The sequence below is a fragment of the Staurois parvus genome, unplaced genomic scaffold (assembly GCF_062004578.1).
Source record: "Staurois parvus isolate SC_StPar_1 unplaced genomic scaffold, SC_StPar_1.0 ptg003368l, whole genome shotgun sequence".
Classification (NCBI taxonomy): domain Eukaryota; kingdom Metazoa; phylum Chordata; class Amphibia; order Anura; family Ranidae; genus Staurois; species Staurois parvus.
This window is the reverse complement of record NW_028321164.1, coordinates 1-138,010: the sequence shown is the minus strand read 5'-3', so window position 1 is coordinate 138,010 and position 138,010 is coordinate 1. Positions and strand designations below refer to the sequence as shown.

General features: G+C 52.4%; 2 protein-coding genes and 1 pseudogene across 4 annotated transcripts; 2 read left to right on the top strand and 1 right to left on the bottom strand.

Moving 5' to 3' along the window:
• Nucleotides 1-22,680: 22,680 nt before the first annotated feature.
• LOC149428275 (ecto-ADP-ribosyltransferase 5-like) lies at nt 22,681-49,637 on the bottom strand. The gene is made up of 6 exons (XM_089667554.1): nt 49,536-49,637; nt 43,466-43,549; nt 36,445-37,192; nt 34,728-34,769; nt 30,156-30,224; nt 22,681-23,407 (listed from the first exon to the last, which is right to left on the bottom strand). The coding sequence occupies exons 2-6, from the start codon at nt 43,547-43,549 to the stop codon at nt 23,346-23,348; spliced, it is 1,005 nt and encodes a 334-aa protein (XP_089523680.1). The 5' UTR covers nt 49,536-49,637; the 3' UTR covers nt 22,681-23,345.
• A 3,306-nt stretch (nt 49,638-52,943) lies between these two features.
• Nucleotides 52,944-98,068, top strand: LOC149428274 (radial spoke head 1 homolog). 3 transcript variants are annotated; one of them, XM_089667555.1, is made up of 10 exons: nt 52,944-53,106; nt 60,340-60,453; nt 66,163-66,268; nt 76,270-76,360; nt 76,660-76,795; nt 77,388-77,459; nt 78,041-78,139; nt 82,538-82,658; nt 95,333-95,515; nt 95,605-95,749. In XM_089667555.1, the coding sequence occupies exons 1-10, from the start codon at nt 53,053-53,055 to the stop codon at nt 95,646-95,648; spliced, it is 1,020 nt and encodes a 339-aa protein (XP_089523681.1). In that variant the 5' UTR covers nt 52,944-53,052; the 3' UTR covers nt 95,649-95,749. The 3 variants fall into 3 exon arrangements, with proteins under 3 accessions (XP_089523681.1, XP_089523682.1, XP_089523683.1); XM_089667556.1 differs by lacking the exon at nt 95,605-95,749 and adding an exon at nt 97,514-98,068 and having other exon boundaries at nt 52,945-53,106; XM_089667557.1 differs by lacking the exon at nt 78,041-78,139 and having other exon boundaries at nt 52,947-53,106.
• Nucleotides 98,069-134,101: 36,033 nt separating this feature from the next.
• LOC149428273 (uncharacterized) lies at nt 134,102-137,043 on the top strand (annotated as a pseudogene).
• Nucleotides 137,044-138,010: the final 967 nt, after the last annotated feature.

Genomic DNA, 138,010 nt, shown 5'->3' with positions numbered 1-138,010 from the left:
AGGTTGGGGTGAATATGAACATCTTGTGGCGGGTGGAGACGGTGGAGTTGGGGTGAATATGAACATCTTGTGGCAGGTGGAGACGGTGAGGTGGGGTGAATATGAACATCTGTGGCAGGTGGAGACGGTGGAGTTGGGGTGAATATGAACATCTGTGGCAGGTGGAGACGGTGGAGTTGGGGTGAATATGAACATCTGTGGCAGGTGGAGACGGTGAGGTTGGGGTGAATATGAACATCTGTGGCAGGTGGAGACGGTGGAAGTTGGGGTGAATATGAGACCACATGTGGCAGGAGGAGACGGTGAGGTTGGGGTGAATATGAACATCTTGTGGCAGGTGGAGACGGTGGAGTTGGGGGAATATGAACATCTGTGGCAGGTGGAGACGGTGAGGTTGGGGTGAATATGAACATCTTGTGGCAGGTGGAGACGGTGAGGTTGGGGTGAATATGAACATCTTGTGGCAGGTGGAGACGGTGAGGTTGGGGTGAATATGAACATCTTGTGGCAGGTGGAGACGGTGAGGTTGGGGTGAATATGAACATCTTGTGGCGGGTGGAGACGGTGGAGTTGGGGTGAATATGAACATCTGTGGCGGGTGAAGACGGTGAAGTTGGGGTTAATATGAGTCCACTTCCTCCATCATATAAATACCCGTCTTGTCCCCCACGGACTGTCCCGGCTGCACCAGACGTGGTTCTGTGGTTTGTACAGATGACTGTGTTGCGTATAATAAGCTGAGCAGTAAAATCTTGAGGTTTTGTCTTTGCTGACTTCACACATCTGTGTCCGGCCACGCGGTGACAACACACAAATGACTCCAGACACACCAATACCGAGCTGCATGTGAAACAAATATAGACTACCCATGTCTGCCTGGGGCTCTATGATGTTCCCGCATCACAAAGAGGACCTGTCTACCCACACGTGGTCAGGAGAAGACTAGAACGGCCCTGAGATCTCTCAACGTATTTGTCTTCAGAAACTAAACGACCACCAAATCCGGAGGGTTCAATAGGAAGACTGTGACTTTCAGCTCCGAAGTCAGCACTGCGGCCCGCCCCTCCACCAGTCCTCAGTGCAATGTCGGTGCCTCACACGGCCAATGAAGAGGAGTGGAGCCAGCTGGCCGGGGGGCCGAATATGTAAATTGGGAGTTGAGTTGTTTCTGGGGAGGAGGAGTCAGCAGGACTCCGAGTTACATCGCCCATTAAAGCCTATCCACCTTCTCCATCATCCGGCAAGTCACTCTCCCCCAGCAGTCTCTTGTCCAGAGTCACTCTCCCCCCCCCCCCCAGTCTCTTGTCCGGAGTCACTCTCCCCCAGCAGTCTCTTGTCCAGAGTCACTCTCCCCCCCCCCAGTCTCTTGTCCGGAGTCACTCTCCCCCCAGCAGTCTCTTGTCCGGAGTCACTCTCCCCCAGCAGTCTCTTGTCCGGAGTCACTCTCCCCCCCCCCAGTCTCTTGTCCGGAGTCACTCTCCCCCCAGCAGTCTCTTGTCCGGAGTCACTCTCCCCCAGCAGTCTCTTGTCCGGAGTCACTCTCCCCCAGCAGTCTCTTGTCCGGAGTCACTGTCCCCCCAGCAGTCTCTTGTCCGGAGTCACTCTCCCCCAGCAGTCTCTTGTCCGGAGTCACTGTCCCCCCAGCAGTCTCTTGTCGGAGTCACTCTCCCCCCCCAGTCTCTTGTCCGGAGTCACTCTCCCCCCAGCAGTCTCTTGTCCGGAGTCACTCTCCCCAGCAGTCTCTTGTCCGGAGTCACTGTCCCCCCAGCAGTCTCTTGTCCGGAGTCACTCTCCCCCCAGCAGTCTCTTGTCCGGAGTCACTCTCCCCCCAGCAGTATCTTGTCCGGAGTCACTCTCCCCAGCTGTCTCTTGTCCGGAGTCACTCTCCCCCCAGCAGTCTCTTGTCCGGAGCACTCTCCCCCCAGCAGTCTCTTGTCCGGAGTCACTCTCCCCCAGCAGTATCTTGTCCGGAGTCACTCTCCCCCAGCTGTCTCTTGTCCGGAGTCACTCTCCCCCAGCAGTCTCTTGTCCGGAGCACTCTCCCCCCAGCAGTCTCTTGTCCGGAGTCAATCTCCCCTTAGCAGTCTCTTGTCCGGAGTCAATCTCCCCCCAGCAGTCTCTTGTCCGGAGTCACTCTCCCTCCAGCAGTCTCTTGTCCGGAGTCACTCTCCCCCAGCAGTCTCTTGTCCGGAGTCACTCTCCCCCAGCAGTCTCTTGTCCGGAGTCACTGTCCCCCCAGCAGTCTCTTGTCCGGAGTCACTCTCCCCAGCAGTCTCTTGTCCGGAGTCACTGTCCCCAGCAGTCTCTTGTCCGGAGTCACTCTCCCCCCCAGTCTCTTGTCCGGAGTCACTCTCCCCCCAGCAGTCTCTTGTCCGGAGTCACTCTCCCCCAGCAGTCTCTTGTCCGGAGTCACTGTCCCCCCAGCAGTCTCTTGTCCGGAGTCACTCTCCCCCCAGCAGTCTCTTGTCCGGAGTCACTCTCCCCCCAGCAGCCTCTTGTCCGGAGTCACTCTCCCCCCAGCAGTCTCTTGTCCGGAGTCACTCTCCCCCAGCAGTCTCTTGTCCGGAGTCACTCTCCCCCAGCAGTCTGTTGTCCGGAGCACTCTCCCCCAGCAGTCTCTTGTCCGGAGTCACTCTCCCCCCAGCAGTATCTTGTCCGGAGTCACTCTCCCCCAGCTGTCTCTTGTCCGGAGTCACTCTCCCCCCAGCAGTCTCTTGTCCGGAGCACTCTCCCCCCAGCAGTCTCTTGTCCGGAGTCAATCTCCCCCCAGCAGTCTCTTGTCCGGAGTCACTCTCCCTCCAGCAGTCTCTTGTCCGGAGTCACTCTCCCCCAGCAGTCTCTTGTCCGGAGTCACTCTCCCTCCAGCAGTCTCTTGTCCGGAGTCACTCTCCCCCAGCAGTCTGTTGTCTGGAGTCACTTTTCCCCAGCAGTCTCTTGTCCGGAGTCACTCTCCCCAGCAGTCTGTTTTCTGGAGTCACTTTTCCCCAGCAGTCTCTTGTCCGGAGTCACTCTCCCTCCAGCAGTCTCTTATCCGGAGTCACTCTCCCCCCAGCAGTCTCTTGTCCGGAGTCACTCTCCCCCCAGCAGTCTCTTGTCCGGAGTCACTGTCCCCCAGCAGTCTGTTGTCCGGAGTCACTCTCCCCCAGCAGTCTGTTGTCCAGAGTCACTGTCCCCCAGCAGTCTCTTGTCCGGAGTCACTGTCCCCCCAGCAGTCTCTTGTCCGGAGTCACTCTTCCCCCAGCAGTCTCTTGTCCGGAGTCACTCTCCCCCCAGCAGTCTTTTGTCCGGAGTCACTTTTCCCCAGCAGTCTCTTATCCGGAGTCACTCTCCCCCAGCAGTCTCTTGTCCGGAGTCACTCTCCCCCCAGCAGTCTCTTGTCCGGAGTCACTCTCCCCCCAGCAGTCTCTTGTCCGGAGTCACTCTCCCCCAGCAGTCTCTTGTCCGGAGTCACTCTCCCCCCAGCAGTCTCTTGTCCGGAGTCACTCTCCCCCAGCAGTCTCTTGTCCGGAGTCACTCTCCCCCAGCAGTCTCTTGTCCGGAGTCACTCTCTCCCCAGCAGTCTCTTGTCCGGAGTCACTGTCCCTCCAGTCTCTTGTCCGGAGTCACTGTCCTCCCAGCAGTCTCTTGTCCGGAGTCACTCTCCCCCCAGCAGTCTCTTGTCCAGAGTCACTCTCCCTCCAGCAGTCTTTTGTCCGGAGTCACTCTCCCCCCAGCAGTCTCTTGTCCGGAGTCACTCTCCCCCCAGCAGTCTCTTGTCCGGAGTCACTCTCCCCCCAGCAGTCTCTTGTCCGGAGTCACTCTCCCCCCAGCAGTCTCTGTCCGGAGTCACTGTCCCCCCAGCAGTCTCTTGTCCGGAGTCACTCTCCCCCCAGCAGTCTCTTGTCCGGAGTCATTCTCCCCCCAGCAGTCTCTTGTCCGGAGTCACTCTCCCCCCAGCAGTCTCTTGTCCGGAGTCACTCTCCCCCCAGCAGTCTCTTATCCGGAGTCACTCTCCCCCCAGCAGTCTCTTATCCGGAGTCACTCTCCCCGCAGCAGTCTCTTGTCCGGAGTCACTCTCCCCCAGCAGTCTCTTGTCCGGAGTCACTCCCCCCAGCAGTCTCTTGTCCGGAGTCACTCTCCCCCAGCAGTCTCTTGTCCGGAGTCACTCTCCCCCCAGCAGTCTCTTGTCCGGAGTCATTGTCCCCCCAGCAGTCTCTTGTCCGGAGTCACTCTCCCCCCAGCAGTCTCTTGTCCGGAGTCACTCTCCCCCCAGCAGTCTCTCCTCCGGAGTCACTCTCCCCTCCAGCAGTCTCTTGTCCGGAGTCACTCTCCCCCCAGCAGTCTCTTGTCCGGAGTCACTCTCCCCCAGCAGTCTCTTGTCCGGAGTCACTCTCCCCCCAGCAGTCTCTTATCCGGAGTCACTCTCCCCCCAGCAGTCTCTTATCCGGAGTCACTCTCCCCCCAGCAGTCTCTTGTCCGGAGTCACTCTCCCCCAGCAGTCTCTTGTCCGGAGTCACTCCCCCCCCAGCAGTCTCTTGTCCGGAGTCACTCTCCCCCAGCAGTCTCTTGTCCGGAGTCACTCTCCCCCCAGCAGTCTCTTGTCCGGAGTCACTGTCCCCCCAGCAGTCTCTTGTCCGGAGTCACTCTCCCCCCAGCAGTCTCTTGTCCGGAGTCACTCTCCCCCAGCAGTCTCTTGTCCGGAGTCACTCTCCCCCCAGCAGTCTCTTGTCCGGAGTCACTGTCCCCCAGCAGTCTCTTGTCCGGAGTCACTGTCCCCCCAGCAGTCTCTTGTCCGGAGTCACTCTCCCCCCAACAGTCTCTTGTCCGGAGTCACTCTCCCCCAGCAGTCTCTTGTCCGGAGTCACTCCTCTTGTCCGGAGTCACTCTCCCCCCAGCAGTCTCTTGTCCGGAGTCACTCTCCCCCAGCAGTCTCATGTCTGGAGTCACTGTCCCCCAGCAGTCTCTTGTCCGGAGTCACTCTCCCCCAGCAGTCTCTTGTCCGGAGTCACTCTCCCCCCAGCAGTCTCTTGTCCGGAGTCACTCTCCCCCCAGCAGTCTCTTGTCCGGAGTCATTCTCCCCCCAGCAGTCTCTTGTCCGGAGTCACTCTCCCCCCAGCAGTCTCTTGTCCGGAGTCATTCTCCCCCCAGCAGTCTCTTGTCTGGAGTCACTCTCCCCAGCAGTCTCTTGTCCGGAGTCATTCTCCCCCCAGCAGTCTCTTGTCTGGAGTCACTCTCCCCCAGCAGTCTCTTCTCCGGAGTCACTCTCCCCCAGCAGTCTGTTGTCCGGAGTCACTCTCCCCCCAGCAGTGTCTTGTCTGGAGTCACTCTCCCCCCAGCAGTCTCTTGTCCGGAGTCACTCTCCCCCCAGCAGTCTCTTCTCCGGAGTCACTCTCCCCCAGCAGTCTGTTGTCCGGAGTCACTCTCCCCCAGCAGTCTGTTGTCCGGAGTCACTCTCCCCCAGCAGTCTCTTGTCCTGAGTCACTGTCCCCCAGCAGTCTCTTGTCCGGAGTTACTCTCCCCCCAACATTCTCTTGTCCGGAGTCACTCTCCCCCAGCAGTCACTTGTCCGGAGTCACTGTCCCCCAGCAGTCTCTTGTCCGGAGTCACTCTCCCCCCAACAGTCTCTTGTCCTGAGTCACTCTCCCCCCAGCAGTCTCTTGTCCTGAGTCACTCTCCCCCAGCAGTCTCTTGTCCGGAGTCACAAGCCATTTATGGTCTCTTGCAATAGTCCTTGACAGTCCCTTGAACCAAATCAGTGGCCCTCAGCAGTCTCTTGTACAGAGTTAGTGGCCCTTAGCTGTCTCTTGTACCGAGTTAGTGGCCCTCAGCAGTCTCTTGTACAGAGTTAGTGGCCCTCAGCTGTCTCTTGTACCGAGTTAGTGGCCCTCAGCGGTCTCTTGTACCGAGTTAGTGGGCCCTCAGCTGTCTCTTGTACAGAGTTAGTGGCCCTCAGCAGTTTATTGTACCGAGTTAGTGGCCCTCAGCAGTCTCTTGTACAGATTTAGTGGCCCTCAGCAGTCTATTGTACCGAGTTAGTGGCCCTCAGCAGTCTATTGTACAGAGTTAGTGGCCCTCAGCAGTCTATTGTACCGAGTTAGTGGCCCTCAGCAGTCTATTGTACCGAGTTAGTGGCCTTCAGCAGTCTCTTGTTCCGAGTTAGTGGCCCTCAGCGGTCTCTTGTACAGAGTTAGTGGCTCTTAGCAGTCTCTTGTACAGAGTTAGTGGCTCTTAGCAGTCTCTTGTACAGAGTTAGTGGCCCTCAACTGTCTCTTGTACCAAATTAGTGGCCCTCAGCTTTCTCTTGTACCAAATAGGTGGCCCTCACCTTTCTCTTGTACTGAGTTAGTGGTCCTCAGTGCTTCTATGAATTGCTCCCCAGCTGAGTGAGTGACCGCCTGTGTTCAGTAAGCAGTACTACCCTTGTACTTTGTACATTACATACCCCTGACCCCTGCCCTCTATACATTACATACCACTGACCCCTGCACTCTATACATTACATACCACTGACCCCTGCACTCTATACATTACATACCACTGACCCCTGCCCTCTATACATTACATACCACTGACCCCTGCCCTCTATACATTACATACCACTGACCCCTGCCCTCTATACATTACATACCCCTGACCCCTGCACTCTATACATTACATACCACTGACCCCTGCACTCTATACATTACATACCACTGACCCCTGCACTCTATACATTACATACCACTGACCCCTGCCCTCTATACATTACATACCACTGACCCCTGCCCTCTATACATTACATACCACTGACCCCTGCCCTCTATACATTACATACCCCTGACCCCTGCATTCTGCACATTGCACACCCCTGACCCCGGCCCTCTGTACTGTTTTGGACTAGGTCACCTACAGACCATTTACTGTGATCTGCCAATGAGACAAATAATACAGAGTTACGTGGAAGTAACACTGACACTTCGCAGTATACAGACCCTGACACTGACACTTCGCAGTATACAGACACTGACACTGACACTTCGCAGTATACAGACCCTGACACTGACACTTCGCAGTATACAGACACTGACACTTCGCAGTATACAGACACTGACACTGACACTTCGCAGTATACAGACACTGACACTGACACTTCGCAGTATACAGACACTGACACTTCGCAGTATACAGACACTGACACTGACACTTCGCAGTATACAGACACTGACACTGACACTTCGCAGTATACAGACACTGACACTGACACTTCGCAGTATACAGACACTGACACTGACACTTCGCAGTATACAGACACTGACACTGACACTTCGCAGTATACAGACACTGACACTGACACTTCGCAGTATACAGACACTGACACTGACACTTCGCAGTATACAGACACTGACACTGACACTTCGCAGTATACAGACACTGACACTGACACTTCGCAGTATACAGACACTGACACTGACACTTCGCAGTATACAGACACTGACACTGACACTTCGCAGTATACAGACACTGACACTGACACTTCGCAGTATACAGACACTGACACTTTGCAGTATACAGACACTGACACTTCGCAGTATACAGACACTGACACTGACACTTCGCAGTATACAGACACTGACACTGACACTTCGCAGTATACAGACCCTGACACTGACACTTCGCAGTATACAGACACTGACACTGACACTTCGCAGTATACAGACCCTGACACTGACACTTCGCAGTATACAGACACTGACACTGACACTTCGCAGTATACAGACACTGACACTGACACTTCGCAGTATACAGACCCTGACACTGACACTTCGCAGTATACAGACACTGACACTTCGCAGTATACAGACCCTGACACTGACACTTCGCAGTATACAGACACTGACACTGACACTTCGCAGTATACAGACCCTGACACTGACACTTCGCAGTATACAGACACTGACACTGACACTTCGCAGTATACAGACCCTGACACTGACACTTCGCAGTATACAGACACTGACACTTCGCAGTATACAGACACTGACACTGACACTTCGCAGTATACAGACTCTGACACTGACACTTCGCAGTATACAGACACTGACACTGACACTTCGCAGTATACAGACACTGACACTTCGCAGTATACAGACACTGACACTGACACTTCGCAGTATACAGACACTGACACTTCGCAGTATACAGACACTGACACTGACACTTCGCAGTATACAGACACTGACACTGACACTTTGCAGTATACAGACACTGACACTGACACTTCGCAGTATACAGACACTGACACTGACACTTTGCAGTATACAGACACTGACACTGACACTTCGCAGTATACAGACACTGACACTGACACTTTGCAGTATACAGACACTGACACTGACACTTCGCAGTATACAGACACTGACACTGACACTTCGCAGTATACAGACACTGACACTTTGCAGTATACAGACACTGACACTGACACTTCGCAGTATACAGACACTGACACTGACACTTTGCAGTATACAGACACTGACACTGACACTTCGCAGTATACAGACACTGACACTGACACTTCGCAGTATACAGACACTGACACTGACACTTCGCAGTATACAGACCCTGACACTGACACTTCGCAGTATACAGACCCTGACACTGACACTTCGCAGTATACAGACACTGACACTGACACTTCGCAGTATACAGACACTGACACTGACACTTCGCAGTATACAGACACTGACACTGACACTTCGCAGTATACAGACACTGACACTGACACTTCGCAGTATACAGACCCTGACACTGACACTTCGCAGTATACAGACACTGACACTTCGCAGTATACAGACCCTGACACTGACACTTCGCAGTATACAGACACTGACACTTCGCAGTATACAGACCCTGACACTGACACTTCGCAGTATACAGACCCTGACACTGACACTTCGCAGTATACAGACACTGACACTGACACTTCGCAGTATACAGACCCTGACACTGACACTTCGCAGTATACAGACACTGACACTGACACTTCGCAGTATACAGACACTGACACTTCGCAGTATACAGACCCTGACACTGACACTTCGCAGTATACAGACACTGACACTTCGCAGTATACAGACCCTGACACTGACACTTCGCAGTATACAGACACTGACACTTCGCAGTATACAGACCCTGACACTGACACTTCGCAGTATACAGACACTGACACTTCGCAGTATACAGACCCTGACACTGACACTTCGCAGTATACAGACCCTGACACTGACACTTCGCAGTATACAGACACTGACACTGACACTTCGCAGTATACAGACCCTGACACTGACACTTCGCAGTATACAGACACTGACACTGACACTTCGCAGTATACAGACCCTGACACTGACACTTCGCAGTATACAGACACTGACACTTCGCAGTATACAGACACTGACACTGACACTTCGCAGTATACAGACCCTGACACTGACACTTCGCAGTATACAGACACTGACACTTCGCAGTATACAGACACTGACACTGACACTTCGCAGTATACAGACACTGACACTGACACTTCGCAGTATACAGACACTGACACTTCGCAGTATACAGACACTGACACTGACACTTCGCAGTATACAGACACTGACACTTCGCAGTATACAGACACTGACACTGACACTTCGCAGTATACAGACACTGACACTGACACTTTGCAGTATACAGACACTGACACTGACACTTCGCAGTATACAGACACTGACACTGACACTTCGCAGTATACAGACACTGACACTTTGCAGTATACAGACACTGACACTGACACTTCGCAGTATACAGACACTGACACTGACACTTCGCAGTATACAGACTCTGACACTGACACTTCGCAGTATACAGACACTGACACTGACACTTCGCAGTATACAGACACTGACACTTTGCAGTATACAGACACTGACACTGACACTTCGCAGTATACAGACACTGACACTGACACTTCGCAGTATACAGACACTGACACTGACACTTCGCAGTATACAGACCCTGACACTGACACTTCGCAGTATACAGACACTGACACTGACACTTCGCAGTATACAGACCCTGACACTGACACTTCGCAGTATACAGACCCTGACACTGACACTTCGCAGTATACAGACACTGACACTGACACTTCGCAGTATACAGACACTGACACTGACACTTCGCAGTATACAGACACTGACACTGACACTTCGCAGTATACAGACACTGACACTGACACTTCGCAGTATACAGACCCTGACACTGACACTTCGCAGTATACAGACACTGACACTTCGCAGTATACAGACCCTGACACTGACACTTCGCAGTATACAGACCCTGACACTGACACTTCGCAGTATACAGACACTGACACTGACACTTCGCAGTATACAGACCCTGACACTGACACTTCGCAGTATACAGACACTGACACTGACACTTCGCAGTATACAGACCCTGACACTGACACTTCGCAGTATACAGACACTGACACTTCGCAGTATACAGACCCTGACACTGACACTTCGCAGTATACAGACACTGACACTTCGCAGTATACAGACCCTGACACTGACACTTCGCAGTATACAGACCCTGACACTGACACTTCGCAGTATACAGACACTGACACTGACACTTCGCAGTATACAGACCCTGACACTGACACTTCGCAGTATACAGACCCTGACACTGACACTTCGCAGTATACAGACCCTGACACTGACACTTCGCAGTATACAGACACTGACACTTCGCAGTATACAGACCCTGACACTGACACTTCGCAGTATACAGACACTGACACTTCGCAGTATACAGACCCTGACACTGACACTTCGCAGTATACAGACACTGACACTTCGCAGTATACAGACACTGACACTTCGCAGTATACAGACACTGACACTTCGCAGTATACAGACCCTGACACTGACACTTCGCAGTATACAGACACTGACACTTTGCAGTATACAGACACTGACACTGACACTTCGCAGTATACAGACCCTGACACTGACACTTCGCAGTATACAGACACTGACACTGACACTTCGCAGTATACAGACACTGACACTGACACTTCGCAGTATACAGACACTGACACTGACACTTCGCAGTATACAGACACTGACACTGACACTTCGCAGTATACAGACACTGACACTGACACTTCGCAGTATACAGACACTGACACTGACACTTCGCAGTATACAGACACTGACACTGACACTTCGCAGTATACAGACCCTGACACTGACACTTCGCAGTATACAGACACTGACACTGACACTTCGCAGTATACAGACCCTGACACTGACACTTCGCAGTATACAGACACTGACACTGACACTTCGCAGTATACAGACCCTGACACTGACACTTCGCAGTATACAGACCCTGACACTGACACTTCGCAGTATACAGACACTGACACTGACACTTCGCAGTATACAGACACTGACACTGACACTTCGCAGTATACAGACCCTGACACTGACACTTCGCAGTATACAGACCCTGACACTGACACTTCGCAGTTTGCCAACTTCCTAAAATTCTGTTTTATTGAGGAACTAACAGTATCATTTATAGGTCTCATGATGCAGGCAAAGCATATCCATTGATTGGGTGACAAGTCCACGGGGTTTCTGCGTGTCCTTCCATCCGTGGTGATATCTTCCAATCATTGTCCCCAAAGAGACTCATTCCCTTTTATGGGGGTTGCTTACATTAAAAGATACTTTTCTCCTAATGAGTCCCCTCGGGTGAGACTCCGGATGAAGGCGCCATCTTAATTATCATCATTGTTCTGTCATCCTATATCTGATTGTTTACTTAAGAGAGGAAGGAGAGCAAGAAGCAGGAAGTAGCAAGACTATAAAATCGTCATTTTACTGATCATCCAATAAAATGTGGACTGTCTATCACAATCCACTACACTACATTACATACCCCCTGACCCCTGCGCTCTATACATTACATACCACTGACCCCTGCATTCTGCACATTGCACACCCCTGACCCCTGTGCTCTATTCATTACATACCACTGACCCCTGCCCTCTATACATTACATACCACTGACCCCTGCCCTCTATACATTACATACCACTGACCCCTGCACTCTATACATTACATACCACTGACCCCTGCCCTCTATACATTACATACCCCCTGACCCCTGCGCTCTATTCATTACATACCACTGACCCCTGCCCTCTATACATTACATACCACTGACCCCTGCACTCTATACATTACATACCACTGACCCCTACACTCTATACATTACATACCCCCTGACCCCTGCACTTTATACATTACATACCACTGACCCCTGCGCTCTATACATTACATACCACTGACCCCTACACTCTATACATTACATACCCCCTGACCCCTGCACTTTATACATTACATACCACTGACCCCTGCGCTCTATACATTACATACCACTGACCCCTGTGCTCTATTCATTACATACCACTGACCCCTGCCCTCTATACATTACATACCACTGACCCCTGCCCTCTATACATTACATACCACTGACCCCTGCACTCTATACATTACATACCACTGACCCCTGCCCTCTATACATTACATACCCCCTGACCCCTGCGCTCTATTCATTACATACCACTGACCCCTACACTCTATACATTACATACCCCCTGACCCCTGCACTTTATACATTACATACCACTGACCCCTACACTCTATACATTACATACCCCCTGACCCCTGCACTTTATACATTACATACCACTGACCCCTTCACTCTATACATTACATACCACTGACCCCTGCACTCTATACATTACATACCACTGAGCCTTGCACTCTATACATTACATACCACTGACCCCTGCGCTCTATTCATTACATACCACTGACCCCTGCACTCTATACATTACATACCACTGACCCCTGCACTCTATACATTACATACCACTGAGCCTTGCACTCTGTACATTACATACCACTGACCCCTGCACTCTATACATTACATACCACTGAGCCTTGCACTCTATACATTACATACCACTGACATACCACTGACCCCTACACTCTATACATTACGTACCACTGACCCCTGCACTCTATACATTACATACCACTGACCCCTGCACTCTATACATTACATACCACTGAGCCTTGCACTCTATACATTACATACCACTAACCCCTGCACTCTATACATTACATACCACTGACCCCTGCACTCTATACATTACATACCCCCTGACGCCTGCGCTCTATACATTACATACCACTGACCCCTGTCCTCTATACATTACATACCACTGACCCCTGCATTCTATACATTACATACCACTGACCCCTGCACTCTATACATTACATACCCCCTGACCCCTGCGCTCTATACATTACATACCACTGACATACCACTGACCCCTGCACTCTATTCATTACATACCACTGAGCCTTGCACTCTATACATTACATACCACTGACCCCTACACTCTATACATTACATACCCCCTGACCCCTGCACTTTATACATTACATACCACTGACCCCTGCACTCTATACATTACATACCACTGACCCCTGCACTCTATACATTACATACCACTGACCCCTGCACTCTATACATTACATACCACTGACCCCTGCACTCTATACATTACATACCACTGAGCCTTGCACTCTATACATTACATACCACTGACCCCTGCACTCTATACATTACATACCACTGAGCCTTGCACTCTATACATTACATACCACTGACCCCTGCGCTCTATTCATTACATACCACTGACCCCTGCACTCTATACATTACATACCACTGACCCCTGCACTCTATACATTACATACCACTGAGCTTTGCACTCTGTACATTACATACCACTGACCCCTGCACTCTATACATTACATACCACTGACATACCACTGACCCCTACACTCTATACATTACATACCACTGACCCCTGCACTCTATACATTACATACCACTGACCCCTGCACTCTATACATTACATACCACTGAGCCTTGCACTCTATACATTATTTATACTACTGACCTCTGCACTCTCTACATTACATACCACTGACCCCTGCACTCTATACATTACATACCACTGACCGCTGCACTCTATACATTACATACCACTGACCCCTGCACTCTATACATTACATACCACTGACCCCTGCACTCTATACATTACATACCACTGACCCTTGCACTCTATACATTACATACCACTGACCCCTGCACTCTATACATTACATACCACTGACCCCTGCACTCTATACATTACATACCACTGAGCCTTGCACTCTATACATTACATACCACTGACATACCACTGACCCCTGCACTCTATACATTACATACCACTGACATACCACTGACCCCTGCACTCTATTCATTACATACCACTGAGCCTTGCACTCTATACATTACATACCACTGACCCCTACACTCTATACATTACATACCCCCTGACCCCTGCACTTTATACATTACATACCACTGACCCCTGCACTCTATACATTACATACCACTGACCCCTGCACTCTATACATTACATACCACTGAGCCTTGCACTCTATACATTACATACCACTGACCCCTGCACTCTATACATTACATACCACTGACCCCTGCGCTCTATTCATTACATACCACTGACCCCTGCACTCTATACATTACATACCACTGACCCCTGCACTCTATACATTACATACCACTGAGCCTTGCACTCTATACATTACATACCACTGACCCCTGCACTCTATACATTACATACCACTGAGCCTTGCACTCTATACATTACATACCACTGACCCCTGCACTCTATACATTACATACCACTGACATACCACTGACCCCTGCACTCTATACATTACATACCACTGACCCCTGCACTCTATATATTACATACCACTGACCCTTGCACTCTATACATTACATACCACTGACCCCTGCACTCTATACATTACATACCACTGACCCCTGCACTCTATACATTACATACCACTGACCCCTGCACTCTATACATTACATACCACTGACCCCTGCACTCTGTACATTATTTATACTACTGACCTCTGCACTCTGTGCATTTTGTACCACAGACCCCTGCACTCTGTACATGACATGCTGCTGACCCCTTCACTCTGTACATGACATGCTCCTGTCCTCTGCACTCTGTACATGACATACTCCTGTCCTCTGCACTCTGCACATGACATGCTGCTGACCCCCGTACTCTGTACATGACATGCTCCTGACCCCCGCACTCTGTACATGACATGCTCCTGACCCCCGCACTCTGTACATGACATGCTCCTGTCCTCTGCACATGACATGCTCCTGACCCCCGCACTCTGCACATGACATGCTCCTGTCCTCTGCACTCTGTACATGACATGCTCCTGACCCCAGCACTCTGTACATGACATGCTCCTGACCCCCACACTCTGTACATGACATGCTCCTGTCCCCTTCACTCTGTACATGACATGCTCCTGACCCCCGCACTCTGTACATGACATGCTCCTGACCCCCGCACTCTGCACATGACATGCTCCTGACCCCCGCACTCTGCACATGACATGCTCCTGACCCCCGCACTCTGTACATGACATGCTCCTGACCCCCGCACTCTGCACATGACATGCTCCTGACCCCCGCACTCTGCACATGACATGCTCCTGACCCCCGTACTCTGTACATGACATGCTCCCGACCCCCGCACTCTGTACATGACATGCTCCTGACCCCCGCACTCTGCACATGACATGCTCCTGACCCCCGTACTCTGTACATGACATGCTCCTGACCCCCGCACTCTGTACATGACATGCTGCTGACCCCCGCACTCTGTACATGACATGCTCCTGTCCCCTTCTCTCTGTACATGACATGCTCCTGTCCCCTTCACTCTGTACATGACATGCTCCTGACCCCCGCACTCTTTACATGACATGCTCCTGTCCCCTTCACTCTGTACATGACATGCTCCTGACCCCCGCACTCTGCACATGACATGCTCCTGACCCCCGCACTCTGTACATGACATGCTCCTGTCCCCCGCACTCTGTACATGACATGCTCCTGACCCCCGCACTCTGCACATGACATGCTCCTGACCCCCGTACTCTGTACATGACATGCTCCTGACCCCCGCACTCTGTACATGACATGCTCCTGACCCCCGCACTCTGTACATGACATGCTCCTGACCCCTGCACTCTGCACATGACATGCTCCTGACCCCCGTACTCTGTACATGACATGCTCCTGACCCCTGCACTCTGTACATGACATGCTCCTGACCCCTGCACTCTGCACATGACATGCTCCTGACCCCCGTACTCTGTACATGACATGCTCCTGACCCCCGCACTCTGTACATGACATGCTGCTGACCCCCGCACTCTGTACATGACATGCTCCTGACCCCCGCACTCTGCACATGACATGCTCCTGACCCCCGTACTCTGTACATGACATGCTCCTGACCCCCCTTCTCTCTGTACATGACATGCTCCTGACCCCTGCACTCTGTACATGACATGCTCCTGACCCCCCTTCTCTCTGTACATGACATGCTCCTGACCCCCGCACTCTGTACATGACATGCTCCTGACCCCCGCACTCTGTACATGACATGCTGCTGACCCCCGCACTCTGTACATGACATGCTCCTGTCCCCTTCACTCTGTACATGACATGCTCCTGACCCCTGCACTCTGTACATGACATGCTCCTGACCCCTGCACTCTGCACATGACATGCTCCTGACCCCCGTACTCTGTACATGACATGCTCCTGACCCCTGCACTCTGTACATGACATGCTGCTGACCCCCGCACTCTGTACATGACATGCTCCTGACCCCCCTTCTCTCTGTACATGACATGCTCCTGTCCCCTTCTCTCTGTACATGACATGCTCCTGTCCCCTTCACTCTGTACATGACATGCTCCTGACCCCCGCACTCTTTACATGACATGCTCCTGTCCCCTTCACTCTGTACATGACATGCTCCTGACCCCCGCACTCTGCACATGACATGCTCCTGACCCCCGTACTCTGTACATGACATGCTCCTGACCCCCGCACTCTGTACATGACATGCTCCTGTCCCCCGCACTCTGTACATGACATGCTCCTGTCCCCCGCACTCTGTACATGACATGCTCCTGACCCCCGCACTCTGCACATGACATGCTCCTGTCCCCTTCACTCTGTACATGACATGCTCCTGACCCCTGCACTCTGCACATGACATGCTCCTGACCCCCGTACTCTGTACATGACATGCTCCTGACCCCTGCACTCTGTACATGACATGCTGCTGACCCCCGCACTCTGTACATGACATGCTCCTGACCCCCCTTCTCTCTGTACATGACATGCTCCTGTCCCCTTCTCTCTGTACATGACATGCTCCTGTCCCCTTCACTCTGTACATGACATGCTCCTGACCCCCGCACTCTTTACATGACATGCTCCTGTCCCCTTCACTCTGTACATGACATGCTCCTGTCCCCTGCACACTGTACATGACATGCTGCTGACCCCCGCACTCTGTACATGACATGCTCCTGACCCCCGCACTCTGTACATGACATGCTCCTGTCCCCTGCACACTGTACATGACATGCTCCTGACCCCTGTTCCCATTCAGACACAGGCATGCTGGCAGCCACCAGAATGGGGACAGGAAATGGGTGGCACTGAATTCTCAACCAGGAGGAAGTTCAGAGCGCAGGTTGGTTTACCCCTCCGTCCCCCCCTTCCCTGTGCACCCCCTACAGGGCAGATCAGGCCCTACATTCCGGCTCTGGACCGGTTTGTTCAGCAGCAACTTCCCCGCAACGTCACACAACAAAGGAACACGGAGATTCCGTCTTCAGGATTTCATTTTATTGTGTAAGCAATTCAGAAACAAACAAAATATCAAAACATCGACCGTTCTCCTCCTGCGATCCGCCATCCATTATATACTGATTCAGAAACAAACAAAATATCAAAACATCAACCGTTCTCCTCCTGCGATCCGCCATCCATTATATACTGATTCAGAAACAAACAAAATATCAAAACATCAACCGTTCTCCTCCTGCGATCCGCCATCCATTATATACTGATTCAGAAACAAACAAAATATCAAAACATCGACCGTTCTCCTCCTGCGATCCGCCATCCATTATATACTGATTCAGAAACAAACAAAATATCAAAACATCGACCGTTCTCCTCCTGCGATCCGCCATCCATTATATACTGATTCAGAAACAAACAAAATATCAAAACATCAACCGTTCTCCTCCTGCGATCCGACATCCATTATATACAGATTCAGAAACAAAGAATTGAAACATGGACCGTTCTCCTCCTGCAATCCGCCATCCATTATATACTGATTCAGAAACAAACAAAATATCAAAACATCAACCGTTCTCCTCCTGCATTCCGCCATCCATTATATACTGATTCAGAAACAAACAAAATATCAAAACATCAACCGTTCTCCTCCTGCGATCCGCCATCCATTATATACTGATTCAGACACAAACAAAATATCAAAACATCAACCGTTCTCCTCCTGCGATCCGCCATCCATTATATACTGATTCAGAAACAAACAAAATATCAAAACATCAACCGTTCTCCTCCTGCGATCCGACATCCATTATATACTGATTCAGACACAAACAAAATATCAAAACATCAACCGTTCTCTTCCTGCGATCCGCCATCCATTATATACTGATTCAGAAACAAACAAAATATCAAAACATCAACCGTTCTCCTCCTGCGATCCGCCATCCATTATATACTGATTCAGACACAAACAAAATATCAAAACATCAACCGTTCTCTTCCTGCGATCCGCCATCCATTATATACTGATTCAGAAACAAACAAAATATCAAAACATCGACCGTTCTCCTCCTGCAATCCGCCATCCATTATATACTGATTCAGACACAAACAAAATATCAAAACATCAACCGTTCTCCTCCTGCGATCCGACATCCATTATATACAGATTCAGAAACAAAGAATTGAAACATGGACCGTTCTCCTCCTGCGATCCGACATTCATTATATACTGATTCAGAAACAAACAAAATATCAAAACATGGACCGTTCTCCTCCTGCAATCCGCCATCCATTATATACTGAAGATCGTTCTCGGAGGTACAATTCTTTTCAAAAGGAGGATTCTGCTACAAAGTATCACATTCACACATGATTCTCGGCCGGTTTACACCAGAAGATGGCGCGTGCGTTCCCAGAGTTCCGTGCGATCCCAGAGTTCCGTGCGATCCCAGAGTTCCGTGCGTTCCCAGAGTTCCGTGCGTTCCCAGAGTTCCGTGCGTTCCCAGAGCGTTTCTCACACACCAGCACAATGCTCTGCCCCTGAGATCTGCATGTGGCTGCAAATGTATTGTAAATGGCACCAAGCACAGGTCACAAATGCGCTGCGTATGCAGGAACCAAATCTTGACCCTACTCCTGACCCCTGCACCCTGTGTATTATGCACCCAGACCTCTTCACTCAGTTGGATACTCATTTGTGACCCTCACACTCTTGTGTTACACACACCTGACCCCTGCACCCTGTACGTTACACACTCCTGACCCCTGCACTCTGTGTTACACACACCTGACCCCTGCACTCTCTACGTTACACACTCCTGACCCCTGCACTCTGTACGTTACACACTCCTGACCCCTGCATTATATGTGTTATGTACTCCTGAACTTTGTGATTTGTGCATTGCATACCACTGACCCCTGCACTCTGTGCATTACACACTCCTGACCCCTGCACTCTGTGTTACACACTCCTGACCCCTGCACTCTGTGCGTTACACACTCCTGACCCCTGCACTCTGTGCGTTACACACTCCTGACCCCTGCACTCTGTGCGTTACACACTCCTGACCCCTGCAGTCTGTGTGTTACACACTCCTGACCCCTGCACTCTGTGCGTTACACACTCCTGACCCCTGCACTCTGTGCATTACACACTCCTGACCCCTGCACTCTGTGTTACACACGCCTGACCCCTGCACTCTGTGCGTTACACATTCCTGACCCCTGCACTCTGTGCATTACACACTCCTGACCCCTGCACTCTGTACATTATACACTCCTGACCCCTGTACTCTGTGTGTTACACACTCCTGACCCCTGCACTCTGTGTGTTACACACTCCTGACCCCTGCACTCTGTGTATTACATCCTTAACTCCTGCATTCCATTCATTACTTCATCCTGACCCCTGCATTATATGTGTTATGTACTCCTGAACTTTGTGATTTGTGCATTGCATACCACTGACCTCTGCACTCTGTGCATTACACACTCCTGACCCCTGCACTCTGTGTTACACACTCCTGACCCCTGCACTCTGTGCGTTACACACTCCTGACCCCTGCACTCTGTGCATTACACACTCCTGACCCCTGCACTCTGTGTTACACACGCCTGACCCCTGCACTCTGTGCGTTACACATTCCTGACCCCTGCACTCTGTGCATTACACACTCCTGACCCCTGCACTCTGTACATTATACACTCCTGACCCCTGTACTCTGTGTGTTACACACTCCTGACCCCTGCACTCTGTGTGTTACACACTCCTGACCCCTGCACTCTGTGTATTACATCCTTAACTCCTGCATTCCATTCATTACTTCATCCTGACCCCTGCATTATATGTGTTATGTACTCCTGAACTTTGTGATTTGTGCATTGCATACCACTGACCTCTGCACTCTGTGCATTACACACTCCTGACCCCTGCACTCTGTGTTACACACTCCTGACCCCTGCACTCTGTGTGTTACACACTCCTGACCCCTGCACTCTGTGTGTTACACACTCCTGACCCCTGCACTCTGTGTTACACACGCCTGACCCATGAAGTCTGTGTCTTACACACTCCTGACCCCTGCACTCTGTGCATTACACACTCCTGACCCCTGCACTCTGCGTTTTACACACTCCTGACCCCTGCACTCTGTGTTACACACGCCTGACCCCTGCACCCTGTGTTACACACTCTTGACCCCTGCACCCTGTGTTACACACTCCTGACCTCTGCACTCTGCGTGTTACACACTCCTGACCCCTGCACTCTGTGTTACACATGCCTGACCCCTGCAGCCTGTGTTACACACTCCTGACCCCTGCACTGTGTTACACACTCCTGACCCCTGCACTCTGCGTGTTACACACTCCTGACCCCTGCACTCTGCGTGTTACACACACCTGACCCCTGCACTCTGCGTGTTACACACTCCTGACCCCTGCACTCTGTGTGTTACACACTCCTGACCCCTGCACTCTGTGTTACACACTCCTGACCCCTGCACCCTGTGTTACACACTCTTGACCCCTGCACCCTGTGTTACACACTCCTGACCTCTGCACTCTGCGTGTTACACACTCCTGACCCCTGCACTCTGTGTTACACATGCCTGACCCCTGCAGCCTGTGTTACACACTCCTGACCCCTGCACTGTGTTACACACTCCTGACCCCTGCACTCTGCGTGTTACACACTCCTGACCCCTGCACTGTGTTACACACTCCTGACCCCTGCACTCTGCGTGTTACACACTCCTGACCCCTGCACTCTGCGTGTTACACACTCCTGACCCCTGCACTGTGTTACACACTCCTGACCCCTGCACTCTGTGTTACACACTCCTGACCCCTGCACTCTGCGTGTTACACACGCCTGACCCCTGCACTCTGCGTGTTACACACGCCTGACCCCTGCACTCTGCGTGTTACACACGCCTGACCCCTGCACTCTGCGTGTTACACACTCCTGACCCCTGCACTCTGCGTGTTACACACGCCTGACCCCTGCACTCTGCGTGTTACACACGCCTGACCCCTGCACTCTGCGTGTTACACACTCCTGACCCCTGCACTCTGTGTGTTACACACTCCTGACCCCTGCACTCTGTAGAGCAGAAACACAATGCGTTTCCAGGCAGCAGATCCCAGAGCCGTGCAGTTTGGAACGCTTTGCTGGCAACACTTTTCTGCGTTTTGCAGCCTTTTCAGATGAACGGAACATCAAATCGCAGGAACTGTCACGTTGCGGTGTGACCCGACCCGAGTACAGGACTGTCAGTGTGCGGTCACCCCGAGCGACTGGGAGAATGAGACCGCATCGCATGAACAGGAATGTCAGGAAACGGGAGAGAAAACGCACCGCAACGCATCAATCATTTACCAAAACGCACTAAAAATGATCCGGAACGCATCAAAATCACTTACAAAATGCACCAAAAGGACCAAAAACGCATCGGAACGTCCCAATTTAAATTGAAGAAACATAGAGGGGGGGGGGGGAATGAACCAAAACGCACCAGAACACGCCAAAAATGCACAAAAAAATGAACTGGAACACATGTTCCTATTTAAATGAAAGAAAATGAGAGAGGGGAAAAAATGGACCGGAACACACCAAAAACGCATACAAATTTTACAAAAACGCACAAAAAAATGCACTGGAACGCACATGTCCCTGTTTGAATTAAAGAAAACGAGAGAGTGGTAAAAAATTAACCGGAACGCATCAAAAACGCACCGGAACACACCAAAAACACTTACAAAATGCATCAAAAGGACCAAAAATGCACTGGAATGCACAAAAAAACGCACCAAAACGTTCCTATTCAAATTGAAGAGAGGGGGAAAAGAACCGAAACGCATCAAAAACGCACTGGAACACGCCAAAAACATGCTAAAAATGCACTGGAACGCACGTCCCTATTTAAACTAAAGGAGGGGCCTATCATCGTGCAGGAAGGACATTCATGCGTTTTGCATTTTTTGTGAGGGGGGGGGGAGTGACGATGTTGCTAGGAGGAGAGGCCTGTCGTCGTGCAGGAAGGACATTCATGCGTTTTGCATTTTTTGTGGGGGGGGGGGGGAGTGACGATGTTGCTAGGAGGAGGGGCCTGTTATCATGCAGGAAGGACATACATGCGTTTTTCATGCGTTTGATGCAATTCCATTAAAGTCTATGAAGGCAAAAAAACCGCGCCGAGCTGCGTGCAAAAAAAAAACAAACCCCGCCCCCGCCCTTCCCAATCAGCGCAGTGCAGGAAGCCGCATGGCCATGGAGGGGACCCCGCAGGAGGTAAGGGTGACATGGGGGTGCAGTGCAATAAAGAGGCGTGGCCCGGAACCCCTCAATCACATGGTCTTGTTAGCAGGAAGACGCAGGCCCCCAGCAGGCGGGACTATGAAGATTCTGGGTGTGTCTTCATGTGGTGAGGCTGCACTTTACAGTCTTCTCGTCACCCCTCGGTCCCCACCACAGGAAGTCCTTAGAGGAAGAAAGCGACCACGGCTGCCATCAGCGAGGTGAGGAAGGCGGGCCCCGGGGGAGCTGCAGAAATAAATGCGATTGGTCAGATTCACAGACACAACACTGGGGGGAGGGGGGGGACTATGGCCCTCCAATCAGAGAGAAGTGTTGGATGGGGAGGAGGGACGGGACCCCCTGCCTGGTTTTTATAGCTGTCCTACTCTACGTGTCCTGGTGACCACCAACACCGAGAGTGAACGAAAGTCTCCAATTTTGGGTTGTCACCAGAACAGGACAATGGGGGCACAGGTTCACTATCTTCTCACTTCCTGTTTTGGGGACACCTAACATGGGTACAGCCCTCCCTTTCGGCTTTAGTGCTACCTAAAGGAAGTGGATTAAAGGTGCTGGAACTGCAGAGTCTACCCCTCCCTCCTTTTAAAGATCCTGGGACCCCATAGAAGACCTGGGCACTCAATAGAAGATCCAGGGACACCATAGAAGACCTGGGCACTCAATAGAAGATCCAGGGACACCATAGAAGACCTGGGCACTCAATAGAAGATCCAGGGACTCCATAGAAGACCTGGGCACTCAATAGAAGATCCAGGGACTCCATAGAAGACCTGGGCACTCTATAGAAGATCCAGGGACTCCATAGAAGACCTGGGGCACTCCATAGAAGATCCAGGGACTCCATAGAAGACCTGGGCACTCTACAGAAGATCCAGGGACACCATAGAAGACCTGGGCACTCTACAGAAGATCCAGGGACTCCATAGAAGACCTGGGCACTCTACAGAAGATCCAGGGACCCCATAGAAGACCTGGGCACTCTATAGAAGATCCAGGGACCCCATAGAAGACCTGGGCACTCTACAGAAGATCCAGGGACCCCATAGAAGACCTGGGCACTCAATAGAAGATCCAGGGACTCCATAGAAGACCTGGGCACTCAATAGAAGATCCAGGGACACCATAGAAGACCTGGGCACTCTATAGAAGATCCAGGGACCCCATAGAAGACCCGGGGCACTCAATAGAAGATCCAGGGACTCCATAGAAGACCTGGGCACTCTATAGAAGATCCAGGGACCCCATAGAAGACCTGGGCACTCAATAGAAGATCCAGGGACCCCATAGAAGACCTGGGCACTCTACAGAAGATCCAGGGACCCCATAGAAGACCTGGGCACTCAATAGAAGATCCAGGGACTCCATGGAAGACCTGAGCACTCCATAGAAGATCCAGGGACTCCATAGAAGACCTGGGCACTCTACAGAAGATCCAGGGACTCCATAGAAGACCTGGGCACTCTACAGAAGATCCAGGGACTCCATAGAAGACCTGGGCACTCAATAGAAGATCCAGGGACTCAACAGAAGACCTGGGCACTCAATAGAAGATCCAGGGACTCAACAGAAGACCTGGGGCACTCCATAGAAGATCCAGGGACTCAACAGAAGACCCGAGGCACTCCATAGAAGATCCAGGGACTCAACAGAAGACCCGAGGCACTCCATAGAAGATCCAGGGACTCATCAGAAGACCCGAGGCACTCCATAGAAGATCCAGGGACTCAACAGAAGACCTGGGCACTCAATAGAAGATCCAGGGACACAACAGAAGACTCAGGGCACTCCATAGAAGACTCATTTGTGTGTGGGCGCTTGGTGGAGTTCGCCATTAGTAGCCAGTAGATTATAGAGATCCCGCCCCCACCCTTCCTTGGCCTATGGCTGGGTAATACCATTTTTTCATATAATGACTGAGGGTTGGTGAGCATCTCAACATCTACTGATCTTCGAGTCCACATACTTAGTCGCCTCAAGCCCCGAAGAAGGAGCTTAGCCACAGAAGCGCGTTGGTTTCCGAAAACACTTTGCCCTTACAATTTGGACTCTAATTTTATGGTGTGGCCCTCCAATTCTAGACTCATGATAGCATACATCGTGGGGTTACGTTGAGGTTTGGGGGTAGAGGCTACACTAAGATTTAGGGGTTCAGATCTACACGGGAAATGATTTGCCCTGCTAAGATCTCCACCACTGAGGAGCAGTAGTTAGTCACTAAACAGATGGAACAAAGGGCTCCCTATGGAGGCAGCTACACAAGTGATGAGTTGCAGCATCTTGGAACCACCAAGATTGGAACATTGTGCGATTACGAGGGATTTGGTGGTATTGCATGCTACTTGTGTCGCTTACTCCATAGGGAGCCATTTGTTCCATCAGTTTACTGAGTAATTGCTGATCCTAGTGATTGATTTCTAGATACGACCTAGGTTCGGCTTGGGGGTAAAGTTGGTGTTCTGGGTTACAATTAGGAGGGGAGGCTGAGGTTCTGGGTTAGGTTTAGAGGGGAGGCTGAGGGTCTGGGTTAGGATTAGAGTTGAGGTTGAGGTTCTGGGTTAGGTTTAGAGGGGAAGTGGAGGGTCTGGGTTAAGTTTAGAGGGGAGGTTGAGGTTCTGGGTTAGGATTAGAGGTGAGGTTGAGGTTCTGGGTTAGGTTTAGAGAGGAGGATGAGGTTCTGGGTTAGGATTAGAGGTGAGGTTGAGGTTCTGGGTTAGGTTTAGAGGGGAGGTTGAGGTTCTGGGTTAGGTTTAGAGGGGAGGTTGAGGTTCTGGGTTAAGATTAGAGGTGAAGTTGAGGTTCTGGGTTAGGATTAGAGGTGAAGTTGAGGGTCTGGGTTAGGTTTAGAGGGGAGGTTGAGGTTCTGGGTTAGGATTAGAGGTGAGGTTGAGGGTCTGGGTTAGGTTTAGAGGTGAGATTGAGGTTCTGGATTAGGATTAGAGGTGAAGTTGAGGGTCTGGGTTAGGTTTAGAGGGGAGGTTGAGGTTCTGGGTTAGGATTAGAGGTGAGGTTGAGGGTCTGGGTTAGGTTTAGAGGTGAGATTGAGGTTCTGGATTAGGATTAGAGGTGAAGTTGAGGGTCTGGGTTAGGTTTAGAGGGGAGGTTGAGGTTCTGGGTTACGATTAAAGGTAAGGTTGAGGTTCTGGGTTAGGCTTAGAGGGGAGGTTGAGGTTCTGGGTTAGGCTTAGAGGGGAGGCTGAGGGTCTGGGTTAGGAATAGAGGGGAGGTTGAGGTTCTGGGTTAGGATTAGAGGTGAGGTTGAGGTTCTGGGTTAGGTTTAGGGGTAAAGTTCAGGTTCTGGGTTAAGTTTAGAGGGGAGGTTGAGGTTCTGGGTTAAGCTTAGAGGGGAGGCTGAGGGTCTGGGTTAGGAATAGAGGGGAGGTTGAGGTTCTGGGTTAGGATTAGAGGTGAGGTTGAGGTTCTGGGTTAGGTTTAGGGGTAAAGTTCAGGTTCTGGGTTAAGTTTAGAGGGAAGGTTGAGGGTCTGGGTTAGGTTTAGAGGGGAGGTTGAGGTTCTGGGTTAGGTTTAGAGGGGAGATTGAGGTTTTGGGTTTGGTCTAGAGGGGAGGTTGAGGTTCTGGGTTAGGTTTAGAGGGGAGATTAAGGTTCTGGGTTAGGTTTAGAGGGAAGGTTGAGGTTCTGTGTTAGGTTTAGGGGTAAAGTTGGGCTAGGTTTAGAGGGGAGGTTGAGGTTCTGGATTAGGTTTAGAGGGGAGGTTGAGGTTCTGGGTTAGGTTTAGAGGGGAGGTTGAGGTTCTGGGTTAGGTTTAGAGGGGAGGCTGAGGGTCTGGGTTATGTTTAGAGGTGAGGTAGAGGTCTGGGTTATGTTTAGAGGTGAGGTTGAGGTTCTGGGTTAGGTTTAGATGGGAGGTTGAGGTTCTGGGTTAGGTTTAGAAGGGAGGCTGAGGGTCTGGGTTATGTTTAGAGGTGAGGTAGAGGGTCTGGGTTATGTTTAGAGGTGAGGTTGAGAGTCTGGGTTAGGTTTAGAGGGGAGATTGAGGTTCTGGGTTAGGTTTAGAGGGGAGATTGAGGTTCTGGATTAGGTTTAGAGGGGAGGTTGAGGTTCTGGATTAGGTTTAGAGGGGAGGTTGAGGTTCTGGGTTAGGTTTAGAGGGGAGGTTGAGGTTCTGGGTTAGGTTTAGAGGGGAGTTTGAGGTTCTGAGTTAGGTTTAGGGATGAGGTTGAGGATCCTGAGTATATTTAGGGGAAAGGTTGAGGTTCTGGTTTAGGTGTAAGGTTCAGGTTTTAGGTTAGGTTTAGCCTAAAGTTGAAGTCCTTGGCTAGATTTAGGGGTAAATTTGAGATTGGTTTGGGGGTAAAGTTTATGTTCTGGGTTAGGTTTGGGGGGGGGGGGTCCTGAGTATATTTAGGGGTAAAGTTGAGATCCTGTGTTAGTTTTGGGGGTAAGATGATGTTCTGGGTTAGGTTTAGGAATGAGGCTGAGGTTCTGGCTTAAGTTTATGGTTGAGGTTGAGGTTCTGGCTTAGGTTTAGGGATGAGGTTGAGGATTCTGAGTAGATTAAGGGATGAGAGTTGATGTTCTGGGTTAGGTTCACGGATGAGGTTGAGGTTCCTGTTTAAGTTTAGGGGTGAGGTTGAGGTTCTGGCTTAGGTTTAGGGGTGAGGTTGAGCTTCTGGCTTAGGTTTAGGGGTGAGGTTGAGGTTCTGGGTTAGGTTTAGGGTTGAGGTTGAGGATTCTGAGTAGATTTATGGATGAGAGTTGATGTTCTGGCTTAGGTTCACGGATGAGGTTGAGGTTCTGGCTTAGGTTCACAGATGAGGTTGAGGTTCTGGCTTAGGTTTAGGGGTGAGGTTGAGCTTCTGGTTTAGGTTTAGGGATGAGGTTGAGGTTCTGGGTTAGGTTTAGGGTTGAGGATTCTGAGTAGATTTATGGATGAGAGTTGATGTTCTGGCTTAGGTTCACGGATGAGGTTGAGGTTCTGGCTTAGGTTTAGGGGTGAGGTTGAGGTTCTGAGTTAGGTTCACGGATGAGGTTGAGGTTCTGGCTTAGGTTTGGGGATGAGGTTGAGGATTCTGAGTAGATTTAGGGATGAGAGTTGATGTTCTGGGTTAGGTTTAGGGATGAGGTTGAGCTTCTGGCTTAGGTTTAGGGATGAGAGTTGATGTTCTGGGTTAGGTTCACGGATGAGGTTGAGGTTCTGGCTTAAGTTTAGGGATGAGAGTTGATGTTCTGGGTTAGTTTCACGGTTGAGGTTGAGGTTCCGGTTTAGGGATGAGGTTGAGGTTCTGGCTTAGGTTTAGGGGTGAGGTTGAGGTTCTGGGTTAGGTTTAGGGATGAGGTTGAGGATTCTGAGTAGATTTAGGGATGAGAGTTGATATTCTGGGTTAGGTTCACGGATGAGGTTGAGGTTCCGGTTTAGGTTCAGGGGTGAGGTTGAGGTTCTGGCTTAGGTTTAGGGATAAGGTTGAGCTTCTGGCTTAGGTTTAGAGGTGAGGTGGAGGTTCTGAGTTAGGTTTAGGGATGAGGTTGAGGATTCTGAGTAGATTTATGGATGAGAGTTGATGTTCTGGGTTAGGTTCACGGATGAGGTTGAGGTTCTGGCTTAGGTTTAGGGGTGAGGTTGAGCTTCTGGTTTAGGTTTAGGGAAGAGGTTGAGGTTCTGGCTTAGGTTTAGGGTTGAGGATTCTGAGTAGATTTATGGATGAGAGTTGATGTTCTGGCTTAGGTTCACGGATGAGGTTGAGGTTCTGGCTTAGGTTCACGGATGAGGTTGAGGTTCTGGCTTAGGTACACGGATGAGGTTGAGGTTCTGGCTTAGGTTTAGGGGTGAGGTTGAGGTTCTGAGTTAGGTTCACGGATGAGGTTGAGGTTCTGGCTTAGGTTTGGGGATGAGGTTGAGGATTCTGAGTAGATTTAGGGGTGAGAGTTGATGTTCTGGGTTAGGTTTAGGGATGAGGTTGAGCTTCTGGCTTAGGTTTAGGGGTGAGGTTGAGGTTCTGGGGTAGGTTCACGGATGAGGTTGAGGTTCTGGCTTAAGTTTAGGGATGAGAGTTGATGTTCTGGGTTAGTTTCACGGTTGAGGTTCCGGTTTAGGGATGAGGTTGAGGTTCTGGCTTAGGTTTAGGGATAAGGTTGAGGTTCTGGCTTAGGTTTAGAGGTAAGGTGGAGGTTCTGGGTTAGGTTTAGGGATGAGGTTGAGGATTCTGAGTAGATTTATGGATGAGAGTTGATGTTCTGGGTTAGGTTTAGGGATGAGGTTGAGCTTCTGGCTTAGGTTTAGAGGTGAGGTGGAGGTTTGGGGATGAGGTTGAGGATTCTGAGTAGATTTAGGGATGAGAGTTGATGTTCTGGGTTAGTTTCACGGTTGAGGTTGAGGTTCCGGTTTAGGTTTAGGGATGAGGTTGAGGTTCTGGCTTAGGTTTAGAGGTGAGGTGGAGGTTCTGGGTTAGGTTTAGGGATGAGGTTGAGGATTCTGAGTAGATTTATGGATGAGAGTTGATGTTCTGGGTTAGGTTCACGGATGAGGTTGAGGTTCCGATTTAGGTTTAGGGGTGAGGTTGAGGTTCTGGCTTAGGTTTATAGGTGAGGTGGAGGTTCAGGGTTAGGTTTAGGGATGAGGTTGAGGATTCTGAGTAGATTTATGGATGAGAGTTGATGTTCTGGGTTAGGTTCACGGATGAGGTTGAGGATACTGAGTAGATTTAGGGGTGAGGTGAAGGTTCTGGGTTAGGTTTGGGGGGGTGAGGTTCTGAATAGATTTAGGGGTAAAGTTGAGATCCTGTGTTAGTTTTGGAGGTAAGATTGTGATCCGGTTTAGGTTTAGGAGTGAGGTAGATGTTCTGGGTTAGGTTTAGGGGAAAAGTTGAGGTTCAAAAATTGAATTTAGGGGTACAGCTGATGTTCTAGGTTAGGTTCAGTGGTGAGGTTGATGCTGTGGGTTGGGTTGAGGTTCTCAGTTGAGTTTTTGGGTTTCGGTTTCAGATTCGGATTGAGTCTCTATAGCCACACCCCCTTACCTGCACTGAAAATCACCTCCGACATGTTTCGCAGCCACGCCCCTCTGTTAGACCATGTGGTGTTACCCCCTGGAAGTCAGACATAGAGAACAATACGATATCGTCACTTCATTCATCAGAAAGAGAGAAAACCAGAGAACACCCACACAGGCCTAAACACAACCTACAAATTCAGATGCAGAGACTGAAATATCTCTAACCTAAACCCACCTAACCCCAACCGTAACCTAACCCTAAACCCACCTAACCCCAACCGTAACCTAACCCTAACCCCACCTAACCCCCAACCGTAACCTAACCCTAAACCCACCTAACCCCCAACCGTAACCTAACCCTAAACCCACCTAACCCCCAACCGTAACCTAACCCTAAACCCACCTAACCCCCAACCGTAACCTAACCCTAAACCCACCTAACCCCCAACCGTAACCTAACCCTAAACCCACCTAACCCCAACCGTAACCTAACCCTAAACCCACCTAACCCCAACCGTAACCTAACCCCCAACCGTAACCTAACCCCACCTAACCCCCAACCGTAACCTAACCCTAAACCCACCTAACCCCACCTAACCCCCAACCGTAACCTAACCCTAAACCCACCTAACCCCACCTAACCCCCAACCGTAACCTAACCCTAAACCCACCTAACCCCACCTAACCCCCAACCGTAACCTAACCCTAAACCCACCTAACCCCAACCGTAACCCAACCCTAAACCCACCTAACCCCCAACCGTAACCTAACCCTAAACCCACCTAACCCCATCTAACCCCCAACCGTAACCTAACCCTAAACCCACCTAACCCCACCTAACCCCCAACCGTAACCTAACCCAAAACCCACCTAACCCCAACCGTAACCTAACCCTAAACCCACCTAACCCCACCTAACCCCCAACCGTAACCTAACCCTAAACCCACCTAACCCCAACCGTAACCCAACCCTAAACCCACCTAACCCCCAACCGTAACCTAACCCTAAACCCACCTAACCCCATCTAACCCCCAACCGTAACCTAACCCTAAACCCACCTAACCCCACCTAACCCCCAACCGTAACCTAACCCAAACCCACCTAACCCCAACCGTAACCTAACCCTAAACCCACCTAACCCCCAACCGTAACCTAACCCTAAACCCACCTAACCCCCAACCGTAACCTAACCCTAAACCCACCTAACCCCCAACCGTAACCTAACCCTAAACCCACCTAACCCCAACCGTAACCTAACCCTAAACCCACCTAACCCCCAACCGTAACCTAACCCTAAACCCACCTAACCCCCAACCGTAACCTAACCCTAAACCCACCTAACCCCCAACCGTAACCTAACCCTAAACCCACCTAACCCCAACCGTAACCTAACCCTAAACCCACCTAACCCCAACCGTAACCTAACCCCCAACCGTAACCTAACCCCACCTAACCCCCAACCGTAACCTAACCCTAAACCCACCTAACCCCACCTAACCCCCAACCGTAACCTAACCCTAAACCCACCTAACCCCACCTAACCCCCAACCGTAACCTAACCCTAAACCCACCTAACCCCACCTAACCCCCAACCGTAACCTAACCCTAAACCCACCTAACCCCAACCGTAACCCAACCCTAAACCCACCTAACCCCCAACCGTAACCTAACCCTAAACCCACCTAACCCCCAACCGTAACCTAACCCTAAACCCACCTAACCCCACCTAACCCCCAACCGTAACCTAACCCAAAACCCACCTAACCCCAACCGTAACCTAACCCTAAACCCACCTAACCCCACCTAACCCCCAACCGTAACCTAACCCTAAACCCACCTAACCCCAACCGTAACCCAACCCTAAACCCACCTAACCCCCAACCGTAACCTAACCCTAAACCCACCTAACCCCATCTAACCCCCAACCGTAACCTAACCCTAAACCCACCTAACCCCACCTAACCCCCAACCGTAACCTAACCCAAAACCCACCTAACCCCAACCGTAACCTAACCCTAAACCCACCTAACCCCCAACCGTAACCTAACCCTAAACCCACCTAACCCCCAACCGTAACCTAACCCTAAACCCACCTAACCCCCAACCGTAACCTAACCCTAAACCCACCTAACCCCAACCGTAACCTAACCCTAAACCCACCTAACCCCCAACCGTAACCTAACCCTAAACCCACCTAACCCCCAACCGTAACCTAACCCTAAACCCACCTAACCCCAACCGTAACCTAACCCTAAACCCACCTAACATTCAACCGTAACCTAACCCTAAACCAACCTAAACCCACCTAACCCCCAACCGTAACCTAACCCTAAACCCACCTAACCCCAACCGTAACCTAACCCTAAACCCACCTAACCCCCAACCGTAACTTAACCCTAAACCCACCTAACCCCAACCGTAACCTAACCCCAAACCCACCTAACCCCAACCGTAACCTAACCCTAAACCCACCTAACCCCCAACCTCACTTTTAACACTCAACCAAGCTCCAATTTAACCTAACCCTAATCCTAACCCCAAATAAACATTGTCACATCCCCAACCCATCCCCAACCCTAATGGATCCTTAACCAACCTATCCTCCACCCTAATGGAACCTTAACCAACCTATCCTCCACCCTAATGGATCCTTAAACAACCTGTCCTCCACCCTAATGGATCCTTAACCAACCTATCCTCCACCCTAATGGAACCTTAACCCACCTATCCTCCACCCTAATGGAACCTTAACCAACCCATCCTCCACCCTAATAGAACCTTAACCAACCCATCCTCCACCCTAATGGATCCTTAACCAACCTATCCTCCACCCTAATGGAACCTTAACCCACCTATCCTCCACCCTAATGGATCCTTAACCAACCCGTCCTCCACCCTAATGGATCCTTAACCAACCTGTCCTCCACCCTAATGGAACCTTAACCAACTTATCCTGCACCCTAATGGAACCTTAACCCACCTGTCCTCCACCCTAATGGAACCTTAACCAACCTATCCTCCACCCTAATGGATCCTTAACCAACCTATCCTCCACCCTAATGGATCCTTAACCCACCTGTCCTCCACCCTAATGGATCCTTAACCAACCTGTCCTCCACCCTAATGGATCCTTAACCAACCTATCCTCCACCCTAATGGATCCTTAACCAACCTATCCTCCACCCTAATGGAACCTTAACCCACCTGTCCTCCACCCTAATGGATCCTTAACCCACCTATCCTCCACCCTAATGGAACCTTAACCAACCTATCCTCCACCCTAATGGAACCTTAACCCACCTGTCCTCCACCCTAATGGATCCTTAACCAACCTATCCTCCACCCTAATGGATCCTTAACCAACCTATCCTCCACCCTAATGGATCCTTAACCCACCTGTCCTCCACCCTAATGGATCCTTAACCAACCTATCCTCCACCCTAATGGATCCTTAACCAACCTATCCTCCACCCTAATGGATCCTTAACCCACCTATCCTCCACCCTAATGGATCCTTAACCCACCTATCCTCCACCCTAATGGATCCTTAACCCACCTGTCCTCCACCCTAATGGATCCTTAACCAACCTATCCTCCACCCTAATGGATCCTTAACCAACCTATCCTCCACCCTTATGGATCCTTAACCAACCTGTCCTCCACCCTAATGGATCCTTAACCAACCTATCCTCCGCCCTAATGGATCCTTAACCCACCTATCCTCCACCCTAATGGATCCTTAACCAACCTATCCTCCACCCTAATGGATCCTTAACCAACCTATCTACCACCCTAATGGATCCTTAACCAACCTGTTCTCCACCCTAATGGATCCTTAACCAACCTATCCTCCACCCTAATGGATCCTTAACCAACCTATCCTCCACCCTAATGGAACCTTAACCCACCTGTCCTCCACCCTAATGGATCCTTAACCAACCTGTCCTCCACCCTAATGGATCCTTAACCAACCCATCCTCCACCCTAATGGATCCTTAACCAACCTATCCTCCGCCCTAATGGATCCTTAACCCACCTATCCTCCACCCTAATGGATCCTTAACCAACCTATCCTCCACCCTAATGGATCCTTAACCAACCTATCTACCACCCTAATGGATCCTTAACCAACCTGTCCTCCACCCTAATGGAACCTTAACCAACCCATCCTCCACCCTAATGGAACCTTAACCAACCTATCCTCCACCCTAATGGATCCTTAACCAACCTATCCTCCACCCTAATGGATCCTTAACCAACCTGTCCTCCACCCTAATGGATCCTTAACCAACCTGTCCTCCACCCTAATGGATCCTTAACCAACCTATCTTCCACCCTAATGGATCCTTAACCAACCCATCCTCCACCCTAATGGATCCTTAACCAACCCATCCTCCACCCTAATGGATCCTTAACCAACCTGTCCTCCACCCTAATGGATCCTTAACCAACTCATCCTCCACCCTAATGGAACCTTAACCAACCTATCCTCCACCCTAATGGAACCTTAACCAACCTATCCTCCACCCTAATGGTACCTTAACCAACCTACCCCGACACCCCAAACACCCTACAGTGAGGATGACGGGACACCTACCTGAGGTGACACAACCGTCCACCGATGTTCTGGAGCGTTCACCTAATGATAGAAAGAGAAATGGAAATATTTGAAAGGGGTTGGAAACCTGCTGAAGGGTATTCTGATGGTGCCGAGTTTCCTGGTCTGTGTTCAATATGAGGGGTTCCCACCATCCCTGTGCCCATTATGAGGGGTTCCCACCATCCCTGTGCCCATTATGAGGGGTTCCCACCATCCCTGTGCCCATTATGAGGGGTTCCCACCATCCCTGTGCTGAGTTCCTGGGTCTGTACACCCACTGTGCCCATTATGAGGGGTTCCCACCATCCCTGTGCCCATTATGAGGGGTTCCCACCATCCTGAGGGGTTCCCACCATCCCTGTGCTGAGTTCCTGGGTCTGTACACCCACTGTGCCCATTATGAGGGGTTCCCACCATCCCTGTGCCCATTATGAGGGGTTCCCACCATCCCTGTGCCCATTATGAGGGGTTCCCACCATCCATGTGCTGAGTTCCTGGGTCTGTACACCCACTGTGCCCATTATGAGGGGTTCCCACCATCCCTGTGCTGAATTCCCGGGTCTGTACACCCGCTGTGCCCATTATGAGGGCTTCTCACCATCCCTGTGCTGAGTTCCCAGGTCTGTACACCCGCTGTGCCCATTATGAGGGGTTCCCACCATCCCTGTGCCGAGTTCCCGGGTCTGTACGCCCGCTGTGCCCATTAGGAGAGGTTCCCACCATCCCTGTGCCCATTATGAGAGGTTCTCACCCTCCCTGTGCTGAGTTCCAGGGTCTGTACACCCGCTGTGCCCATTATGAGGGGTTCCCACCATCCCTGTGCTGAGTTCCCGGGTCTGTACGCCCACTGTGCCCATTATGAGGGGTTCCCACCATCCCTGTGCTGAGTTCTCGGGTCTGTACACCCGCTGTGCCCATTATGAGGGGTTCCCACCATCCCTGTGCCGAGTTCCCGGGTCTGTACACCCGCTGTGCCCATTAGGAGAGGTTCCCACCATCCCTGTGCCCATTATGAGAGGTTCTCACCCTCCCTGTGCTGAGTTCCAGGGTCTGTACACCCGCTGTGCCCATTATGAGGGGTTCCCACCATCCCTGTGCTGAGTTCCCGGGTCTGTACGCCCACTGTGCCCATTATGAGAGGTTCTCACCATCCCTGTGCTGAGTTCCCGGGTCTGTACACCCACTGTGCCCATTATGAGGGGTTCCCACCATCCCTGTGCTGAATATCCGGGTCTGTACACCCACTGTGCCCATTAGGAGAGGTTCTCACCATCCCTGTGCTGAGTTCCTTCTACTGACACCACTGTCGGGGCACTAATAATTCCCCTAAAGCCAGTGATTGGACATTGCATGCCCCCACTGATGCCAGGACATTGTCTACTCCCGATGGCCACAGTCTGGCCCCCCTAAAGTCTGAAGAACAATGAACTGGCCCTTGGTTTAGAAGGTTTGGAGACCCCTGCTCCTCAGCCTTTCTACCAAGACCATTGCTACTTGCTGAAGGAGTGGGCAGTCCTAGGCAGGCACCCTACGTAACGTCCACATGTGACATGGAGCCTCCATGATCACTGCAACCCAATGAATACAAGGGGTGGGCCGGGGGCAGTGAGGCTGGGGAGCAAAGGGTTGCCCTATGGTTCCTGGTTGGTTTGGGTGCAATATCGGCATCCTTTCAGACTGTAAGTTGTACGCAGTGGAGGCCAGAGAGACCTACCTTGAATAAATGCACAGTTGAAGTTGCTGCACCATCTTCCTGTGCTGGTCAGATGGAACTCATTGACATCTCTCTGAACTTCCCTGACGGTGAAGACCTCATAGCCTGGGAACACCACCTCCTCCTCGTGTGGATACTCCGAGAACTTGTCTACGGGGACTCCAGAGCAGCCCAGCACAGTGAAGAACGAGGCGTTGCCATTCTCATAGGCTACAGACCAATTGGAAGATGTATGGAGAAAGTGACCAAACTTGACCTTGGTGGTTCCACTGGGCAACCAGTACAGGACATCTTCGTACCCTTGATATGTAGTCTGAAGGTCCCCCTTGCAGTCTTGGTATAAGAGCTGCAGAGCCACCGTCAGATAGAAGTGCAGGAATTTGAAGTGGAAATGGTCCACGTAAGCTCTGTACGACTTTCCTGCGGACCTCACGGCCTTGTTAAAGTGGTCTCGAATAAAACCTGTGTAGGCCACTAAAGCAACTCCATGGAGGTCACCGAAACCCTGAGGGAGATTAGTGCCAACCGAATCCTTAATCTTCATACTCCATATCCTCTCCGCTTCCTTCCAGGCTCTCTGGAAATTCTTGTTGGTGGACATTTCAGCTTTTAAAATGCCTTGTGCTTCAATCTGGTGCTCCATGGCTTGTCGGCAGCCCAAGTACTGGTCATCGAACGCCTCTTCCGCAAGGCCCAATTCTTCATGGTCAAACTCTGCAGGAGGCCACTCTTCCAGGTCTTCTTCCCCCTGACAACCAGATAACAATTTTAGCAATGATATCTTTCGGAGTACTCTCAACCGAACGCAGCGTTGACTCTCGTCAATGGTTAGGACCAAAAGTTAAGTCGAGGTTTTGGCATTACCATGTAGGGTTCGTTTTTAGGGTTTTGGAATCAAGGGTTAGGCTGAGGTTGGGGGGTTTTAGGTAAGAGTTGGGGTAAGTTCATAAGAGAGAGGTCACTGGAGAAGGGAAGATCTAAGGAACCAGGCGAAGAGGGAGACCGGCTACTAGGTGGTTGGACACCTAGGCTACAGCCGTGAGGATGACTTTGGAGGATCTCACCATTCTAGCACAAAGACATCTTCTTTTTTCGGAGCTCCTAGCCATCAAGTCACCAGGACTCAGATTCCAGTTGATGGCACTTAATAAAGTTTGGTATTAGGGGGTTCGGTTGATTTTGGTTTGTGTTCGGCTTTAAAATAAGGTGTAGGGTTACAGTGGGCGACGTTGGCTATGGTTGAGTTGGGTTGCAGGTTGGAGATTGGGTGTGACAGGGTATAGGATTAGGTATAGCCATGGTCTCCAACTTCAGTCCTCATATACCCCCAAATAGGCCATGATTTGGGAATTTCCCTGAGATAAATCGTCTCTCGTAAATACCAAACCATTCGCATTGATTTAAAGAACCTGTTCAAGTTGGAGGAACCCCTGAAAACGTGACCTGGCTCCTGGAGGACTGAGGTTGGGAACCAACGAGGTAAAGGTGTAGAAGGTGACTCCAGTGCCATAAACTGCAAGGTTAAACCACAAAAGTCGCAAAGCAGGACTTTGGGGTCACAGCCGTGTGAACTGAGCCTTACGGTAACTTGCGTTGGGTTTGGTTGGTTTTGGGGTGGGTTTAGTTTGGTTGGTTTTGGGTTGGGTTTGGTTAGTTTTGGTTTGGATGGTTTGGTTTTGGGTTGGGTTTGGTTTGCTTGGTTTGGATTTGGATGGTTTGGTTTTGGGTTTGGTTTGCTTGGTTTTGGGTTGGGTTTGGTTGGTTTTGGGTTGGATTGGGTTTGGTTTGCCTGGTTTTGGGTTGGGGTTGGTTTTGGGTTGGGTTAGTTTTGGTTTGAGTTTGTCTTGTTTTGGGTAGGGTTTGGGATTGGTTTGTTTGGTTTTGGGTTTGGTTGATTTTGGGTTGGATTGGGTTTGGTTAGTTTTGAGTTTGTTTGGTTTTGGGTAGGGTTTGGTTTGGTTGGTTTGGGGTTGGATTGGGTTAGTTTTCGGTTGGGTTTGGTTTGTTTTTGGTTTGGTTAGTTTTGCGTTGGGTTTGGTTGATTTTGGGCTGGGTTTGGTTAGTTTTGGGTTTGGTTGGTTTGGGGTTAGGGTTGGGTATGGTTAGTTTTGGGTTGGGTTTGGTTTGTTTGCTTTTGGGTTGGGTTTGGTTGGTTTTAGGTTGAATTGTGTTTGGTTTGATTGGTTTTTGGTTGGGTTTGGTCGGTTTGGGGTTTAGTTGGGTTTGGTTTAGTTGGCTCTGGTTTGGTTTTGGGTTGTGTTTGGTTGGTTTTGGGTTGTGTTTGGTTCGGTCGGTTATGTGTTGGGTTGGATTGGGTTTGGTTGGTTTTGGGTTGGGTTTGGTTGATTTTAGGCTGGGTTTGGTTAGTGTTATGGACCACCTGGTGTACTCTAGCAGTCCCCAGGACAGGATTCCCCAGAGCGCGGAGTCTAAGTCCCAGTCTGCTTGTTCACCAGAGCCCCTGATGGTGGGGATGGGCTTGGAGCGGACAGTGACCAGGTCGCGGCCCCTGAGTACACCCACCTGAGGTAGAGGAATCACCAGAGGTAATGACAGGTAGAGAGCCTGACTTGAAGAGGCAGACAGGTCTGGAGAGTAGCAGCTAATCCGTGCGGGTCGGATGGATGGCTGAGCAATAGCGTTGTCAAACGAGCCAGGTCGGTAACAGAGGGGTCAGCGTGGTACAAGGCAGCAGGCAGAAGAATAGTCAGGTCACTCGCCGGGGTCAGTACCAGTAGTTCAGATCAGGTAGGGATATCCAAAAGAGAGGTCAAACTTAGCCAGGGGTCAGAGCAGGAGAAGTCAGCAGAGGTCAGGTCCAGGCAGGTCAGCAACGACTCTCAAACAACGGGAACACAGGAACCAGATCAGACCATACGGCAACTTGTGACTGTGCAGGGCTGGTTTAAGTAGCCCGCCCTGCACCTGACAGGCGCAGCCTAGGTCCTAGTGCCTGCCCAGCACCATCATAGGTGACGGGTGCGCCTGGGTCCTAGTGCCCTGATGCCTGCATGTCTTGACAGACACCTACGCATGTGCAGACCCATGCGTCGCGATGGTCCCTGACAGTTAGTTTTGGGTTGGGTCTGGTTGGTTTTAGGTTGAATTGTGTTTGGTTTTTGGTTGGGTTTGGTCGGTTTGGGGTTTAGTTGGGTTTGGTTTTGGGTTGTGTTTGGTTGAGTTTGGGTTGTGTTTGGTTGAGTTTGGGTTGTGTTTTGTTCGGTCACTTATGTGTTGGGTTTGGGTTGGATTGGGTTTGGTTGGTTTTGGTTAGTTTTGGGTTGGGTTTGGTTTGTTTGCTTTTGGTTTGGGTTTGGTTGGTTTTGGGTTGCATTGGGCTTGGTTTGGTTGTGTTTAACCTCTTGCCGACCGCGCATAGCGGAATGACGGCTTCACCGCGGCCGGCCAGTTCTGGGTGGACGTCATATGACGTCCTTCCAGAACGCGCTCTCCTGCGCGCCCCAGGGGGCGCGCACCCGGCGATCTCCGTGATCACTGTGTCCTACGGACACAGCTGATCACGTGATGTGGTGAAAGGCTGATCCCACCGGCCTTTTACCACGTGATTAGCGGTGTCCAATGACACGCTGATCACAGGGAAATGTAAGTGCCGGTTCTCGGCTGCACTCTCCTCACACTGTCAGATCGTGAGGAAAGTACTGCCGAGAACCGGCAGTTGTCAGAGCGAGGATCGGCACCGATCATCAGGGCACTGATGATCAGTGCCCTGATGATCGGTGCCCAGCAGTGACACCCGCAAGTTCCGCCCAGCAGTGCGCCCACTAGCCCCGCCCACCCGTTCCCAGCAGTGCCCCCACCTGTGCCCAGCAGTGCCACCCACCTGTGCCCAGCAGTGCACCCACCTGTGCCCACCCACCTGTGCCCACCAGTGCCACCCACCTGTGCCCACCAGTGCCACCCACCTGTGCCCACCCACCAGTGCTGCCCACCAGTGCCACCCACCAGTGCAGCCCAGCAGTGCTGCCAGTCAGTGCCACCAGTCAGTGCCCAGGGGTTGTGCCAGTCAGTGCCGCCAGTCAGTGCCCAGCAGTGATGCCAGTCAGTGCTGTCTATCAGTACCCATCATCAGTGTCACCTATCAGTGCCGCCTATCAGTGCCGCCTATCAGTGCCGCCTATCCGTGCCACCTCATTAGTGCCGCCTATCAGTGCCCTTTAGTGCTGCCTATCAGTGCCCATCAGTGCCGCCTATCAGTGCCCATCAGTGCCGCCTCATCAACGCAAATCAGTGAAGGAGAAAAAATACCTGTTTGAAAAATTTTATAAAAGAAACAAATAAACTTTCTTTTTTTTTTTCAAATTTTTTGCACATTTTTAAATTTAAAGCGCAAAAAGTAAAGCGCCCAGCGGGGAGGAAATACCACCAAAAGAAAGCTCTATTTGTGAGAAAAAAATGATCAAAATTTCATATGGGTACAATGTTGCATGACCGCGCAATTGTCAATCAAAGTGCGGCAGCGCTGAAAGCTGAAAATTGGCCTGGTAAGGAAGGGGGTAGAAGTGCCCTGTAGGCAGGAAGGGGGTAGAAGTGTCCTGTAGGCAGGAAGGGGGTAGAAGTGCCCTGTAGGCAGGAAGGGGGTAGAAGTGTCCTGTAGGCAGGAAGGGGGTAGAAGTGTCCGGTAGGCAGGAAGGGGGTAGAAGTGTCCTGTAGGCAGGAAGGGGGTAGAAGTGTCCTGTAGGCAGGAAGGGGGTAGAAGTGCCCGGTAGGCAGGAAGGGGGTAGAAGTGTCCTGTAGGCAGGAAGGGGGTAGAAGTGTCCTGTAGGCAGGAAGGGGGTAGAGGTGTCCTGTAGGTAGGAAGGGGGTAGAAGTGTCCTGTAGGCAGGAAGGGGGTAGAAGTGTCCTGTAGGCAGGAAGGGGGTAGAAGTGTCCGGTAGGCAGGAAGGGGGTAGAAGTGCCCTGTAGGTAGGAAGGGGGTAGAAGTGTCCTGTAGGTAGGAAGGGGGTAGAAGTGTCCTGTAGGCAGGAAGGGGGTAGAAGTGTCCTGTAGGCAGGAAGGGGGTAGAAGTGTCCGGTAGGCAGGAAGGGGGTAGAAGTGTCCTGTAGGCAGGAAGGGGGTAGAAGTGCCCTGTAGGCAGGAAGGGGGTAGAAGTGTCCTGTAGGCAGGAAGGGGGTAGAAGTGTCCTGTAGACGGGAAGGGGGTAGAAGTGTCCTGTAGACGGGAAGGGGGTATAAGTGTCCTGTAGGCAGGAAGGGGGTAGAAGTGCCCTGTAGGGAGGAAGGGGGTAGAAGTGTCCTGTAGGCAGGAAGGGGGTATAAGTGCCCTGTAGGCAGGAAGGGGGTAGAAGTGTCCTGTAGGCAGGAAGGGGGTAGAAGTGCCCTGTAGGCAGGAAGGGGGTAGAAGTGCCCTGTAGGCAGGAAGGGGGTAGAAGTGTCCTGTAGGCAGGAAGGGGGTAGAAGTGTCCTGTAGGCAGGAAGGAGGTAGAAGTGTCCGGTAGGCAGGAAGGGGGTAGAAGTGTCCTGTAGGCAGGAAGGGGGTAGAAGTGCCCTGTAGGCAGGAAGGGGGTAGAAGTGTCCTGTAGGCAGGAAGGGGGTAGAAGTGTCCTGTAGGCAGGAAGGGGGTAGAAGTGTCCTGTAGGCAGGAAGGGGGTAGAAGTGTCCGGTAGGCAGGAAGGGGGTAGAAGTGCCCTGTAGGCAGGAAGGGGGTAGAAGTGCCCTGTAGGCAGGAAGGGGGTAGAAGTGTCCTGTAGGCAGGAAGGGGGTAGAAGTGCCCTGTAGGCAGGAAGGGGGTAGAAGTGCCCTGTAGGCAGGAAGGGGGTAGAAGTGTCCTGTAGGCAGGAAGGGGGTAGAAGTGCCCTGTAGGCAGGAAGGGGGTAGAAGTGTCCTGTAGGCAGGAAGGGGGTAGAAGTGCCCTGTAGGCAGGAAGGGGGTAGAAGTGCCCTGTAGGCAGGAAGGGGGTAGAAGTGGTATGGTTAGCTTTGGGTTGGGTTTGGTTGGTTTTGGGTTGGGTTAGTTTTGGTTTGGTTGATTTTGGGTAGGGCTTTGTTTGGTTGGTTTTTGGTTAGTTTTGGTTTGGGTTTGGTTTGGTTGATTTTGGGTTGGGTTTGATGGTTTTGGGTTGAATTGGGTTGGTTGGGTTTGATTGGTTTTTGGTTGGGTTTGGTCGGTTTGGGGAAGGGTTGGGTATGGTTAGCCTTGGGTTAGTTTTGGTTTGGGTTTGGTTGATTTTGGGTTGGGTTTAGGTTTGGTTTGTTTGCTTTTGGGTTGGGTTTGGTTGGTTTTGGGTTGGATTGGGTTTGGGTTTGATTGGTTTTTGGTTTGATTGGTTTTTGGTTGGGTTTGGTTGGTTTTGATTTGGTTTTGGGTTGTGTTTGGTTGGTTTTGGTTTGGGTTTGGTTGGTTTTGGTTTGGGTTGGGTTTGGGGTTGGATTGGGTGAGTTTTGGGTTGGGCTTGGTTGGTTTGGGGTAGGGCTGGGTATGGTTAGCTTTGGGTTGCATTTGGTTGGTGTTGGTTTGGTTTTGGGTTAGTTTTGGCTTGGGTTTGGTTGATTTTGGGTAGGGCATGGTTTGGTTGGTTTTGGGTTAGTTTTGGTTTAGGTTTGGTTTGGTTGATTTTGGCTTGGGTTTGATTGGTGTTTGGTCGGTTTGGAGTTTAGTTGCGTTTGGATGGTATTGCGTTAGTTGAGTTGGGTTTGGTTGGATTGAAAGTTCAGGTTTGGATATGTTGCATTATATTTAGAAATAAAACAAATTAAGGTTGAGAAGATGAATGATTTGGGTTTATTTTCTGGGATTTCAGTTGAACTGTGGTGTAGAATGAAGGTTGAGGTTCAGTTGAGGGTTCAGGGGTCATGTAGGACGAGTGTTGGGAATTATGGGTAAAGGTTTGCACTGATACGTAGGATCCAGAATAGGGTGTACAATGAGGGAACAGATGAAGGTTGGGGGTCAGTGGGTTGATCTGAGATCCGGCCAAAGCCAACTACACACCACTTTTGTAGGAGTGCCGAGAGACGAGGAGAGGACAATCCCCCCAAGTACTAGAGTCATCCCATGACACCTACCTCCACCTTCACCGTCAGGACGAACAGACAGAAGATGGTAAGAATTCTCCGGAGACGACTCATCTTGATGGGTACAATTACCATCTACCGGGAGAAACGCATGAAATGGTCATTTCAAGGCGGTCAACACTGAGACAAGCAATAGTGACAGGTCCTCTTTATGGAGGGATCGGGGGGCTCCATCATCTGATCACATACTTTCCCATTTATAGATTGACATTACAATATGTTACAATGTACATTATATCCCATTCTATTCTATTCTATCACATTACAATATGTTACAACGTACATTATATCACATTCTATTCTATTCTATTCTATTCTATGAAATTACAATATGTTACAATGTACATTATATCACATTACATTCTATTCTATTCTATTCTATAACATTACAATATATCACAAACATACATTATATCACATTACATTCTATTCTATGACATTACAACATACATTATATCACATTACATTCTATTCTATAACATTACAATATGTTACAATGTACATTATATCACATTCTATTCTATTCTATTCTATGACATTACAATATATTACAACGTACATTATATCCCATTCTATTCTATTCTATAACATTACAATATATCACAACATACATTATATCCCATTCTATTCTATTCTATAACATTAATGTTACAATGTACATTATATCACATTCTATTCTATTCTATTCTATTCTATTCTATGACATTACAATATGTTACAATGTACATTATATCACATTCTATTCTATTCTATCACATTACAATATGTTACAACGTACATTATATCACATTCTATTCTATTCTATTCTATGACATTACAATATGTTACAACGTACATTATATCACATTCTATTCTATTCTATTCTATGACATTACAATATGTTACAACGTACATTATATCACATTCTATTCTATAACATTACAACATATCACAACATACATTATATCACATTCTATTCTATTCTATCACATTACAATATGTTACAACGTACATTATATCACATTCCATTCTATTCTATAAGATTACAATGTTACAATGTGCATTATATCACATTCTATTCTATTCTAATATATCACAACACACATTATATCCTATTCTATTCTATAAGATTACAATGTTACAATGTACATTATATCACATTACATTCTATTCTATGAAATTACAATATATCACAACATACATTCTATCACATTACATTCTATTCTATTCTATGAAATTACAATATGTTACAACGTACATTATATCACATTCTATTCTATAACATTACAACATACATTATATCATATTACATTCTATTCTATTCTATGACATTACAATATGTTACAATGTACATTATATCACATTACATTCTATTCTATTCTATTCTATGACATTACAATATTTTACAACGTACATTATCTCACATTCTATTCTATTCTATAACATTACAATATATCACAACATACATTAAATCACATTCTATTCTATTCTATAACATTAATGTTACAATGTACATTATATCACATTCTATTCTATTCTATTCTATTCTATGACATTACAACATATCACAACATACATTATATCACATTCTATTCTATTCTATCACATTACAATATGTTACAACGTACATTATATCACATTCCATTCTATTCTATAAGATTACAATGTTACAATGTACATTATATCACATTACATTCTATTCTATGAAATTACAATATATCACAACATACATTCTATCACATTACATTCTATTCTATTCTATGAAATTACAATATGTTACAATGTACATTATATCACATTCTATTCTATTCTATTCCAATATATCACAACACACATTATATCCTATTCTATTCTATAAGATTACAATGTTACAATGTACATTATATCACATTCTATTCTATTCTATGACATTACAATATATCACAGCGCACATTATATCCTATTCTATTCTATTCTATTCTATAAGATTACAATGTTACAATGTACATTCTATCACATTACATTGTATTCTATCACATTCCAATGTCATGGAGCCCTCCCCCCCGAGATCAGGGAACCCATTCCCCCTAGAGGTAGTGCCGGCCCAGGTTATGTTCTGTTATGGGGGAGGGCAGAAGGGGCGGCAGTCCTGGGGGGTAATAGTACACTATGGGTTGGGGGTCGCCCAGGTCCAGGGATAGTGACTGCTGGGTGTAGGACCCCCCAAATATCGCACATCATGAACCCGGGGGGGAAGGGGGGCAGTTTGAAACCCTTGCCCTGCATGCGGGGTGACGTCATCCCGGAACCGCTCATATCTGATCATTATACATTCGGTATATTTTCAGCTGCAGGAAGTTTCCCCCCTTCAGGTAAAGGCCGACTATTGCTATTCAGCACCGCGCTACTACAGCTGACAATCCAGAGTGAACGACTCATTCACACAGCGCCCCAACACATCGATCCCAGAGATCGAACACGCAGAGCCTCCATGTTCAATGAAATCCAGAAATATCAACCAGAAACACTCTCCTGTGCCAAATATACCCTCTGACCAATAAATGGGAGAACAGACCGATCCTTCGTACAGATCGACCTTCTCTGCCCCCCGACATCACAATCGTCCCGGAATCCAACACACAGTACAAATATTCAACATAGTACAGGAGATGACCAGAGACTGCAGACACAGCACAGGAGATGACCAGAGACTGCGGACACAGTACAGGAGATGACCAGAGACTGCGGACACAGTACAGGAGATGACCAGAGACTGCGGACACAGTACAGGAGATGACCGGAGACTGCGGACATAGTACAGGAGATGACCAGAGACTGCAGACACAGTACAGGAGATGACCAGAGACTGCAGACACAGTACAGGAGATGACCAGAGACTGCGGACACGGTACAGGGGATGACCAGAGACTGCGGACATAGTACAGGAGATGACCAGAGACTGCAGACACAGTACAGGGGATGACCAGAGACTGCAGACACAGTACAGGAGATGACCAGAGACTGCGGACACGGTACAGGAGATGACCGGAGACTGCAGACACAGTACAGGAGATGAGCAGAGACTGCGGACACAGTACAGGAGATGACCAGAGACTGCGGACACAGCACAGGAGATGACCAGAGACTGCGGACACAGTACAGGAGATGACCAGAGACTGCGGACACAGTACAGGAGATGACCAGAGACTGCGGACACAGTACAGGAGATGACCAGAGACTGCGGACACAGCACAGGAGATGACCAGAGACTGCGGACACAGTACAGGAGATGACCGGAGACTGCGGACACAGCACAGGAGATGACCAGAGACTGCAGACACAGTACAGGAGATGACCAGAGACTGCAGACATAGTACAGGAGATGACCAGAGACTGCAGACATAGTACAGGAGATGACCAGAGACTGCAGACACAGTACAGGAGATGACCAGAGACTGCGGACACAGTACAGGAGATGACCAGAGACTGCGGACATAGTACAGGAGATGACCAGAGACTGCAGACATAGTACAGGAGATGGCCAGAGACTGCGGACACAGTACAGGAGATGGCCAGAGACTGCGGACACGGTACAGGAGATGACCAGAGACTGCGGACACGGTACAGGAGATGACCGGAGACTGCGGACATAGTACAGGGGATGACCAGAGACTGCAGACACAGTACAGGAGATGACCAGAGACTGCAGACACAGTACAGGAGATGACCAGAGACTGCAGACACAGTACAGGAGATGACCAGAGACTGCGGACATAGTACAGGGGATGACCAGAGACTGCGGACACAGTACAGGGGATGACCAGAGACTGCGGACATAGTACAGGAGATGACCAGAGACTGCGGACACGGTACAGGAGATGACCGGAGACTGCGGACATAGTACAGGGGATGACCAGAGACTGCGGACACAGTACAGGAGATGACCAGAGACTGCGGACACAGTACAGGAGATGACCAGAGACTGCGGACACAGCACAGGAGATGACCAGAGACTGCAGACACAGCACAGGAGATGACCAGAGACTGCAGACACAGTACAGGAGATGACCAGAGACTGCAGACACAGTACAGGAGATGACCGGAGACTGCGGACACAGTACAGGAGATGACCAGAGACTGCAGACATAGTACAGGAGATGACCAGAGACTGCAGACACGGTACAGGGGATGACCAGAGACTGCGGACACAGTACAGGAGATGACCAGAGACTGCGGACATAGTACAGGAGATGACCAGAGACTGCGGACATAGTACAGGAGATGACCAGAGACTGCAGACACAGTACAGGAGATGACCAGAGACTGCGGACACAGCACAGGAGATGACCAGAGACTGCAGACACAGTACAGGAGATGACCAGAGACTGCGGACACAGTACAGGAGATGACCAGAGACTGCGGACACAGTACAGGAGATGACCAGAGACTGCGGACACAGTACAGGAGATGACCAGAGACTGCAGACATAGTACAGGAGATGACCGGAGACTGCGGACATAGTACAGGAGATGACCAGAGACTGCGGACATAGTACAGGGGATGACCAGAGACTGCGGACACAGTACAGGGGATGACCAGAGACTGCGGACACAGTACAGGAGATGACCAGAGACTGCGGACATAGTACAGGGGATGACCAGAGACTGCGGACACAGTACAGGAGATGACCAGAGACTGCGGACATAGTACAGGGGATGACCAGAGACTGCGGACACAGTACAGGAGATGACCAGAGACTGCGGACACAGCACAGGAGATGACCAGAGACTGCAGACATAGTACAGGAGATGACCAGAGACTGCGGACACAGTACAGGGGATGACCAGAGACTGCAGACATAGTACAGGAGATGACCAGAGACTGCGGACACAGTACAGGAGATGGCCAGAGACTGCGGACACAGTACAGGAGATGACCAGAGACTGCGGACACAGTACAGGAGATGACCAGAGACTGCGGACACAGTACAGGAGATGACCAGAGACTGCGGACAGTACAGGAGATGACCAGAGACTGCAGACACGGTACAGGAGATGACCAGAGACTGCAGACACAGTACAGGGGATGACCAGAGACTGCGGACACAGTACAGGAGATGGCCAGAGACTGCAGACATAGTACAGGAGATGACCAGAGACTGCGGACACAGTACAGGAGATGACCAGAGACTGCGGACATAGTACAGGAGATGACCAGAGACTGCAGACACGGTACAGGAGATGACCAGAGACTGCGGACACGGTACAGGAGATGACCAGAGACTGCGGACACAGTACAGGAGATGACCAGAGACTGCGGACACGGTACAGGAGATGACCAGAGACTGCAGACACGGTACAGGAGATGACCAGAGACTGCGGACACGGTACAGGAGATGACCAGAGACTGCGGACACGGTACAGGAGATGACCAGAGACTGCGGACACAGTACAGGAGATGGCCAGAGACTGCAGACATAGTACAGGAGATGACCAGAGACTGCAGACATAGTACAGGAGATGACCAGAGACTGCGGACACAGTACAGGAGATGACCAGAGACTGCAGACATAGTACAGGAGATGACCAGAGACTGCGGACACAGTACAGGAGATGACCAGAGACTGCGGACACAGTACAGGAGATGACCAGAGACTGCGGACATAGTACAGGAGATGACCAGAGACTGCAGACACAGTACAGGAGACGGTCAGAGACCTACAGATGACTGATGCCCCATGTGAGATGTCTCTCCTCCCATCCATACAACTTCTAGGATCCCGCCCAAAGATTCCCCTTCACCAGCCAATATGGTAAGATAAAAATGCCCCCAGGGGCCCCACAACAAGAGCCAAAGGGCCCTATGCAGTCTCGGGGCCACTTGCTGGGCAGCAGGGTCTGAGAACAGAAGAGATAGATCTGAAAGTTCTCCATAGTACACCACCTACAAATAACGGGACACTCCGACCAATCAGAAAGGCGGGTCCCCCCTTGATGGCCTGCGGCCCATTGGCTGGGCCTCCTGTAGATCCATTGATTATTGGTATATCAGGGATATTGATGGATTAGTCCTCGTTATCTGACATTGTGTGGGAATGTCCTACCGTGTCTTCTCTCTCCCCGGATCGGTGATTCTCTCGGGTGGATCAGGCGTAGAACAGGACGACTCTGCAGCTGCCAAGTGACTAAATCTGACACGTCCCCGGGGACCAACGATCATTTGCATGTTTAACTGTCACTTTTTATACTCTGCAGGAAATATTACGTAACTCCAGATCACAGACACAATCCCCACCCAACTCTTCTCCCTTCCAGATTCTTCCACCGGTCAGGCTTCTCCCCATGCTATTGGTACTCACCAACCCACGTGAAGGCTGACCATAGAAAAGTGGGGTGACCATCCTATGTTCTGGTATAGGAGGACATTTGAAGGGGGAGCTCAGCACACAGTTCAGACCCCAACAACCGTCTATATCAGCCATTGTCAACTAGGGTGCTGTGGAACCCTAGTGTTCCTCCAGAGGTTGCTAGGGGTTCCTTGAGCTGTGGCTGATTGACCTCCTTATGGAGTCTGCATATTTCCAGGACCAACCCCACTTACCAATGCCAGAGGCCCGACACGATCCCCACATAGATGTCCCACCTAACTCTTCTCCCTGCCAGATTCTTCCACCGGTCAGGCTTCTCCCCATGCTATTGGTACTCACCAACCCACGTGAAGGCTGACCATAGAAAAGTGGGGTGACCATCCTATGTTCTGGTATAGGAGGACATTTGAAGGGGGAGCTCAGCACACAGTTCAGACCCCAACAACCGTCTATATCAGCCATTGTCAACTAGGGTGCTGTGGAACCCTAGTGTTCCTCCAGAGGTTGCTAGGGGTTCCTTGAGCTGTGGCTGATTGACCTCCTTATGGAGTCTGCATATTTCCAGGACCAACCCCACTTACCAATGCCAGAGGCCCGACACGATCCCCACATAGATGTCCCACCTAACTCTTCTCCCTGCCAGATTCTTCCACCGGCCAGGCTTCTCCCCATGGTATTGGTACTCACCAAACCACGTGAAGGCTGACCATAGAAAAGTGGGGTGACCATCCTATGTTCTGGTATAGGAGGACATTTGAAGGGGGAGCTCAGCACACAGTTCGGACCCCAACAACCGTCTACATCAGCCATTGTCAACTAGGGTGCTGTGGAACCCTAGTGTTCCTCCAGAGGTTGCTAGGGGTTCCTTGAGCTGTGGCTGATTGACCTCCTTATGGAGTCTGCATATTTCCAGGACCAACCCCACTTACCAATGCCAGAGGCCCGACACGATCCCCACATAGATGTCCCACCTAACTCTTCTCCCTGCCAGATTCTTCCACCGGTCAGGCTTCTCCCCATGCTATTGGTACTCACCAACCCACGTGAAGGCTGACCATAGAAAAGTGGGGTGACCAGGCTTGGCATCCTATGTTCTGGTATAGGAGGACATTTGAAGGGGGAGCTCAGCACACAGTTCGGACCCCAACAACCGTCTACATCAACCATTGTCAACCACGGTCCTTTGGTACCCTAGGATTCCTCCAGAGGTTGCTCATGGTTCCTTGAGCCATGGCTGACTGACCTTCCATGTTAAGGTGTCTGCATACTTCCACCACCACTTACCATAGTCAGCAGCCTGACAACAATTTTCTTTTTAGACGCAATCTCCAAATAGATGTCCCACCTAAGTCTTCTCCCTGCCAGGTTCTTCCACCGGTCAGCCTTCTCCCCATGGTATTGGTACTCACCAACCCATGTGATGGCTGACCATGGAAAAGAGCGGTGACCAGGCCTGGCATCCTGTGCTCTGGTATAGGTGGATGTTTAAAGGGGGAACTCAGCATGCCGGTCAGATGACCAACAATCTTCTACATCAGCCATTGTCAACTAGGGTGCTGTGGAACCCTAATGTTCCTCCAGAGGTTGCTAGGGGTTTCTTGAGCTGTGGCTGATTGACCTTGTTATGGTGCCTTCATACTTCCAGGACCAACCCCACTTACCAATGCCAGAGGCCCGACATGATCCCCACATAGATGTCCCACCTAACTCTTCTCCCTGCCAGGTTCTTCCACCGGTCAGGCTTCTCCCCATAGTATTGGTACTCACCAACCCATGTGATGGCTGACCATAGAAAAGAGTGTTGACCAGCCTTGTCCTCCTGTATGGGTGGATGTTTAAAGGAAGCCACTCAGCATGCCGGTCAGATGACCAACAACCTTCTACATCAGCCATTGTCAACTAGGCTGCTGTGGAACCCTAATGTTCCTCCAGAGGTTGCTAGGGGTTTCTTGAGCTGTGGCTGATTGACCTTCTTATGGTGCCTTCATACTTCCAGGACCAACCCCACTTACCAATGCCAGAGGCCCGACACGATCCCCACATAGATGTCCCACCTAACTCTTCTCCCTGCCAGGTTCTTCCACCGGTCAGGCTTCTCCCCATGCTATTGGTACTCACCATCCCACGTGATGAGATAAAGGCCGGAGTTAGGGGCCTCTCAACGTGATGTACCCAGGCGCCATGATGTGAGCTGATCCCAGGAGGTCTACCCCTGGGGTTGGGTTCCTCTGGGCGCCTTGAATGGGGTCACCGTCCTGCACATGGGGCACCTTTACTTGGGCCGTGTCCATCAACGCCCCGGGACAAGGCTAGGGTTGCTTTTGGGGACTACTCAACCACACAAACCCACCAATAGACACTTACTGGGACTTTGCTTTTTTTACCAAAGACACGAAACAGAATTCATTTTGGCTAAAATTTATGAAAAAAATATTCGATTTTATTGGGTGCGTTTTATAATGAAAAAGTCAAAAATATCGCTTTTCGTTTTTTATAGTAAAAAAGAAACAAAAACCCCTCAAATACCACCAAAAGAACGATCTATTTTATGTGAGAAAAAAGTGAATTGAATGTCGTTTGGTTGCAGCGTCGCATGAGTGCGCAATTACCTGTTAAAGCGGCGCAGTGCCGAATAGAGAAAAACAATGCCTCGGTCATGAGGTCACGGTGGTCAAAGGGGAGTTCCACCATATTTTTAAGGCCCCCCCTCGTGCTAAACGAATTTTGTTCGGTTTCCTGTCCCGGCCACCTACGCGATGACGTCATTAGGCGATTCCCATTGACTCCTGGGTTATTAGCACCACCCATCCCAGGAGTCTCCGGGCATCACCTAGTTGTTGATTGGCAGGCTGCCGTAAAAGCGGGGCGGAAGCTGCTATGGCAACCTGCAATCAAACACAGCTCATCCTGACTGCGCAGGCGTAAAATAGGAAGGTGCATGCTGGGTAGCCGGCTGCACCGATATCCCAGGAAACAACGCGTGGGCTTCAGATGCCCACAGTAGCAATGGCCGCCGCGTGCATACCTAGACTTGCAAAACACCCCAACCAATCAGCGCCCGGAGTTTGTAAAAACACCTCCCGAAAGACATGCGCTGACCAATACGGTACGTCACGTGTCACCGTTGGCTTCATATACCGGAAGTCGGCTTCTCCATGGCGACGCGTGCTGTGGGCGGGTCCGGTGTCCATGGAGACAGTAGTACACAGAGCAGCGTTCCGTACAGACAGTCCGTACAGAGAGAGGTGAGAGGATGTCCGACCTGGGATCAGAGGAGTTCGAGGAGGAGCAGGAGGCCGACCTGGGGGTGAGCTGTGTATATACCGTGTGTACGTCATCATCACATCCTAATGGGGGCTCTGTGTGTCCCCCATAGGAAGATCCCATCATCACCCAGAGGGGAAATCTCCACCGTGGGGACACCCAGGGATCCCTTCACTTCCTGTTCTCACTGTGGGACAGGAAGTGACAGGAAATCTCTACCACGGGGACACCCAGGGATCCCTTCACTTCCTGTTCTCACCATGGGACAGGAAGTGACAGGAAATCTCCCCCACGGGGACACTCAGGGATCCCTTCACTTCCTGTTCTCTCCATGGGACAGGAAGTGACACGGAAATCTCCCCCACAGGGACACCCAGGGATCCATTCACTTCCTGTTCTTACCATGGGACAGGAAGTGACAGGAAATCTTTCCCACGGGGACACTCAGGGATCCCTTCATTTCCTGTTCTCACCGTGGGACAGGAAGTGACAGGAAATCTCTCCCACAGTGACACCCAGGGATCCATTCACTACCTGTTCTCATCATGGGACAGGAAGTAACGGGAAATCTCCCCCACGGGGACACCCAGGGAACCCTTCACTTCTGTTCTTGCAGTGGGACAGGAAGTGACACGAAATCTCCACCGTGGGGACACCCAGGGATCCCTTCACTTCCTGTTCTCACCGTGGGACAGGAAGTGACAGGAAATCTCCCCCACGGGGACACTCAGGGAATCCCTTCACTTCCTGTTCTCACCATGGGACAGGAAGTAACGGGAAATCTCCACCACGGGGACACCCAGGGATCCATTCACTACCTGTTCTCACCGTGGGACAGGAAGTGACAGGAAATCTCTACCACGGGGACACCCAGGGATCCCTTTACTTTCTGTTCTCATCATGGGACAGGAAGTAACAGGAAATCTCCACCACGGGGACACCCAGGGATCCCTTCACTTCCTGTTCTCACCGTGGGACAGGAAGTGACTGGAAATCTCTCCCACAGGGACACCCAGGGATCCCTTTACTTTCTGTTCTCATCATGGTTCAGGAAGCGATAAGAAATCTCCCCCACGGGGACACTCAGGGATCCCTTCACTTCCTGTTCTCTTCGTGGGACAGGAAGTGATAAGAAATCTCCCCCACGGAGACACTCAGGGATCCCTTCACTTCCTGTTCTCTTCGTGGGACAGGAAGTGACAGAAAATCTCCCCCACATGGACACCCGGGGATCCCTTCACTTCCTGTTCTCACCGTGGGACAGGAAGTGAAGGGAATTCTCTCCCACGGGGACACCCAGGGATCCCTTCACTTCCTGTTCTCACCGTGGGACAGGAAGTGACAGGAAATCTTTCCCTCGGGGACACCCTGGGATCCATTCACTTCTTTTTCTCTCTGTGGGACAGAAAGTGACGGTAAATCTCCCCCAGGAGGAAACCCAGGGATTCCTTAACTTCCTGTTCTCACCGTGGGACAGGAAATGACGGGAAATCTCCCCCACATGGACACTCAGGGATCCCTTCACTTCCTCTTCTCACCATGGGACAGGAAGTAACGGGAAATATCCACCACGGGGACACCCAGGGATCCCTTCACTTCCTGTTCTCATTATGGAACAGGAAGTGACGGGAAATCTCCCCCACGAGGACACCCAGGGATTCCTTAACTTCCTGTTCTCACCGTGGGACAGGAAGTGACGGGAAATCTCCCCCACGGGGACACTCAGGGATCCCTTCACTTCCTGTTCTCATTATGGAACAGGAAGTGACGGGAAATCTCCCCCACGAGGACACCCAGGGATTCCTTAACTTCCTGTTCTCACCGTGGGACAGGAAGTGACGGGAAATCTCCCCCACGGGGACACTCAGGGATCCCTTCACTTCCTGTTCTTGCAGTGGGACAGGAAGTGACAGGAAATCTCTACCGGGGGGACACTTAGGGATCCCTTCACTTCCTGTTCTCACCAAGGGACAGGAAGTGATAAGAAATCTCCGCACGGGGACACCCAGGGATCCCTTCACTTCCTGTACTCGCAGTGGGACAGGAAGTGACAGGAAATCTCTACCGTGGGGACACTCAGGGATCCCTTCACTTCTTGTTCTCTCTATAGGACAGGATGTGATGGGAAATCTCCACCACGGGGACACCCAGAGATCTTTTGACTTCCTGTTCTCACCATAGGACACGAAGTGACAGGAAATCTCTCCCACGGGGACACTCAGGGATCCATTCACTTCCTGTTCTCACCGTGGGACAGGAAGTGATAGGAAATCTCCCCCATGGGGACACCCAGGGATCCCTTCACTTCCTGTTCCCACAGTGGGACAGGAAGTGACAGGAAATCTCCACCGTGGGGACACTCAGGGATCCCTTCACTTCCTGTTCTCTCTGTGGGACAGGAAGTGACGGGAAATCTCCCCCACGGGCACCCAGGGAGAGCTTTACTTCCTGTTCCCGCAGTGGGACAGGAGGTGACTGGAAATCTCTACCGTGGGGACACTCAGGGATTTATTTAACTTCCTGTTCTCGCCGTGGGACAGGAAATGACCAGAAATCTCCCCCACGGGGACACCCAGGGATCACTTCACTTCCTGTTCTCGCTGTGGGACAGGAAGTGAAGGGAAATCTCTCAGGTGTCGGGGTCTCACCCCTATGTCTCTCAGGTGTTGGGGTCTCCCCCCTATGTCTCTCTCAGGTGTCGGGGTCTCCCCCCTATGTCTCTCAGGTGTCGGGGTCTCCCCCCTATGTCTCTCTCAGGTGTCGGGGTCTCCCCCCTATGTCTCTCTCAGGTGTCGGGGTCTCACCCCTATGTCTCTCAGGTGTTGGGGTCTCCCCCCTATGTCTCTCTCAGGTGTCGGGGTCTCCCCCCTATGTCTCTCTCAGGTGTCGGGGTCTCCCCCCTATGTCTCTCAGGTGTCGGGGTCTCCCCCCTATGTCTCTCTCAGGTGTTGGGGTCTCACCCCTATGTCTCTCTCAGGTGTTGGGGTCTCACCCCTATGTCTCTCAGGTGTTGGGGTCTCACCCCTATGTCTCTCTCAGATGTTGGGGTCTCACTCCTATGTCTCTCTCAGGTGTTGGGGTCTCACTCCTATGTCTCTCTCAGGTGTTGGGGTCTCCCCCCTATGTCTCTCAGGTGTTGGGGTCTCACCCCTATGTCTCTCTCAGATGTTGGGGTCTCACTCCTATGTCTCTCTCAGGTGTTGGGGTCTCACTCCTATGTCTCTCTCAGGTGTTGGGGTCTCACCCCTATGTCTCTCTTAGCTGTTGGGGTCTCCCCCCTATGTGTCTCTCAGGTGTTGGGGTCTCCCCCCTATGTCTCTCTCAGGTGTCGGGGTCTCCCCCCTATGTCTCTCTCAGGTGTTGGGGGTCTCCCCCCTATGTCTCTCTCAGGTGTCGGGGTCTCCCCCCTATGTCTCTCTCAGGTGTTGGGGTCTCCCCCCTATGTCTCTCTCAGGTGTCGGAGTCTCACCCCTATGTCTCTCTCAGGTGTCGGGGTCTCCCCCCTATGTCTCTCTCAGGTGTTGGGGTCTCACCCCTATGTCTCTCAGGTGTCGGGGTCTCACCCCTATGTCTCTCTCAGGTGTCGGGGTCTCACCCCTATGTCTCTCTCAGGTGTTGGGGTCTCACTCCTATGTCTCTCTCAGGTGTTGGGGTCTCACCCCTATGTCTCTCTCAGGTGTCGGGGTCTCCCCCCTATGTCTCTCTCAGGTGTTGGGGGTCTCCCCCCTATGTCTCTCTCAGGTGTCGGGGTCTCCCCCCTATGTCTCTCTCAGGTGTCGGGGTCTCCCCCCTATGTCTCTCTCAGGTGTCGGAGTCTCACCCCTATGTCTCTCTCAGGTGTCGGGGTCTCACCCCTATGTCTCTCTCAGGTGTCGGGGTCTCCCCCCTATGTCTCTCTCAGGTGTTGGGGTCTCACCCCTATGTCTCTCAGGTGTCGGGGTCTCACCCCTATGTCTCTCAGGTGTTGGGGTCTCCCCCCTATGTCTCTCTCAGGTGTCGGGGTCTCCCCCCTATGTCTCTCTCAGGTGTCGGGGTCTCCCCCCTATGTCTCTCTCAGGTGTCGGAGTCTCACCCCTATGTCTCTCTCAGGTGTCGGGGTCTCACCCCTATGTCTCTCTCAGGTGTCGGGGTGTCACCCCTATGTCTCTCTCAGGTGTTGGGGTCTCCCCCCTATGTCTCTCTCTCAGGTGTCGGGGTCTCCCCCCTATGTCTCTCTCTCAGGTGTCGGGGTCTCCCCCCTATGTCTCTCTCAGGTGTCGGGGTGTCACCCCTATGTCTCTCTCAGGTGTTGGGGTCTCACCCCTATGTCTCTCTTAGGTGTTGGGGTCTCCCCCCTATGTCTCTCTCAGGTGTTGGGGTCTCACCCCTATGTCTCTCAGGTGTTGGGGTCTCACCCCTATGTCTCTCTCAGGTGTCGGGGTCTCCCCCCTATGTCTCTCAGGTGTCGGGGTCTCACCCCTATGTCTCTCTCAGGTGTCGGGGTCTCACCCCTATGTCTCTCTCAGGTGTCGGGGTCTCCCCCCTATGTCTCTCTCAGGTGTCGGGGTCTCCCCCCTATGTCTCTCTCTCAGGTGTCGGGGTCTCCCCCCTATGTCTCTCTCTCAGGTGTCGGGGTCTCCCCCCTATGTCTCTCTCAGGTGTTGGGGTCTCACCCCTATGTCTCTCAGGTGTTGGGGTCTCCCCCCTATGTCTCTCTTAGGTGTCGGGGTGTCACCCCTATGTCTCTCTCAGGTGTTGGGGTCTCCCCCCTATGTCTCTCTCAGGTGTCGGGGTCTCCCCCCTATGTCTGTCTCAGGTGTTGGGGTCTCACCCCTATGTCTCTCAGGTGTTGGGGTCTCACCCCTATGTCTCTCTTAGGTGTTGGGGTCTCCCCCCTATGTCTCTCAGGTGTCGGGGTCTCCCCCCTATGTCTCTCAGGTGTCGGGGTCTCACCCCTATGTCTCTCTCTCAGGTGTCGGGGTCTCACCCCTATGTCTCTCTCAGGTGTCGGGGTCTCACCCCTATGTCTCTCTCAGGTGTCGGGGTCTCACCCCTATGTCTCTCTCAGGTGTCGGGGTCTCCCCCCTATGTCTCTCTCAGGTGTTGGGGTCTCACTCCTATGTCTCTCTCAGGTGTCGGGGTCTCCCCCCTATGTCTCTCTCAGGTGTTGGGGGTCTCCCCCCTATGTCTCTCTCAGGTGTCGGGGTCTCCCCCCTATGTCTCTCTCAGGTGTCGGGGTCTCCCCCCTATGTCTCTCTCAGGTGTCGGAGTCTCACCCCTATGTCTCTCTCAGGTGTCGGGGTCTCACCCCTATGTCTCTCTCAGGTGTCGGGGTGTCACCCCTATGTCTCTCTCAGGTGTTGGGGTCTCCCCCCTATGTCTCTCTCTCAGGTGTCGGGGTCTCCCCCCTATGTCTCTCTCTCAGGTGTCGGGGTCTCCCCCCTATGTCTCTCTCTCAGGTGTCGGGGTCTCCCCCCTATGTCTCTCTCAGGTGTCGGGGTGTCACCCCTATGTCTCTCTCAGGTGTTGGGGTCTCACCCCTATGTCTCTCTTAGGTGTTGGGGTCTCCCCCCTATGTCTCTCTCAGGTGTTGGGGTCTCACCCCTATGTCTCTCAGGTGTTGGGGTCTCACCCCTATGTCTCTCTTAGGTGTTGGGGTCTCCCCCCTATGTCTCTCTCAGGTGTCGGGGTCTCACCCCTATGTCTCTCAGGTGTCGGGGTCTCCCCCCTATGTCTCTCTCAGGTGTTGGGGTCTCACCCCTATGTCTCTCTCAGGTGTCGGGGTCTCACCCCTATGTCTCTCTCAGGTGTCGGGGTCTCCCCCCTATGTCTCTCAGGTGTCGGGGTCTCACCCCTATGTCTCTCTCAGGTGTCGGGGTCTCACCCCTATGTCTCTCTCAGGTGTCGGGGTCTCCCCCCTATGTCTCTCTCAGGTGTCGGGGTCTCCCCCCTATGTCTCTCTCTCAGGTGTCGGGGTCTCCCCCCTATGTCTCTCTCTCAGGTGTCGGGGTCTCCCCCCTATGTCTCTCTCAGGTGTTGGGGTCTCACCCCTATGTCTCTCAGGTGTTGGGGTCTCACTCCTATGTCTCTCTTAGGTGTCGGGGTGTCACCCCTATGTCTCTCTCAGGTGTTGGGGTCTCCCCCCTATGTCTCTCTCAGGTGTCGGGGTCTCCCCCCTATGTCTGTCTCAGGTGTTGGGGTCTCACCCCTATGTCTCTCAGGTGTTGGGGTCTCACCCCTATGTCTCTCTTAGGTGTTGGGGTCTCCCCCCTATGTCTCTCAGGTGTCGGGGTCTCCCCCCTATGTCTCTCAGGTGTCGGGGTCTCACCCCTATGTCTCTCTCTCAGGTGTCGGGGTCTCACCCCTATGTCTCTCTCAGGTGTCGGGGTCTCACCCCTATGTCTCTCTCAGGTGTCGGGGTCTCACCCCTATGTCTCTCTCAGGTGTCGGGGTCTCCCCCCTATGTCTCTCTCAGGTGTTGGGGTCTCACTCCTATGTCTCTCTCAGGTGTCGGGGTCTCCCCCCTATGTCTCTCTCTCAGGTGTCGGGGTCTCCCCCCTATGTCTCTCTCAGGTGTCGGGGTCTCCCCCCTATGTCTCTCTCAGGTGTTGGGGTCTCCCCCCTATGTCTCTCAGGTGTCGGGGTCTCCCCCCTATGTCTCTCTCAGGTGTTGGGGTCTCCCCCCTATGTCTCTCTCAGGTGTTGGGGTCTCCCCCCTATGTCTCTCTCAGGTGTCGGGGTCTCACTCCTATGTCTCTCTCAGGTGTCGGGGTCTCCCCCCTATGTCTCTCTCAGGTGTCGGGGTCTCCCCCCTATGTCTCTCTCAGGTGTTGGGGTCTCCCCCCTATGTCTCTCAGGTGTCGGGGTCTCCCCCCTATGTCTCTCTCAGGTGTCGGGGTCTCCCCCCTATGTCTCTCTCAGGTGTCGGGGTCTCCCCCCTATGTCTCTCTCAGGTGTCGGGGTCTCCCCCCTATGTCTCTCAGGTGTTGGGGTCTCACTCCTATGTCTCTCAGGTGTCGGGGTCTCCCCCTTATGTCTCTCAGGTGTCGGGGTCTCCCCCTTATGTCTCTCAGGTGTCGGGGTCTCACCCCTATGTCTCTCTCTCAGGTGTCGGGGTCTCCCCCCTATGTCTCTCAGGTGTTGGGGTCTCCCCCCTATGTCTCTCTCAGGTGTCGGGGTCTCACTCCTATGTCTCTCAGGTGTTGGGGTCTCCCCCCTATGTCTCTCAGGTGTCGGGGTCTCCCCCCTATGTCTCTCTCAGGTGTTGGGGTCTCACTCCTATGTCTCTGTCTTCCAGGAATATGAAGGGGAGCGGAATGAGGTGAAGGAGCGGCATGGTCAGGGTAAAGCTCGGTTGCCGAACGGTGACACCTATGAAGGGATGTATGAGAATGGGAGGAGACACGGCCAGGTGAGGTCACTTCCTGCATTCTTCGTCCGTCCACTCACATGCAGCAATCCCTCCATACAATGTGTGATCCTGAACCTCTGCTGGGAGGTGATCTCTATGGACATTGCACTCCTCCCACATTCCTCCCACACCCCTCCTACATTCCTCCCACACCCCTCCCACATTCCTCCCACACCCCTCCTACATTCCTCCCACACCCCTCCCACATTCCTCCCACACTCCTCCCACATTCCTCCCACACCCCTCCTACATTCCTCCCACACCCCTCCCACATTCCTCCCACACCCCTCCCACATTCCTCTCACACTCCTCCCACATTCCTCCCACACCCCTCCCACATTCCTCCCACACTCCTCCTACATTCCTCCCACACCCCTCCCACATTCCTCTCACACTCCTCCCACATTCCTCTCACACTCCTCCCACACCCCTCCCACATTCCTCTCACACCCCTCCCACATTCCTTCCACACCCCTCCCACACCCCTCCCACATTCCTCTCACACCCCTCCTACATTCCTCCCACACCCCTCCCACATTCCTCCCACACCCCTCCTACATTCCTCCCACACCCCTCCCACATTCCTCCCACACCCCTCCCACATTCCTCTCACACCCCTCCCACATTCCTCCCACACCCCTCCTACATTCCTCCCACACCCCTCCCACATTCCTCCCACACCCCTCCCACATTCCTCTCACACTCCTCCCACATTCCTCCCACACCCCTCCCACACCCCTCCCACATTCCTCTCACACCCCTCCTACATTCCTCCCACACCCCTCCCACATTCCTCTCACACTCCTCCCACATTCCTCTCACACCCCTCCCACACCCCTCCCACATTCCTCCCACACCCCTCCTACATTCCTCCCACACCCCTCCTACATTCCTCCCACACCCCTCCCACATTCCTCCCACATTCCTCCCACACTCCTCCCACATTCCTCCCACACTCCTCCCACATTCCTCCCACACTCCTCCTACATTCCTCCCACACCCCTCCCACATTCCTCCCACACCCCTCCCACATTCCTCCCACACCCCTCCCACATTCCTCCCACACTCCTCCCACATTCCTCCCACACTCCTCCTACATTCCTCCCACACCCCTCCCACACCCCTCCTTCATTGCTCCCACACTCCACCCACACCCCTCTTACACTCCTCCCACACTCCTACAACACCCCTCCCACACTCCTCCCACATTCTTCCCACACTCCTCCTACATTGCTCCCACACCCCTCTTACACTCCTCCCACATTCCTCATACACTCCTCCCACATTCCTCCCTCACTCCTCCCACATTCCTCCCCACCTACACCTTCATACCTCTGCAGTGGTTATAAAGTCCGGTTTTTGTGTAGCCACTTCTCAGTTCCTTGGGTGTCCCCAAAACTCTTCCATAAACAGTGAGACTTCCCTTTTCTGAAACTACAATAATTTCCACTCCGCCCCCCGAGTCTGAGAGCAGCTGGAGGGGCGGTCTCTGCTCCCCAATATATTCTGATGTATACTCAGGAGGAGACCGATAACTAAACAAGATACATCGATTCTATACAATGTATGGTACATACACAATACAAAGGAAGGGGAGATTGGGGACCCCACGGGGTAGAGGAGATTGAGGACTGCTCATTGGTGGGATTGGCGGTGGGGGAGGTAGGAGACCCCATGGTGATAGGATAGATTGGGGACCCCACGGGGTAGAGGAGATTGAGGGCTGCTCATTGGTGGGATTGGCGGTGGGGGAGGTAGGAGACCCCATGGTGATAGGATAGATTGGGGACCCCACGGGGTAGAGGAGATTGAGGTCTGCTCATTGGTGGGATTGGAGGTGGGGGAGGTAGGAGACCCCATGGTGATAGGATAGATTGGGGACCCCACGGGGGTAGAGGAGATTGAGGTCTGCTCATTGGTGGGATTGACGGTGGGGGAGGTAGGAGACCCCATGGTGATAGGATAGATTGGGGACCCCACGGGGTAGAGGAGATTGAGGTCTGCTCAGTGGTGGGATTGACGGTGGGGGAGGTAGGAGACCCCATGGTGATAGGATAGATTGGGGACCCCACGGGGGTAGAGGAGATTGAGGGCTGCTCATTGGTGGGATTGGAGGTGGAGGAGGTAGGAGACCCCCATGGCGATGGGATAGATTGGGGACCCCACAGGGGTAGAGGAGATTGAGGGCTGCTCATTGGTGGGATTGGAGGTGGGGGAGGTAGGAGACCCCATGGGGATAGGATAGATTTGGGACCCCACGGAGGTAGAGGAGATTGAGGGCTGCTCATTGGTGGGATTGGAGGTGGGGGAGGTAGGAGACCCCATGGGGATAGGATAGATTGGGGACCCCACGGGGGTAGAGGAGATTGAGGTCTGCTCATTGGTGGGATTGGAGGTGGGGGAGGTAGGAGACCCCCATGGTGATAGGATAGATTGGGGACCCCACGGGGGTAGAGGAGATTGAGGGCTGCTCATTGGTGGGATTGGAGGTGGGGGAGGTAGGAGACCCCATGGGGATAGGATAGATTTGGGACCCCACGGAGGTAGAGGAGATTGAGGGCTGCTCATTGGTGGGATTGGAGGTGGGGGAGGTAGGAGACCCCATGGGGATAGGATAGATTGGGGACCCCACGGGGGTAGAGGAGATTGAGGTCTGCTCATTGGTGGGATTGGAGGTGGGGGAGGTAGGAGACCCCCATGGCGATGGGATAGATTGGGGACCCCACAGGGGTAGAGGAGATTGAGGGCTGCTCATTGGTGGGATTGGAGGTGGGGGAGGTAGGAGACCCCATGGGGATAGGATAGATTTGGGACCCCACGGAGGTAGAGGAGATTGAGGGCTGCTCATTGGTGGGATTGGAGGTGGGGGAGGTAGGAGACCCCCATGGCGATGGGATAGATTGGGGACCCCACAGGGGTAGAGGAGATTGAGGGCTGCTCATTGGTGGGATTGGAGGTGGGGGAGGTAGGAGACCCCATGGTGATAGGATAGATTGGGGACCCCACGGGGGTAGAGGAGATTGAGGGCTGCTCATTGGTGAGATTGGAGGTGGGGGAGGTAGGAGACCCCATGGGGATAGGATAGATTGGGGACCCCACGGGGGTAGAGGAGATTGAGGTCTGCTCATTGGTGGGATTGGAGGTGGGGGAGGTAGGAGACCCCCATGGCGATGGGATAGATTGGGGACCCCACGGGGGTAGAGGAGATTGAGGGCTGCTCATTGGTGGGATTGGAGGTGGGGGAGGTAGGAGACCCCCATGGTGATAGGATAGATTGGGGACCCCACGGGGGTAGAGGAGATTGAGGGCTGCTCATTGGTGGGATTGGAGGTGGGGGAGGTAGGAGACCCCCATGGTGATAGGATAGATTGGGGACCCCACGGGGGTAGAGGAGATTGAGGGCTGCTCATTGGTGGGATTGGAGGTGGGGGAGGTAGGAGACCCCATGGGGATAGGATAGATTGGGGACCCCACGGGGGTAGAGGAGATTGAGGTCTGCTCATTGGTGGGATTGGAGGTGGGGGAGGTAGGAGACCCCATGGTGATAGGATAGATTGGGGACCCCACGGGGGTAGGATCAGAGGCAGAAGAGATTGGGGACCCCATGGCGGTGGGATGGGAAGCAGGAGAGATTGGTGGGATCAGAGGTAGGAGAGATTAGGGACTCCCATAGTGGTTGGATGAGAAGTAGGAAAGATTGGGGACCCACCAATGGTGGGATCAGTGGTAGAGGAGATTTGGGACTCCATGATGGTTGGTTCAGAGGCAGAAGAGATTGGGGACCCATCAGTGGTGGGATAAGAGGTAGAGGAAAGATTGGGGACCCACCAATGGTGGGATCAGTGGTAGAGAAGATTTGGGACCCCACAATGGTTGGATCAGAGGCAAAAAAAGATTGGGGACCTCTTAGTGACGGAGTTGGAGGTGGGGGAGATAGGAGAACCCATAGTGGTGAGATCAGAGGTTGGAGAGGTAGGAGACCTGATGGTGGTGGGATCAGAGGCAGAAGAGATTGGGGACCCCACAATGGTTGGATCAGAGCCAGAAGAGATTGGGGACCACTTAGTGGTGGAGTTGGAGGTGGGAAGAAAGGAGACCCCACAGTGGTGAGATCAGAAGTTGGAGTGGTAGGAGACCCCATGATGGTGGGATCAGAGGCAGAAGAGATTGGAGATCCCTCAGTGGTGTGATGAGAGGTGGGAGGATAAGACCCCACAGTGGTGGGATCAGAGCTAGGAGAGATTGAGATCTCACAGCAGTTGGAGGTAGAGGAAAATGGGGAGACCACAGTGGTGGGATGTGAGGTAGAAGAGATTGGGGACCCCACAATGGTTGGATCAGAGCCAGAAGAGATTGGGGACCACTTAGTGGTGGAGTTGGAGGTGGGAAGAAAGGAGACCCCACAGTGGTGGAATTGGAGGCAGGGAAGGTAGAAGACCTCACAATGGTGGCATCAAATGTAGTAGAGATTGTGCACCTTAGAGATGGGAACGGAGGTTGTGGAGATAGGAGATCCCAATGGTGGTGGGATCAGAGGTAGTAGAGGTTGGGGACCTTGGAGATGGGAATGGAGGTTGTGGAGGTAGGAGATCCCAATGGTGCTGGGATCAGAGGTAGTAGAGATTGTGCACCTTGGAGATGGGAATGGAGGTTGTGGAGGTAGGAGATCCCAATGGTGGTGGGATCAGAGGTAGTAGAGATTGTGCACCTTGGAGATGGGAATGGAGGTTGTGGAGGTAGGAGATCCCAATGGTGGTGGAATCAGAGGTAGTAGAGATTGTGCACCTTGGAGATGGGAATGGAGATTGTGGAGGTAGGAGATCCCAATGGTGGTGGAATCAGAGGTAGTAGAGATTGGGGACCTTGGAGATGGGAATGGAGGTTATGGAGGTAGGAGATCCCAATGGTGGTGGGATCAGAGGTAGTAGAGATTGTGCACCTTGGAGATGGGAATGGAGGTTGTGGAGGTAGGAGATCCCAATGGTGGTGGGATCAGAGGTAGTAGAGATTGTGCACCTTGGAGATGGGAACGGAGGTTGTGGAGGTAGGAGATCCCAATGGTGGTGGGATCAGAGGTAGTAGAGATTGGGGACCTTGCAGTGGTGAGATCAAAGGTGGGGAGGTAAGAGAACCCACAGTGGTGGCATTAGAGCTAGGAGAAAGGTAGGAGAGATTGGGTACCCTCTTGGTGGTGGGATTACAGGCAGATTGGTGACCCTTGGAGACTCAACAGTTGTGGAATCATAGATAGGAGAGATTGGGGACCCCGTAGTCATAGGCTCAGAGGTGGGAGAGATGGGAAGTCCCATGGTTGGGGGATGGTAGGTATGTGCAATTTTACACCCTACAGTGAGCGCATGGGAGGTATGGAAAATTGGAGATCTCACAATCAGGGGATGGGAAATAGAAGATCCCTCCAGTGGTTGAAGATAGGAGATTGAGGACCCCACATTGAAGGGATGGGAGATTGGGGCATCACCCTCAACCACTGGTATCCAGCCACTCATGGGGCCTCAGTATCACATCTTGCCCACATTTCTTTATTTCTTTGTTCTGGAAGGTGGTAGAGGGAAAATGAGGTCTTGGACCCTCTACACAATGCTGCCATGCCTGGCCCAACATAGATGACAGAGCCCGGAGAGGTATCGGGCCCTGGATGAGGCAGGAAATGTGTATATGTAGAACATTCATCATGGTTTCCATTGACAGGGAACTTACCGATTCAAGAATGGCTCTCGGTACATAGGAGAGTATTACCAGAACCGGAAACACGGTGTGGGGACCTTCATGTATCCTGATGGATCCAAGTACGAAGGTAACTAGAGAAGAACTTCTTCACCCCTTCACTGTCTTGTGCTCCAATGAAAGCTTTGAGCTGAAGACCAACTCCGGCCATTTGTTATAATAATCTGGTCCTCCAGCCAGGTAATATAATAAACAGGTATTTCAGGCTGTACTTTTCCATCAGGTCAGCATCTGTTCCAACCTCTGGGAAGGCTCCCTTATCTCTGTTACGAGGTGAGAGATTCCACAGGTTCTCAGGCAGAGGCTCTGCCTCTCTTGGGGGGCTTTGTAGCTCTGGGCCCCCTGCTGCTCTGTGTCTCTCAGAGAGGGAGGGGGGAGAGTGAGAAATGAGACACAACATATACTCCGTACCCAGATGGAGGTGCCTACAAAATGGTTGGACTGCGTACTTCACTGTGTGTTGTGACAGAAGGTACTTGTCCTCTCTCCCATTTATGGGCGGGTACTTCTCCTCTCTCCCAGTTATGGGCGGGTACTTCTCCTCTCTCCCAGTTATGGGCGGGTACTTCTCCTCTCTCCCAGTTATGGGCGGGTACTTCTCCTCTCTCCCAGTTATGGGCGGGTACTTCTCCTCTCTCCCAGTTATGGGCGGGTACTTCTCCTCTCTCCCAGTTATGGGCGGGTACTTCTCCTCTCTCCCAGTTATGGGCGGGTACTTGTCCTCTCTCCCAGTTATGGGCGGGTACTTGTCCTCTCTCCCAGTTATGGGCGAGCCCTTCTCCTCTCTCCCAGTTATGGGCGGGTACTTGTCCTCTCTCCCAGTTATGGGCGAGCCCTTCTCCTCTCTCCCGGTTATGGGCGAGCCCTTCTCCTCTCTCTAGGTTATGGGCGAGCCCTTCTCCTCTCTCCCGGTTATGGGCGGGTACTTTTCCTCTCTCCCGGTTATGGGCGAGCCCTTCTCCTCTCTCCCGGTTATGGGCGAGCCCTTCTCCTCTCTCCCGGTTATGGGCGAGCCCTTCTCCTCTCTCCCGGTTATGGGCGAGCCCTTCTCCTCTCTCCCGGTTATGGGCGAGCCCTTCTCCTCTCTCCCGGTTATGGGCGGGTACTTGTCCTCTCTTCCAGTTATGGGCGAGCCCTTCTCCTCTCTCCCGGTTATGGGCGAGACCTTCTCCTCTCTCCCGGTTATGGGCGAGCCCTTCTCCTCTCTCCCGGTTATGGGCGAGCCCTTCTCCTCTCTCCCGGTTATGGGCGAGCCCTTCTCCTCTCTCCCGGTTATGGGCGAGCCCTTCTCCTCTCTCCCGGTTATGGGCGGGTACTTGTCCTCTCTTCCAGTTATGGGCGAGCCCTTCTCCTCTCTCCCGGTTATGGGCGAGACCTTCTCCTCTCTCCCGGTTATGGGCGAGCCCTTCTCCTCTCTCCCGGTTATGGGCGAGCCCTTCTCCTCTCTCCCGGTTATGTGCGAGCCCTTCTCCTCTCTCCCGGTTATGGGCGAGCCCTTCTCCTCTCTCCCAGTTATGGGCGAGCCCTTCTTTGGGATATGAGTGGGCCCTTCTTCTCTTTTGGGTTATGGATAGACCCTTTTCCGGAATATAGGTGGGTCCGTCTTCTCTTTTGACGTATGGATGTCCCTTTCTCCTCTCTCTGGGTTATGAGTGGGCCCTTCTACCCTCGCTGGGTTACAGGTAGGTCTTTCTCCTCTCGCTGGGTTATGAGTGGGCCCTTCTACCCTCGCTGGGTTACAGGTAGGTCTTTCTCCTCTCGCTGGGTTATGAGTGGGCCCTTCTACCCTCACTGGGTTACAGGTAGGTCTTTCTCCTCTCGCTGGGTTACAGGTAGGTCTTTCTCCTCTCGCTGGGTTACAGGTAGGTCTCACTCCTCTCTCTGGGTTATGAGTGGGCCCTTCTACCCTCACTGGGTTACAGGTAGGTCTTTCTCCTCTCGCTGGGTTACAGGTAGGTCTTTCTCCTCTCGCTGGGTTACAGGTAGGTCTTTCTCCTCTCGCTGGGTTACAGGTAGGTCTTTCTCCTCTCTCTGGGTTATGAGTGGGCCCTTCTACCCTCACTGGGTTACAGGTAGGTCTCTCTCCTCTCGCTGGGTTACAGGTAGGTCTCTCTCCTCTCGCTGGGTTACAGGTAGGTCTTTCTCCTCTCGCTGGGTTACAGGTAGGTCTTTCTCCCCTCACTGGGTTACAGGTAGGTCTTTCTCCTCTCGCTGGGTTACAGGTAGGTCTCTCTCCTCTCGCTGGGTTACAGGTAGGTCTCTCTCCTCTCGCTGGGTTACAGGTAGGTCTTTCTCCTCTCGCTGGGTTACAGGTAGGTCTTTCTCCTCTCGCTGGGTTACAGGTAGGTCTTTCTCCTCTCGCTGGGTTACAGGTAGGTCTTTCTCCTCTCGCTGGGTTACAGGTAGGTCTTTCTCCTCTCGCTGGGTTACAGGTAGGTCTCTCTCCTCTCGCTGGGTTACAGGTAGGTCTTTCTACCCTCTTTGGGTTATGGGCAGGTCTTTCTCCTCTCTCTGGGTTACAGGTAGGTCTCTCTCCTCTCGCTGGGTTACAGGTAGGTCTTTCTCCTCTCTCTGGGTTATGAGTGGGCCCTTCTACCCTCACTGGGTTACAGGTAGGTCTCTCTCCTCTCGCTGGGTTACAGGTAGGTCTTTCTCCTCTCTCTGGGTTACAGGTAGGTCTCTCTCCTCTCTCTGGGTTACAGGTAGGTCTTTCTCCTCTCGCTGGGTTACAGGTAGGTCTTTCTCCTCTCGCTGGGTTACAGGTAGGTCTCTCTCCTCTCGCTGGGTTACAGGTAGGTCTCTCTCCTCTCTCTGGGTTACAGGTAGGTCTTTCTCCCCTCACTGGGTTACAGGTAGGTCTTTCTCCTCTCGCTGGGTTACAGGTAGGTCTCTCTCCTCTCGCTGGGTTACAGGTAGGTCTCTCTCCTCTCGCTGGGTTACAGGTAGGTCTTTCTCCTCTCGCTGGGTTACAGGTAGGTCTTTCTCCTCTCGCTGGGTTACAGGTAGGTCTTTCTCCTCTCGCTGGGTTACAGGTAGGTCTTTCTCCTCTCGCTGGGTTACAGGTAGGTCTTTCTCCTCTCGCTGGGTTACAGGTAGGTCTCTCTCCTCTCGCTGGGTTACAGGTAGGTCTTTCTACCCTCTTTGGGTTATGGGCAGGTCTTTCTCCTCTCTCTGGGTTACAGGTAGGTCTCTCTCCTCTCGCTGGGTTACAGGTAGGTCTTTCTCCTCTCTCTGGGTTATGAGTGGGCCCTTCTACCCTCACTGGGTTACAGGTAGGTCTCTCTCCTCTCGCTGGGTTACAGGTAGGTCTCTCTCCTCTCTCTGGGTTACAGGTAGGTCTCTCTCCTCTCTCTGGGTTACAGGTAGGTCTTTCTCCTCTCGCTGGGTTACAGGTAGGTCTTTCTCCTCTCGCTGGGTTACAGGTAGGTCTCTCTCCTCTTGCTGGGTTACAGGTAGGTCTCTCTCCTCTCTCTGGGTTACAGGTAGGTCTTTCTCCTCTCGCTGGGTTACAGGTAGGTCTCCCTCCTCTCTCTGGGTTACAGGTAGGTCTTTCTCCTCTCGCTGGGTTACAGGTAGGTCTCTCTCCTCTCTCTGGGTTACAGGTAGGTCTCTCTCCTCTCGCTGGGTTACAGGTAGGTCTTTCTCCTCTCGCTGGGTTACAGGTAGGTCTTTCTCCTCTCGCTGGGTTACAGGTAGGTCTCTCTCCTCTCTCTGGGTTACAGGTAGGTCTTTCTCCTCTCGCTGGGTTACAGGTAGGTCTTTCTCCTCTCGCTGGGTTACAGGTAGGTCTTTCTCCTCTCGCTGGGTTACAGGTAGGTCTCTCTCCTCTCTCTGGGTTACAGGTAGGTCTTTCTCCTCTCGCTGGGTTACAGGTAGGTCTTTCTCCTCTCGCTGGGTTACAGGTAGGTCTTTCTCCTCTCGCTGGGTTACAGGTAGGTCTTTCTCCTCTCGCTGGGTTACAGGTAGGTCTTTCTCCTCTCGCTGGGTTACAGGTAGGTCTTTCTCCTCTCGCTGGGTTACAGGTAGGTCTCTCTCCTCTCTCTGGGTTACAGGTAGGTCTTTCTACCCTCTTTGGGTTACAGGTAGGTCTTTCTCCTCTCGCTGGGTTACAGGTAGGTCTCTCTCCTCTCGCTGGGTTACAGGTAGGTCTTTCTACCCTCTTTGGGTTACGGGCAGGTCTTTCTCCTCTCTCTGGGTTACAGGTAGGTCTCTCTCCTCTCGCTGGGTTACAGGTAGGTCTTTCTCCTCTCTCTGGGTTATGAGTGGGCCCTTCTACCCTCACTGGGTTACAGGTAGGTCTCTCTCCTCTCGCTGGGTTACAGGTAGGTCTTTCTCCTCTCTCTGGGTTACAGGTAGGTCTCTCTCCTCTCTCTGGGTTACAGGTAGGTCTTTCTCCTCTCGCTGGGTTACAGGTAGGTCTTTCTCCTCTCGCTGGGTTACAGGTAGGTCTTTCTCCTCTCGCTGGGTTACAGGTAGGTCTCTCTCCTCTCTCTGGGTTACAGGTAGGTCTTTCTCCCCTCACTGGGTTACAGGTAGGTCTTTCTCCTCTCGCTGGGTTACAGGTAGGTCTCTCTCCTCTCGCTGGGTTACAGGTAGGTCTCTCTCCTCTCGCTGGGTTACAGGTAGGTCTTTCTCCTCTCGCTGGGTTACAGGTAGGTCTTTCTCCTCTCGCTGGGTTACAGGTAGGTCTTTCTCCTCTCGCTGGGTTACAGGTAGGTCTTTCTCCTCTCGCTGGGTTACAGGTAGGTCTTTCTCCTCTCGCTGGGTTACAGGTAGGTCTTTCTCCTCTCGCTGGGTTACAGGTAGGTCTCTCTCCTCTCGCTGGGTTACAGGTAGGTCTTTCTACCCTCTTTGGGTTACGGGCAGGTCTTTCTCCTCTCTCTGGGTTACAGGTAGGTCTCTCTCCTCTCGCTGGGTTACAGGTAGGTCTTTCTCCTCTCTCTGGGTTATGAGTGGGCCCTTCTACCCTCACTGGGTTACAGGTAGGTCTCTCTCCTCTCGCTGGGTTACAGGTAGGTCTTTCTCCTCTCTCTGGGTTACAGGTAGGTCTCTCTCCTCTCTCTGGGTTACAGGTAGGTCTTTCTCCTCTCGCTGGGTTACAGGTAGGTCTTTCTCCTCTCGCTGGGTTACAGGTAGGTCTCTCTCCTCTCGCTGGGTTACAGGTAGGTCTCTCTCCTCTCTCTGGGTTACAGGTAGGTCTTTCTCCTCTCGCTGGGTTACAGGTAGGTCTCCCTCCTCTCTCTGGGTTACAGGTAGGTCTTTCTCCTCTCGCTGGGTTACAGGTAGGTCTCTCTCCTCTCTCTGGGTTACAGGTAGGTCTCTCTCCTCTCGCTGGGTTACAGGTAGGTCTTTCTCCTCTCGCTGGGTTACAGGTAGGTCTCTCTCCTCTCGCTGGGTTACAGGTAGGTCTTTCTACCCTCTTTGGGTTACAGGTAGGTCTCTCTCCTCTCGCTGGGTTACAGGTAGGTCTTTCTCCTCTCGCTGGGTTACAGGTAGGTCTTTCTCCTCTCGCTGGGTTACAGGTAGGTCTTTCTCCTCTCGCTGGGTTACAGGTAGGTCTCTCTCCTCTCTCTGGGTTACAGGTAGGTCTTTCTCCTCTCGCTGGGTTACAGGTAGGTCTTTCTCCTCTCGCTGGGTTACAGGTAGGTCTTTCTCCTCTCTCTGGGTTACAGGTAGGTCTCTCTCCTCTCTCTGGGTTACAGGTTGGTCTCTCTCCTCTCTCTGGGTTACAGGTAGGTCTTTCTACCCTCTTTGGGTTACGGGCAGGTCTTTCTCCTCTCTCTGGGTTACAGGTAGGTCTCTCTCCTCTCGCTGGGTTACAGGTAGGTCTTTCTCCTCTCTCTGGGTTATGAGTGGGCCCTTCTACCCTCACTGGGTTACAGGTAGGTCTCTCTCCTCTCGCTGGGTTACAGGTAGGTCTTTCTCCTCTCTCTGGGTTACAGGTAGGTCTCTCTCCTCTCTCTGGGTTACAGGTAGGTCTTTCTCCTCTCGCTGGGTTACAGGTAGGTCTTTCTCCTCTCGCTGGGTTACAGGTAGGTCTCTCTCCTCTCGCTGGGTTACAGGTAGGTCTCTCTCCTCTCTCTGGGTTACAGGTAGGTCTTTCTCCTCTCGCTGGGTTACAGGTAGGTCTCCCTCCTCTCTCTGGGTTACAGGTAGGTCTTTCTCCTCTCGCTGGGTTACAGGTAGGTCTCTCTCCTCTCTCTGGGTTACAGGTAGGTCTCTCTCCTCTCGCTGGGTTACAGGTAGGTCTTTCTCCTCTCGCTGGGTTACAGGTAGGTCTCTCTCCTCTCGCTGGGTTACAGGTAGGTCTTTCTACCCTCTTTGGGTTACAGGTAGGTCTCTCTCCTCTCGCTGGGTTACAGGTAGGTCTTTCTCCTCTCGCTGGGTTACAGGTAGGTCTTTCTCCTCTCGCTGGGTTACAGGTAGGTCTTTCTCCTCTCGCTGGGTTACAGGTAGGTCTCTCTCCTCTCTCTGGGTTACAGGTAGGTCTTTCTCCTCTCGCTGGGTTACAGGTAGGTCTTTCTCCTCTCGCTGGGTTACAGGTAGGTCTTTCTCCTCTCGCTGGGTTACAGGTAGGTCTTTCTCCTCTCTCTGGGTTACAGGTAGGTCTCTCTCCTCTCTCTGGGTTACAGGTTGGTCTCTCTCCTCTCTCTGGGTTACAGGTAGGTCTTTCTACCCTCTTTGGGTTATGGGCAGGTCACTACTGCTGGTCCTGCATTGTCCATGGTGATGTAAGAGTGTGACCAGGGGAGTGGTGAAAAGAAGAGATTTCAAGGGACCAGTCACATGGAGAGGAGGAGCCTGCGGGTGCGAAGGATAAGGAAAGTTTAACTACTTTTTTTTTTCCCCTAGACAAAACAAAAATGTGACCCTTACATTCCGGGAGGGGATCCCCACTTTGAAGGATCATTTATTTTTGTCCTGGAGTTCAGCTTTAGGGAGTCATGGCTGGACTGACATAAAGTCAGAAAATTCTTACTCCTTTACCTATTGGTGGCTTTGTGCAGCCCATTCATAAAATGTGTGAAGCCTCCGCTTCCCTACAAAGTTGTCTCTGCCTAGAGCAGCTTCACTGCCTGTGATGGAGAAACAGTCATGTGACTTGGACAGGTCCCGTGACCAGGCACTTGCTTTCATTTCGGTTGCTCTCCACCGGCTTTTGGATACCTGGAGCCAATGGAGCACAATGCACATTCCCTGAGCTTCATCAATGTACAGAGCCCCAGAGACCCCATAGAGAGGCCCAGAGACCCCATAGAGAGGCCCAGAGACCCCGTAGAGAGGCCCAGAGACCCCGTAGAGAGGCCCAGAGACCCCATAGAGAGGCCCAGAGACCCCGTGGAGAGCCCCAGAGGCCCCATAGAGAGCCCCAGAGGCCCCATAGAGAGCCCCAGAGGCCCCATAGAGAGCCCCAGAGGCCCCATAGAGAGCCCCAGAGGCCCCATAGAGAGCCCCAGAGGCCCCATAGAGAGGCCCAGAGACCCCATAGAGGGCCCCAGAGGCCCCATAGACAGCCCCAGAGGCCCCATAGACAGCCCCAGAGACCGCATAGAGAGGCCCAGAGACCGCATAGAGAGGCCCAGAGACCGCATAGAGAGGCCCAGAGACCCCATAGAGAGGCCCAGAGGCCCCATAGAGAGGCCCAGAGACCCCATAGAGGGCCCCAGAGGCCCCATAGACAGCCCCAGAGGCCCCATAGAGAGCCCCAGAGGCCCCATAGAGAGCCCCAGAGGCCCCATAGAGAGCCCCAGAGGCCCCATAGAGAGCCCCAGAGGCCCCATAGAGAGCCCCAGAGGCCCCATAGAGAGCCCCAGAGGCCCCATAGAGAGCCCCAGAGGCCCCATAGAGAGGCCCAGAGACCGCATAGAGAGGCCCAGAGACCCCATAGAGAGGCCCAGAGGCCCCATAGAGAGGCCCAGAGACCCCATAGAGAGGCCCAGAGACCCCATAGAGGGCCCCAGAGGCCCCATAGACAGCCCCAGAGGCCCCATAGAGAGCCCCAGAGGCCCCATAGAGAGCCCCAGAGGCCCCATAGAGAGCCCCAGAGGCCCCATAGAGAGCCCCAGAGACCCCATAGAGAGGCCCAGAGACCCCATAGAGGGCCCCAGAGGCCCCATAGACAGCCCCAGAGGCCCCATAGACAGCCCCAGAGACCGCATAGAGAGGCCCAGAGACCGCATAGAGAGGCCCAGAGACCGCATAGAGAGGCCCAGAGACCGCATAGAGAGGCCCAGAGACCCCATAGAGAGGCCCAGAGGCCCCATAGAGAGGCCCAGAGACCCCATAGAGAGGCCCAGAGACCCCATAGAGAGGCCCAGAGACCCCATAGAGGGCCCCAGAGGCCCCATAGACAGCCCCAGAGGCCCCATAGAGAGCCCCAGAGGCCCCATAGAGAGCCCCAGAGGCCCCATAGAGAGCCCCAGAGACCGCATAGAGAGGCCCAGAGGCCCCATAGAGAGCCCCAGAGACCCCATAGAGAGGCCCAAAGACCCCATAGAGAGGCCCAGAGACCCCATAGACAGCCCCAGAGGCCCCATAGAGAGCCCCAGAGGCCCCATAGAGAGCCCCAGAGACCCCATAGAGAGGCCCAGAGACCGCATAGAGAGGCCCAGAGACCGCATAGAGAGGCCCAGAGACCCCGTAGAGAGCCCCAGAGGCCCCATAGAGAGCCCCAGAGGCCCCATAGAGAGCCCCAGAGAGAGCCCCAGAGGCCCCATAGAGAGGCCCAGAGACCCCATAGAGAGGCCCAGAGACCACATAGAGAGGCCCAGAGGCCCCGTAGAGAGCCCCAGAGACTTCATAGAGAGCCCCAGAGACCCCATAGAGAACCCCATAGAGAGTCCCAGAGACCCCATAGAGAGCCCCAGAGGCCCCATAGAGAGCCCCAGAGGCCCCATAGAGAGCCCCAGAGGCCCCATAGAGAGCCCCAGAGGCCCCATAGAGAGCCCCGGAGACCTCATAGAGAACCCCGGAGACCCCATAGAGAGCCCCAGTGACCCATAAAGAGCCCCAGCAATCCATACAGAGCCCCAGCAACCCCATAGAGAGCCCCAGAGATCTCATAGAGAACCCATAGAGAGCCCCAGAGGCCCCATAGAGAGCCCCAGAGACCCCATAGAGAACCCCATAGAGAGTCCCATAGACCCCATAGAGGGCCCCAGAGACCCCATAGAGAACCCCACAGAGAGCCCCAGAGACCCCACAGAGAACCCCTGGGACCCCATAGAGAACCCCTGGGACCCCATAGAGAGCCCCAGATGCCCCATAGAGAGCCCCAGAGACCCCATAGAGAGCCCCAGAGACCCCATAGAGAACCCCTGGGACCCCATAGTTTATCTAAAGCCAAAAAATCCAAACCCCCTCCTCCCATCCCTGCCCTCCGGGAAGATTCACCCTCTATCTGTCCTGGTGGCCATGACCAGTAAGACAGGAAGTGGTGTGAGGTTCAGATTGGAATGGGGACCCCTGTATCTGTGAAAGTTGGCTAAGGGGGGAATTTCCTCACGACGTGTGGAGAGCAGATGGGGGAAGACGGGTGTCCTGACATCCCATGTATCTGTCATGGCATAAAGCCTACTGGCCGGCCCTCATTTATCACAGAAGACCTGTGTCCTGCTTGTTCCCCGCCCACCCCTGGTGTGTGCATAGGATGAGGGAGGGTCAAAGGCGTGACCTGATGGCTCATAGAGGACAATGTCCGGTCAGAGTGGATCCCGATGATGTGATCACTATGTCACTATTCAGGGTGGAGGCGTCATCGACCAAAGAGGCCTGCAGATATCAGAGCAGCCTGAAGGTGGCAGTGTGCCTCACTTTCACACTGTAATTCTCAGATACAATTGCAGGATTTAAAAAAAAAAAATTATAAAAATATAAAAAAATTGTAAAAGCACTTTTTTTTTAGCTTTTTATAAATAAATAAGACCGCAGAGGGTTGGTCCAGAATGTGACATACATATAGGGGGCAGTTGAAGAATGGACACAGTGGTCCGTGGTCTACCCCCCGCCCTCAACCTTGGATCTCCCCAAAATGAGTGCTTCCAATGACACCCTACTGTCCTCTCCCTCCAGGTGATTGGGTGGATGACCAGCGGCAGGGACAAGGCGTCTACACCTACCCCAATGGAGACACGTACAGCGGAGACTGGTTCTCCCATCAGAGGTAATGTCCTTCAACGCTCTGACTCCTCCCCTGTGGGTGGGACCGTCCTCGTCTCCTGGGCACGCTGTGAGCTGCACTGCACTCAGTAAATGTAAACCCCTGACCTGGTGTCAGCCCAGAGCTCAGACTGAGAGGGAGAAGCTCATCGATCCAATCCAGTCATGTGTTGAGGCATGCTGATAGGAGGAGAGAGCAGAGTGACAGAGAAGGAGGGCTTATCAGTCTGCTGCTTCTCCTTTCATTGTCCAATCACAGGTCTGTTGTCCTCTAATCTGTGTGTACTGTCCCCTCCCCCGCAGGCACGGACAAGGCGTGTACACCTACGCTGACACGGGATCCAAGTATGTGGGCACCTGGGTGAACGGTAAGCAGGACGGAGCCGGAGAGCTCATTCATCTGAACCACCGCTACCAGGGGAAGTTCTCCAACACAATGGTGAGTAGCTCCGCCTCCTCATTGGATGGCGACATCTGTGGGGTCATTCTAGTTGGGGGTGTAATGGTTTACTACTTAAAGTCCAACTCCGGGCTTAGGTCTTCCCTCCCTTCCATTTGCCTAATGGACCGGTCCGGTGACATCACAGACCACGCCCTCTGCGCATCCTAAATGCCGTAACACAGGGGTGTCCAAATGGCGGCCCTCCAGCTGTTGCCGAACTACAAGTCCCATCATGCCTCTGTCTTTGGGAGCCATACTTGTGGCTGTCAATCTCGCAATGCCTCATGGGACTTGTAGTTCGGCAACAACTGGAGGGCCGCCAGTTGGACACCCGTGCTCTAACATAACATGGTCCCGCTGGGGGAGGAGTCCAGGGCTGGGGGGAGGAGTCACAACACCTCGGGCTCAGCCCTTCAGAATTCTCCTAAGGGTCCAGGATGGGGGTGGAGCTTCAGCTCATGAAGTGAACGGGTCGCCCCATGAATGACGACCACAATCACTGACCAGTACAGTCTGCAATTGGGGGGGCAGAGAAGGCAAAATATACCCCTCCCCCACCAACCAATCACGGTGCTGCGTCTCTCCTCAGATGCTCGGTCCTGGGAAATACATCTTTGACATCGGCTGCGAGCAGCACGGCTCCTACGTCCAGGTTGAACAGGTAATCCTCATGTGACTTGTGTTGCTGTTCCATATTTCCCCTCTTGTGGCTCTCACACTTCCTAAATGCAGGAAAAAAACAACAAATCAGCACAAGGGACATAACATATAGTCAGTGGGGTGTGTCCCTTGTGCTGATGTCTCCTCTGTTAGCTGATGCCCCCTCCCCCGCCGCCATAATCTACCGGTGAACTATGCCCACCCTTTCCTCTCAACAAAGCCGTGCTACACCTTCTGTGAATGGAGGAGGGGGCGGGTGATTGATGGCTCCGCCCCCTCCATTCATAGATCCTGTCTCAGTCATAGACACTAGTACAGGGCGGGCATAGTTTGGCTCAATTGGTGAAAGCCCTGTTACTGCTCCCCTCGGTTCTAACTCCTGCAGCTCCGGAAGATCATGGCAGCGGGAGGAGGATTTCACCTGACATCAGCACAAGGGACAGATCCTACTGCCTCTGAGTTGCGTCCTTTGCGCTGACTTTTTTCTTTTAATGATCCAACTGTCTGTGAAATAGCAGTTGCGGGTGGACTCCCCCTTTAAATGAGGTGTAATAATAACACTAACATGGCTGGTTTGTTTAGCTGCCTCGTCCCGGGAAAGTGCAGAGTATTCGGTCCAGTGCCCGCTCCATCCCCGGGTGTAGGAACCCCATTGAAGTATCCATGATGGCCGAGGACACGGTGACACCGCTTGGGGGTGGAGTGGTGTGCTGTGTATGACCGGAATTGTGCATGACACCCGGCAATGGATGGTGTGCAGAGTGGGGGTGGGAAGTGGTCGGTGCTGTGCATGGGGGTGTGATGGTCGGTGCCGTGCATGGGGGTGTGATGGTCGGTGCCGTGCATGGGGGTGTGATGGTCGGTGCCGTGCATGGGGGTGTGATGGTCGGTGCCGTGCATGGGGGTGTGATGGTCGGTGCCGTGCATGGGGGTGTGGTGGTCGGTGTTGTGCATGGGGGTGTGATGGTCGGTGCTGTGCAGGGGGGGTGTGATGGTCGGTGCTGTGCAGGGGGGGTGTGATGGTCGGTGCTGTGCATGGGGGTGTGGTGGTCGGTGTTGTGCAGGGGGGTGTGATGGTCGGTGCTGTGCAGGGGGGTGTGGTGGTCGGTGCTGTGCAGGGGGGTGTGATGGTCGGTGCTGTGCATGGGGGTGTGATGGTCGGTGCTGTGCATGGGGGTGTGATGGTCGGTGCTGTGCATGGGGGTGGGAAGTGGTCGGTGCTGTGCATGGGGGTGGGAAGTGGTCGGTGCTGTGCATGGGGGTGTGATGGTCGGTGCCGTGCATGGGGGTGTGATGGTCGGTGCCGTGCATGGGGGTGTGATGGTCGGTGCCGTGCATGGGGGTGTGGTGGTCGGTGCCGTGCAGGGGGGTGTGATGGTCGGTGCCGTGCAGGGGGGGTGTGATGGTCGGTGCTGTGCATGGGGGTGTGGTGGTCGGTGCCGTGCAGGGGGGTGTGATGGTCGGTGCCGTGCAGGGGGGGTGTGATGGTCGGTGCTGTGCATGGGGGTGTGGTGGTCGGTGCTGTGCATGGGGGTGTGGTGGTCGGTGCAGTGCAGGGGGGTGTGATGGTCGGTGCCGTGCATGGGGGTGTGGTGGTCGGTGCCGTGCATGGGGGTGTGATGGTCGGTGCCGTGCAGGGGGGTGGGAAGTGGTCGGTGCTGTGCATGGGGGTGTGATGGTCGGTGCTGTGCAGGGGGGTGGTCGGTGCCGTGCAGGGGGGTGTGATGGTCGGTGCTGTGCATGGGGGTGGGAAGTGGTCGGTGCCGTGCACGGGGGTGTGATGGTCGGTGCCGTGCAGGGGGGTGTGATGGTCGGTGCCATGCAGGGGGGTGGGAAGTGGTCGGTGCCGTGCAGGGGGGTGTGATGGTCGGTGCCATGCAGGGGGGTGGGAAGTGGTCGGTGCCGTGCATGGGGGTGTGATGGTCGGTGCCGTGCAGGGGGGTGTGATGGTCGGTGCCGTGCAGGGGGGTGTGATGGTCGGTGCCGTGCATGGGGGTGTGGTGGTCGGTGCCGTGCATGGGGGTGTGATGGTCGGTGCCGTGCAGGGGGGTGGGAAGTGGTCGGTGCTGTGCATGGGGGTGTGATGGTCGGTGCTGTGCAGGGGGGTGGTCGGTGCCGTGCACGGGGGTGTGATGGTCGGTGCCGTGCAGGGGGGTGGGAAGTGGTCGGTGCCGTGCATGGGGGTGTGATGGTCGGTGCCGTGCAGGGGGGTGTGATGGTCGGTGCCGTGCAGGGGGGTGGGAAGTGGTCGGTGCCGTGCAGGGGGGTGTGATGGTCGGTGCCGTGCAGGGGGGTGTGATGGTCGGTGCCGTGCAGGGGGGTGTGATGGTCGGTGCCGTGCATGGGGGTGTGGTGGTCGGTGCCGTGCATGGGGGTGTGATGGTCGGTGCCGTGCAGGGGGGTGGGAAGTGGTCGGTGCCGTGCACGGGGGTGTGATGGTCGGTGCCGTGCACGGGGGTGTGATGGTCGGTGCCGTGCAGGGGGGTGTGATGGTCGGTGCCGTGCAGGGGGGTGTGATGGTCGGTGCCATGCAGGGGGGTGGGAAGTGGTCGGTGCCGTGCAGGGGGGTGTGATGGTCGGTGCCGTGCAGGGGGGTGTGATGGTCGGTGCCGTGCAGGGGGGTGTGATGGTCGGTGCCATGCAGGGGGGTGGGAAGTGGTCGGTGCCGTGCAGGGGGGTGTGATGGTCGGTGCCGTGCAGGGGGGTGTGATGGTCGGTGCCGTGCAGGGGGGTGTGATGGTCGGTGCCGTGCAGGGGGGTGGGAAGTGGTCGGTGCCGTGCAGGGGGGTGTGATGGTCGGTGCCGTGCAGGGGGGTGTGATGGTCGGTGCCGTGCAGGGGGGTGGGAAGTGGTCGGTGCCGTGCAGGGGGGTGTGATGGTCGGTGCCGTGCAGGGGGGTGTGATGGTCGGTGCCGTGCAGGGGGGTGTGATGGTCGGTGCCGTGCCATGTTTGCAGTGGCGGATTGTATGGTGGGGGGGGGGAGGGTCTCCGATCCGTAGATGTGGATGCATTTGCCAACCTCCAGCCAACATTTGCCAACCTTCATCAGGAGCTCACCAGTCCCCCTTCATCTGGAGCTCACCAGTCCCCCCTTCATCAGGAGCTCACCAGTCCCCCTTCATCTGGAGCTCACCAGTCCCCCTTCATCTGGAGCTCACCAGTCCCCCCTTCATCAGGAGCTCACCGGTCCCCCCCTTCATCTGGAGCTCACCAGTCCCCCCTTCATCAGGAGCTCACCAGTCCCCCTTCATCAGGAGCTCACCGGTCCCCCCCTTCATCTGGAGCTCACCAGTCCCCCCTTCATCAGGAGCTCACCAGTCCCCCTTCATCAGGAGCTCACCAGTCCCCCCTTCATCTGGAGCTCACCAGTCCCCCTTCATCTGGAGCTCACCAGTCCCCCTTCATCTGGAGCTCACCAGTCCCCCTTCATCAGGAGCTCACCAGTCCCCCTTCATCTGGAGCTCACCAGTCCCCCTTTCATCAGGAGCTCACCAGTCCCCCTTCATCTGGAGCTCACCAGTCCCCCTTTCATCAGGAGCTCACCAGTCCCCCCTTCATCTGGAGCTCACCAGTCCCCCTTTCATCTGGAGCTCACCAGTCCCCCCTTCATCTGGAGCTCACCAGTCCCCCCTTCATCTGGAGCTCACCAGTCCCCCCTTCATCTGGAGCTCACCAGTCCCCCTTTCATCAGGAGCTCACCAGTCCCCCCTTCATCTGGAGCTCACCAGTCCCCCCTTCATCTGGAGCTCACCAGTCCCCCTTTCATCTGGAGCTCACCAGTCCCCCCTTCATCTGGAGCTCACCAGTCCCCCTTTCATCTGGAGCTCACCAGTCCCCCTTTCATCTGGAGCTCACCAGTCCCCCCTTCATCTGGAGCTCACCAGTCCCCCCTTCATCAGGAGCTCACCAGTCCCCCCTTCATCAGGAGCTCACCAGTCCCCCCTTCATCAATCTCTAACCAGTCCCCCTTCATCAGGGTCTCACCAGTCCCCCCTTCATCTGGAGCTCACCAGTCCCCCCTTCATCTGGAGCTCACCAGTCCCCCCTTCATCTGGAGCTCACCAGTCCCCCCTTCATCTGGAGCTCACCAGTCCCCCCTTCATCAGGGGCTCACCAGTCCCCCCTTCATCTGGAGCTCACCAGTCCCCCCTTCATCTGGAGCTCACCAGTCCCCCCCTTCATCTGGAGCTCACCAGTCCCCCTTCATCTGGAGCTCACCAGTCCCCCTTCATCTGGAGCTCACCAGTCCCCCCTTCAACTGGAGCTCACCAGTCCCCACTTCATCTGGAGCTCACCAGTCCCCCCCTTCATCTGGAGCTCACCAGTCCCCCTTCATCTGGAGCTCACCAGTCCCCCTTCATCTGGAGCTCACTAGTTCCCCTTCATCTGGGTCTCATCATGGAAAACATTTCAGGGGATGCTTCTTATTGTGGTTCCAGCTCTGTGCAGACTTCCAGGATGGGTAGGGAGACAATCGCACAAAAGCTGGTCTTGGTTCACCAGCCATACAAGCTGACAGAAGTCCCAGGGAGAGGGGAAGGTGTTCTGTAGTCCTGTCCTAGACTGACAATGCTGCTCCTCCATAGAGTACAGTGAGCGAATGTTGTCCCCCTAGTGATGACAGGAGGCATGTTGCTGGGAGGATGAAAAAAAGCCCCAAAAAACGAATTCAGCCACAATATGTAAGGACTGGTGGAATAATGTCATTTGAGCTAGCGAATAAAGGGGAGGAGCCATCCTGGTGGGACCCCCTAATCTCATGGGCCCAGGGACAGTTGTTCTCTGCACCCCCCTTTAGGTACAAGCAGGGGCAGACTGACCATTTGGAAACTCGGGCACTGCCCGAAGGCCCGGGGTCAGTAGGGGGCCCCATGAGATGCCCCTGGTACCTTTTTCATAGGCTTTTTTGAGTTTGGACAAGGACACGGGGCCCCATGATCCCCTATTGCCCGGGGGCCCCATGAGCTGTCAGTCCGCCCCTGGGTACAAGCTATCAACCTCAACAGTATTTCTGGTATAATAGGATGGGGGGGTTGTCGGTGAACTCAGTGACACAAATCTCATTTCTCCTGCACCAGGAAAAAGAGGAGGAGGAAGAGGAGGAGCCTCTGGCAGTGCCAACAACACGATGGAACGCGGAGAAGATCACCAGCCTGACCACCTGGTCACCCACAGAAGTGGTACCGCCCCCAGCTCCAGGTATGAGGTCACTCCATCCCTCAACTGTTATCTGACACAGCCGAGGCCCCTACTTCCATACTCCTGGAGGCGGAGCTTGTTCTGGGGTGGGCACATTAAAATACGAAGGTGTGCTCTTCCCTAGAGCTAGCATTGCTTTCATTGGCTGAGTAGTGGCAGCCTCCTGTGCTGTGAGACAGCTTTGGCCATGAGAGATGACAGGTAGGGTGATGGGTTCCCATGGTCCTCATGATCCGGAATATCACTGTGATGGATTTTATGGAGGGATTGGAGAGGATACGGTGTCCCGGCTGAAAGTGGAGATTTTCTATCTACCATTCTATTGCCTTTCATTAAAGGCACTGAGAAGTAGACGAGAATGTTCTATAAATTACACATACATAGGAATCGGAATAGAAGAAAGAAGAAGGGCTGTAGGGAGCATGGACCTCCTGGAACCGGCTTCGAAGAATAGTGAGGAGGACACTTCTGAACATCTCCTCCCTCCTTGGCTGATCAGCTGCCTTCTGGGGAGGTTTCTCCAGATACCTTCACCAAGTGAATGCTATAGTCCTTCCCTTCAACAAGTGGATGCTGTTAGTGTTTGGCTAAGTTTCAGGAGCTCCTTTGGACCATTCGTGATTCTCAGTTTCCTTCTGTGTCGCCTTGGGGTGTCTGGAGGAAATTTTGGTTGCATCTTTAATTCTTTCCTAATACTTTCCATCTCATCATCATTCTCTCCTGATTTAGTGGATCGAACCCTTAGATTCCCCAAGAGGCTCAGAGGTCTTTTTCACCCTTTTAGGCTGTAGGGTTGTATTTTGCTTTCCATCTCATTGTAGGCTGTAGGGTTGTATTTTGCTTTCCATCTCATCATCATTCTCTCCTGATTTAGTGGATCGAATCCTTAGATTCCCCAAGAGGCTCAGAGGTCTCTTTCACCCTTGTAGGCTATAGGGTTGTATTTTGCTTTCCATCTCATCATCATTCTCTCCTGATTTAGTAGATCGAACCCTTAGATTCCCCGAGAGGCTCAGAGGTCTCTTTCACCCTTGTAGGCTATAGGGTTGTATTTTGCTTTCCATCTCATTGTAGGCTATAGGGTTGTATTTTGCTTTCTATCTCATCATCATTCTCTCTTGATTTAGTGGATCAAACCCTTAGATTCCCCAAGAGGCTCAGAGGTCTCTTTCGCCCTTGTAGGCTATAGGGTTGTATTTTGCTTTCCATCTCATCATCATTCTCTCCTGATTTAGTGGATCGAACCCTTAGATTCCCCAAGAGGCTCAGAGGTCTCTTTCGCCCTTGTAGGCTATAGGGTTGTATTTTGCTTTCCATCTCATCATCATTCTCTCCTGATTTAGTGGATCGAACCCTTCGATTCCCCAAGAGGCTCAGAGGTCTCTTTCGCCCTTGTAGGCTATAGGGTTGTATTTTGCTTTCCATCTCATCATCATTCTCTCCTGATTTAGTGGATCGAACCCTTAGATTCCCCAAGAGGCTCAGAGGTCTCTTTCGCCCTTGTAGGCTATAGGGTTGTATTTTGCTTTCCATCTCATCATTCTCTCCTGATTTAGTGGATCGAACCCTTAGATTCCCCAAGAGGCTCAGAGGTCTCTTTCGCCCTTGTAGGCTATAGGGTTGTATTTTGCTTTCCATCTCATCATTCTCTCCTGATTTAGTGGATCGAACCCTTAGATTCCCCAAGAGGCTCAGAGGTCTCTTTCGCCCTTGTAGGCTATAGGGTTGTATTTTGCTTTCCATCTCATCATCATTCTCTCCTGATTTAGTAGATCGAACCCTTAGATTCCCCGAGAGGCTCAGAGGTCTCTTTCACCCTTGTAGGCTATAGGGTTGTATTTTGCTTTCCATCTCATCATCATTCTCTCCTGATTTAGTGGATCGAACCCTTAGATTCCCCAAGAGGCTCAGAGGTCTCTTTCGCCCTTGTAGGCTATAGGGTTGTATTTTGCTTTCCATCTCATCATCATTCTCTCCTGATTTAGTGGATCGAACCCTTAGATTCCCCAAGAGGCTCAGAGGTCTCTTTCGCCCTTGTAGGCTATAGGGTTGTATTTTGCTTTCCATCTCATCATCATTCTCTCCTGATTTAGTAGATCGAACCCTTAGATTCCCCGAGAGGCTCAGAGGTCTCTTTCACCCTTGTAGGCTATAGGGTTGTATTTTGCTTTCCATCTCATCATCATTCTCTCCTGATTTAGTGGATCGAACCCTTAGATTCCCCAAGAGGCTCAGAGGTCTCTTTCGCCCTTGTAGGCTATAGGGTTGTATTTTGCTTTCCATCTCATCATCATTGTCTCCTGATTTAGTGGATCGAACCCTTAGATTCCCCAAGAGGCTCAGAGGTCTCTTTCGCCTTTGTAGGCTATAGGGTTGTATTTTGCTTTCCATCTCATCATCATTCTCTCCTGATTTAGTGGATCGAACCCTTAGATTCCCCAAGAGGCTCAGAGGTCTCTTTCGCCTTTGTAGGCTATAGGGTTGTATTTTGCTTTCCATCTCATCATCATTCTCTCCTGATTTAGTGGATCGAACCCTTAGATTCCCCAAGAGGCTCAGAGGTCTCTTTCGCCCTTGTAGGCTATAGGGTTGTATTTTACTTTCCATCTCATCATCATTCTCTCCTGATTTAGTGGATCGAACCCTTAGATTCCCCAAGAGGCTCAGAGGTCTCTTTCGCCCTTGTAGGCTGTAGGGTTGTATTTTGCTTTCCATCTCATCATCTTTCTCTCCTGATTTAGTGGATCGAACCCTTAGATTCCCCAAGAGGCTCAGAGGTCTCTTTCGCCCTTGTAGGCTATAGGGTTGTATTTTGCTTTCCATCTCATCATCATTCTCTCCTGATTTAGTGGATCGAACCCTTAGATTCCCCAAGAGGCTCAGAGGTCTCTTTCGCCCTTGTAGGCTATAGGGTTGTATTTTGCTTTCCATCTCATCATCATTCTCTCCTGATTTAGTGGATCGAACCCTTAGATTCCCCAAGAGGCTCAGAGGTCTCTTTCGCCCTTGTAGGCTGTAGGGTTGTATTTTGCTTTCCATCTCATCATCATTCTCTCCTGATTTAGTGGATCGAACCCTTAGATTCCCCAAGAGGCTCAGAGGTCTCTTTCGCCCTTGTAGGCTATAGGGTTGTATTTTGCTTTCCATCTCATCATCATTCTCTCCTGATTTAGTGGATCGAACCCTTAGATTCCCCAAGAGGCTCGGAGGTCTCTTTCGCCCTTGTAGGCTATAGGGTTGTATTTTGCTTTCCATCTCATCATTCTCTCCTGATTTAGTGGATCGAACCCTTAGATTCCCCAAGAGGCTCAGAGGTCTCTTTCGCCCTTGTAGGCTATAGGGTTGTATTTTGCTTTCCATCTCATCATCATTCTCTCCTGATTTAGTGGATCGAACCCTTAGATTCCCCAAGAGGCTCGGAGGTCTCTTTCGCCCTTGTAGGCTATAGGGTTGTATTTTGCTTTCCATCTCATCATTCTCTCCTGATTTAGTGGATCGAACCCTTAGATTCCCCAAGAGGCTCAGAGGTCTCTTTCGCCCTTGTAGGCTATAGGGTTGTATTTTGCTTTCCATCTCATCATCATTCTCTCCTGATTTAGTGGATCGAACCCTTAGATTCCCCAAGAGGCTCGGAGGTCTCTTTCGCCCTTGTAGGCTATAGGGTTGTATTTTGCTTTCCATCTCATCATTCTCTCCTGATTTAGTGGATCGAACCCTTAGATTCCCCAAGAGGCTCAGAGGTCTCTTTCGCCCTTGTAGGCTATAGGGTTGTATTTTGCTTTCCATCTCATCATCATTCTCTCCTGATTTAGTAGATCGAACCCTTAGATTCCCCAAGAGGCTCAGAGGTCTCTTTCGCCCTTGTAGGCTATAGGGTTGTATTTTGCTTTCCATCTCATCATCATTCTCTCCTGATTTAGTGGATCGAACCCTTAGATTCCCCAAGAGGCTCAGAGGTCTCTTTCGCCCTTGTAGGCTATAGGGTTGTATTTTGCTTTCCATCTCATCATCATTCTCTCCTGATTTAGTGGATCGAACCCTTAGATTCCCCAAGAGGCTCAGAGGTCTCTTTCGCCCTTGTAGGCTATAGGGTTGTATTTTGCTTTCCATATCATCATCTTTCTCTCCTGATTTAGTGGATCGAACCCTTAGATTCCCCAAGAGGCTCAGAGGTCTCTTTCGCCCTTGTAGGCTATAGGGTTGTATTTTGCTTTCCATCTCATCATCTTTCTCTCCTGATTTAGTGGATCGAACCCTTAGATTCCCCAAGAGGCTCAGAGGTCTCTTTCGCCCTTGTAGGCTATAGGGTTGTATTTTGCTTTCCATCTCATCATCATTCTCTCCTGATTTAGTGGATCGAACCCTTAGATTCCCCAAGAGGCTCAGAGGTCTCTTTCGCCCTTGTAGGCTATAGGGTTGTATTTTGCTTTCCATCTCATCATCATTCTCTCCTGATTTAGTGGATCGAACCCTTAGATTCCCCAAGAGGCTCAGAGGTCTCTTTCGCCCTTGTAGGCTATAGGGTTGTATTTTGCTTTCCATCTCATCATCATTCTCTCCTGATTTAGTGGATCGAACCCTTAGATTCCCCAAGAGGCTCAGAGGTCTCTTTCGCCCTTGTAGGCTATAGGGTTGTATTTTGCTTTCCATCTCATCATCTTTCTCTCCTGATTTAGTGGATCGAACCCTTAGATTCCCCAAGAGGCTCAGAGGTCTCTTTCGCCCTTGTAGGCTATAGGGTTGTATTTTGCTTTCCATCTCATCATCATTCTCTCCTGATTTAGTGGATCGAACCCTTAGATTCCCCAAGAGGCTCAGAGGTCTCTTTCGCCCTTATAGGCTATAGGGTTGTATTTTGCTTTCCATCTCATCATCATTCTCTCCTGATTTAGTGGATCGAACCCTTAGATTCCCCAAGAGGCTCAGAGGTCTCTTTCGCCCTTGTAGGCTATAGGGTTGTATTTTGCTTTCCATCTCATCATCATTCTCTCCTGATTTAGTGGATCGAACCCTTAGATTCCCCAAGAGGCTCAGAGGTCTCTTTCGCCCTTATAGGCTATAGGGTTGTATTTTGCTTTCCATCTCATCATCATTCTCTCCTGATTTAGTGGATCGAACCCTTAGATTCCCCAAGAGGCTCAGAGGTCTCTTTCGCCCTTGTAGGCTATAGGGTTGTATTTTGCTTTCCATCTCATCATCATTCTCTCCTGATTTAGTGGATCGAACCCTTAGATTCCCCAAGAGGCTCAGAGGTCTCTTTCGCCCTTGTAGGCTATAGGGTTGTATTTTGCTTTCCATCTCATCATCTTTCTCTCCTGATTTAGTGGATCGAACCCTTCGATTCCCCAAGAGGCTCAGAGGTCTCTTTCGCCCTTGTAGGCTATAGGGTTGTATTTTACTTTCCATCTCATCATCATTCTCTCTTGATTTAGTGGATCGAACCCTTAGATTCCCCAAGAGGCTCAGAGGTCTCTTTCGCCCTTGTAGGCTATAGGGTTGTATTTTGCTTTCCATCTCATCATCATTCTCTCCTGATTTAGTGGATCGAACCCTTAGATTCCCCAAGAGGCTCAGAGGTCTCTTTCGCCCTTGTAGGCTATAGGGTTGTATTTTGCTTTCCATCTCATCATCTTTCTCTCCTGATTTAGTGGATCGAACCCTTAGATTCCCCAAGAGGCTCAGAGGTCTCTTTCGCCCTTGTAGGCTATAGGGTTGTATTTTGCTTTCCATCTCATCATCATTCTCTCCTGATTTAGTGGATCGAACCCTTAGATTCCCCAAGAGGCTCAGAGGTCTCTTTCGCCCTTGTAGGCTATAGGGTTGTATTTTGCTTTCCATCTCATCATAATTCTCTCCTGATTTAGTGGATCGAACCCTTAGATTCCCCAAGAGGCTCAGAGGTCTCTTTCGCCCTTGTAGGCTATAGGGTTGTATTTTGCTTTCCATCTCATCATCTTTCTCTCCTGATTTAGTGGATCGAACCCTTAGATTCCCCAAGAGGCTCAGAGGTCTCTTTCGCCCTTGTAGGCTATAGGGTTGTATTTTACTTTCCATCTCATCATCATTCTCTCTTGATTTAGTGGATCGAACCCTTAGATTCCCCAAGAGGCTCAGAGGTCTCTTTCGCCCTTGTAGGCTATAGGGTTGTATTTTGCTTTCCATCTCATCATCATTCTCTCCTGATTTAGTGGATCGAACCCTTAGATTCCCCAAGAGGCTCAGAGGTCTCTTTCGCCCTTGTAGGCTATAGGGTTGTATTTTGCTTTCCATCTCATCATCTTTCTCTCCTGATTTAGTGGATCGAACCCTTAGATTCCCCAAGAGGCTCAGAGGTCTCTTTCGCCCTTGTAGGCTATAGGGTTGTATTTTGCTTTCCATCTCATCATCATTCTCTCCTGATTTAGTGGATCGAACCCTTAGATTCCCCAAGAGGCTCAGAGGTCTCTTTCGCCCTTGTAGGCTATAGGGTTGTATTTTGCTTTCCATCTCATCATCATTCTCTCCTGATTTAGTGGATCGAACCCTTAGATTCCCCAAGAGGCTCAGAGGTCTCTTTCGCCCTTGTAGGCTATAGGGTTGTATTTTGCTTTCCATCTCATCATAATTCTCTCCTGATTTAGTGGATCGAACCCTTAGATTCCCCAAGAGGCTCAGAGGTCTCTTTCGCCCTTGTAGGCTATAGGGTTGTATTTTGCTTTCCATCTCATCATCTTTCTCTCCTGATTTAGTGGATCGAACCCTTAGATTCCCCAAGAGGCTCAGAGGTCTCTTTCGCCCTTGTAGGCTATAGGGTTGTATTTTGCTTTCCATCTCATCATCATTCTCTCCTGATTTAGTGGATCGAACCCTTAGATTCCCCAAGAGGCTCAGAGGTCTCTTTCGCCCTTATAGGCTATAGGGTTGTATTTTGCTTTCCATCTCATCATCATTCTCTCCTGATTTAGTGGATCGAACCCTTAGATTCCCCAAGAGGCTCAGAGGTCTCTTTCGCCCTTGTAGGCTATAGGGTTGTATTTTGCTTTCCATCTCATCATCATTCTCTCCTGATTTAGTGGATCGAACCCTTAGATTCCCCAAGAGGCTCAGAGGTCTCTTTCGCCCTTATAGGCTATAGGGTTGTATTTTGCTTTCCATCTCATCATCATTCTCTCCTGATTTAGTGGATCGAACCCTTAGATTCCCCAAGAGGCTCAGAGGTCTCTTTCGCCCTTGTAGGCTATAGGGTTGTATTTTGCTTTCCATCTCATCATCATTCTCTCCTGATTTAGTGGATCGAACCCTTAGATTCCCCAAGAGGCTCAGAGGTCTCTTTCGCCCTTGTAGGCTATAGGGTTGTATTTTGCTTTCCATCTCATCATCTTTCTCTCCTGATTTAGTGGATCGAACCCTTCGATTCCCCAAGAGGCTCAGAGGTCTCTTTCGCCCTTGTAGGCTATAGGGTTGTATTTTACTTTCCATCTCATCATCATTCTCTCTTGATTTAGTGGATCGAACCCTTAGATTCCCCAAGAGGCTCAGAGGTCTCTTTCGCCCTTGTAGGCTATAGGGTTGTATTTTGCTTTCCATCTCATCATCATTCTCTCCTGATTTAGTGGATCGAACCCTTAGATTCCCCAAGAGGCTCAGAGGTCTCTTTCGCCCTTGTAGGCTATAGGGTTGTATTTTGCTTTCCATCTCATCATCTTTCTCTCCTGATTTAGTGGATCGAACCCTTAGATTCCCCAAGAGGCTCAGAGGTCTCTTTCGCCCTTGTAGGCTATAGGGTTGTATTTTGCTTTCCATCTCATCATCATTCTCTCCTGATTTAGTGGATCGAACCCTTAGATTCCCCAAGAGGCTCAGAGGTCTCTTTCGCCCTTGTAGGCTATAGGGTTGTATTTTGCTTTCCATCTCATCATAATTCTCTCCTGATTTAGTGGATCGAACCCTTAGATTCCCCAAGAGGCTCAGAGGTCTCTTTCGCCCTTGTAGGCTATAGGGTTGTATTTTGCTTTCCATCTCATCATCTTTCTCTCCTGATTTAGTGGATCGAACCCTTAGATTCCCCAAGAGGCTCAGAGGTCTCTTTCGCCCTTGTAGGCTATAGGGTTGTATTTTACTTTCCATCTCATCATCATTCTCTCTTGATTTAGTGGATCGAACCCTTAGATTCCCCAAGAGGCTCAGAGGTCTCTTTCGCCCTTGTAGGCTATAGGGTTGTATTTTGCTTTCCATCTCATCATCATTCTCTCCTGATTTAGTGGATCGAACCCTTAGATTCCCCAAGAGGCTCAGAGGTCTCTTTCGCCCTTGTAGGCTATAGGGTTGTATTTTGCTTTCCATCTCATCATCTTTCTCTCCTGATTTAGTGGATCGAACCCTTAGATTCCCCAAGAGGCTCAGAGGTCTCTTTCGCCCTTGTAGGCTATAGGGTTGTATTTTGCTTTCCATCTCATCATCATTCTCTCCTGATTTAGTGGATCGAACCCTTAGATTCCCCAAGAGGCTCAGAGGTCTCTTTCGCCCTTGTAGGCTATAGGGTTGTATTTTGCTTTCCATCTCATCATAATTCTCTCCTGATTTAGTGGATCGAACCCTTAGATTCCCCAAGAGGCTCAGAGGTCTCTTTCGCCCTTGTAGGCTATAGGGTTGTATTTTGCTTTCCATCTCATCATCTTTCTCTCCTGATTTAGTGGATCGAACCCTTAGATTCCCCAAGAGGCTCAGAGGTCTCTTTCGCCCTTGTAGGCTATAGGGTTGTATTTTACTTTCCATCTCATCATCATTCTCTCTTGATTTAGTGGATCGAACCCTTAGATTCCCCAAGAGGCTCAGAGGTCTCTTTCGCCCTTGTAGGCTATAGGGTTGTATTTTGCTTTCCATCTCATCATCATTCTCTCCTGATTTAGTGGATCGAACCCTTAGATTCCCCAAGAGGCTCAGAGGTCTCTTTCGCCCTTGTAGGCTATAGGGTTGTATTTTGCTTTCCATCTCATCATCTTTCTCTCCTGATTTAGTGGATCGAACCCTTAGATTCCCCAAGAGGCTCAGAGGTCTCTTTCGCCCTTGTAGGCTATAGGGTTGTATTTTACTTTCCATCTCATCATCATTCTCTCTTGATTTAGTGGATCGAACCCTTAGATTCCCCAAGAGGCTCAGAGGTCTCTTTCGCCCTTGTAGGCTGTAGGGTTGTATTTTGCTTTCCATCTCATCATCATTCTCTCCTGATTTAGTGGATCGAACCCTTAGATTCCCCAAGAGGCTCAGAGGTCTCTTTCGCCCTTGTAGGCTGTAGGGTTGTATTTTGGCAGTAGGTTCTCTGGTGTTCCTCATTATTGTGGTTGGTTTTCTGGCTTGGCAACCTGTTTGACCACGGATTTTCTTTCCCCTGAACCTTAGAGGTGAAAGGCATTGTGACTGTTTGTGTAGACAGTCTGGCCTTCCTTCCTTGACCAGTTTGTGATAGTAGGTTTCCAATGAGACCTGTCCTTACCGGGGGTTTCTGTTCTGTTGACCACACCAAGTTGTGGGTTCATTCTTCCCTGTTGGTAATCGGTCATTGTTCTGGTTTTGGTGGATTATAAGTGATCGTCTTCACTGACTAAGGTTTGGCGCATTCCCTTCTGGAGGTGACCTTCCATCTTGGTCTGGAGTATCAGGTCGCCCCTCCTCTAAAGGATTCCTCATCGCTTCAGACTCGGACATTGGTCCTGGGCCACAGGCAGTCCTTGGTCCTCCTAGTGAGGACGGTTAATAGTTTTTCCTGTTGCCCACCCCTCAATTGGACTACTTTTGGGTGTCTCGACTTTGTTTGAATTCCTATGTCCCTCAATGGGTGAGGATACTGATCTACTAGCCTCCCATCCTTGGACATTGTATCCTTATAGTAGGACCCACCACTCAGAATACACTGATCAGGTCCTGCAGCTGCTGATCGACAGAGGTTTTCAGCATGTCCCTTCGACAGAAATCGATCAAAAGATTGGCTTCTGTCGAGCCAGGACAGACGCAGAAACTTGCACAGTCTCTGCTGAACCGGCCAGATTTCTATCAGTGTATGTTCAGTTTCATTTGATTCATTTTGATAGCCCGGAGGTGACTTGTCATTCCTGCTGATCAATACGAGAGCTCATCTGATCATGTGTTAGCCTGCTATTCACAATCGTAATCAATATTGATGGACATCTGATAGAAGTTGACTGAAAGTTGTTCTAAATCTGTCTATATGGTTGTGTTATAGATTATTATGCGGTTGGTTTGTGTATGTTTTGTGGTCCAGACACAGCAGAGATGAAAGAGGTCCATTAATCTGCTCAGTGTTGGGTCACCCTCGGCACAGTTCATTGATCTAACCATTGTACGTTTTATGACTGACAAGTTTGTTTCAAAGTTATAGTGATCCGTTCAATTCTCCCTTCCATTGTAAAAATTGTGATGGAGTCATCTGCCCTCAGGGAGTATCTCTCGGTATGTATCTTCCTCTTGTTGTGGTTGGAAAGCCAGCTATGGCTATGGCTGGCCTGAGAGTCGTCTGACCTCAGAGATGGCCCATGTCTATCAGTATCTCTCTTCTCCTTTCTGGGGTTGGAGAGTTTACTGTGGCAGAGGGTTCCAAGTCATCTGACTTCAGAGATGGACCCATATCTCTCAGTATGTCTCTTTTCCTTGCAGTGGTTACAGAGCCAGCTATGGCTGAGGGTTCCAAGTCATCTTACTTCATAGATGACCCATATCTCACAGTATGTATCTTCTCCTTGCTGGGCTTGGAGAGTTTACTGTGGCAGAGGGTTCCAAGTCATCTGACGTCATGATGGTCCATATCTCTCAGTATGTCTCTTTTCCTTGCTGGGGTTACAGAGTCAGCTGTGGCTGAAAGTCCTGAGTTATCTGACTTCATGATGGCCCATATCTCTCAGTATGTCTCTTCTTCTTGCAATGGATGGAGAGTGAGCTGTGGTTGAGGGTTCCAAGTCATATGACTTCAGAGATGTACCCATATCTCTCAGTATGTCTTTTCTTCTTGCTGGGGTTGGAGAGTTTACTGTGGCAGAGGGTTCCAAGTCATCTGACTTCATGATGGTCCATATCTCTCAGTATGTCTCTTTTCCTTGCTGGGGTTACAGAGTCAGCTGTGGCTGAAAGTCCTGAGTTATCTGACTTCATGATGGCCCATATCTCTCAGTATGTCTCTTCTTCTTGCAGTGCTTGGAGAGTCAGCTGTGGCTGAAAGTCCTGAGTTGTCTGACTTCATGATGGCCCATATCTCTCAGTATGTCTCTTCTTCTTGCAATGGATGGAGAGTGAGCTGTGGCTGAGGGTTCCAAGTCATGACTTCAGAGATGTACCCATATCTCTCAGTATGTCTCTTCTTCTTGCAGTGGTCGGAGAGTCCGCTGTGGCTGAGAGTCCTCAGTTATCTGACTTCATAAGTGACTCATATCTCTCAGTATGGGAGAATGTCACCAGCACACCGAGGATCACCAATATGGGTCCAAAGGTTTTAATCAACGATCACATAGTTACAGCAAGGCAGCGTTTCGGAGTCTCACAGGACCCCTTCACCAGGCATGTGACGTCACATGCTGGTGATATTCTCCCTAGCTGATTCTGTTTGGTTCCAGCTGACGGTCGCTGCAGCACCCACTTATACACACCGCCATTTGTAACGCAGAAATGTGTGTTTGGATTGTAGACTTGCATATCTCTCAGTATGTCTCTTCTCCATGCTGGGGTTGGAGAGTTTACTGTGCCAGAGGGTTCCAAGTAATCTGACTTCATGATGGCCCATTTCTCTCAGTATGTCTCTTCTCCTTGCAGTGGTTAGAGAGCCGGCTATGACAGAGGGTTCCAAGTCATCTGACTTGATAGATGACCCATATCTCTCAGTATGTCTCTTCTTCTTGCAGTGGTTGGAGAGTCAGCTATGGCAGAGGTCTCTGAATAGTCTGATCTCAGAGATGGACCCATATCTCTCAGTATGTCTCTTCTCTTTTCTGGGGTTAAAGAGTCAGCTGTGGCAGAGGGTTCCAAGTCATATGACCTCAGAGATGGACCCATATCTCCCAGTATGTCTCTTCTTGCAGTTGTTGGAGAGTTAGCTGTGGCTGAGGGCTCTGAGTTATCTGACTTCAGGAATGACCCATATCTCTCTGTATTTCTTTTCTCCTTGCGTTGGTTGGAGTCAGCTGTGGCAGAGGGTTCCAAGTCATCTGACATCAGAGATGACCCATATCTCTCAGTATTATTCTTCTCCTTGCTTGGGTTGGAGTCAGCTGTGGCAGAGGGTTCCAAGTCATCTGACATCAGAGATGACCCATATCTCTCAGTATTATTCTTCTCCTTGCTTGGGTTGGAGTCAGCTGTGGCAGAGGGTTCCAAGTCATCTGACATTAGAGATGACCCATATCTCTCAGTATTATTCTTCTCCTTGCTTGGGTTGGAGTCAGCTGTGGCAGAGGGTTCCAAGTCATCTGACATCAGAGATGACCCATATCTCTCAGTATTTCTTTTCTCCTTGCGTTGGTTGGAGTCAGCTGTGGCAGAGGGTTCCAAGTCATCTGACATTAGAGATGACCCATATCTCTCAGTATTATTCTTCTCCTTGCTTGGGTTGGAGAGTGGCTATGGCAGAGGGTTCTGAGTCATGTGACCCTAGAGATGACCCATATCTCTTAGTATGTCTCTTCTCCTTGCAGTGGTTGGAGAACCGGCTATGGCAGAGGATTCTGAGACTCCCCCAGAGTCTGCCACCTTGACCAATCCGTTAGAAGAGGCTCCACCTTCTGTTCAAGAATCAGAAAACATAACTGCCGCGTCTGAGGCAACATCGGTCTTACCAGAGAGTTCGGCAGAGGCTGAGAGGACAGACCCGGATGAAGGTAAGTGGGGGTGTGAAATGCCATTGTCCTGTTTTGTCTGTCATGTTTCTCCTCCATCTCCTTCATCTTTCCCACCTTTGATATTCCAGTTGGCTCATCAGAGCAGACGGTTCCACTGGACACAACTAGATGAAACCCAATCCCTGGAGACCTTGTGTACAACTCTCTGATGGAGTCAGGAGATGTTATTTATTGAAGGATGAAGCCCACTCATAAATAAATACTTCAATATGGGGGTGACTTAGCCTTAATTTTGTGTAGGATGGAGAGAGGTTGGAGCCTCTGTCAGTCATTTGTGGTGTCTGTCTCTGGTGGAGAACTGTCTGCACAGGAAATTATAGGAAATCTTTCCAACCGCAACCCCTGTATCAAGGTGACAGACATGTTACAAGACCAATACCATGAGATAACGTGACCCTGTCAGCATGGAGGCAACTACTGCCGACCCTGACTGTCATGCCGGTGTTCTGGCTTCAATTATTTCTGCCCTGGAACAAGGATAAATCACCCAGCTTGGACACAGCCAGGCAGCTAGCATTTTCAAAAGAGCTCCAACAATGGCAGCCTGGACAGACTCATTTTAAAATAACAAAACCTACCATTTGCCCAATACCCCTACCCCTTCCTCTACTTCATCCTTCCCAGTGTCCACCCACAATGTGCAAACCTGCCCAGCATCTAAGCCCTGGCCCAGAAAGTGGGTTCAATATCCAAGGCCAGGCCAGAAAGCAAGGTCAGTATCGGAGGGTGGGCCCAGGAAACAGGATCTGTATCTGAGGCCAGCCCCAGCAAGTGAGATCAGCATCTGAGGCGTGGCCCAGGAAGCGGGATCAGCATCTGAGGTGTGGCCCCCCGAAGTTGGATCAGTATTTGAGGCATGGCCCAGGAAGCTGGATCAGTATCTGAGGCAAGGCCCAGGAAGCTGGATCTGCATCTGAGGCCTGGCCCAGGAAGCGGGATCAGTATCTGAGGCCTGGCCCAGGAAGCGGGATCAGTATCTGAGGCCTGGCCCAGGAAGCGGGATCAGTATCTGAGGCCTGGCCCAGGAAGCGGGATCAGTATCTGAGGCCTGGCCCAGGAAGCGGGATCAGTATCTGAGGCCTGGCCCAGGAAGCGGGATCAGTATCTGAGGCCTGGCCCAGGAAGCGGGATCAGTATCTGAGGCCTGGCCCAGGAAGCGGGATCAGTATCTGAGGCCTGGCCCAGGAAGCGGGATCAGTATTTGAGGCATGGCCCAGGAAGCGGGATCAGTATCTGAGGCCTGGCCCAGGAAGCTGGATCTGCATCTGAGGCCTGGCCCAGGAAGCGGGATCAGTATCTGAGGCCGGGCCCAGGAAGCGGGATCAGTATCTAAAGCCGGGCCCAGGAAGCGGGATCAGTATCCAAAGCCGGGCCCAGGAAGGAGGATCAGATACTTCTGGGTCTGGCCTCAGAAACTGATCCCGGTTCCTGGGTCTGCCCTCAGATACTCGTCCCGGTTCCTGGGTCTGCCCTCAGATACTCGTCCCGGTTCCTGGGTCTGGCCTCAGATACTCGTCCCGGTTCCTGGGTCTGGCCTCAGAAACTGATCCCGGTTCCTGGGTCTGCCCTCAGATACTCGTCCCGGTTCCTGGGTCTGCCCTCAGATACTCGTCCCGGTTCCTGGGTCTGCCCTCAGATACTCGTCCCGGTTCCTGGGTCTGCCCTCAGATACTCGTCCCGGTTCCTGGGTCTGCCCTCAGATACTCGTCCCGGTTCCTGGGTCTGCCCTCAGATACTCGTCCCGGTTCCTGGGTCTGCCCTCAGATACTCGTCCCGGTTCCTGGGTCTGCCCTCAGATATTGTTCCTGGGCTCAACTTAAAATATTAATCCTGGTTCTTGGAGCAGTGCTTTCAGGGACAGCAATGTCCACTTTCTGCAGGAGAATTGACCTTCATTTCATGGTGGAGACCTGCAGAAGTCAATCAGATGGGCGATCAGCTGATCACTCTGGTAACAACGATTTTTTTTTCTAACAGATCATGAAGGCTGATTTGTGAAAATGGTGGACATAGCGATCGGAAATTCCTGTAAGGATGGAATTGTCTGGGGAGGTGTGAGGAGCGACCTCCATCATGTTCCTCACCTCCGGAGATGCGATCTCCTCCATCATGTTCCTCTCCTCCGGAGGTTCGACCTCCATAATGTTCCTCACCTCCAGAGACTCGACCTCCTCCATTATGTTCCTCACCTCCGTAGGCTCGACCTCCTCCATCATGTTCCTCACCGCCGTAGGCTTGACCTCCTCCATCATGTTCCTCACCTCCGGAGGCTCGACCTCCTCCATCATGTTCCTCACCTCCGGAGGCTCGACCTCCTCCATCATGTTCCTCACCTCCGGAGGCTCAACCTCCTCCATCATGTTCCTCACCTTCGGAGGCTCGACCTCCTCCATCATGTTCCTCACCTCTGGAGGCGCGACCTCCTCCATCATGTTCCTCACCTCCAGAGCTCCGCACTGTTTGTCTTCATCTTCTATCTATTTTGTATCTATAATCACTTTAAAAATTGTAATAATAAATTATGACAATCCAGTGGTTGGTATCTGTGCTCCCCTCTGAATGTAGAGGAATGGGGTCGGTATCTGTGCGCCTCTCTGAATGTAGAGGAATGAGGTCGGTATCTGTGCTCCCCTCTGAATGTAGAGGAATGAGGTCGGTATCTGTGCTCCCCCTGAATGTAGAGGAATGAGGTCGGTATCTGTGCGCCCCTCTGAATGTAGAGGTATGAGGTCGGTATCTGTGAACCCCTCTGAATGTAGAGGAATGGGGTCGGTATCTGTGCTCCCCTCTGAATGTAGAGGAATGGGGTCGGGATCTGTGCGCCTCTCTGAATGTAGAGGAATGAGGTCGGTATCTGTGCTCCCCTCTGAATGTAGAGGAATGGGGTCGGTATCTGTGCTCCCCTCTGAATGTAGAGGAATGAGGTCGGTATCTGTGCTCCCTCTGAATGTAGAGGAGTGGGGTCGGTATCTGTGCTCCCTCTGAATGTAGAGGAGTGGGGTCGGTATCTGTGCTCCCCTCTGAATGTAGAGGAATGGGGTCGGTATCTGTGCTCCCTCTGAATGTAGAGGAATGAGGTCGGTATCTGTGCTCCCTCTGAATGTAGAGGAGTGGGGTCGGTATCTGTGCTCCCCTCTGAATGTAGAGGAATGGGGTCGGTATCTGTGCTCCCCTCTGAATGTAGAGGAATGAGGTCGGTATCTGTGCTCCCTCTGAATGTAGAGGAGTGGGGTCGGTATCTGTGCTCCCCCTGAATGTAGAGGAATGAGGTCGGTATCTGTGCTCCCCCTGAATGTAGAGGAGTGGGGTCGGTATCTGTGCTCCCCCTGAATGTAGAGGAATGAGGTCGGTATCTGTGCTCCCCCTGAATGTAGAGGAGTGGGGTCGGTATCTGTGCTCCCCCTGAATGTAGAGGAGTGGGGTCGGTCTCTGTGCTCCCCTCTGAATGTAGAGGAGTGGGGTCGGTATCTGTGCTCCCCTCTGAATGTAGAGGAGTGGGGTCGGTCTCTGTGCTCCCCTCTGAATGTAGAGGAGTGGGGTCGGTATCTGTGCTCCCTCTGAATGTAGAGGAGTGGGGTCGGTATCTGTGCACCCCTCTGAATGTAGAGGAATGGGGTCGGTATCTGTGAACCCCTCTGAATGTAGAGGAATGAGGTCGGTATCTGTGAACCCCTCTGAATGTAGAGGAGTGGGGTCGGTATCTGTGAACCCCTCTGAATGTAGAGGAGTGGGGTCGGTATCTGTGCGCCCCTCTGAATGTAGAGGAGTGGGGTCGGTATCTGTGCTCCCCTCTGAATGTAGAGGAGTGGGGTCGGTATCTGTGCTCCCCTCTGAATGTAGAGGAGTGGGGTCGGTATCTGTGCTCCCCTCTGAATGTAGAGGAGTGGGGTCGGTATCTGTGCGCCCCTCTGAATGTAGAGGAGTGGGGTCGGTATCTGTGCTCCCCCTGAATGTAGAGGAGTGGGGTCGGTATCTGTGCGCCCCTCTGAATGTAGAGGAGTGGGGTCGGTATCTGTGCGCCCCTCTGGATGTAGAGGAGTGGGGTCGGTATCTGTGCTCCTCTCTGAATGTAGAGGAATGGGGTCGGTATCTGTGAACCCCCAGATGGTGATGCGGGTCTGGCACGGCGACAGGAGGGAGGTGGTACCTGTGGTAGACGGCAGGTAAACTGGTAGAGGGAAGACCAGGAGCCCAGTCAGGACAGAACTGAGGTCAGGTGTCGGGAGATGAATACGGAGTGGTGGCCATTGGTTGGGAGGAGTACGGAGTAGGGGCCATTGGTTGGGAGGAGTAGGGAGCGGCGACCATTGGTTGGGAGGAGTAGGGAGCGGCGACCATTGGTTGGGAGGAGTAGGGAGCGGCGGCCAATGGTTGGGAGGAGTAGGGAGCGGCGGCCGTTGGTTGGGAGGAGTACGGAGCGGCGACCGTTAGTTGGGATGAGTAGAGAACGGCGACTGTTGGTTGGGATGAGTACGGAGTAGTGGCCGTTGGTTGGGATAAGTACGGAGCGGTGGCCGTTGGTTGGGAGGAGTACGGAGCGGTGGCCGTTGGTTGGGATGAGTAGAGAGCGGCGACCGTTGGTTGGGATGAGTACGGAGTAGTGGCCGTTGGTTGGGATGAGTACGGAGTGGTGGCCATTGGTTGGGATGAGTACGGAGTAGTGGCCGTTGGTTGGGATGAGTACGGAGTGGTGGCCGTTGGTTGGGATGAGTACGGAGTGGCGGCCGTTGGTTGGGATGAGTAGAGAGCGGCGACCGTTGGTTGGGATGAGTAGAGAGTGGCGGCCGTTGGTTGGGATGAGTACGGAGTAGTGGCCATTGGTTGGGATGAGTAGAGAGCGGTGACCGTTGGTTTGGATGAGTATGGAGTAGTGGCCATTGGTTGGGATGAGTAGAGAGCGGTGACCGTTGGTTTGGATGAGTACGGAGTAGTGGCCATTGGTTGGGATGAGTAGAGAGCGGTGACCGTTGGTTGGGATGAGTAGAGAGCGGCGACCGTTGGTTGGGATGAGTACGGAGCGGCGACCGTTGGTTGGGATGAGTACGGAGTGGTGGCCTTTGGTTGGGATGAGTACGGAGCAGCGCCGTTGGTTGGGATGAGTAAGGAGTAGTGGCCATTGGTTGGGATGAGTAGAGAGCGGTGACCGTTGGTTTGGATGAGTACGGAGTAGTGGCCATTGGTTGGGATGAGTAGAGAGCGGTGACCGTTGGTTTGGATGAGTACGGAGTAGTGGCCATTGGTTGGGATGAGTAGAGAGCGGTGACCGTTGGTTGGGATGAGTACGGAGTAGTGGCCATTGGTTGGGATGAGTAGAGAGCGGTGACCGTTGGTTTGGATGAGTACGGAGTAGTGGCCATTGGTTGGGATGAGTAGAGAGCGGTGACCGTTGGTTGGGATGAGTACGGAGTGGTGGCCATTGGTTGAGATGAGTTTGGGGTGGTGGCCGTTGGTTGGGATGAGCTACGAATTCCTGGCCTTAGAACGCCACTTGATGGACAGGTACGATCACCACCTAAATAAATACTACGGTAATCAATAGAATCGCCATCCAATCAGATGTTGGAGAATATCCTATACTACACCTTTTTTTCCTTAGATAATGGGATTTTGGGACATAAAAGTGGAAGTTTACGGAGAGAGACACTCAGACACTCATTGACTCTCGACACGGATCACCTCACACTCATCTGCGCATCATCTCAACTCTTCATCACAAATCCAGACTCTCCATATCAGATCAGATTCTATTATGAGTGGCCATTGTGTCAGCATGTGAGCAAGGTGCAGCGTGGTGTGTGGGGGGGGCGGTAATCACACAGAGTCTGAGTCAGGCAGTAAAGTTATATTGTAGAAATGTTCAGGCTCGGCGAGTAGGAAAGTACGAACGGTGACAGCGAACTGAAGACTTGAAGATGCCGATGGTGTCTGCAACGAGGTGAAGAATGCGGCCTGGTTGGTGCACAACCATAGGGGAGGCTTCCTGAGGATGTAGTCCCTGCCGTGACTCTGGATGTAGTCCCTGCCGTGTCTCTGGAAGCTTTTCTTACCTCTAAGCTGTGTCCCTGCCAGACGGGGATCCTGTCCTTATGCTGGACCCAAGATGGCCTGCTGGAGTCACACGGAGCGTCAGCGTCCAGTCAGACACTCGTGACCACAGAAGGTCATAAAGGAACTCCGTTCCTCAGGATTTCCTCCTGCATTGCCGCTTCGGTCAATTGCCTCCAGCGGCAGTGAGTACACCGCACCAGCCTACGAGCGTAACTAGTAGTAGTTACCTATATCACCATAATGTGCTCCTTGATAATTATTTAATACTTGTAATCACTTATCTATACCCAATAATCATATAGAAACAAGTGAAAAGAATAACTAAACATACATTAAAACCACTGACCAAAATTCAGACATAATAATCACTTAATATACTTAAAAAACTCAATAATTCATAATATTAATACATATCCGTGATTATAAAATTGCTAAATCAATAATACATCATTTTTAGTGAAAAAATGTAAATCTCAAAAAATTGTGAATAAATACTCATATATACTTAATTAATATTGTGTAGAAACAGTAAAGCATAAAAATAGTGACTTCGTGCTTTAATTAATCTTCAATCCGTGACTGTTTGTGAATCCGTGACTGTGAATCCGTGACTGAATCCGTGACTGTGAATCCGTGACTGTTTGTGAATCCGTGACTGTGAATCCGTGACTGTGAATCCGTGACTATGAATCCGTGACTGAATCCGTGACTGTTTGTGAATCCGTGACTGTGAATCCGTGACTGAATCCGTGACTGTTTGTGAATCCGTGACTGTGAATCCGTGACTGAATCCGTGACTGTTTGTGAATCCGTGACTGTGAATCCGTGACTGAATCCGTGACTGTGAATCCGTGACTGTTTGTGAATCCGTGACTGTGAATCCGTGACTGTTTGTGAATCCGTGACTGTGAATCCGTGACTGTGAATCCGTGACTATGAATCCATGACTGTTTGTGAATCCGTGACTGTGAATCCGTGACTGAATCCATGACTGTTTGTGAATCCGTGACTGTGAATCCGTGACTGTTTGTGAATCCGTGACTGTGAATCCGTGACTGAATCCGTGACTGTGAATCCGTGACTGTGAATCCGTGACTGTGAATCTATGACTGTTTGTGAATCCGTGACTGTGAATCCGTGACTGAATCCATGACTGTTTGTGAATCCGTGACTGTGAATCCGTGACTGTTTGTGAATCCGTGACTGTTTGTGAATCCGTGACTGTGAATCCGTGACTGTTTGTGAATCCGTGACTGTGAATCCGTGACTGAATCCATGACTGTGAATCCGTGACTGTGAATCCGTGACTATGAATCCATGACTATTTGTGAATCCGTGACTGTGAATCCGTGACTGTGAATCCGTGACTGTGAATCCATGACTGTTTGTGAATCCGTGACTGTGAATCCGTGACTGTTTGTGAATCCGTGACTGTGAATCCATGACTGTTTGTGAATCCATGACTGTTTGTGAATCTGTGACTGTGAATCCATGACTGATTGTGAATCCGTGACTGTGAATCCGTGACTGTGAATCCGTGACTGTGAATCCATGACTGACTGTGAATCCGTGACTGTGAATCCGTGACTGTGAATCCGTGACTGTGAATCCGTGACTGTTTGTGAATCCGTGACTGTGAATCCATGACTGATTGTGAATCCGTGACTGTGAATCCGTGACTGTGAATCCATGACTGTTTGTGAATCCGTGACTGTGAATCCGTGACTGTGAATCCGTGACTGTGAATCCATGACTGATTGTGAATCCGTGACTGTGAATCCGTGACTGTGAATCCGTGACTGTGAATCCGTGACTGATTGTGAATCCGTGACTGTGAATCCGTGACTGTGAATCCGTGACTGTCAATCCGTGACTGTGAATCCGTGACTGTGAATCCATGACTGATTGTGAATCCGTGACTGTGAATCCGTGACTGTGAATCCGTGACTGATTGTGAATCCTCCCATTAGTGCAGATGTGCGCTCACCTCCTTGTCTGCCTATCATTAGGCTATATGCGCTTTTGGTTCTCCTCCTATGGAACCTGCTTGATTAGGACTCTTTCCTTTTTAAATAGTGGATATCCTTTATCACTGATTTTCCCCTCTGGGATTAATCCCTCCTCACGATGGTACAAGCCCCCTATACTCTCCTCTCCATACGTCTCTCCACATATAGGGAAAGAATTCCAAACATGGTGTTTTATCCTTTTAAAGTATAGCTTTATTATTTCCAAGTAATACACTCACATGTGCTGTGATCAATATGAGGCATTTCAAATGTAAACCGAATCCTCGGCTGACCGTTTGAAGCATGCACCCGCCGTCTAGCAAACAATCCGGCTCCCTCCGAGTGACGTTGCAGTCCCACCCTCCGTCTATAGGGGTCTATGGTCCGGTCACTGGCTGTTTCTTTAGCGAAACCAGTGAGGGAATACCAGGTCAGGGCAGGGACGAGCTCAGCAGGGGGTGGGTACTCAACTCTTACCGGAACCTCGGCAGGTGGAGCGGCAGCATGCTCTCTAGTCTGGTGGCAAGTGGTGACCGGATGAGCTTCAGCAGGGGTCTCAGTGCCAAAAGTGGACACCAGGACTCCCAGATCATTTCCAAGGAGAACCTCAGCAGGCAAGTTCTGCATTACTCCAATTTCAACGTCCCTGGCCCCGGCCCCCCAGTCCAGATGAACCCTTACAGTAGGAATCCGGTGGACATGGCCTCCTGCTACCCATACAGCCACAGACTGCCCGGTCCTGGCCCAGTCTGGTACCGGTTGGGGTTGGACTAGGGTGAGTGAGACCCCAGTGTCCCCTAATCCTCAGGCCCAACGGCCGGTAACATGGACAACCTGTTGGTGATGTCGGCAATTGTCCGAGGTGGCAGCCTGGAGAGGGTTAGCCTCATGAAAGACCCCGATGTCCTCATCCACGGTGGTAAAATTCCTCCATGAAGAGGCGGTGTCACTCGGGTGGTCCTGTAGGGAGTAGGGGAGTGGGGTCCCGGTTGGTGGTTTGGACTTTCTATGCAATGAGGAAAGATTCCACCACTGCCAAACAATTGCAGTGGAACAGTTCCGCCTGGGCTTCCTTGTGCGGACATACATCACACCCAATGGTCCCCTTTTCCAGCAAGTCTTCCAGTGCTCTGCCAAGGCAGGTATTAGAGCTCAAAACAGTCCTTCCCCAAACCATGAGTCGGAACTTCGTGTAGGGTGAATGAATGAATGAATGTTGAAACTTCGTGTAGGGGGAATGAATGAATGTTGAAACTTCGTGTAGGGGGAATGAATGAATGTTGAAACTTCGTGTAGGGGGAATGAATGAATGAATGTTGAAACTTCGTGTAGGGGGAATGAATGAATGAATGTTGAAACTTCGTGTAGGGGGAATGAATGAATGTTGAAACTTCGTGTAGGGGGAATGAATGAATGTTGAAACTTCGTGTAGGGGGAATGAATGAATGTTGAAACTTCGTGTAGGGGGAATGAATGAATAAATGTTGAAACTTCGTGTAGGGGGAATGAATGAATGTTGAAACTTTGTGTAGGGGAAATGAATGAATGTTGAAACTTCGTGTAGGGGGAATGAATGAATAAATGTTGAAACTTCGTGTAGGGGGAATGAATGAATCCTTTATTGAACACAGCTCAGTATATACAGCACATCCTGGCAGTAATCCTTTAGTCTCACCAGACAGCCTGGCACCGGGTTTTCCCCGCCCACAACAAACCCTACAACCAACAATACAGTATGAACTCTATAGAAGTGAAAGTCTACAAGGTCACATGTCCCTAAACAGAGTAGAATGTCTGTCTACATAACAGCTGCTAAACAGCTTTACCGAGGGGAGAACGGGAAGACCGCTTACCGAGGGGAGAACGGGAGGACCGCTTACCGAGGGGAGAACGGGAAGACCGCTTACCGAGGGGAGAACGGGAGGACCGCTTACCGAGGGGAGAACGGGAAGACCGCTTACCGAGGGGAGAACGGGAAGACCGCTTACCGAGGGGAGAACGGGAAGACCGCTTACCGAGGGGAGAACGGGAGGACCGCTTACCGAGGGGAGAACGGGAGGACCGCTTACCGAGGGGAGAACGGGAGGACCGCTTACCGAGGGGAGAACGGGGAGACCGCTTACATAGGGGAGAACGGGAGGACCGCTTACCGAGGGGAGAACGGGAAGACCGCTTACCGAGGGGAGAACGGGAAGACCGCTTACCGAGGGGAGGACGGGAAGACCGCTTACCGAGGGGAGAACGGGAAGACCGCTTACCGAGGGGAGAACGGGAAGACCGCTTACCGAGGGGAGAACGGGAAGACCGCTTACCGAGGGGAGAACGGGAAGACCGCTTACCGAGGGGAGGACGGGAGGACCGCTTACCGAGGGGAGAACGGGAGGACCGCTTACCGAGGGGAGAACGGGGAGACCGCTTACATAGGGGAGAACGGGAGGACCGCTTACCGAGGGGAGAACGGGAGGACCGCTTACCGAGGGGAGAACAGGAAGACCGCTTACCGAGGGGAGAACGGGAGGACCGCTTACCGAGGGGAGAACGGGAGGACCGCTTACCGAGGGGAGGACGGGAGGACCGCTTACCGAGGGGAGAACGGGGAGACCGCTTACATAGGGGAGAACGGGAGGACCGCTTACCGAGGGGAGAACGGGAGGACCGCTTACCGAGGGGAGAACGGGAAGACCGCTTACCGAGGGGAGAACGGGAGGACCGCTTACCGAGGGGAGAACGGGAGGACCGCTTACCGAGGGGAGAACGGGGAGACCGCTTACCGAGGGGAGAACGGGAGGACCGCTTACCGAGGGGAGAACGGGGAGACCGCTTACCGAGGGGAGAACGGGAGGACCGCTTACCGAGGGGAGAACGGGAAGACCGCTTACCGAGGGGAGAACGGGAAGACCGCTTACCGAGGGGAGAACGGGAAGACCGCTTACAGAGGGGAGAACGGGAAGACCGCTTACCGAGGGGAGAACGGGAAGACCGCTTACCGAGGGGAGAACGGGAAGACCGCTTACCGAGGGGAGAACGGGAAGACCGCTTACCGAGGTGAGAACGGGAAGACCGCTTACCGAGGTGAGAACGGGAAGACCGCTTACCGAGGGGAGAACGGGAAGACCGCTTACCGAGGGGAGAACGGGAGGACCGCTTACCGAGGGGAGAACGGGAAGACCGCTTACCGAGGGGAGAACGGGAGGACCGCTTACCGAGGGGAGAACGGGAAGACCGCTTACCGAGGGGAGAACGGGAAGACCGCTTACCGAGGGGAGAACGGGAGGACCGCTTACCGAGGGGAGAACGGGAGGACCGCTTACCGAGGGGAGAACGGGAGGACCGCTTACCGAGGGGAGAACGGGAAGACCGCTTACCGAGGGGAGAAGGGGAAGACCGCTTACCGAGGGGAGAAGGGGAAGACCGCTTACCGAGGGGAGAACGGGAAGACCGCTTACCGAGGGGAGAACGGGAAGACCGCTTACCGAGGGGAGAACGGGAAGACCGCTTACCGAGGGGAGAACGGGAAGACCGCTTACCGAGGGAAGGACGGGAGGACCTCTTACCGAGGGGAGAACGGGAAGACCGCTTACCGAGGGGAGGACGGGAAGACCGCTTACCGAGGGGAGGACGGGAAGACCGCTTACCGAGGGGAGGACGGGAGGACCGCTTACCGAGGGGAGAACGGGAAGACCACTTACCGAGGGGAGAACGGGAAGACCACTTACCGAGGGGAGAATGGGAAGACCACTTACTGAGGGGACAACGGGAAGACCACCTACCAAGGGGTGGTGTCATGGTGTGGTGGATCCATCCTGAGTTGTATCAACGGTTCAGGCTGGTGGTGTCATGGTGTGGGGGATCCATCATGCCTTGTGTCAATGGTTAAGGCAGGTGGTGGTGTCATGGTGTGCTGGATCCATCCTGCCATGTATGAATGGTTCAGGCTGGTGGTGTCATGGTGTGGTGGATCTATCCTGCCTTGTATCAATGGTTCAGGCTGGTGGTGGTGGTGTCATGGTGATGTGGATCCATCCTGCCTTGTATCAATGGTTCAGGCTGGTGGTGGTGGTGTCATGGTGATGTGGATCCATCCTGCCTTGTATCAATGGTTCAGGCTGGTGGTGGTGGTGTCATGGTGTGGTGGATCCATCCTGCCTTGTATCAATGGTTCAGGCTGGTGGTGGTGGTGTCATGGTGTGGTGGATCCATCCTGCCTTGTATCAATGGTTGAGGCTGGTGGTGGTGGTGTCATGGTGTGGTGGATCCATCCTGCCTTGTATCAGTGGTTCAGGCTGGTGGTGGTGGTGTCATGGTGTGGGGGATCCATCTTGCCTTGTATCAGCGGTTCAGGATGGTGGTGGTGGTGTCATAGGGTTGGGGGAGGTTCTCTTGGCACACTTTGGGCCCCTTATTGAGCATTGTTTCATCACCATGGTCTTCTGAGTATTGTTGCTGACCATGTTTATCCCTCTATATGACTCCAGTGTCCCCATCTTCTGATGGCTCCTTCCAGCAGGATAATGCTCCATGTCACAAAGCTCAGATCATCTCCAACATGACAATGAGGTCACTGGACTCCAATGGCCTCCACAGTCACCAGATCTCCATCCAATAGAGGCTCTTTGGGATGTGGTGGAACTGAAGATTCCCATCATGGATGTGCAGCCGACAAATCTGCATGACACCATCAAGTCAACATGGAGCAACATCTCTGAGGAATGAAGGCCAAATGGGGTCCAACCCGTGACTAGCGAGGTGGACCTGATATAGTGGCCGGTGAGGGTAATACCCAATTGTTTGGTAAAACATGAAAGATGATGTCACAAGTAAACAGGCCATACATGTCATGCTTTACAATTGGCATACGCCCCCGTGGAACTACGATACCGGGAATCTCCACGGCAACAGTGTAATGGCCTACACAGGATACCAGTCCAGTGACAGGAGATCAGGTGGTAGAATAACGGCTCTCGCTCTGAGGCTTGCGGTGATGCTGCCCATGTGAGGTGCGATCGCCATCTACATACAAGAGCTTGCCCCAAGTATTTGCCCCGCCCCCAAATCATGTGATTCAGGTGTTCCAATCCTCTCCATATCATGTGATTCAGGTGTTCCAATCCTCTCCGTATCATATGATTCAGGTGTTCCAATCCCCTCCGTATCATGTGATTCAGGTGTTCCAATCCCCTCCGTATCATGTGATTCAGGTGTTCCAATCCCCTCCGTATCATGTGATTCAGGTGTTCCAATCCCCTCCGTATCGTATGATTCAGGTGTCCCAATCCCCTCCGTATCATGTGATTCAGGTGTCCCAATACCCTCCGTATCATGTGATTCAGGTGTCCCAATCCCCTCCGTATCATGTGATTCAGGTGTTCCAATCCCCTCCGTATCATGTGATTCAAGTGTTCCAATCCCCTCTCAATCATGTGATTCAGGTGTTCCAATCCCCTCCATATCATGTGATTCGGGCGTTCCAATCCCTTCCTAATCATGTGATTCGGGTGTTCCAATCCCCTCCATATCATGTGATTCGGGTGTTCCAATCCCCTCCATATCATGTGATTCAGGTGTTCCCACCCCCTCCATATCATGTGATTCGGGCGTTCCAATCCCTTCCTAATCATGTGATTCGGGTGTTCCAATCCCCTCCATATCATGTGATTCGGGTGTTCCAATCCCCTCCATATCATGTGATTCAGGTGTTCCCATCCCTTCCATATCATGTGATTCAGGTGTTCCCACCCCCTCCATATCATGTGATTCGGGCGTTCCATTCCCCTCCATATCATGTGATTCAGGTGTTCCAATCCCCTCCTAATCATGCGATTCAGGTGTTCCAATCCCCTCCTAATCATGCAATTCAGGTGTTCCAATCCCCTCCATATCATGTGATTCAGGTGTTCCAATCCCCTCCCAATCATGTGATTCAGGTGTTCCAATCCCCTCCTAATCATGCAATTGAGGTGTTCCAATCCCCTCCATATCATGTGATTCAGGTGTTCCAATCCCCTCCCAATCATGTGATTCAGGTGTTCCAATCTCCTCCATATCATGTGATTCAGGCGTTCCAATCACCTCCTAATCATGTGATTCGGGCGTTCCATTCCCCTCCATATCATGTGATTCAGGTGTTCCAATCCCCTCCATATTATGTAATTCAGGTGTTCCAGTCCCCTCCCAATCATGTGATTCGGGCGTTCCATTCCCCTCCATATCATGTGATTCAGGTGTTCCAATCCTCTCCCAATCATGTGATTCAGGTGTTCCAATCCCCTCCATATCATGTGATTCAGGTGTTCCAATCCCCTCCATATCATGTTATTCAGGTGTTCCAATCCCCTCCATATCATGTTATTCAGGTGTTCCAATCCCCTCCCAATCATGTGATTCAGGTGTTCCAATCCCCTCCATATCATGTGATTCAGGTGTTCCAATCCCCTCCATATCATGTGATTCAGGTGTTCCAATCCCCTCCATGGACACAGGTGTATACAATCAAGCCCCTAGGCATGCAGACGGCTTCTACAAACATTCGTGAAAGAATGGGTCGCCCTCAGGAGCTTAGTAACACCAAGCGTGGTCCCGTGATAGGTGGCCACCTGTGCAATACTGCCTTGCTGACACCCGCCACTGCTCTACTGACACCATCCAATGTATTACTGAAACTGTCCTCTCCCCTACTGACACTGTCCACTGCTCTACTGACTGACACCATCTTCTTCCCCCCTGACACTGTCCTCTGCCCTACTGACACCATCCACTGGTCTACTGACACCATCCAATGCACTACTGACTGACACCATCCTCTTCCCCCCGACACCGTCCACTGCTCTACTGACTGTCCACTACCTGGTCACCATCCACTGTCCTGACAATAACCACTACTCTACTGATACCATTCAATGCCCTACTGACACCATCTACTGCGCTTCTGAGTGACACCATCCATGGCTCTACTGACAACATATTCTGCCCTACTGGCACCGTCCACTGCTCCACTGACACCGTCCATTGATCCACTGACACCATTCACATCTGGACACCAAACAACATACAGTCCTCTCAGCGAGCAATGATCATGTAACACGGGGGGGGGGGGCAGCCTGCATATCATGATCTTCTCATCGATCGTGGGAGATGGTGGCTATATGTCATCCATTGCATGCCGACCCGGAACCCGGCAAGGAGCAGCGGCAGGGAGATGTTCAGTGCGCCCAATTGGCTGTGTTTTCCTCCAGTTGCAGCAGCTGAAAGCTGACTTCTCCGCCCCTCTCTGCCTTGTGCTGCCATTCAGCTGCTGCAACTGGAGGAAAACACAGCCGATTGGGTGCACTGAACATCTCCCTGCCGCTGCTCCTCCTCAGACCTCCCCCTCCAGGTTCCCCCCATCCTTCTGCTGCCCAACCCCCTGTGCGTTCCTTTGTCCCCCCGTCGGATTCCCTCCTTTGCCATTGGTTGATGCGGGCACACAGGGGGATGCTTTGGGATGAATTGATGCAGTGAGTGATCGGTACTGATCGCTCGCTGTGTTCATTCCTAACTGAAGCCCAAACTGTGTTGAATGAATGGGAGTCCTCTGTAGAGGACGCTCCCCGTTTATTCACTGCACAGTGCAGCTGAGGCTCAGAGAGGGGAATGGAGGAACCGCTGTCCTCACTCCTGTCCTGTGTCCTCACTCCCCTCCTCTGTCCTCACTCCCTCCCTGTGTCCTCACTCCCCTCCCCTGTCCTCACTCCCCTCCCCTGTCCTCACTCCCCTCCTCTGTCCTCACTCCCCTCCTCTGTCCTCACTCCCCTCTGTCCTCACTCCCCTCTGTCCTCACTCCCCTCCTCTGTCCTCACTCCCTATGTCCTCACTCCCCTCCTCTGTCCTAACTCCCCTCCTCTGTCCTCACACCCCTCCTCTGTCCTCACTCCCTCCCTGTGTCCTCACTCCCCTCCCCTGTCCTCACTCCCTTCCTCTGTCCTCATTCCCTTCCTGTGTCCTCACTCCCCTCTGTCCTCACTCCCTGTGTCCTCACTCCCTTCCTGTGTCCTCACTCCCCTCTGTCCTCACTCCCCTCCCTGTGTCCTCACTCCCCTCTGTCCTCACTCCCCTCCCTGTGTCCTCACTCCCCTCCCCTGTCCTCACTCCCTTCCTCTGTCGTCACTCCCCTCTGTCCTCACTCCTCTCCTCTGTCTTCACTCCCTATGTCCTCACTCCCCTCCTCTGTCCTCACTCCACTCCTCTGTCCTCACTCCCTTCCTCTGTCCTAACTCCCCTCCTCTGTTCTCACTCCCCTCCTCTGTTCTCACTCCCCTCCTCTGTCCTCACTCCCCTCCTCTGTCCTCACTCCCCTCCTCTGTCCTCACTCCCTATGTCCTCACTCCCCTCCTCTGTCCTCACTCCCCTCTGTCCTCACTCGCCTCCTCTGTCCTCACTCCCCTCTGTCCTCACTCCCCTCCTCTGTCCTCACTCCCTCTGTCCTCACTCCCTATGTCCTCACTCCCCTCCTCTGTCCTCACTCCCCTCCTCTGTCCTCACTCCCTATGTCATCACTCCCCTCCTCTGTCCTCACTCCCTCTGTCCTCACTCCCTCTGTCCTCACTCCCTTCCTGTGTCCTCACTCCCCTCTGTCCTCACTCCCTTCCTGTGTCCTCACTCCCCTCTGTCCTCATTCCCCTCCTCTGTCCTCACTCCCCTCCTCTGTCCTCACTCCCCTCCTCTGTCCTCACTCCCTTCCTCTGTCCTCACTCCCATCTGTCCTCACTCCCCTCCTCTGTCCTCACTCCCCCCCTCTGGCCTCACTCCCCTCCTCTGTCCTCACTCCCTATGTCATCACTCCCCTCCTCTAGCCTCACTTCCCTCCTCTGTCCTCACTCCCTTCCTGTGTCCTCACTCCCCTCTGTCCTCACTCCCTTCCTGTGTCCTCACTCCCCTCTGTCCTCACTCCCTGTGTCCTCACTCCCCTCCTCTGTCCTCACTCCCTTCCTCTGTCCTCACTCCCATTCCCCTTTCCTCGCTCCCTTCCTCTGTCCTCGCTCCCTTCCTCTGTCCTCGCTCCCTTCCTCTGTTCTCGCTCCCTTCCTCTGTCCTTACTCCCCTCCTCTGTCCTCACTCCCTTCCTCTGTCCTCACTCCCTTCCTCTGTCCTCACTCCCTTCCTGTGTCCTCACTCCCTTCCTCTGTCCTCACTCCCTTCCTCTGTCCTCACTCCCTTCCTCTGTCCTCACTCCCCTCCTCTGTCCTCACCTCCTCTGTCCTCACTCCCCTCCTCTGTCCTCACCTCCTCTCACTCCCCTCCTCTGTCCTAACTCCCCTCCTCTGTCCTAACTCCCCTCCTCTGTCCTCACACCCCTCCTCTGTCCTCACACCCCTCCTCTGTCCTCACTCCCTTCCTCTGTCCTCACTCCCTTCCTCTGTCCTCACTCCCCTCTGTCCTCACTCCCCTCCTCTGTCCTCACTCCCCTCCTCTGTCCTCACTCCCTATGTCCTCACTCCCTTCCTGTGTCCTCACTCCCCTCTGTCCTCACTCCCCTCCCTGTGTCCTCACTCCCCTCCCCTGTCCTCACTCCCCTCCCCTGTCCTCACTCCCTTCCTCTGTCGTCACTCCCCTCTGTCCTCACTCCTCTCCTCTGTCTTCACTCCCTATGTCCTCACTCCCCTCCTCTGTCCTCACTCCCCTCCTCTGTCCTCACTCCCTTCCTCTGTCCTCACTCCCTTCCTCTGTCCTAACTCCCCTCCTCTGTCCTCACTCCCCTCTGTCCTCACTCCCCTCCTCTGTCCTCACTCCCTATGTCCTCATTCCCCTCCTCTGTCCTCACTCCCTTCCTCTGTCCTCACTCTCCTCCTCTGTCCTCACTCCCTATGTCATCACTCCCCTCCTCTGTCCTCACTCCCCTCTGTACTCACTCCCTCTGTCCTCACTCCCTTCCTGTGTCCTCACTCCCCTCTGTCCTCATTCCCCTCCTCTGTCCTCACTCCCCTCCTCTGTCCTCACTCCCTTCCTGTGTGCTCACTCCCATCTATCCTCACTCCCCTCCTCTGTCCTCACTCCCCCCCTCTGGCCTCACTCCCCTCCTCTGTCCTCACTCCCTATGTCATCACTCCCCTCCTCTAGCCTCACTTCCCTCCTCTGTCCTCACTCCCTTCCTGTGTCCTCACTCCCCTCTGTCCTCACTCCCTGTGTCCTCACTCCCCTCCTCTGTCCTCGCTCCCTTCCTCTGTCCTCACTCCCATCCTCTGTCCTCGCTCCCCTCCTCTGTCCTCGCTCCCTTCCTCTGTCCTCACTCCCCTCCTCTGTTCTCGCTCCCTTCCTCTGTCCTTACTCGCCTCCTCTGTCCTCACTCCCTTCCTCTGTCCTCACTCCCCTCTGTCCTCACTCCCCTCCTCTGTCCTCACTCCCTTCCTCTGTCCTCACTCCCCTCCTCTGTCCTCACTTCCTCTGTCCTCACTCCCCTCCTCTGTCCTCACCTCCTCTCACCTCCCTCCCTTCCTCTGTCCTCACCTCCTCTCTCCTCACTCCCTTCCTCTGTCCTCACTCCCTTCCTCTGTCCTCACTCCCCTCCTCTGTCCTCACTCCCTTCCTCTGTCCTCACTCCCTTCCTCTGTCCTCACTCCCCTCCTCTGTCCTCACTCCCCTCCTCTGTCCTCACTCCCCTCCTCTGTCCTCACTCCCCTCCTCTGTCCTCACTCCCCTCCCCTGTCCTCACTCCCTTCCTCTGTCGTCACTCCCCTCTGTCCTCACTCCCCTCCTCTGTCCTCACTCCCTATGTCCTCACTCCCTTCCTCTGTCCTCACTCCCTTCCTCTGTCCTCACTCCCCTCCTCTGTCCTCACTCCCTATGTCATCACTCCCCTCCTCTGTCCTCACTCCCTTCCTGTGTCCTCACTCCCCTCTGTCCTCATTCCCCTCCTCTGTCCTCACTCCCCTCCTCTGTCCTCACTCCCTTCCTGTGTCCACACTCCCATCTGTCCTCACTCCCCTCCTCTGTCCTCATTCCCCTCCTCTGTCCTCACTCCCCTCCTCTGTCCTCACTCCCTTCCTGTGTGCTCACTCCCATCTGTCCTCACTCCCCTCCTCTGTCCTCACTCCCCCCCTCTGGCCTCACTCCCCTCCTCTGTCCTCACTCCCTATGTCATCACTCCCCTCCTCCAGCCTCACTTGCCTCCTCTGTCCTCACTCCCTTCCTGTGTCCTCTCTCCCCTCTGTCCTCACTCCCTGTGTCCTCACTCCCCTCCTCTGTCCTCACTCCCTTCCTCTGTCCTCGCTCCCTTCCTCTGTCCTCGCTCCCATCCTCTGTCCTCGCTCCCCTCCTCTGTCCTCGCTCCCCTCCTCTGTCCTCGCTCCCTTCCTCTGTTCTCGCTCCCTTCCTCTGTCCTTACTCCCCTCCTCTGTCCTCACTCCCTTCCTCTGTCCTCACTCCCCTCCTCTGTCCTCACTCCCTTCCTCTGTCCTCACTCCCTTCCTCTGTCCTCACGCCCCTCCTCTGTCCTCACTCCCTTCCTCTGTCCTCACCTCCTCTCTCCTCATTCCCTTCCTCTGTCCTCAATCCCCTCCTCTGTCCTCACTCCCCTCCTCTGTCCTCACTCCCCTCCTCTGTCCTCACTCCCCTCCTCTGTCCTCACTCCCCTCCTCTGTCCTCACTCCCCTCCCCTGTCCTCACTCCCCTCCCCTGTCCTCACTCCCTTCCTCTGTCCTCACTCCCCTCTGTCCTCACTCCCCTCCTCTGTCCTCACTCCCTATGTCCTCACTCCCTTCCTCTGTCCTCACTCCCCTCCTCTGTCCTCTCTCCCCTCCTCTGTCCTCACTCCCTATGTCATCACTCCCCTCCTCTGTCCTCACTCCCTTCCTGTGTCCTCACTCCCCTCTGTCCTCATTCCCCTCCTCTGTCCTCACTCCCTTCCTGTGTCCCCACTCCCATCTGTCCTCACTCCCCTCCTCTGTCCTCACTCCCCTCCTATGGCCTCACTCCCCTCCTCTGGCCTCACTCCCTATGTCCTCACTTCCCTCCTCTGTCCTCACTCCCTTCCTGTGTCCTCACTCCCCTCTGTCCTCACTCCCTTCCTGTGTCCTCACTCCCTGTGTCCGCACTCCCCTCCTCTGTCCTCACTCCCTTTCTTTGTCCTCGCTCCTCTCCTCTGTCCTCGCTCCCCTCCTCTGTCCTCGCTCCCCTCCTCTGTCCTCGCTCCCTTCCTCTGTCCTCGCTCCCTTCCTCTGTCCTCGCTCCCTTCCTCTGTCCTCGCTCCCTTCCTCTGTCCTCGCTCCTCTCCTCTGTCCTCGCTCCTCTCCTCTGTCCTCGCTCCCCTCCTCTGTCCTCGCTCCCCTCCTCTGTCCTCGCTCCCTTCCTCTGTCCTCGCTCCCCTCCTCTGTCCTCACTCCCTACCTCTGTCCTCACTCCCTTCCTGTGTCCTCACTCCCTTCCTCTGTCCTCACTCTTCTCCTCTGTCCTCACCTCCTCTCTCCTCCCTCCCGTCCTCTGTCCTCACCTCCTCTCTCCTCACTCCCTTCCTCTGTCCTCACTCCCTTCCTGTGTCCTCAATCCCCTCCTCTGTCCTCACTCCCTTCCTGTGTCCTCACTCCCATCTGTCCTCACTCCCCTCCTCTGGCCTCACTCCCTATGTCATCACTCCCCTCCTCTGTCCTCACTTCCCTCCTCTGTCCTCACTCCCTTCCTGTGTCCTCACTCCCCTCTGTCCTCACTCCCTGTGTCCTCGCTCCCCTCCTCTGTCCTCGCTCCCATCCTCTGTCCTCGCTCCCCTCCTCTGTCCTCGCTCCCCTCCTCTGTCCTCGCTCCCTTCCTCTGTCTTTGCTCCCCTCCTCTGTCCTCGCTCCCCTCCTCTGTCCTCGCTCCCCTCCTCTGTCTTCGCTCCCCTCCTCTGTCCTCGCTCCCCTCCTCTGTCCTCGCTCCCTTCCTCTGTCCTCGCTCCCTTCCTCTGTCCTCGCTCCCCTCCTCTGTCCTCGCTCCCTTCCTCTGTCCTCGCTCCCTTCCTCTGTCCTCGCTCCCTTCCTCTGTCCTCGCTCCCCTCCTCTGTCCTCGCTCCCCTCCTCTGTCCTCGCTCCCCTCCTCTGTCCTCGCTCCCATCCTCTGTCCTCGCTCCCATCCTCTGTCCTCGCTCCCATCCTCTGTCCTCGCTCCCATCCTCTGTCCTCGCTCCCCTCCTCTGTCCTCGCTCACTTCCTCTGTCCTCGCTCACTTCCTCTGTCCTCACTCCCCTCTGTCCTCACTCCCTTCCTGTATCCTCACTCCCCTCCTCTGTCCTCACTCTTTTCCTCTGTCCTCACTCCCCTCTGTCCTCACTCCCTTCCTGTATCCTCACTCCCCTCCTCTGTCCTCACTCTTTTCCTCTGTCCTCACCTCCTCTCCACACTCCCTTCCTTTGTCCTCACTCCCTTCCTGTGTCCTCAATCCCCTCCTCTGTCCTCACTCCCTTCCTCAAAATTCAGACATCAGAGGTCCCTCCTAAAAACTACTATACTGACACCATCCACTGCTCCACTGACACCATCCACTGCTCCACTGACACCATCCTCTTCTCCACTGACGCCATCCATTGCTCTACTGATACCATCCTCTTCTAAAATGATTCCATCCATTGCTCCACTGACACCATCCACTGCTCCACTGACACCATCCACTGCCCTAACATTGTCCACTTCCCTACCTACATTGTTAAATGCTCTACTGACACCATCCACTGCTCTACTGACTGACCCCATCCTCTTCCCCCCTGACACTGTCCACTGCCCTACTGACTCCATCCAATGCACTACTGACACTGTCCACTCCTCTATTGACTGACACCATCCTCTTCCCCCGACACCATCCTCTGCTCTACTGACACCATCCTCTTCCCCCCTGACACCATCCTCTGCTCTACTGACACCATCCTCAGCCCACACACAATCCACCGCTCTACTGACACCATCCACGTTATGGAAGGCTATGTTTCTATTCTTCCAGCGACATTTGTTTTATTATAGTTTTCCATTATGTTTTCTTTGCTAGTTTGTTTTTTGTTTTTGTTTTTTACAGGATGTTGAACCCCGAGGATCTTTGATCTTCTCCATGTTGTTCAGGTAGGTCTCCACCTCTCGAAGGTTGCCTATCCCCCCCATCTAAAATCTTTACTGACAATGCACCAATTATTGTGAACACGGATACAGAGACCCCGCCTCCCATCCACGGTCCTCCATCCATGATCCTGTCCTGACGGTAGGATGTCCGGCCTGGAGGTATCAGACCAATGAGAGAGAAGCTGGCTTTTCCATCATTATCAAGGGTGGGAGCCACTCTCCGACACGTAGACTGAGGGAGGGAATATTGGTGTCACACAACACAGAAATCTGAGATCTTCAGAAAATAAAAACACTCAACTTTAAGAGAGCTAATTTTCTGAGGCTGAGAGCTGCTCTCCGAGACTGAGGGAGGGAATATTGGTGTCAGTGAGTGACAAAAGCCATAGATAAGAAGATAACAGATAACAATGAAGGAACGCCATCATCGTTTACACATTACAGAGAATAGAACAGAAGATGCAGAAAGGAAATAAAGGCACAAAAACTGAAAACAAACCACAGAAAGATATCAGGACCACCCCAAAACAGTCAACTATATTAACCCCTCCCCCTCCAAAGGATTGCCTCCCTCCAGAGGATTTACCCCCCTTCCTGACCAGGACATTTTTTGTGTTTAACTGACAATTGCGCAGTCATGCAACACTGCACCCAAATGACATTTATGTCCTTTTTTCCCACGTATTGAGCGCGATCAACAAAAAATGATGGGGCACTATTCCTCCCACTGACACCAACGATGGGGCACTATTCCTCCCACTGATACCAATGATGGGGCACTATTCCTCCCACTGACACCAATGATGGGGCACTATTCCTCCCACTGACACCAATGATGGGGCACTATTCCTCCCACTGACACCAATGATGGGGCACTATTCCTCCCACTGACACCGATGATGGGGCACTATTCCTCCCACTGACACCGATGATGGGGCACTATTCCTCCCACTGACACCGATGATGGGGCACTATTCCTCCCACTGACACCGATGATGGGGCACTATTCCTCCCACTGACACCAATGATGGGGCACTATTCCTCCCACTGACACCAATGATGGGGCACTATTCCTCCCACTGACACCAACGATAGGGCACTATTCCTCCCACTGACACCAACGATGGGGCACTATTCCTCCCACTGACACCAACGATGGGACACGATTCCTCCCACTGACACCAATGATGGGGCACTATTCCTCCCACTGACACCAACGATGGGGCACTATTCCTCCCACTGACACCAACGATGGGGCACTATTCCTCCCACTGACACCAACGATGGGGCACTATTCCTCCCACTGACACCAACGATGGGGCACTATTCCTCCCACTGACACCAATGATGGGGCACTATTCCTCCCACTGACACCAATGATGGGGCACTATTCCTCCCACTGACACCAATGATGGGGCACTATTCCTCCCACTGATACCAATGATGGGGCACTATTCCTCCCACTGACACCAACGATGGGGCACTATTCCTCCCACTGACACCAACGATGGGGCACGATTCCTCCCACTGACACCAATGATGGGGCACTATTCCCCCCACTGATACCAATGATGGAGCACTATTCCTCCCACTGACACCAATGATGGGGCGCTATTCCTCCCACTGATACCAATGATGGGGCACTATTCCCCCCACTGACACCAATGATGGGCACTATTCCTCCCACTGATACCAATGATGGGGCGCTATTCCTCCCGCTGACACCAATGATGGGGCACTATTCCTCCCGCTGACACCAATGATGAGGCGCTATTCCTCCCACTGACACCAATGATGGGGCACTATTCCTCCCGCTGACACCAATGATGGGGCACTATTCCTCCCACTGACACCAATGATGGGGCGCTATTCCTCCCGCTGACACCAATGATGAGGCGCTATTCCTCCCACTGACACCAATGATGAGGCACTATTCCTCCCACTGACACCAATGATGGGGCACTATTCCTCCCACTGACACCAATGATGGGACACTATTCCTCCCACTGACACCAATGATGGGGCACTATTCCTCCCACTGACACCAATGATGGGGCACTATTCCTCCCACTGTCCCTTCACTCTAATATTCCTGAAACATCTATACAAGTCCTGTGCCAACCAAACTTCATGATACCTTTAGGTCTAAAGCCCAAACCTTTCCCCAGAAGGTCCATGTTACCCGATGTCAGTCCAGCTGAGAAGGAGACAATTCCGTCTGATCTTGTTGATGATGAATCATCTTTTGGGACGGTTGGCCGAGCGGCAGATCACTCGTTGCAACCTCCCCTGTGACCGGATCTCTGCGGTTTCCTTGATTCCGATAGATAAAACGAGGCCGGTGTTGTCCCTCTATAGAACCTAATAAAGCTCCACCAGCAGAGGAGGGACGTGATGGCTCTGAGGCTGTAGAAGAAGGTCTGGTGACCAGTCTAGATGGAGGTGAGAGTCTTGTGTAGGTGCCACCTGATTAGTTCACCAGATTTCCACCATAAACGTTATTGCATTTCCACCAGAGAGACTCTTTGATCTCCTCAGCTGATAGCAGTAGGCATGTCCGTTAGACAACTTCCTCTTCACGATTTAACCAGTTCCTACCAACGTCTGAGATCCTTGTAGATTTCCTGTGAAGGTAGCTGAAGTAACACTGACCTTCCCCTGTAGCCGTCCATAGAATGACTGGTGAGCTTCCACAACCCAGAGAGGGGCGGGATGGAGACTACTTGACATTCATGTTCTCAGGCCAGTGAGACATTCGAAATTTTATCTTTTAACTCTTTCCGCCGACAGACTCCACTCGTTGTTTCTTCTGGGTAAAGGAACCAGTTGAAGCTCTGAGATCATTGGAACTCTTGTTTAGAACTTGTACAGGCAAACCTTTGGACTCCTCATGGTCTGCAAAGTCCATATCGGTTGACCTCTCCTAGCCCCCTTGGAATCCACCGTGCTTTTTAACATTCCATGTCATCCATTGACAGTTGTCTTCTTTTAGGACCTCCCGTGAGATTGTGTATTGATTTCTGGTGTTATTTCACCAAAAGTTTCCTTGTGTCTGTAACACCCTCCTAATTACAGTAGGGAGCGCACGATCCCAACGATGGATAGTCAGGAGCTGCTGGGGTGGCTTAGGAGGAATAGCCAGTTGGGATCAAATTTGGTACAGGCTCTGCAGACCAGCCTCTCTGGAATTTCCCCCTACTCTGAGGTTCTGTGGGAGGGCCTCAAAGGCAGAAGGTGGATCTGAAGAATAGCTGGCTGCACCCCTTTAGGGACTCTGGACAATCTCCAACACGAGGTTGGAAGAGGCTGAACCCCTTAAAAGGAGGAGGGAGCTTGCTCAGTCAGGAGGTGTGAGATTAGAGAAGAGTGCTGGGAAGGCAGCCAGGAGGCTCATTGGGATGGGTCCTGCTCAGTCAGGAGGAGTAAGAGGTGTGAGAGGTGAGGGTCAGGTGGAAGATTGGAGGAGAGTGCTGGGAGGCAGCCAGGAGGCCCTTGCGATGGGTCCTGCTCAGTCAGGAGGAGTAGGAGGTGAGGGTTGTCATGGAAATGTTGTATTGTTGGTTGTCCTATAAATGTGTCCTATATTCATGTTCTTCATATGTCTCTGGTGTGTATAATGAAAGCTCTGAAGGCTGCAATTGGGCCATCCATGTACAATGTATGTATTACAGTACTCAGCTCGGTAACGGATGAGATGGCAGATCTGCGCTTATAGACCGGCGTGTATACCACCATTCCATGCCAATGCCGCCGGCGGTAGGCCCCGGGCCTGTATCCACATATCAGCAGCATAGTACCACATGGACTTCGTATGGCCAGGCACCAGGCAGTGTGAACTCCACGTGTAGGCTCATGCATATCTTACAAGCCATTACCGACCTGAACTGTATCTTGGATGGATGTGTTTTAATAAAGATCGTATCGGCCCATCCAGGTACAGACTGGTGTTTAATAAAGACGTATCGGCCCATCCAGGTACAGACTGGTGTTTAATAAAGACGTATCGGGTCCATCCAGGTACAGACTGGTGTTTAATAAAGATCGTATCGGCCCATCCAGGTACAGACTGATGTTTAATAAAGACGTATCGGGCCCATCCAGGTACAGACTGGTGTTTAATAAAGACGTATCGGGCCCATCCAGGTACAGACTGGTGTTTAATAAAGACGTATCGGCCCATCCAGGTACAGACTGATGTTTAATAAAGACGTATCGGCCCATCCAGGTACAGACTGATGTTTAATAAAGACGTATCGGGCCCATCCAGGTACAGACTGGTGTTTAATAAAGACGTATCGGCCCATCCAGGTACAGACTGATGTTTAATAAAGACGTATCGGCCCATCCAGGTACAGACTGGTGTTTAATAAAGACGTATCGGGCCCATCCAGGTACAGACTGATGTTTAATAAAGACGTATCGGGCCCATCCAGGTACAGACTGGTGTTTAATAAAGACGTATCGGCCCATCCAGGTACAGACTGGTGTTTAATAAAGACGTATCGGCCCATCCAGGTACAGACTGATGTTTAATAAAGACGTATCGGCCCATCCAGGTACAGACTGATGTTTAATAAAGACGTATCGGGCCCATCCAGGTACAGACTGGTGTTTAATAAAGACGTATCGGCCCATCCAGGTACAGACTGATGTTTAATAAAGACGTATCGGCCCATCCAGGTACAGACTGGTGTTTAATAAAGACGTATCGGGCCCATCCAGGTACAGACTGATGTTTAATAAAGACGTATCGGCCCATCCAGGTACAGACTGATGTTTAATAAAGATCGTATCGGCCCATCCAGGTACAGACTGGTGTTTAATAAAGACGTATCGGCCCATCCAGGTACAGACTGATGTTTAATAAAGACGTATCGGCCCATCCAGGTACAGACTGGTGTTTAATAAAGACGTATCGGGCCCATCCAGGTACAGACTGATGTTTAATAAAGACGTATCGGGCCCATCCAGGTACAGACTGATGTTTAATAAAGATCGTATCGGCCCATCCAGGTACAGACTGGTGTTTAATAAAGACGTATCGGCCCATCCAGGTACAGACTGGTGTTTAATAAAGACGTATCGGGCCCATCCAGGTACAGACTGGTGTTTAATAAAGACGTATCGGGCCCATCCAGGTACAGACTGATGTTTAACCTAAGGGACGCTTGTACAGAGAATTTACATACCACTAGGAGCTAGTAGGACAGGAAGTCTGCTGACCTCAGAGGGCTCATGGGGGGGGGGAAGGGGAGGAAGTCTGCTGACCTCAGAGGGCTCATGGGGGAGGACCAGTGATAGATAATAGGAAAGGCTATGCTCCAATCGGAATGTACATCCTGTGTATAGGCAATCCCCATTGCATTGTTCTGTGGGAGGGGATTGACCTGACTCATGTGGGGTGGGGGGGCGTGTGTGTGTTTGTAATAAAACCAGAGGCTGAGAATGAAAACTTTCTCTTTGTGAATTCCAACATCATCCTGAGAGTGTCGCCTGATCATTCCTGGGTATAGGGGCCCCATTTCCTCACATCTCAACAGAGCTAACCCAGTTGCAGGCGCAGGAATCGTGTAGTTTAGCTGCAGTCGTGGTAAGCGAGATTCGCACAGCTTTATGGGGGATTTCTGCGCATCCAACTGCGAGTACTCACGGGAAGGAGAAATTTGTTTAAAAGCAAATTTCCAAGACAGCCAAATCTCCTGGGAAGTCCACAGGAGCCAAATCTGGTGAGCCAAATCTCCTGTGACATCCACAGGAGCCAAATCTGGTGAGCCAAATCTCCTGTGACGTCCACAGGAGCCAAATCTGCTGAGCCAAATCTCCTGGGGAGTCCACAGGAGCCAAATCTGGTGAGCCAAATCTCCTGTGACGTCCACAGGAGCCAAATCTGGTGAGCCAAATCTCCTGGGAAGTCCACAGGAGCCAAATCTGGTGAGCCAAATCTCCTGTGACGTCCACAGGAGCCAAATCTGGTGAGCCAAATCTCCTGGGAAGTCCACAGGAGCCAAATCTGGTGAGCCAAATGTCCTGTGACGTCCGCAGGAGACAAATCTGCTGAGCCAAATGTCCTGTGACGTCCGCAGGAGCCAAATCTGGTGAGCCAAATGTCCTGTGACGTCCCCAGGAGCCAAATCTGGTGAGCCAAATGTCCTGTGACGTCCCCAGGAGCCAAATCTGCTGAGCCAAATCTCCTGGGAAGTCCACAGGAGACAAATCTGGTGAGCCAAATGTCCTGTGACGTCCCCAGGAGCCAAATCTGCTGAGCCAAATCTCCTGGGAAGTCCACAGGAGACAAATCTGGTGAGCCAAATGTCCTGTGACGTCCCCAGGAGCCAAATCTGCTGAGCCAAATGTCCTGTGACGTCCGCAGGAGCCAAATCTGGTGAGCCAAATGTCCTGTGACGTCCCCAGGAGCCAAATCTGCTGAGCCAAATCTCCTGGGAAGTCCACAGGAGACAAATCTGGTGAGCCAAATGTCCTGTGACGTCCGCAGGAGCCAAATCTGGTGAGCCAAATCTTCTGGGAAGTCCGCAGGAGCCAAATCTGGTGAGTAGGGTGGGTGCAGAAGTCAGATGATTGCAGCCTGGGGAAGAACATGGTAGCAACACGGCACATCACACGTGAGGATTGCCTGTTCCGTATGACACAACGTAACACGTGAGGACTGCCTGGACTGTTCCGTAGGACACACCGACAATGGTGGCCATGTTGGGGATTGTTCTCCGATGAACATTAAGCACAAGTTGCCAAATGTTTCCCACATTTCCGGGGGTTGAGCTTGTTGAAGGTCTTCCTGATCTAACGTCGTATTCCAGGGACGTTCTTCGCCTCTCAACACACCTCGTCTGACCCATTGTGGCATCGCTGTAATCCCGCCGAATCACGTCAACCGTTTCTGTGGCAGATTTCCCGGTTTCACACAGAATTTCACGTTTTCTCTTTCTTCTGACTTGCTGTCCATTATGAAATAGCAGACGTGGTAATGCATGTGGTCAGAATAGCACCAGTCACGCAGCTCCCGATGTACACAGGATGATGTCTTTTGGCACACTGACTTATGAAGGTCGGTACTCCCTGTGACTGTGTGTGCAGACTTGTGCTGCCATGTTAGTGTTCTTGTAGCTTGGAGGGAGAGGGGGTCCTCTATGTTCTTGTAGCTCAGGAGGGGGAGGGGTCCACCATGTTCTTGTAGCTTAGAGGGGTCCTCCATGTTCTTGTAGCTCAGGAGGGGGGAGGGGCTGTCCTCCATGTTTTTGTAGCACAGGAGGGGGCGGGGCTGTCCTCCATGTTCCTGTAGCTCAGGTAAGAGAAGGAAGTGTTCCTATATTTGGGGGAGGGGAGGGGTGTGGTCAGGGATGAGGGGATACAATGTTTCGTAGTGGAGAAGAAATGTCTCCATTATCTCCGTCCCGGTTCCGTCACTGTAGTCATCCTCCTGACGTCCCCCCCCCCCCCTCCTCTTCCCCTCCAGAGGATTCCCCCCCCCTCCTCTTCCCCTCCAGAGGATTCCCCCCCTCCTCCTCTTCCCCTCCAGAGGATTCCCCCCCTCCTCCTCTTCCACTCCAGAAGATTTCCCCCCTCCCCCTCCTCCTCTTCCCCCCCTCCCCCTCCTCCTCTTCCCCTCCAGAGGATTTCCCCCCCCCCCTCCTCCTCTTCCCCTCCAGAGGATTTCCCCCCCCCCTCCTCCTCTTCCCCTCCAGAGGATTCCCCCCACCCCAGTCCTCCTCTTCCCCTCCAGAGGATTCCCCCCACCCCCGTCCTCCTCTTCCTGTCCAGAGGATTTCCCCCCCCTCCTCCTCTTCCCCTCCAGAGGATTCCCCCCCCCTCCTCTTCCCCTCCAGAGGATTCCCCCCACCCTCCTCTTCCCGTCCAGAGGATTTCCCCCCCTCCTCCTCTTCCCCTCCAGAGGATTCCCCCCACCCCCGTCCTCCTCTTCCCGTCCAGAGGATTTCCCCCCCCTCCTCCTCTTCCCCTCCAGAGGATTTCCCCCCCCCTCCTCTTCCCCTCCAGAAGATTTCCCCCCCCCTCCTCTTCCCCTCCAGAGGATTCCCCCCCCCTCCTCTTCCCCTCCAGAGGATTTCCCCCCCCCCCTCCTCTTCCCCTCCAGAGGATTTTCCCCCCCCCCCCTCCTCTTCCCCTCCAGAGGATTCCCCCCCTCCTCCTCTTCCCTCCAGAGGATTCCCCCTCCCCCTCCTCTTCCCCTCCAGAGGATTCCCCCCCCCTCCTCTTCCCCTCCAGAGGATTTCCCCCCCCCTCCTCCTCCTCCTCCTCCTCTTCCCCTCCAGGGGATTCCCCCCCCCCTCCCCCTCTTCCCCTCCAGAGGATTCCCCCCCCCTCCTCTTCCCCTCCAGAGGATTTCCCCCCCCCTCCTCCTCCTCCTCCTCCTCTTCCCCTCCAGAGAATTCCCCCCCCCTCCCCCTCTTCCCCTCCAGAGGATCCCCCCCCCCTCCTCTTCCCCTCCAGAGGATTTCCCCCCCCCTCCTCCTCCTCCTCCTCCTCTTCCCTCCAGGGATTCCCCCCCCCCTCCCCCTCTTCCCCTCCAGAGGATTCCCCCCCCTCCTCTTCCCCTCCAGAGGATTTCCCCCCCCCCCTCCTCCTCCTCCTCCTCCTCTTCCCCTCCAGGGGATTCCCCCCCCCCCCTCCTCCTCTTCCCTTCCAGAAGATTTCCCCCCCCCTTCTCTTCCCCTCCAGAAGATTCCCCCCCCCCCCTTCTCTTCCCCTCCAGAGGATTTCCCCCCCCCCCCTCCTCCTCTTCCCCTCCAGAGGATTTCCCCCCTCCCCCTCCAGAAGATTTCCCCCCCCCTTCTCTTCCCCTCCAGAGGATCCCCCCCACCTCCTCCTCTTCCCCTCCAGAGGATTCCCCCCCCCTCCTCCTCTTCCCCTCCAGAGGATTTCCCCCCCCCCCCTCCTCCTCTTCCCCTCCAGAGGATTTCCCCCCCCCTCCTCCTCTTCCCCTCCAGAGGATTCCCCCCCCCCTCCTCCTCCTCCTCTTCCCCTCCAGAGGATTCCCCCCCCTCCTCTTCCCCTCCAGAGGATTCCCCCCCCCTCCTCCTCCTCCTCTTCCCCTCCAGAGGATTCCCCCCCCTCCTCTTCCCCTCCAGAGGATTCCCCCCCCCCTCCTCTTCCCCTCCAGAAGATTCCTCCCCTCCTCTTCCCCTCCAGAAGATTTCCCCCCTCCTCTTTCCCTCCAGAGGATTCCCCCCCCCCCTCCTCCTCTTCCCCTCCAGAGGATTCCCCCCACCTCCTCCTCTTCCCCTCCAGAGGATTTCCCCCCCCCCTCCTCCTCTTTCCCTCCAGAGGATTTCCCCCCCCCTTCTCTTCCCCTCCAGAGAATCCCCCCCCTCCTCTTCCCCTCCAGAGAATTCCCCCCCCTCCTCTTCCCCTCCAGAGAATCCCCCCCCTCCTCTTCCCCTCCAGAGAATTCCCCCCCCCTCCTCTTCCCCTCCAGAGAATTCCCCCCCCCCTCCTCTTCCCCTCCAGAGGATTCCCCCCCCCTCCTCTTCCCCTCTAGAAGATTTCCCCTCCAGAGGATTCCTTCCCCTCCAGAGGATTTCCCCCCTCCTCTTCCCCTCCAGAAGATTTCCCCCCCCTCCTCTTCCCCTCCAGAGGATTCCCCCCCCCTCCTCTTCCCCTCCAGAGGATTTCCCCCCCCCCCTCCTCTTCCCCTCCAGAGGATTTTCCCCCCCCCCCTCCTCTTCCCCTCCAGAGGATTCCCCCCCTCCTCCTCTTCCCTCCAGAGGATTCCCCCTCCCCCTCCTCTTCCCCTCCAGAGGATTCCCCCCCCCTCCTCTTCCCCTCCAGAGGATTTCCCCCCCCCTCCTCCTCCTCCTCCTCCTCTTCCCCTCCAGGGGATTCCCCCCCCCCTCCCCCTCTTCCCCTCCAGAGGATTCCCCCCCCCCTCCTCTTCCCCTCCAGAGGATTTCCCCCCCCTCCTCCTCCTCCTCCTCCTCTTCCCCTCCAGGGGATTCCCCCCCCTCCCCCTCTTCCCCTCCAGAGGATTCCCCCCACCCTCCTCTTCCCGTCCAGAGGATTTCCCCCCCTCCTCCTCTTCCCCTCCAGAGGATTCCCCCCACCCCCATCCTCCTCTTCCCGTCCAGAGGATTTCCCCCCCCTCCTCCTCTTACCCTCCAGAGGATTTCCCCCCCCCCTCCTCCTCTTCCCCTCCAGAGGATTCCCCCCCCCTCCTCTTCCCCTCCAGAGGATTTCCCCCCCCCTCCTCTTCCCCTCCAGAAGATTTCCCCCCCTCCTCTTCCCCTCCAGAGGATTCCCCCCCCCCTCCTCTTCCCCTCCAGAGGATTTCCCCCCCCCCTCCTCTTCCCCTCCAGAGGATTTTCCCCCCCCCTCCTCTTCCCCTCCAGAGGATTCCCCCCCTCCTCCTCTTCCCCTCCAGAGGATTCCCCCTCCCCCTCCTCTTCCCCTCCAGAGGATTCCCCCCCCCCTCCTCTTCCCCTCCAGAGGATTTCCCCCCCCTCCTCCTCCTCCTCCTCCTCTTCCCCTCCAGAGAATTCCCCCCCCTCCCCCTCTTCCCTCCAGAGGATTCCCCCCCCCTCCTCTTCCCCTCCAGAGGATTTCCCCCCCCTCCTCCTCCTCCTCTTCCCCTCCAGGGGATTCCCCCCCCCCTCCCCCTCTTCCCCTCCAGAGGATTCCCCCCCCTCCTCTTCCCCTCCAGAGGATTTCCCCCCCCTCCTCCTCCTCCTCTTCCCCTCCAGGGGATTCCCCCCCCCCCTCCTCCTCTTCCCTTCCAGAAGATTTCCCCCCCCCTTCTCTTCCCCTCCAGAAGATTCCCTCCCCTTCTCTTCCCCTCCAGAGGATTTCCCCCCCCCCCTCCTCCTCTTCCCCTCCAGAGGATTTCCCCCCTCCCCCTCCAGAAGATTTCCCCCCCCCTTCTCTTCCCCTCCAGAGGATCCCCCCCACCTCCTCCTCTTCCCCTCCAGAGGATTCCCCCCCCTCCTCCTCTTCCCCTCCAGAGGATTTCCCCCCCCCCTCCTCCTCTTCCCCTCCAGAGGTTTTCCCCCCCCCCCTCCTCCTCTTCCCCTCCAGAGGATTCCCCCCCCCCTCCTCCTCCTCCTCTTCCCCTCCAGAGGATTCCCCCCCCTCCTCTTCCCCTCCAGAGGATTCCCCCCCCCCCTCCTCCTCCTCCTCTTCCCCTCCAGAGGATTCCCCCCCCTCCTCTTCCCCTCCAGAGGATTCCCCCCCCCCTCCTCTTCCCCTCCAGAAGATTCCTCCCCTCCTCTTCCCCTCCAGAAGATTTCCCCCCTCCTCTTTCCCTCCAGAGGATTCCCCCCCCCCCCTCCTCCTCTTCCCCTCCAGAGGATTCCCCCCACCTCCTCCTCTTCCCCTCCAGAGGATTTCCCCCCCCCCCTCCTTTCTCTTTCCCTCCAGAGGATTTCCCCCCCCCCTTCTCTTCCCCTCCAGAGAATCCCCCCCCCTCCTCTTCCCCTCCAGAGAATTCCCCCCCCTCCTCTTCCCCTCCAGAGAATCCCCCCCCCTCCTCTTCCCCTCCAGAGAATTCCCCCCCCCTCCTCTTCCCCTCCAGAGAATTCCCCCCCCCCTCCTCTTCCCCTCCAGAGGATTCCCCCCCCCCTCCTCTTCCCCTCTAGAAGATTTCCCCTCCAGAGGATTCCTTCCCCTCCAGAGGATTCCCCCCCCCTCCTCTTCCCCTCCAGAGGATTCCCCCCTCCTCTTCCCCTCCAGAGGATTCCCCCCACCCCTTCCCCTCCAGAGGATTTCCCCTCCAGAGGGGGGAGGTGCAGCTCAGGGTGTGACATAAAACATTGGAGCCCCCTCCATTGTATTCTCGGGGGTCTCTGCTGGCAGACAATCTCATGTTTGGGGGTTTTTGTCGTCTTCAGGCCGAAAATGATTTGTGAAACTTGTGCAATAAATGCAAAACCGTCTCGACACGCCCCTTTCCTGAGGAGCAGCCAATCGGTGCTCATTATACTACAAGGTCTCCCTCTCCCTGTTAGTCCTCAGGGGCGGGGCTGGAAACAGGCGGGGGAGGGGAGGAGGAGATAAACAGCACAATGGTGAAAATATTACACATTTAAGTCGCAATAAACCCTCCGACATTCCTAATTCTCCGAATTAAATACGGGTCTTGGGGGGACAAGTAGAGGGTCTTGGGGGGACAAGTAGAGGGTGATGGGGGGGACAAGTAGAGGGTCCTGGGGGGACAAGTAGAGGGTCCTGGGGGGACAAGTAGAGGGTCATGGGGGGACAAGTACATGGTCATGGGGGGACAAGTAGAGGGTCATGGGGGAACAAGTAGAGGGTCCTGGGGGGACAAGTAGAGGGTCCTGGGGGGACAAGTAGAGGGTCATGGGGGGACAAGTAGAGGGTCCTGGGGGGACAAGTAGAGGGTCATGGGGGGGACAAGTAGAGGGTCATGGGGGGACAAGTACATGGTCATGGGGGGACAAGTAGACAGTCATGGGGGGGACAAGTACATGGTCATGGGGGGGACAAGTACATGGTCATGGGGGGGACAAGTACATGGTCATGGGGGGGACAAGTAGAGGGTCATGGGGGGACAAGTAGAGGGTCATGGGGGGGACAAGTAGAGGGTCATAGAGGGACAAGTAGAGGGTCATGGGGGGGGACAAGTAGAGGGTCATAGAGGGACAAGTAGAGGGTCATGGGGGGGACAAGTAGAGGGTCATAGAGGGACAAGTAGAGGGTCATGGGGGGGGCAAGTAGAGGGTCATGGGGGGGACAAGTAGAGGGTCATAGAGGGACAAGTAGAGGGTCATGGGGGGGGACAAGTAGAGGGTCATAGAGGGACAAGTAGAGGGTCATGGGGGGGACAAGTAGAGGGTCATAGAGGAAAAAGTAGAGGGTCATGGGGGGGACAAGTAGAGGGTCATGGGGGGGACAAGTAGAGGGTCATAGAGGGACAAGTAGAGGGTCATGGGGGGGGACAAGTAGAGGGTCATAGAGGGACAAGTAGAGGGTCATGGGGGGGACAAGTAGAGGGTCATGGGGGGGACAAGTTGAGGGTCATAGAGGGACAAGTAGAGGGTCATGGGGGGGACAAGTACATGGTCATGGGGGGGACAAGTAGAGGGTCATAGAGGGACAAGTAGAGGGTCATGGGGGGGACAAGTAGAGGGTCATGGGGGGGACAAGTAGAGGGTCATGGGGGGGACAAGTAGAGGGTCATAGAGGGACAAGTAGAGGGTCATAGAGGGACAAGTAGAGGGTCATGGGGGGGACAAGTAGAGGGTCCCGGGGGGGACAAGTAGAGGGTCCCGGGGGGGACAAGTAGAGGGTCCCGGGGGGGACAAGTAGAGGGTCATGGGGGGGACAAGTAGAGGGTCATGGGGGGGACAAGTAGAGGGTCCCGGGGGGGACAAGTAGAGGGTCATGGGGGGGACAAGTAGAGGGTCCCGGGGGGGACAAGTAGAGGGTCATGGGGGGGACAAGTAGAGGGTCATGGGGGGGACAAGTAGAGGGTCATAGAGGGACAAGTAGAGGGTCCCGGGGGGGACAAGTAGAGGGTCATGGGGGGGACAAGTAGAGGGTCATGGGGGGGACAAGTAGATTGAGACCCTGATTTAGTCCCCGGACAAGTAGTTTATTAAAAATTGTCCCCCCCCCCTGTATAGTGTATTTTAAATATATGACCGTTCATTTTAGGAATAATATATTTATTTTCTGGGAGGATCTTTTTAATATTTACTTATTAATTGTCATCTATAATTGTTTTCTTAAAGGGTTTTTCACAGATTTCCGAAGGATTGCCAGCGCCCGGGACAGCTTTAATGTTCTGCAGATTCTGACGTCACAGCGAAGGAAGATAATCCAACGTTTTATATCAATATTTGTGTGTTGTTATTACTCCTATTATTATATTCTTATTATTATAGAGGATTTCTATGGCGCCCTCATTTTGCAGCGCACTGTACAGGAGCGCGGTCAGTAGAGGTACAATGCACTCACTGGAGGAGGAATAATCGCCTCTTGCCAGGCTCGCTATCGCTGAATGTCGGGTACGGCGCGGTTCTCCAGTCCTGGGGCGGAGTCATGTGACGTCCTCCCAGAACACGTTCTCCCGCACACCCCTGGGGGCGTACACCCGGCGATCTCCGTCCTATGGACACAGCTGGTCACGTGATGTGATAAAAGGCCAATCACAGCACCCTTTTACCACGTGATCAGCCGTGTCCACTGACAGCAGGTCACCAGGAAATGCAGTTATCGGCTGTCAGTGTGAGGAAAGTACTGCCTAGACCCGGCAATTGTCAGAGGAGGGATCGACACCAATCATCAGGGCACTGATAATGATTGCCCACCTCTGCCTATCAGTGCCTAGTAGTGCCACCCACCAGTGCCCAGCAGTGCCGCCAGTCAGTGTCGTCAATCAGTGCAGCCCATCATTGTTGCATATCTGAGCCACCTCATCAGTGCCGCCTATCTGAGCCACCTCATCAGTGCTCATCAGTGAAGGAGAAAAATTACCCGTTTGCAACATTTTATAAAAGAAACAGAAAAACCTTTTTTTTTTCAACTTTTTTGTTTAAAGCGCAAAAAATATAACATTGGCGAGTAAATACCACGGAAAGAAAGCTCTGTGTGAAAAAAATGATTAAAATGTCAAACGGGTACAGCGTAAGCGGTGGGGGGTTCAAATCTCCAGACCTGTGAAGCAGCTTTCACACCTCTCCTCGCAGGGATGACAGTACGGGTTAGATGGAATCTGATTGGCCAGCACTCCCCATGTGACGGTGCTGACCAATCCAGAGCCCTCTAGCCCGTACTGTCATCCCTGCAAGGAGAGGAGTGAAAGCTGCGGGAGTTTCAAATCTCCAGACCTGTGAAGCAGCTTTCTCTCCTCTCCTCACAGGGATGACAGTACGAGTTAGATGGCATCTGATTGGCCAGCACTCTCCATGTGACGGTGCTGACCAATCCAGAGCCCTCTAGCCCAAACTGTCATCCCTGCAAGGAGAGGAGGGAAAGCGGCGGGAGTTTCAAATCTCCAGACCTGTGAAGCAGCTTTCTCTCCTACTGCTGAGAATACGGAGAAAACTTCCCCACACGCCCAACTCTGCACAGCATGGGATCCCTGCAGGGAGGTCGCTCCTTTGTGACCTATGGCAAGCCTGGATTGGCTCAGGAGCAGTGGGGACACCGCATGCCATTTGGACAGGAGTCTCTGGACAGGAGTCTCTGGACAGGAATCTCATGCCATTCTTTTGTGGTGCAGTTTGAATTGAAAGCATCGATTCCTGGTATTGGGAGCTGTGACGAGCTTGGAGCGCAGAGAGCGAGCACACGGAGACAGATCGCACGGAACCCGACGTGCGGGCGTTTATTGGGGGGTTTCGTGGGGTTACAGACGATCGGGCAGCTAGTCCACGGAACAAGACACAGCGATACAGTAGGGTTGTCAGGATGGGACAACAGGGGGCCGATAGTCCTCCGGGTTCAATAGGACTGAGCGTTGGGGGTACCGCAGGAGTCCACGGGCAAGGCTTTCCGGCAGAATTGGGCTAAATCCAGCACAGGCAGTGATCCGGGCAGCACGGGGTTAATCCACTCACTGGATGCAGGGAGCAGGACACAGAGGGTTAAATCCACACAGGCAGTGATCCGGGCAGCACGGGGTTAATCCACTCACTGGATGCAGGGAGCAGGACACAGAGGGTTAAATCCACACAGGCAGTGATCCGGGCAGCACGGGGTTAATCCACTCACTGGATGCAGGGAGCAGGACACAGAGGGTTAAATCCACACAGGCAGTGATCCGGGCAGCACGGGGTTAATCCACTCACTGGATGCAGGGAGCAGGACACAGAGATCTGTAGCAGGCTCACAGTGGAGGAGGCTAGTGAGAGGGAGAGGGGGGTCTGGCCACAGCTCAGACCTCACTCACACCGGCAGAGGAAGCAGCCAGGAACCACCCAATCAGGGGTGTTGTAAATATGGAGCCAGGCACATTCTCGTTGCCATGGTAACCGGACACTCCCGCCCCGTCTCTGGTGGGCACGGAGCACGGGAGAGACCAGGGGGGGGAGAGATGGAGGGGGGAGTGACAGGAGGGGAGCCTGCATGTGGCAAGTCCACATGTAGGCACAGCAGGAGAGAAGACTTTCTGGCACTTGACCAGGGGAGCAGGATGCCTCGGCGGGGGGGGGGCAGATTGCTGGTGGTAGCAGATCGAGGGGATGCTGGGGGGTGGCAAGCAGGAACCTGGGGATGGGGGGGGGGGACTAGCTCTGTGACAGGAGCATTTTCTCAAGCACCCATGAACATACTTGGTGTCGGTCTCTGTGCATCTGTACTCTTTATGGGATCTCCCACCATGAAGCCAGAAATGACGTCTTCACAGTCGCTTGCATACGTTCTTTACAACGTTCAGTATTTTTTTTCCCCCCTCAATAAATATTCCAGTAAATTACTTTTTCTCTCTTCTCAGAATGCCTAGCTGCTTTGCTCCCGGATGTTGTTCTTCGGACATGTCTACGGACGTGCCCAAGGCGGGAACACCCTCCTCTCCATCGCCGAGCTCTGACCACGTTTATCACTCCGATCTCGAGTCAATAGAAATGCTGGCGGGTGACATTGAGGTTTCCACGTCGGACATTTTAAGAGAAGGTTTGACCGCAGTCTCGTGGGGAAAAAAATTCAAAAGGAAAGCGTCTTCCGAAAAACTGAAGGCCACGAGAGGCACGAACACCGAGTACTTCCCGGGACAAAAACACAAAGCGGTGCAGGTGAACTCAACGATTCCGACCAAAAATAAAACCGTTCAAGTGTCCTTCGAAAAGCTTCAACATTCGGTTGGAATTCAGTGCGACTTGGTAAGTCTTCCCCCGCTCGTGTCTTTGACTAGTCCAACGCCCGTTGCCGAAAACCAGCAAGTTCTTCAAAATGGCGAGCCTTTGTTATTCCAGCCGCCGATTTTTAACGCCGATCTTACTAAACAACGAATTACATCACAAGGAAACATCACAGTCGGCACCGAGGACGGGCAAAGTCTTAGAACCGCTGATCCAACTGTTCATTATCGCGGAAAGTCAGAAATTGAAGGCAATGGACCACCCGGCAAGGTACTAGCAGATGCAAGTGTCCATCCAAGCGTGAAGGAGGAGGAGGAACATATACAAGATAAAGAAGGTTTTCTAATCGATCCCACTGATCCCGATACATCGTTCATCCGCATAGAAGAGCAGTTGGATCCAAAGTTAGCGAGGGAGAGAAAATTCATTGTTTTCGAGAGTTGTTTAAATGAGCTCTTGCTGAGCAGCAATTGCAGACGTCACGAGAACTGTCCCGGAAAATTGATTGAGATACAATAATATCTGGTTGGTTCAGCCTTGGTTGTAAAAGGCTACTGCAGTGAAGGCCACCAGTTCCATGTGTGGTGCAGCCAGCCGTTTGTCGGCAAAATGGCGGCGGGCAACCTTCTGCTTTCAGGTTCTATTTTGTGCAGTGGATCTCGTTTTGATCAAGTTTCCAACTTGTTCTGTTTCCTGGGCTTATGCGGAATATCCCAAACCACGTATTCCAAAGACCAACAGGACTACCGATCATCCATCATCACTGGTATGAAGAGCGCAAAGGTGTCATTTCCAACATTGGACGGCGTGCAGTTGCCCTCGCGGGGGACAGACAATGCGATTCTCCCGGATTCAGTGGCCGGTATTGCACTTACGCCTTCCTAGACATGGAGACGGAAAAAATAATTGATTTTCAGGTAGAGCCAATCGAATCGGGAGCGTCTTCAGAGTCTTTAAAATGATCGCGTTCGGAAAAGCTCTGCGACGGTTAAAAGACCGCAATGTGAAGATTAAAATCATAGCTACAGATCGCCATGGCGGCATTCGAAAAAGGATTAAAGAGCAACATCAAGGAATCCGGCATGAATTCGATGTGTGGCACTTTGCCGAGTCTATAGGAAACCAACTGCAACAAGCCAGTAAGAGGAGAAACTCGCATGAGCTGTCCGCTTGGGTGTCACCATTTACGGTGTTGTGCGACCACTTGCAGTCGTAATATCGAGTTGCTAAAAGAAAAGTGGACATCTCTTGTGTTTCTGTGTGATGTCCTCATCTTCTACTTTCCAGTCTGGAGACAAAGACCACTTGCAGTCGTAATATCGAGTTGCTAAAAGAAAAGTGGACATCTCTTGTGTTTCTGTGTGATGTCCTCATCTTCTACTTTCCAGTCTGGAGACAAAGACCACTTGCAGTCGTAATATCGAGTTGCTAAAAGAAAAGTGGACATCTCTTGTGTTTCTGTGTGATGTCCTCATCTTCTACTTTCCAGTCTGGAGACAAAGACCACTTGCAGTCGTAATATCGAGTTGCTAAAAGAAAAGTGGACATCTCTTGTGTTTCTGTGTGATGTCCTCATCTTCTACTTTCCAGTCTGGAGACAAAGACCACTTGCAGTCGTAATATCGAGTTGCTAAAAGAAAAGTGGACATCTCTTGTGTTTCTGTGTGATGTCCTCATCTTCTACTTTCCAGTCTGGAGACAAAGACCACTTGCAGTCGTAATATCGAGTTGCTAAAAGAAAAGTGGACATCTCTTGTGTTTCTGTGTGATGTCCTCATCTTCTACTTTCCAGTCTGGAGACAAAGACCACTTGCAGTCGTAATATCGAGTTGCTAAAAGAAAAGTGGACATCTCTTGTGTTTCTGTGTGATGTCCTCATCTTCTACTTTCCAGTCTGGAGACAAAGACCACTTGCAGTCGTAATATCGAGTTGCTAAAAGAAAAGTGGACATCTCTTGTGTTTCACTCGAGCAACATTCACTCATTCGTGGAGAGATGGGCAGCTGTACGAACAATGCAGCCACCAAGAAATGTTGGACGATGAGGAGGAACGGGCTTGGCTCTTGCAAGGATCTGCAGCCCATCAAAGGCTGAAGGAAATCGTTAAGGAGCCTAGAATTCTGAAAGACCTTGAACATTTGTCCAATCTCTGCCCCCCCCCCCCCGGAAACTTCGAGGTCTTCCGCAGGATGGCTTCCAAATATAGATCTAAACGTCATCGTTGTGAGATCGATGGAATGGTGGCCCGGACACAGCTTGCCGCATTAGATCATAATAGAAATGTTGGCAGAGAACGAGCCGTCGTCGGAAAACCAACATCCCGCGGTGCGCCTATACAAACTCCGAAACACAGAAACGTCAACAGGAAGGCAAAGAGAGACTGGACCGCGGCAAAAACGGACGGCCAAACGGACGGCCAAATGGATGGCCTTACCAATCAGGAATTCATTATTGATATTTTGGCCGATTCTATAGTTTTGGCCGCTGGTGGCCTCAAAGTGGACTGGATTCCAAGACGAAGCCATGGAAATACGGCTCCGTTTCCTTGTCCGGAAAAACCGGATCTGCTACAAAGATATATTTTTTGCAATTCAGCCGATGAAAAGCTTGTGTTGTAAATTTTCTATTGTTCTAAAATTCTCCATCGACTTATAGCTCGTATTTGAAAGCCAAAAATGGCACGATGAATATTAAAAGATGACATCATAACTGGGCAACACCTATTTAACCCCCTCCACGCTGGCCGATCTTACCCCCCTTCCTGCCCAGGCCTATCCCCACAGCGCTCTCACAATTTTGAATGATCCGCTCTACACACACAAAAATTTTATTTTATTTTTTTTCACAAAAATGGAACTTTTGATGGTATTTAACCACCTCTGGGTTTTTTTTTTCTGTGATACAAGTGACAAAATATCAAAAATTAAAATTAAAAAAAAGGTGTTTTTCTTCCTATTATAAAATTTTGCAAGTAATTTTTCCAACAATTTCTTGCAAAATTTATACGTTTCTTTGGTTAAAAAAAACTGAATCTGGGTATATTATTTTGTCTGTGTGAAAGTAATAGAGTCTACAAGCTATGGTACCGATCCTGCTAGCCTATCTGTTTTTTTTTTTTGAGGCCCTAACATGCCAGGAAAGCACAAATAGCCCCCTAATGACCCCCTGATGGAAAAGTAGACAGTCTAAGGTATTTAGTAAGAAGCAGGGCGAGTTTCTTGAAATTGTATCTTTTTTTTTCCACACAAAATTGACATAGAAACAGAGAAAAGTGATGGCAGAAAAAGACCGAGTTTGCCATTTTTTTTGTTTTTTTTGGGGGGGGAGGTTGTGTTTTTTGGAGGGGGGGTTGTTGTTTTTGATTACTGTTGACTGGCTCACTACCTCTGATGGAAGTTTATTCCAAGCATCAACTACTCGTTTGGTAAAATAATACTTTCTGAGATTAGTTTTGAACTTTCCTCCAGTTAGTTTAAGATCCCGGCCCGGCCTTTTTTGATTTTGTTGTGGCGTTAACTAGTTATTTCTCACCACAGCGTAGGCATACTTGGGACTAAACCCCAAAACACATGTGGTATCCCATAC

Excerpts from the sequence above, each read along its gene's own strand:
- LOC149428275 (XM_089667554.1), bottom strand. The coding sequence starts at position 43,549 with ATGGTAATTGTACCCATCAAGATGAGTCGTCTCCGGAGAATTCTTACC. Across the intron at positions 30,225-34,727 it reads GGACGGTTGTGTCACCTCAG|GGGGTAACACCACATGGTCT; the intron begins GTAGGTGTCCCG and ends TCTGACTTCCAG. Across the intron at positions 23,408-30,155 it reads GGAGGTGATTTTCAGTGCAG|CTCCCCCGGGGCCCGCCTTC; the intron begins GTAAGGGGGTGT and ends TTATTTCTGCAG.
- LOC149428274 (XM_089667555.1), top strand. The coding sequence starts at position 53,053 with ATGTCCGACCTGGGATCAGAGGAGTTCGAGGAGGAGCAGGAGGCCGAC. Across the intron at positions 60,454-66,162 it reads ATGGGAGGAGACACGGCCAG|GGAACTTACCGATTCAAGAA; the intron begins GTGAGGTCACTT and ends TTCCATTGACAG. Across the intron at positions 78,140-82,537 it reads CCATGATGGCCGAGGACACG|GAAAAAGAGGAGGAGGAAGA; the intron begins GTGACACCGCTT and ends CTCCTGCACCAG.